Raw genomic sequence first — 144179 nt, 5'->3', positions numbered from 1 at the left:
AGCAAATTTTCGGCTACAGTGGTCACATTGGAACGGACGCTCTCCCGTGTGAATTTTGATGTGCCGCTGCAGGTGGGCACTTTGTGTAAATTTGCTATCGCAGAAGTCACATTGGAACGGACGCTCTCCCGTGTGAATCTTGACGTGGGTCTTCAGTTCGCCCTTTCGTATAAACTTGCTATCGCAGTAGTCACAATGGAATGGACGCTCGCCCGTGTGGGCACGGAGGTGTGCATCCAACACGGATTTAAAGTTGAAGCTCTTGCTGCATTGGCTACATTTGTGTAGCTTGTTGCCCGAGGGTATGCCCTTACGAGAGCTACTAGAGGAAGTATCCATGCAAGGGCTCATCCGATGCCTTTGGTCAGGTGAATCACTTGGAAGGGTGTTATACTTGTAGGCTGCGGGACCTGGATCTGCATTAAAACCCAAAATGCTTTAAATAAGAGGACAGAACACTGCAACATTTTATATCATATTTGGCAGAAAAGGTAATGCGTGCGAAAATTCATCTCAAAAGTTACGCAGCTAGTCTGAAGTGAAATTTATGTTTTAACTGCTACAAACTGTACAGGCACAAAGCTCGACTGGACTTGTACTTTTTTCTGCCCAATGTTTACAAGAAATGCGAGTCAATTACCCAGAAATCAGTTCTGTTGCAACAAATTTTAATTCAATAGGTTATTAAAAGAACATCCTGAAGCAAAATACTCTCATTTCAAACTGCGCACGCACTTGATGAGTGAATGTATATTTAAAATGTCCATTTATATTTTTCTGCGTCTATGTTTCTTTGCGCTCTTGTAAGTGATGCGACATGCAGCAGACAAAGATCAAAAGTTTACGTACTCTATCTGTGGATGCTGCATTATGAGCAGACAATTTTCATCCTGCTTTGGGCCAAAGGGTTAACTTTTAAATAAATTTCTTTTTAAAGCTCTTGCATTGCCAGTAGCTTGCATTTTGACTTCGAGATACTGCTAGAACTCTTACTTCAAGTGCATAATATATTAAGTATTATGTGAGCCCAATAGAATATCTTTCACATTTTAATGGTCTGCATCACATTTCAATTCCTAGATTTTGTTGGTTGTGCTTGAAGATAGGTCATGATTATAAACAAAAGCTTTGTGCACCTGTTAGAGCTTAGTACAGCTACACCCTCGACCTGCGTATATGCATGATTATTGGCTCTATGATGGAGACACAAGGTTATGTAAACTTAAATAATTAGTGGCAGCTAGGTATTTTATGAGTGGATATCTACAAAAACTTGGAAAAACTACTTTTTTCAACAGTTTCACAAGGAATATAAACATTTGTGCTCAGAAATCATTAAGTCTATATTGCTCTTCTTGTTCCCATTGAAGATATATTTCTAATATACATGAAAGCTTTCAGTGTTGCTGAGAGAAGCTTAAAAAGAAACAAACTCAAATTAGTGCTACCACATTTCATGCAGGAAAATGTCTCCAACCATGATCCATTTCCTGAAAACGGAACGTAATACTTAAAGGTGCAAGCACCTTTAATGCACAAAGCAACAAATATCTTGAGAGCTTGACAGAGTCAGCAACTTTACGCACGTAATTCAAAATATCGCTTCTAACCAAGCACAAAGAACCAGAATACTGGACGCATAGCTAAAAGCATTATGAAAGACTGCGTGCCTGTGGCCATTATAAGCATGCAAGGTACGCCTCCTCATGCTTTTGAATGATCGCCTTCAGGTTAATGGTGCAGCAGCTATGGAAGCCGAACTGCCTGCCCAATCGAGATTCCGCTTTTAAAATGACAGTGCTCCAAAAAAAATTTGCTGAGGTTTAGCTTGCGGTTAAACCTGAAATTACGTGAGACCAATCTGCATGACAATGCTTTGGTTCGGCTTGAAAGCAAAGACATAGCTTTTGCACATAGTAGTTTACTTATATGGTTTCAGCTTTGTTTATGCCATAGGGCAACACCTCTTGTATAAGCACCCCTTGCCTCTTGATTTGGCCATTCTCATTCACCCATCAGGGTGGAACAGTAGTTACTGCACTCGACTACTGCTCCCGAGGGAGCGGGATCGAATCCCGGCCTCTGCGACAGGTTTTTTGATTTTTGATGGAGACAAAAAGCAAGGTGCCCGTGTGCTGTGCGATGTCAGTGCATATTAAAGAACCTCAATTGTCCAAAATTTCCATAGTCCTACACTACGGCCTAATTGGTAAGAATGTAGATTTTTCTTCTTTCTCTCCTTTATTTTATTCTTCCTTTGTTTTCTTTTTTCTTCCTCTTTCCCTTCTCTTTTCTTCTCACAGACAGGCAAGGCGGAATGGTGATACTGTGGCCAATGTAGCTCTCACTACAAAAATTTCACAATTCCAAACCTCAAGGTACATCTTACCATGCCTGACTGGACATGCTTCAAATTTCTAAGGCAGGCAAAAGCACATGGTCAAGCGACATCGCCATGGGCTAGGATATTCCACTTCACTTTGCCTCCACCATTATATATCAATGGCAAAGAATTGCACACCACATTTAGCATTCACTCAATAGCAGGCAACCACTACAGATCAAAACACCTCAATATATCAGGCAGAAAAGTAAGGAAAGGCAAAGTAACTTTTTTTTTGATGCGAGACTGTTATCAAAAAGCGAGACCGTCACAGTGCCAAAGTATTACAGAGAGACATTTAACGAGCGTGAAGTCATATCAGCAAAACACATGGCATCATAGATAATGGATCAACAGTGGAGATTAGCACTCTTTTTCTAGAGCCTCTAGTGAAACTGGAAAAATTATGGATTTATTACTAAAGTTCTAAATATAATAAATGTTTAGTACAGTGGCATTCCTGTACAGCATGTTACAATGTCACACACAGAATCTCTCAGAAAACAATACCCGAGCTTTAGAGCTTTTGCTTTATCTTTGGGGGCAACCTTTCACACCCGGAGGAAATGCTTCAAAAGAAAGCGCGCGGCATTGGAAAAAAAAAAAAAAAAGAACCGAACACACCTAAGGTATCAATAGAATACTATGCTTCCATTCAAATGCATATTGTACAGTCGTGAGCAGAAGTGGTATACAACATTCAGCCGGTGGTGGAGCTCGAGAAAACTGCATCCCACCTTTATCTACCAACAACTATCTAAGATCGAGACAACAGTGACGGTGCATCATTTTATTCATATGCATGTGCCGATGTCTTTGTCCTAGGTGGCATTTTGATGCCACCTAGGACATGCTGTGGCATCATTGTCATCGACATGCTGTCCTAGGTGGCCACCTAGCATGCTGTCGCTAGGTGACATTTTGATGCAGTTTTCCCAAGCTGTGTCACAGGCTGAATGTTGTATACTACTTTTGCTCATGACTATACTTGCCTAACAGAATATTAGCAGCATCTGTAATTGCCATCACCACCATCTTAGACTCCCAACCCTCAAACGCCTCACTTTCTTTAGTGCTATTTGAGCATAATAAAAAACAATTAGAAGGAGATATTGGTGCATTCATTTCAGCATTTAAAACTGAGGGAGGCGGTAATATCTTGAAGCAATCAATGCCCAACCACGCGCATAAAACCCCTAGAATCGAGATCACTGGACATGCTATTTCCTATGCTTTAAACTAGAAGAAAGTGAATCAACAAAGGTTGGGGGATGTGGCACTGAAGGTTTCTTCCCATGAGACCTTTTACTGCTTGGCTTAGCAGTAACAGCCTGCAAAAGAAAGCGGAGAAAAGGGGTGTCAATGCTAAGAATCAATGCCTTGAGCAGCACTGCCGATCTGATTCCTGTATCAACACACTTGCAAAAACTGACATTACACCTGATGAATCAAATTCCCTGAGGTAGAAAAATGATTCAGAAGATGAACACAATAGTAATATTGGCACTGTAATATGATTGCTGACGCTCCAGGAAAACACACAAGCTGCAAGAAAATTCTGTATATAGGTTTGGTTTTATGACACGTATGAGGGCCAAGGACTCCCATGTGGCAAACACACGTTTGGAAAATTTCAAATATTGTACAAAGGAGGTGTTTAAATTCAATTATCAAATTATGTACAGCATTTCTTTTAGTTGAATCTACTGTTCCATTCTCTCCCAAGAGTAAGTTTAGATTTAAAAGAATGTGTCTGGTATAAAGTATTATGACATGCTTTCTTACTCTGAAAGTCTCCTGAAATCAGATAAAGCAGGTTTGCTATAAGCCTTTAGCTGCACAGTTAGCAAACAGGCTTTTCTCTGTGAATCTGAGGGCATGGGTAAGGTGTGTATGTCCTATGAAAAGGCAGCACATGTCAGTCATTAAAACATATGTAGTGTTGACAAAACTTCCATTTATCAAAGACTGATTTCACCAGATGCATTTTATAGATGAGAAATAACTGAAATAGCTTCATGCTTTTTATTTAATTATAAAGAAGCAGCATAAAGAAAAGAAGGTTTCTGAGTAGGGTCATCTAAGAATTAGGCATCCATAACAAGCTTCTGGTGCGTCCCACAGCGTCATTTTGATGTCATACTTGGCGAATCTGCATTGTCATCGACAGCAACAGACTTTTCCTGTTCAGCCCCCAACGACAACTGCTTCATTGGGCAAGGCAGCACTGCTAGCATGCGGACACAAACTAGATCTATGTACTTGCTGTTTGGTGGTCCTACCTAGTGAAGAGGCTTTTTCAAAATGTTGAGTGCATTTATGCTCTGTACATGCGTGTATTGCTGGTAATTAAAGGCAATACAGAACTAAACCCGGGCCCAGAGGCTTCCAACATAAAGGTGCTGCTAGATGAACGAAACGCGTTCCAGAATTCATTGAGTTGGTCATCACAAAGTACATTCACATCACGTAGACATGCAACGGACAATACTACATTGTACAGAAAATGAAAGGCTAAATTGGGCAGCAATTATGGTTGGACTGCATGAAGGTAGGTTGATGCATGCATTAAGAGGATGTACACTTCACCAATCTAACTGCTGGGTTTTTGGTTCTAATATCAATAAGGCGGCAACAGAATTTTGTGTTTGTTAGTCATTTTTCACAATCGCCACCATAAGTAAAGATAATTGAACACCTGATTGTACTGCGTAGTTTGCTTTAAAAAGTCCTTTATTTTACATTAGCTGCTCAGAGAACACTGGTGCAAATTAAGCAGGTTTTAAATAACACACTGCCTCTGTCGTTCTGCAGAGGGAAACACCCTAATGGCACCTGATTTACATTCGCTGTGTGGTTTAATTATAGTACTAGAAGTAGAAATGCACTAATTTATCTTGAGGAGCAACCTTTCGCATCAGGAGGAAATGCTTAAAGAAAAAGCTTTCAGCACAGGAAAAGAAAAAAGAACTAGCACGCCTAAGAAATCAGCAGAATATGCTTCCATTCAAATGCACTTAATATACCTGCCCTCACAAATTATAAGAGCTGCATTTGTAACTGCATTGCCATCGCCACCATCTTAATGACTATCAGCCCTCAAAACCCTTTCTTCAGCTTTGAACATAAAAAAATAATATAATATGGTTTGGGCTGTCATGAAAAGATGGGAGCTGAAAAGTGATAGAGGAAGCAGAAGCTGGTGTGCTTCAAAAACTCTCAGTTGCCACACTGTAAATGCACATCCTAGTTACATACTGAAGCAAAAAGATGCATCATTGAATTGGAATGCTGTCTGCGATTCTGCCTAACCCCACCTCGAAATCCTTCTGACATCTGGGCCTATGGTACGCCACTTCTGCCCACATCGAAGTTCACACCATTAGCAGCATGGGCACCGGTGCTGCGGCCACGGTCAGTATGTGATAGCTTATGCTAGTAGTTGGATAAGCAAGTAGGAACTTAACTACACCATTACTGAACAAGAGCACCTCGCAGTCCTTATTGCGGTACGGTTTCATATCTACATCTATGGAAATGTTTTTACATTGCAACCAACCATCATTCATTCTGTTGGCTTGTGAATCTTTGTGACCCTTGCAGCTGGCTTGTCCGATATCTTTGCGGTTACAAGAGTTTAACTTCACTGTGACATACAAAAGAGGCTGTCAACATGCCTATGCTGACTGTCTCTCGAGCTTGCTGCTTTTGTCAACTTATAGTGGTGCTCACAACTTTAATGACTACCTGGCGCCCATCTCAGAAACATTTCCTGGTCTTCAACAGTTCAAGACTGAATGCAACAATCAAACTTTGACGCCCCAAAGCATGTGACAATATTTAGGCAGGAGACCTTGGTGTCTTCATTTTCTGAGGTAAAGCTGGCGCAGAAAAATAATCTTTTGAAGCATTTAAAGCCCAACTATGTTGATAGACCCCCATCATCAAGATCTGTGGACATGCTGGTTCCTATCCGCTTGGAACATGAACCCATTGAATCAGCAAAAATTGGGAGATGTGCTACTGAAGGTATCTGCCCATGAAGCCTTTCACTCCTTGGTTTACCACGGTAATGGCCTGCAAAATAAAGAACAGCAAAGGAGTGTTAATACCAAGAATCAGTGCCATGAGCAGCATTGCTAATGTGCTTCCTGAATCAACAAATGCACAAAGGAAATTGCACCTCACAAATTATTCCTTTTCCCCAGGGCAGGAAATCACTGCAGAACATGAAAAACACACTACTAATATTCTGCTCTATAATATGGCTGCAGACATTCAAAAGTGAAATGTCTGTGCCCAGAAAAACAATGCTACAAAATTACAAAAATGGTTTCTTCAAGCTCTTCTAGCCACGTTGCCAGTTGCCGGTGGCACCTTGGGTGCGCCGACATCGCGGCTGCAGTTGCTCTGTAATGTTTCTTCAGCTGTTCATAACGTCATGTCAGTGCGACAACAGCTACGGCAGTTTGATTTTAAGCTTATAACCTTCAAAATCCGTACCCATGTCGTGATGCTGCCCTGTTTGGTTTCAGTTCCGCAGCTTGTGCCGACCGTCTAGCGTCGTAAATCCCACGAAAGTGGGAGCTGGCCTGCACCTTTTCAGATTTTCAAATGCCACCAAAGGACAGTGTTCCCTTGCGGACGGCACCCCTTCTGCGTTCTCTCTTCAGACACTTGTTTGGATACAATCTGTACTGTAATCAAATTCGACATGCAAAAGATTCTCAGTTCATGTGCAAATATTCAATAAAAGACATTGGAATGTTCAGTTGTATTGACAATCGCATAAGAACTAAAACTTTAGCCAAGACAGATTGCATTGTGTATATGCCCTTTTACGAGCCAATTTTGCCGGCAGTGTGGAATCTGCGAATGAAACAAAATAATGCCGCATACTGCCGCGCCATATGTCATGTGCACACAATTTCCACTGTACGGAAGTTTCAGAACGATTAACGCCATGGCATCAACGGCCAGTCAAAACGGCAAAGCGCTATGAACCACACTTAATGAACATAATTTTTTTAATGAAAAACTGACATTAGTTCGAAGGAAAAGTTTAATATCCGAAAAAAGTTGGCTTTTTTTTTTCCCCAAGTCGTCCATCCTTACACCCATCAATAATCAAAGAAAGCAAGTGATCAGCAGCAATTATCACGCCGGCCTTTTAGCGTGGTTTGCTTCAAAAGGCATTTGCTGCTATCACACGTGACAATTATTTTGAAGCAGTAGATGGTACCCACTCCAATCGCTGCGTGACAAAGCAAACGTGCTGAATGTCAGGCTCGTGCAATAGGACGAGCTGAGCACGCCACCGCCAGCTCTGCTTTCAAGACTGCTAGCACTCTGCAAAGTACCCCCACCCGAACACCTAGAACTAACATTAAGACACACTCCGTGATGTTCTCACTGCACAGGATCTTGGCCTTCTGCCAAAAAATATGCAGTAAACTGCGACAAGGCGAAACGGAGGGATGCACTGACGAACGTTTCCATCATTTTTTTTTCCAAGTTCTCAGTGGCAAAATTGAGAAGTGGCTTCATTACGCAAGTAAACACAGTATGCAGACATGAGGGCTGAGCTAGATTGCCTTGCCCAAGGTAGTCATGCCGGCATATAAGCAACGTGAACACAAGACAGTGTCCCCGTTTTCCTAGATCAGTTGATCTAGGACTACTTCCCGTTTGCAAACTTTGGATGACAATACCAGTGGCGGTATTATGACAATACCAGTACTATGCACTGCGCTCGCTATTTGCACATACAGAGAAAAATGGGCCGTTTGCGTCTGTTTGCTATCACTCATTATGGTCCAGAATATAAAAGAACATCTGGTGGCCTTTTAAGGCAACAGCCTTTTTAGGCTCACGAAACGAAATCCTGTGCATGAGTGAGAGTTAAGAGCGAGATCTAACATATTCTGCGAGATGTATTCTTATCTAGAGTTCCTGTCATTTGCAATCCCACACTTGAATGACAATACCAGTGGCGGTATTATGACAATACCAGTACTATGCACTGCGCTAGCTATTTGCACATACAGAGAAAAATGGGCCGTTTGCGTCTGTTTGCTATCACTCATTATGGTCCAGAATATAAAAGAACATCTGGTGGCCTTTTAAGGCAACAGCCTTTTTAGGCTCACGAAATGAAATCCTGTGCATGAGTGAGAATTAAGAGCGAGATCTAACATATTCTGCGAGATGTATTCTTATCTAGAGTTCCTGTCATTTGCAATCCCACACTTGAACGCACACCAAGTAACGCCACACGGCAGGAGCGATGATCTAATGTTCAAACTCACACTTGCTGGAGAAAATGTGACAGCAACTGCGCCTTTCCTGTAAACCAATGATAATTATATGTAGCACTCCAATGAACGGCGATAAAAGGCAAACGATGAGAGGCAAATAATAAGAAAGCAAGGGTAGGCTTTCGCCTTCTCTTAAATAACCCCCTTTTTTTTCTGAAAATACCGGAACCGCACAATGCAGGAAGGGAGCCCGAGCTGAAAAATGCTAGGGGGCACTTTGGACCCCTTAAGTGTGATCAGGCAAAAGCCTCTATTGCGCGGTTGTCCAAAGCCCTCCACTACGTCACTTCTTTCTCTTTTCTTTAGCACTACTACTGGTTGAGCTTCTTTATTTCCTGAATCCGTTATTTACAATTTCCCATCTACTGGCAGTGTTCCACGAACATGTTACTTTATTTGGAAAGCTAAAACAAGAGAACCTCGACTTAACAAAATTGGCAATCTAAAAGAACAGAACACTGGAATTTAGTCACCAAATGTTTTTCGGCGCAATGGAAGGATTTCTGTCTAAAGTGTTTGGCTCCAGAGCGATTTTGGTAGAAATACTGTAGAAAACTTTAACGAGAATTTTCCAATCAGTGCATGCTCCCGTTATGTAGCTCGATGCTGGAAACCATGGTAAGTGGCCACCATGATGCCTAGTGGTCGACACAAAAGACGTACCGAAAACAAATATAAATTTCACCCACCAGACAGTAATTACACATTTTTACTATAGAGTAACATCCATTTGAGTTCCCACATTAAAGGCTCTTACGGCACAGCAATGTACGGCTCGATGACAAAAGTATTAGTGGGCCCTATCACTGCTGCATCCAAGGAATTCAAAACACTGTAATGTGGCGCCACCTAGTGACCAAAGCTGCAGGCATAACACTAGCGATGCAAAAGGAGCAGTGGTTTTTATTTAACGGCACACCGGAGAAAACGCAAAATATAATAAAATATGACGAGAACCCCTAGAAGAAAAAAGAACCGTACGCATGTAATAAAATCAGTGACATATTCTTTGTCACCTCAATTGTTTTTGTGCGATATTCAATGACAAATTAAAAATTGTAAAGCCTCGTTTTTTTTATAGGTAGTGCTCGATCTGTGCTGTATGAGGCAAGATCGTGTTATTTCTACCGTAATCTCATGACATATTTTGGCCAGTACTCTGTTCTTTTAATGCAACTTTCAGAAGGACTTCATTATATGGATGTGCGCAACTACTACGACTACTATCATTATTAACCATTAAATTCAGGGAGCAGGCATTAAACCACGTTTCAGCGATGACACAGAGGTCAAACATCCACTTTGCATACAAGTGGATAACGTGGTTCGATTTAGTGTTACGCAATTTTCCATCGGATTAACAAACAAAAGTAAAATACAAATGTAGATGGAAGTCCACAAATAAGGTCAGTGACTAACACATGCAATTTTTTCACTTACTGTCCATACTCTCGACGTCAGTTATGCGACGTGCATACACTGCTAACTCCACTTGCCGATAAGGTTTCATGTGACCAGTGCCCCTGTCATCTTATGAAGAGGCCAAAACCTAATGCGCTGCTACCCTATAGCTGCTTAGACAATTAATTTTTGTCGAAGAAACTTAACACACAGTAGGTAGATGCATATGCACACAGAATCAGTGTTAAGACAAGAAGGGGCCATCGCCTCCAAATAAAGGCCCCACGCAATGTATACATTAGTAATGAAAATATTGTTACACCTAGACATAATGGAATTTTTAAAATCCACAATTTATTTAGTAAAACTGAGTTTTATAATAATGATAATAATTGGTTCACAGGAAGGGAAAGGCACACCCAGGCCCACTACCAAGAGAAGTGCGTGACAAAATTATCTCCAAACCTTTGCCCAAAAACATGCATCCCTCCTTCCATGAAAGCAGGAGGAAAGCTAGAGCTAGGGCGCTAAACAGAAAATACCAAAAATCACGATGGGGTGGTGTATACCGACACCTCGGACAACAATGTGGCTGAAGGTGCCTTTGCCATCTGTGTAATTAAGCAGTCCAGTAACGACAGTTATTGCGTATCAGCCGCTTTGGTCAAAGTCCACTACTCGGACCAATCGGAAAAAGCTACAATTGCTTTAGCCATCGCTACAAGCTACAACAGATGCGGACATAATTGTCAGCGATTCAAAAATTGCCATATGTAACTTCTCGCGTGGCAGAATATCAAATACTGCCAGAAACATCCTCGCGATATCAGACTCGACAGAGAGATAGAACTCGTATGGACACCCGCCCACTCAGGGAACCGAGGCAATCAGGCTGCTCATCAACACGCTTGAGGTTTTGTCGGTCGAGCGGTGAGACCTAATGCCGAGGAACTTGAAACGGAAGGATTGCTCACATACAGCGACCTTACACAACACTTCAAACTCTCTAGGAGAGTATGCCCACCACCTCACAAATCACTAACAAAACAAAAAATTGTTTGGAGGAAATTACAAATGAACTCCTTCCCCAACCCAGCAGTATACTCACACATATTTCCGTACAGCATAAGCTCATCATACACTAAATGCGGAGAGAAAGCCGACTTTAATCATATCCTGTGGGATTGCTTAGAGGATCCGCCTCCCAAGGCTCTCATAGAAGCTCCCTCACTTGAATCCTGGGAGGCAGTGCTGCGTAACGCAAGCCCCGATATACAATCGGGCGCCGTAAACTGCGCTGAAGAAGTTGCCGCTAGCCACCACCTAACGGCCGCTTGGCTCTTCCACTAAGACCCAGTAAGACTACTTCCGACAATAAAGTTTTCTCTCTCTCTCGACCACCTGGGGATCTTTAATGTGCGCTGACATCGCACAACACATGGACGCCTCTTCGTTTCACCTCCACCAAAACGCAGCCGCCGAGGTCGGGATCGAACCCGGGTATTCCGGCACAGTGGTCAGGCTTCTTACTACTGCACCGCCGTGGCGGGGCAGCAAAATCTAAATTTATCTGTTGGCATGCGGAGAACCCTCCAGAACATTTCACTGCCTATTCAAAGGAAAAACCTGTAAGTAGAATTGAAGGGAACATGATGCACGTGATGAGAACACGGCTACATAGTTCAAGTTTAACCATCAACATCACCATTCTGAGCTGCAAGTCCTAATCATGCAATCGATATGATGGCCCGTTCAGCCACAAATACAGCTAGGTGGGATGCAGCCAGGGAAATAAAGGCTGGCATGGATGGGCAAGGCAGGTTTTTCCGCCTTGCTTGCTCTACGTCAGTGGCATCAAGAACAGTGTCCTCAGGCAGACAAATTCTCAACCGCATGGGAATTAATGCAGAACCACTAGCCAACCACCCAAGCCCGTTACCAAATACAGCTAGGTGGGATGCAGCCAGGGAAATAAAGGCTGGCAAGGATGGGCAAGGTAAGTTTTTCCGCCTCGCTTGCTCTACGTCAGTGGCATCAAGAACAGTGTCCTCCATCAAACATGATGAAGTGAAACCCAGTCCACGTAGATCACTGCTTTGCGCCATGCACAAGTGCGAGCATGCACACCTGTGCTGTTGTCAGGCAGGAGGGCGTGCCTAACGTTTGAGTTCTTTTACGGAACTTTATGGGAATAAAACGCAGCAACCGCAGCGCGGCTTGCTTTGAACCCGGGCGTCGCATTTGGTGCTCCTTTCATGCAAGATTGTGCCCGACTACAACATACTGCAAGAGCTGCGTCTGCCCTTGCTGGCTGCGCGTTGCCAGAGTTGTTCAGGTGCTCGCGCTGCCTAGAGGATTCCTACAACACGATGTTGCTAACGTCTTTTGTACTACCCCAGGTGGCATGAAAGACTGCATGCTCCACCATCACACACTTTTATATCGGCCAGTTGCTCTTCACCCGGATCTGGTAAAAACTTCCCCAGAAAAAATGTCCCCGGAAGAAACGTCCTCGGAAAAAATGTCCCCGAACAGGGAATGAAGTCTTGTGCTATAGGATGTAGACTGCGTTTCCCTTGGGCGAGAATGACATGAATGATGAATGATATATGTTAAATTTAATACAGTGGTTTCACCTGTCGGCTTGGAATTGACCGCGAACATTGAACTGATGGAGATTCAAAAAAAAAAAAAAAAAGAAATGATGGCAGCTGTAATACTGTGACAGTGCCTCGTCTTCACTTTATTTGCGGGGAAAATGCAAGCTGACCACCAGCTTTACCGAACCAGAAGCTTGGAGCAATACTTTAAGGGCCATGGTGCACGACCGGTTAAGCCTCATCCTGCTTACACCATCATCACCCTTATCATTCTAAACGATCATGAGAAGAACGGTTGAACTTCGTCACCAGTAGGCCTGGAAAGTAATTATAGTGCCGTCTTCTGCTTTCGGCGGTTCCCCGAGACTACAACATGCCGATTCGCTTGTACTTTTCTGTTCTCAGTGGGCAGTATTACCAAGCTGATTAGGCCTGTCGCATGATTGCTTAACGAGCTGCGGAGCTCAGAGGCATGCAACGTATAAAGAGCCCGATGACTCTTTCACCATGCTTTTACGCAGTGCTTCTAAATGTCTCGGGTGCCCAGAGGACGCAAGTTTCACATGATGATTACATTTAACTCAAAGCCAAAAAAGAATGGCATAAAATGTGTATCTTCTTTCTTTTGTCATGCGAGTTCCAGAAGAAATCATTAGGGACAGTTTTTGCCTTGGGGACGTTTTTTCCTAGTTGCCGCTTCTTGAACGGCCGTATCTTCCGGGGACCCTTTTTTCGGGGAAGTTTTTACCTGCACCCGCTCTTCACCTGCTTCATAGGCAGCATCCACATTCACGTACACGCTCCGATGCGCGCTTCGACACATGCCTCATTCGTCCCTTCGAGCTTGCGTAACTCTTTTGCATTGGGTTCATTTCGAGCCAGCAACAAAATTTTGCTACTTTCAAAGTGCACTAAAAATTACTTTGTTATACTGAGGCAAAAGTATACATGGTGTTCTATGGTCACAAAGTTGTGAAGAACCAAAACACTCTGCTACATCGAGGATTTCACCACACTGAAGTTCACTATATCGAGGTTTAACTGTAGTGCTGCATAATAGTCAAATCACGGTCAGAAGGGCGCAACACAACAGCAAAAATTAAGAAAATGTGCGTCAAGGCTTCTTAAGTATTAAAACAGTGCAAAATATTCAGTATTTGTATACGGCTTTCAAAAAGCAAGCTGCACCAGAAAAAAAAAATAGAGATATACAGTGCAAGAGCTCAGACGTACTCACATGACCTCTATAAAATATAGTAGGCCATATTAAAAAATGGCAGCAAATTTAAAAACGTCCAGGAAATGCATTACACCTGAAAGGTCCTTATAGGCTGCACCCCAAATAAGCGGGCATGGTCATTAGCTACTGCTCACATATGAGCTCAATAGCACCGAGCCAAGGCGATTTTAAAAATAGAAATAATCTTTGTACAGTTCAGTTCGGTACTGGAGTGCCCTCGACTGCAGCTTCCAAACGTCACACCAATAACAAGGCTTTTAGAAACGTGCACTCTGGTTGCATTGCTTCACAGTCAGATGCATCAACTTGTTTGTGTGCTCCGTCAAGAAGCCTGAAAGCACTTGCAGCTGACGACAATGGAGAAACCGGCAGCACCTTCGAGCCGGTCCTCAAAAGTCATACCGTTCGCTACACGCTCAATTTGTGCATGTAAACTGAAAGCAGCTGTAGGCCCATTTTGTGCCCATAGGATCGCCCTTCTGACAAAATGTCTGCCCTTGAAATTTCCCTCAGACACACTCATATTGATCAAGCTATTTATAGTGGAAGAAACAGTGGCCTGCTGCACTTTTAAACTAAATTTTTCCTCTCAACGTATGACTGCATAAAGGTGGCACTGAAATGGTCTGCGCACTAATACCACAGTGTAAGAGGTTTGATTTCTGTATCACTGTCATGTGACCCAGTTGTAATCAGAAGAGGCATTCAGAACAGTGCTACAGAGTTGCTCCTTTGTGTAACTGCTACTCCAGTGGCCACTGCTATGATAGGCAGCTCAAGTAGGCCTAAAGATCACCTTTCAGGAGGAATGCGATTGGGAACATCCTGCCACATTCAATGCAAAGGAGCAGATATTTGCCTGCATATCAACCCAGGCTATATCGCATGTTAGTACCAATACTTTCCACATGCAGCCACAAACTGTCTAGCTAACGTGCTGGTTCTGTTCAGGAGGCATGGGATTATCAATCCTACATTTAGAATTAGAAATTATTTGCAAAGAAACAGAAAGTACTCAGGCCCTTTAGTGAATGTCAAAATGCTTTGTCGCCGACATTACAGTGGTGATAAAGCCTACTTGAGCCAAAACTATATTTTGAGAACTAATTAGTGATACCCTTACCACAGCTCACTGTCACGTCTTGCACACAATTTATGTGTAATAAAGCGCCCATGTGAAATGGCAAAAAAAAAAAGAAAAATCAGATTTGGCGCTAGCCCAAAAGTGAAATTTTCTTATAACCCAAATGCCAACTGTATGCTAGCGTGGCACATGAGATAATCAAAGAATTTGCTAAGTAATGTAACACAGGACAGCTCTTTACCAAGTAATGTGCATTGCATCTCGCTTTGCATACTTACACCCTATCTGCAAAACAATGCTCTTAAGATTAAGTTCACGGCTGTATAAGATTGTGGCTGCTTGCACTGATAAAATATGCAACTGTCCAGCAGCTTAACAGAACCTGCTTTCTTGAGACGAGATCTCACTGAGGCAAAAAAGATTGCTTTACACAAAGTTTGTCCATGGTTTATACTACCATTTTGGATTCCAATAGATATGTTATCTCAAACACATACCCTAGATTTTCAGCTAAAAGAAATAAAAAACGAGAGTAACACTCAATTATATTAAAAGCAGAAACATGACCTTACGTCGGCTATTGGAGAAAAAAGTATGAGGTGGCATTCATTCTTAGCTTTAGCCGCTGGATTTACAAGGATACGAGCTGATGATCTGTGTGGTCTAGCAGTAGTCCTTTTTGGAAAGTTGTTTTCCTAGAAATTTGCACTCTTTGTCCAGTCTTCACCGATTTTGACGCCTGTGAAAAGACACAAAGAAAGGCATTTTTGGCATCATAAAAAAAAAGAACTTTAGAGGCATAAACACATTTCTTAGTAGGGCTGTAACCATTTAGGCAAGGAAAGGCAACCAAAAGGCAACGGAGGCATCTAATGATTCAAGGCTGGCAAATTACAACCGAATACATTTTGGTTTGGTTTATGGGGTTTATTGTCACAAAGCGACTCAGGCTATGAGAGACACCGTAGAGAAGGGCTTTGGAAATTTCAACCACCCGAGGCGCACTGACATCATACAGCACACGGAAGCCAAGCTTTTCGTTTGCACTAGAAAGTGGCCGCAGAGGCCAGGGATTCGATCCTGCATCCTAGGGCACAGTTCTCGAGTGCCGCAACCACTGTGCCACCATGGTGGGCCGAACACATTTTGTCTCTATAAGAAACCAGAGGAACAATTCCACTGCATAAAAGCTTAACAATACTTCTTGTCGAAAATCCTCGCCGCTAACTCCTGAGTGCTGTAGGCTGTATCCCTTCCACCCATACGTACAGGATGCATTCACATGATGTCATCAATGCAGTTTTCTGACACGTAAACCAACTAGCTTCTGCTTTACAGGCAGGTGTAGATGGAAATGAGCTGAGTATACATGTGCACATCCCACATCAGCACTCCTTACAGCACAAGCATAGCACCAAGTTTGATGTTGGTGCAAGCTCCCTTAAAGTCTAAAGACAGAGTCATGATTATGCTCCCACAGGTCACAGCAGAAATGATGCTGCCAAACATTTATTCCAGCATTACATGCTTAAAAACTTTTTAAGCAGTTGTAGAAAAAAAATACAGCGGCTATTTGCAAGCGTACCTTATAAACACAAATGCCTTTTTGAAGAAGAATTTCCTTGTATGGGCACAATCATTGACCCAACCAAAGACATACGTTAACTATGAAATGGATGGCAGAGGTAATCTAGCCGTAAGGTAATCTTGCACAGCTGAATAATGGTTTTCCTGGAGTAATTTTCTCTATATGGTTTATTAAATCCTATACTTTATTAAAAGCTTGGCTATATGGCCCAGCAATGCGCAGTCTGTAGTGTGGTCATCAAAATGAATATCAAAGTGAAATCAGTATACTGATATAATGGGAAACTAAAAAGGAGATTATGCACAAAAATCCAATTAACTAAGACTCAAAAATGTGAAGAATGAGCTGAAATAAGCCAAGATAGGTCTTTTTTTATTTAAGAAATACTATGGATATATTGATCTTCAAGAAGTACCGAGAAAATACACAAAAGAATACCAGTGGACATACATAGGAGAATACAAACAAATTGGCTAGTGTAATGACATAAGGAGTAATATGACAAAAATATACTACAATAATATACAACTCAACACAAGAATACAATGCCATTGCACTAAACAGCTCCTGAGCTAGACTTCAATGAAGAATGGCAAAGAAATCTTGGGACATTTAAACTTCCCTTTGGGAGTATGACATATCGACAATATTGGTTTTGTCCGTTGCTCCCCGTTGCAGAATCATGCTTCAGTACATACACTGTGCTGCTCGCTTAATCACTAATCCCTCAATTTGTGTCGATTACCTCATACATACTCATCAGCATACAGTCCTAGGCTGAAACAATATATGTATGACCGTCCAACACAGATATCCCCTTTAGGCGCCGTGTCCCTGTATGGGGACGCAAAATTTGTCTGGCCTGCTGTGCAAAAGGATAATGAAATACGCCATTTTGAATGTTTCAAAACATGAGCCCTGATCTAATTTATTGGACAAAGCATTATCACACGCGAAGTAAAAGAAATCCTGCCTGAAAAGCACAGCAAAAATGGACACGGCTACGTTCTACGAAACTAACAGTAATTGCTTGTTTTCGTCATACTAGACTGTTAGGAATCTGCGCTGAGAAAAATATTAGCATTTATTTATTGGAGCAAGGTCCAGTGACTGTGAAGTAATGGCTATCATCCTTGTTACGAGTGTATTCAGCATTGCATGCACTTCTGAATGTTAGTGTCCCTGTTCGCGGACAGGGTGCCTCAAAGCCGCCTCTGCTGGCATACTCATATTTTTAATGCTCCGGCATCACCTTCTTACTGTGTGCGCCGTGCTATGGAAAAAGGCAATAAAAGTGCCGATTTGCATGTTTCAAAACACGCCAAACTCAAGAAGTCAAAGAGCTCAACTTCCTTATGTCACTATACCCACTTAGGTCAAGAACCTGAAAGTGGCTGTTGAGGGTAATCTCTCACTTTCTATCTTTAGCGCTGTGAAAAAGGTGTATAGAGTACCCGTGAGACGCAAGTCCTGAGAAACTAGAGTATAAGAACAGTGCTGCCAATGCACCCGGTTGCATGAAAACATGCAATACATAACCTCCCCTCCCCCCAAAAAAAATGTAGGGCTCTAAGCATGGCTCGAACCTAGTGATAGAGTGAAAGGATTGAGTGTCGCGGCGATAACTCCTGTAACATCTCCTTTTCAATATGCAGCTTTCATAATTTATCTTTAAGTTAGGTTTCGGGGAAAGGAAGGCGGCTTATACTTTTGGATGGTCACCACAGAGTTGTGGATACCTACACCTAACCAGGTCAAGGTCATGTTTTCATATTTTTTTGTAGATTGTGCTTTGATTTACAGAAAAGAAACATTCTGTATTTGTCAGACTTGAGGGAAGGGAGGAAGGTGAGAGTGAAAGCGAAAATAGCTACAGAGGTCCCATAGTGGAGGGCTACACAAATTTCGGCCATCTGGGAGCCTATAACATTAGCTGACATCGCAAAACACAGAGCTGCCTCTCCATTTACAATGGAAGAACTGATATAAACCATGAATATTGTGAGGTACGGAAGGCTAGCGAGGGTGGAAACCAATAGGCATATTCTAAACAAAATTGGTATTATATGCGAATACTCAGCAAATCCAAGGGAGCACACTACGGTGCACATTAAAAATAAAATCAGGATTCTCTCACTTTCGAAGAACATGCACCCTGACAGGGTGCATTGGCTGAAGTAAGATGTGTAGCGATCTTTAGAGCAGCAAAATCTTAGTTTTGGAGCAGCTTGGAGGAAAAAAAAAACTGCACTCTAAGGCATGAATTCAAATTTTGGAAGCGTTAAACAGGGAGGAAACTTTACTTTTGGCACAAAAAAACTTAGAGATATGAATTTTGGAGCCTATGAATGTGACCCAAAGGCAATCTAGCAAAGGCCACCAATCACTGGCACGAAGTATATTTCGTTTAGGAGTCCGGCATGTACCTATTTTCTTAAATAAGCGCTTTGTACTGCAAGGCATGCTATCAAACACACACTTTTTTTCTGCATCTAGCCCGGTTTGCCAATCTATAGCCATGCGGGATCTTATCCTGCTCGGAAGACTAAACAATGTTTTACTGTCTACGAAATCCACAGCTTGCGTCATGCGGGGGCAGCTCCAGAAGAGCCCAATTCGAAGCCGTGCCTGCGATCAGCCTGTGCCCAAAAGCGAGTGCAGTACAAAAACAAAACAAAATGTTCATTCAGAAGTAAACACAAAAAAAAAAGATAAAAAAAAAGAAAAACAGCGACCAATAGGAGAAAGGGCAAATGTCGAAAGCAGATAAGCAGTCATAGGCGATGCAAACGGACGAGCAAGCACATTCTCGGCCCGTGATTAAAGCTTTCGATGACTTGGTAGCTCTGACTGAATATTTTGATTAAGGGGAGGTAGGCGATGATTCGAGATGTTAGATTACATATTTCATGCACAGAGCAGAGCGCTTAAATGTGTTTATGTTGTGATTGTGCTTGCCATCCAGCCGCAGCCCAACCCACGCAGACCTATCATATGATGCCATCACGAAGTCTATCACCTGATGCGACCGCTCCTATTTGCGCCACTGTACTATTTTTTGCAATTTCACGTTGCACAACTGTATTAACTTCGATTTGGTCACGTCTGGCTACTGCTACGACAAATACGTCACGGCAACGACGTCGCGTGATGCACATACATTTTGGACGTACCGGTAAAACTGCTTAGGAAATCGGTCATCCCGCGCATACTAGAAAAATATTTCCCGCATCCATCCGGCTTTTCCTATGCATTCCGGTGAAAAACGCGCCGGGTCCACCAGAGGTATGTAGACGGTACACTTAAAACTACAGACCGTCCGACGAACCTTTTGAGCACGGTGCTTTTGCGTGAAAACGCAAGCACATCAACGGCGGCTCCGGTGAAATGTTCAGGGTAACAGTTTCGCACCAAATCGATCGTGGTATCTGCGCTACGAGTATCGCAATGAACATGGTGAAGTGATATAATGTGTAAGGTCTTTTCACTGCAGAACATATTCCAGTTCCACCCTAGCTTTGTTGTCAAACTATGAAGTTAGGCCCGCACGTGGATCCAAGGGCCCGAACCACCATGTCTGTGACGCTTCGCGAGCCGCACGTAACATCTTCTCGGCTAGATTTTCCGCTTTTATGTTTTGGCAAAGAAAGATAAACAAAGTCGAAAACATCAAGCATTCATTTGCGTAACGTATAACAAACATACCGCTTGCCGCCATCGGTTCGAAAGAGGTTATTTTTGTACACCTCCCGTTTTTGTTTTCCAACGTGATTTTCCACGTGACACCACTATTGATGCACCCCGCAATGCTGCTTGCTACATCAATAAAGTTTACAATTCTCTTATGTAATATTTTATTCAAAACAATCAATGAAACGCTGGTATAAACTATGTAGTTATTATCAAGCGCCACATTCAGCACATTTGTAGCTGTGCAGAACATAAAAATGCTGAAAACTGGTGTTTAGTTTCAACCTTTTATCAGTTCAGCACAATCAAAAACCGAAACGCTTTGTTGGTTTCGTTATCACTTCCAACGGCACTCGCGTCTTCCGAGCAGTGCGCGTTGGTGTTTGATGCTTTGAGGCATTTCTTGCCTCTCCACAAAAAATTAAACAAAAAAATTTAGCAGATATACGCCTGGCTGATTTGCTTCATGCGCAAGTAGTAGTAATGACTTTATTGAAACAAAGCAGTTTGGGGCATACATTCCCCTTGGGCCCCCGCACGGCTCCATGCACTCACACGTTCATGTTTCTATGGTTCATGACGACGGCAGCCCAGTCTGCCACGATCTTCTGCCGGTCAAGAGGGTCTCCCAGTCAGAATTTTATACAGATAGTTCGATATCAGCATGCTACGTAGGATGCGCAGTAGCACAAAAAGTATGATGAAAAAAATAGAGTGACACCTAAGTTTATGTCCATTTTCACCACTGAGTCGTCTGCGGTCTGTATGGCTATAAGAAAATAATTCAGAGCATCAAGAATAGCATGATTTACACTGATTCTCTACTCACCTTAAGTCATCCAAGAAACGCAGTCAAATCATTAATTGAAAACCTTATACACAACGCAAGAAGAGCCACAACACATGGGGTTCCAAACCATATGTCGGAATAAGTGGAAATGAAAAAGTAGATGCGTGTGCTGCACGAGCCCAGACTCTAGAGATTAAAAACATTTTCAGCCAAAGACTCAATGTATCACTGTAAGCCAAGAGCAAACTGGCAATCTAAATTGAACACTGAAGTAAATAATAAGTTACACCTAGTAAAACCTGTCATAATGGAATGGAAGTCATGCTCACACCAAGGAAGATTGATTGAAATCATTTTATGTTGTCTTCGCATTGGACAAACACCCCTCACTCACGGTTTATAATTGGAAAAGAAAACACACCGAAATGTGATTTGTACACTACATACTAATTCACATATTATTTGCAAGCATAAGACTAGAAAACTACAGAAAAAAACGCTTCCCACTGTTTTAGTCTGAGTACTTCACTCAGACTAAAACGCTTCACGCTTCACTCTTGTTTGCACATAGGAGGAAATTCACTCCTGAATTATCTGTGTGTTTACATTTTAATAAGAAGCCAGAGATTAAAATTAGCCGCGATTTAGCTTGTGGTTAAACGTGGAATTATGCGAGAGTATGCTTAGGTTCAGCTTGAAAAGAAAGACACGGCTTTCGCCCATAATAGTTTACTGTATGGTTTCAGCTGGGAATCACCTCACATATGAGCACCCCTTGCCTCTCGTCGTTGGCCATTTCTCATTCAGGTGTAGAAGACACCGAACTCCGGGGCACACTGCCGTCAAAACGTTCTCACGAACCTTCTGTCCTAACAACTCGCTGTTGTCGTTCGCCTCTGCCAACTACCGAGTTATACGTCTTTTTTCTTTCTTCGCTCTTCGGGCAGGCATGGCGAAATAGCGAGACTGTGGCCAATGCAGCTCTCGCTACAATAAAACGCTACGAGATTTTAAACATACTTTAAAAATTTGTTAGAAAGCAAATGATTTCTACCTTGCATTTGGCACATGATAGCCTTAGTTGCTTATGCACCATAAAATACAATCACAAGATGCAGCACCTCAAATATGCTGCTCAACATAGAACTGGGGCGAGGCCTTTTGCTGTGTGCAAGAAAGTGTTGACTCAGAATTTAACCAGTGATGGCTTCTCGGACACGACTGCAGAAGTATGACAACCAAATTTCCAGTTTCACATTTTGTCCACTGAACTTGAAGCACAGAGTGAAATAATGCATATCAACTTTGAAAATTAGCCCTTTCCTTTTCACTTGCAAAGGCAATGTCCTCTAAAGAAACCATTATTCCCTCTCTGGTGTATAGTAAAATGGAACCTCAATAGAGTAGGTCAAGATGGTGCTCAGAAACTGGGATAGCTATAAGGAGTAATGCCTAAATAATGCAAAATAACTCAATAACAAGTTTAAAAAGCAGCCACTTATGTATCTCATCTGGTTTAGTATATTTCTTCCGTGAGTTTTTCAAAGTGTGCAGAAGCATTCACAGTTGCTTTCTCTAATGGAGGCCCATTGGAAGAATGCCTATGTCTGACATCCAGACGAATCATCACTAAGGGCACCACCAGTGTCAGTCACGAGAAAACAAACAAACAACCGTTCTCATGACAGCTTGTACTGAACTGTCTACTATTTTGGCAGCTTCGTACAAACTGCCTGTGTGGTCAAGAGTTGCATACTTCATGCCACTGTCCCGATTGCCTGAGGAGCTGCAATGCCTGCAGCCCAGCTCACACAAAGGAGTGTCCCACACTGTGCACAGTTGTTCTGCTACAATGCACCTTTTGAAGTTGCGATGACTTCAAGATGTCCATGTCTAATGTACAAGAGTGACTATGTAATGTCCATTCTGCCCGCCAAATTGCCACAAATGCCAAAGCTTGTTGCGATATCACATAATCAGATATGTGGCCCCACTGCACAGGCCTTGCACCATCCTTCTAGTGCAGCTAGATGCTTGAACACCACGTGATGCTGCCAGCAAGTCATACAAACAATCTGCTATGTTTACAATGGCTTTTCATTAGCACACTGCTCAAAATCAGATTCCATATGGGGCTATAAAGTATGAAATTTTGAAAAATACACCTTTTGTAATGGCTCAACTGGCTTTGCACCTGAAGGCAAAATGAGATGGGTCTGTGCCCGTTTTTCAAAGAGGTCAGCCAAAGCAAAGCACCCACTTGAAATATTGTGGCCAGAGGAAAAGTTTAGTTTATGGGGTTTAAAATCTAAAGGCGTCTCAGGCTTTGAGAGTTGCCCTGTGGAAGACTGTGGAAATTTCAACCACCTGCAGTTCTTTAACGTGAACTGACGTCGCAAAGCACACGGGCGCCCCATGGAAAAGTGGATAATGCGACTGGGATTCAAATCCACATCCTTGGGCATATCAATCAAGCACCGTAACCACTGCACCTCCTCGGCAGGGCGCCAACGAAAATGTGGCCACAAAGGCGCAAGCATGTGCAGTGGAAATGTCTGTGCATCTTATATTAGGGCTAATTGTGTACAAGCCACCAAGATGCAAAAATATAAAAGTCAGCATCATATCGTTTAGTTTACTCAGAATTTTCCTCCCCTTCAAAAAACTGCAAAAGGAAACGGCATGCCTTAGTAGACATATGGTGATACTGAAAAACAAATGTACAAAATTTGTTCCAAAACAAAAAATTTCCTCCACACTGTTGTGCCATTTGTAGGATAATTCCACTGCAAAAACTAGCTTTATTTTGGGATGCAGCACCGAGAACTAATAAAACATATGGTAGAAAATCTCTCATTGGAAGAGGCAGCCATGTTTTTATGTACAAAATGTTTTGCTGTGATGGAGCTAGGGAGCTTAGTCTTCTACAGGAATAACTTAGATAAGACCGAGTTGGTTTTGAATTACACACAGAGAATTGATGAAAATGAGAATCACAAAACCGACACATTGCAAGAAACTACATAATACATGAAACAAACTAAAATGAATTAAGCAATATGACATAGAAAACAGACAAGATGAAGAATAAGAATGGACAAAATATATTTGGCACTGCATTGAAATGAATGCATCACCAAAAAGCTTAGAAGAATACAATGTTTCATCACCCACAGCAATGCAAGTATACTTTACTGCAGTGTACGCAAGCCTAACAATCCATTATCTACACTGCAGCTGGTGTGAATGAGATGGGTCCATCAGAGTTCTTTGAAACATCATAATACCACAAAATATACTGAATTTAAATCAAACACAGTGGCCATTCTTTGAGGAATGGTAATGTAAAGCTGAACACTCAAGATTTTTTAACTCCATTTAAATCAACAGGTTTCCTGCAAAGGGTCCAAATTAAATAAGAAATATTTTCATGGAGTGATTTTTTCACTACAGTTAACAAAGAAAACATCAAAGGAGCAGGTATCTTCCACTGTCATGCCTACGACTAGAAGTGATGTGATATTTCCCGAACTGATGTAAAATGTGAAATCAAAATGCAAAAAAATGTTACAACCTCGTTGCTTCTCTAAAACTCTCAAGGGAAGCATGCTTTGAAATACAAGTTGCATCATCGTAATCATCATTATCCTCAGCCTGACTATACCCACTGCAGGGCGAAGGCATCAGTTAAATAATAGGTCATCGTTCAAACTAGTTCATCATAGGAAATTCCAAATAAGAAAGTCATGATATAATTTAAAATGGAAGTTTGAGAGCTCCATAGTCTCCTACATTATGAGAAAACATTTAGAAGACAGTCTGCGCCGTGTTGTCTGATATCATCAAAATACCTTTTTAAATATGTTAGTGCAAATGAAAAAATTCTACAAATTGAAAACCTTTGGTGTAGGCTAAGTTGCTAAACTTGTATTGTAGTTTGTATGTAGCTAGTTTGCAAAGAACAGGATAACTAGCAAACCATTTGAGGGCTGCACAAAAGAGTATTCTCTCCCTAATGTGCCTTCCCTTTGTGCCTTTTTAAATTGGTCATGCTTGAGAATGCCTTTGGGCACAAGTCACATTGAAATGGTTTTTCACCCTTGTGGGATCTCACATGTTTCAGGAGAGCTGTATTCTCTACAAAGGCCATTGGGCACAGCTGGCACTGATACGGCTTTTCACCTGTATGGGTGCGCACGTGCACCACCAGATCACATTTGTAAGCAAATCTCCTTTGACAGTAGATGCAACAATACGGACGTTCGCCCGTATGAGTCTTGATGTGGTTAAGTAGAGTTTGCTTTGCAGCGAATTTCCGGCTACAGTGGTCACATTGGAACGGACGCTCTCCCGTGTGGGTTTTGATGTGGGTCTTCAGTTCGCCCTTTCGTCTAAACTTGCTATCACAGTAGTCACAATGAAATGGACGCTCGCCCGTATGGGTAAGGAGGTGCACATCCAAAAAGTAGTTACAGCTGAAGCTCTTGCTGCATTGGCTACAACTGTGCAGCTTGTTGCCTGAGGGTCTGTCCTGACGAGAGCTAGTAGAGGAAGCATACGTGCAGTGGCTCATCAGATGTCTTTGATCTGGTGAATCTTCTGGAAGGGTGTAATATTTGTAGGCTGCGGTAACCGGATCTGCATTTAAAACCCACAATGCTTTCAATAAGAGGAGAGAACACTGCAACATTTTATATCGTATTTGGCAGAAAAGGTAATGCATGCGAAACTTCATCTCAACAGTTATGCAGCTAGTTTGAAGTGAAATATATTTAACTGCTGCAAACCGTAGCGGCACAGAACACGATTGGACTTGTACTTTTTTTCTGCCCAATGTTTACAAGAAACATGAGCCAGTTACCCGAAAATCAGTTTTGTTGCAACAAAGTTAAATTCAATAGCTTAAGAACAGACTGAAGCAAAATACTCTCATATTGAACTGTGCACGCACTTGATGAGTGAATGTAGATTTGAGATGTACATTTATATTTTTCTGTGTTTGTCTTTTTTTGCACTCTTGCAAGTGATGTGACATGGAGCAGACAAAGATCAAAAGTTTACATACTCTATCTGTGGATGCTGCATTATGAGCAGACAATTTTCATCCTGCTTTGGACCAAAGGGCTAACTTTTAAATAAATTTATTTTTTTAGGGCTCTTTCTTTGCCAGTAGCTTGCATTTTGGCTTCGAGATATTGCTAGAACTATTACTTCAAGTGCGCAATACATCAAGTATTATGTGAGCCAAATAGAAAATCTTTCACACTTTAATGGTCTGCATCACATTTCAATCTCTAGATTTTGTTGGATGGGCTTGAGAATAGGTCATGATTATAAACAAGAACTTTGTGCGCCTGTTAGAGCTTATTAGAGCTACACCCTCGACCTGTGTATATGCATGATTACTGGCTTTATGACGGAGAGTCAAGTTTACGCAGACTTAAATAATTAGTTGTAGCTAGATATTTTATGAATGGATATCTACAAAAACTTGAAAAAACTACTTTTTTAAACAGTTTCACGAGGAATATGAACATTTGCACTCAAAAATCACTCAGTCTATATTGCCCTCCTTGGTCCCATTGAGATATACTTCTAATATACATGAAAGCTTTCAGTGTTGCTTACAGATGCTTAAAAAGAAACAAACTCAAATTAGTGCTACCACATTTCATACAGCAAAATGTCTCCAGCCATGAACCACTTCCTGAAAACGGAATGTAAAAATTAAAGGTGCAAGCACCTTTAATGCACAAAGCAACAAATATCTTGAGAGCTTGACAGAGTCAGCAACTTTACGCACGTAATTCAAAATATCGCTTCTAACCAAGCACAAAGAACCAGAATACTGGACGCATAGCTAAAAGCATTATGAAAGAAAACAGAGGTTCCTGAGGTAATGTGAGACTGCGTGCCTGTGGCCATTTTAAGCATGCAAGGTATGCCTCCTCATGCTTTTGCATGATCGCCTTCAGGGTAATGGTGCAGCAGCTATGGAAGCCGAACTGCCTGCCCAATCGAGATTCCGCTTTTAAAATGACAGTGCTCCAAAAAAAATTAGCTGCGGATTAGCTTGTGGTTAAACCTTTAATTACGCGAGACCAATCTGCATGACAATGCTTTGGTTTGGCTTGAAAGCAAAGACATAGCTTTTGCACATAGTAGTTTACTTATATGATTTCAGCTTTGTTTATGCCATAGTTCAACACCTCTCGTATAAGCACCCCTTGCCTCTTGATTTGGCCATTCTCATTCACCCACCATGGTGGAACAGTAGTTACTGCACTCGACTACTGCTCCCGAGGGTGCGGGATCGAATCCCGGCCTCTGCGACAGGTTTTTTTATTTTTGATGGAGACAAAAAGCAAGGTGCCCGTGCGCTGTGCGAAGTCAGTGCATATTAAAGAACCTCAATTGTCCAAAATTTCCATAGTCCTACACTACGGCCTAATTGGTAAGAATGTAGATTTTTCTTCTTTCTCTCCTTTATTTTATTCTTCCCTTGTTTTCTTTTTTCTTCCTCTTTCCCTTCTCTTTTCTTCTCAAAGACAGGCAAGGCGAAATGGTGAGACTGTAGCTAATGTAGCTCTCACTACAAAAATTTCACCATTCCAAACCTCAAGGTACATCTTACCATGCCTGACTGGGCATGCTTCAAATTTTTAAGATAGGCAAAAGCACATGGTCAAGCGACATCGCCACCGGTTAGAATATTCCACTTCACTCTGCCTCCACCATTATATATCAATGGCAAAGAAATGCACACCACATCTAGCATTCACTCAATAGCAGGCAACCACTACAGATCAAAACACCTCAATATATCAGGCAGAAAAGTAAGGAAAGGCAAAGTAACATTTTTTTTTATGCAAGACCGTTATCAAAAAGCGAGACTGTCACAGTGCCAAAGTATTACAGAGAGACATTTAACGAGCGTGAAGTCATATCAGCAAAACACATGGCATCATAGATAATGGATCAACAGTGGAGATTAGCACTTATTTTCTAGAGCCTCTAGTGAAACTGGAAAAATTATGGATTTATTACTAAAGTTCTAAATATAATAAATGTTTAGTACAGTGGCATTCCAGTACAGCATGTTACAATGTCACACACAGAATCTCTCAGAATAACAATCACCCGAGCTTTAGAGCTTTTGCTTTATCTTTGGGGGCAACCTTTCACATCCGGAGGAAATGCTTCAAAAGAAAGCGCGCGGCATCGGAAAAAAGAAAAAAAGAACCGAACATACCTAAGGTATCAATAGAATACTATGCTTCTATTCAAATGCATATTGTACAGTCGTGAGCAGAAGTGGTATACAACATTCAGCCGGTGGTGGAGCTCGAGAAAACTGCATCCCACCTTTATCTACCAACAGCTATCTAAGATCGAGACAACAGTGGCGGTGCATCATTTTATTCATATGCATGTGCCGATGTCTTTGTCTCTTACGCTGTCGCTAGGTAGCATTTTGATGCAGTTTTCCCAAGCTGTGTCACAGGCTGAATGTTGTATACCACTTTTGCTCATGACTATACTTGTTTACACAATATTAGCAGCATCTGTAATTGCCATCACCACCATCTTAGACTCCCAACCCTCAAACGCCTCACTTTCTTTAGCGCTATTTGAGCATAATAAAAAACAATTAGAAGGAGATATTGGTGCATTCATCTCAGCATTTAAAACTGAGGGAGGTGGTAATATCTTGAAGCAGTCAATGCCCAACCACGCGCATAAAACCCCTAGAATCGAGATCACTGGACATGCTATTTCCTATGCTTTAAACTAGAAGCCAGTGAATCAACAAAGGTTGGAGGATGTGGCACTGAAGGTTTCTTCCCACGAGACCTTTTACTGCTTGGCTTAGCATTAACAGCCTGCAAAAGAAAGCGGAGAAAAGGGGTGTCAATGCTAAGAATCAATGCCTTGAGCAGCACTGCCGATCTGATTCCTGTATCAACACACATGCAAAAACTGACATTGCACCTGATGAATCAAATTCCCTGAGGCAGAAAAATGATTCAGAACATGAACACAATAGTAATATTGGCGCTGTAATATGATTGCTGACACTCCAGGAAAACACACAAGCTGCAAGAAAATTCTGCATATAGGTTTGGTTTTATGACACGTATGAGGGCCAGGGGCTCCCATGCGGCAAACACAGGTTTAAAAAATCTCAAATATTGTACGAAGGAGGTGTTTAAATTCAATTATCAAATTATGTACAGCATTTTTTTTTTTCGCAGCAACCACACAAAGCAAGTTGAATCTACTGTTCCATTCTCTCCCAAGAATAAGTTTAGATTTAAAAGAATGTGTCTGGTATAAAGTATTATGACATGCTTTCTTACTCTGAAAGTCTCCTGAAATCAGATAAAGCAGGTTTGCTATCAGCCTTTAGCTGCACAGTTAGCAAACAGGCTTTTCTCTGTGAATCTAAGGGCATAGGTAAGGTGTGTATGTCCTATGAAAAGGCAGCACATGTCAGTCATTAAAACATATGTGGTGTTGACAAAATTTCCATTTATCAAAGACTGATTTCACCAGATGCATTTTATAGATGAGAAATAACTGAAATAGCTTCATGCTTTTTATTTAATTATAAAGAAGCAGCATTGTACACCTCCGGTTTCTGGGTGGGGTCATCTAAGAATTAGGCATCCATAACAAGCTTCTGGTGCGTCCCACAGCGTCATTTTGATGTCCTACTTGGCGAATCTGCATTGTCATCGACAGCAACAGACTTTTCCTGTTAAGCCCCCAACAACAACTGCTTCATTGGGCAAGGCAGCACTGCTAGCATGCGGACACAAACTAGATCTATGTTCTTGCTGTTTGGTGGTGCTACCTAGTGAAGAGGCTTTTTCAAAATGTTGAGTGCATTCATGCTCTGTACATGCGTATATTGCTGGTACTTAAAGGCGATACAGAACTAAACCCGGGCCCAGAGGCTTCCAATATAAAGGTGCTGCTAGATGAACAAAACGCGTTCCAGAATTCATTGAGTTGGTTATCACAAAGTACATTCACATCACGTAGACATGCAACGGACAATACTACATTGTACAGAAAATGAAAGGCTAAATTGGGCAGCAATTATGGTTGGACTGCATGAAGGTAAGTTGATGCATGCATTAAGAGGATGTGCACTTCGCCAATCTAACTGCTGGGTTTTTGGTTCTAACTAATATCAATAAGGCGGCAACAGAATTTTGTGTTAGTCATTTTTCACAATCGGTACCATAAGTACAGATAACTAAACACCTGAATGTACTGCATAGTTTGTTCTAAAAGGTCCCTTTATTTAACATTAGTTGTTGACAGAACACTGGTAGAAATTAAAGAGGTTTGAAAAAACACGCTGCCGCTGTAGTTCTACAGAGGGAAACACTTATGGCATCTGATTTACCTGTGCTTCCAGTACTCTCAGTTGCCACACTGTAAATAAACACCCTGGTCATGTACTAAGTGTGTAAGAGTTGTGGTGGAGGCGAGGGGAGAAAAACACAGGAAGATGCATCATTCAAATGGAATGCTGTCTGCGATTCTGCCTTACCCCATCTCAAAATCCTTCTGACATCGGAACTTATGCTACAGCACTTCTGCCCACATCTAAGTTCGCACCGTTAGCAGCGTGAACACCGGTGCTACGGCCATGGTATGTGATAGCTTAAACTGGCAAGTCGGAACTTAACTACACCGTTACTAAACAAGAGCACCTCGCAGTCCTTTTCCGCGATTCCAGAATAGATTGAGTTGGTTATCACAAAGTACATTCACATCACGTAGACATGCAATGGACAATACTACATAGTGCAGAAAATGAAAGGCTAAATTGGGCAGCAATTATGGTTGGACTGCATGAAGGTAGGTTGATGCATGCATTAAGAGGATGTACACTTCGCCAATCTAACTGCTGGGTTTTTGGTTCTATCAATAAGGCGGCAACAGAATTTTGTGTTTGTTAGTCATTTTTCACAATCGGCACCATAAGTAAAGATAATTGAACACCTGAATGTACTGCGTAGTTTGCTTTAAAAAGTCCTTTATTTTATATTAGCTGCTCAGAGAACACTGGTGCAAATTAAACAGATTTTAAATAACACACTGCCTCTGTCGCTCTGCAGAGGGAAATACCCTAATGGCACCTGATTTACATTCGCTGTGTGGTTTAATTATAGTACTAGAAGTAGAAATGCACTAATTTATCTTGAGGAGCAACCTTTCGCATCAGGAGGAAATGCTTAAAGAAAAAGCTTTCAGCACAGGAAAAGAAAAAAGAACTAGCACGCCTAAGAAATCAGCAGAATATGCTTCCATTCAAATGCACTTAATATACCTGCCCTCACACATTATAAGAGCTGCATTTGTAACTGCATTGCCATCGCCACCATCTTAATGACTATCAGCCCTCAAAACCCTTTCTTCAGCTTTGAACATAAAAAAATAATATAATATGGTTTGGGCTGTCACGAAAAGATGGGAGTTGAAAAGTGATAGAGGAAGCAGAGGCTGGTGTGCTTCAAAAACTCTCAGTTGCCACACTGTAAATGTACATCCCAGTTACATACTGAAGCAAAAAGATGCATCATTGCATTGGAATGCTGTCCGCAATTCTGCCTAACCCCACATCGAAATCCTTCTGACATCGGGGCCTATGATACGCCACTTCTGCCCACATCGAAGTTCACACCATTAGCAGCGTGGGCACCGGTGCTGCGGCCACGGTCAGTATATGATAGCTTATGCTAGTAGTTGGATAAGCAAGTAGGAACTTAACTACACCGTTACTGAACAAGAGCACCTCGCAGTCCTTTTTGCGGTACGGTTTCATATCTACATCTATGGAAATGTTTTTACATTGTAACCAACCATCATTCATTCTGTTGACTTGTGAATCTTTGTGACCCTTGCAGCTGGCTTGTCCGATGATCTTTGCGGTTACAAGAGTTTAACTTCACTGTGACATACAAAAGAGGCCGTCAACATGCCTATGCTGACTGTCTCTCGAGCTTGCTGCTTTTGTCAACATATAGTGGCGCTCACAACTTTAATGACTACCTGGCGCCCATCTCAGAAACATTTCCTGGTCTTCAACAGTTCAAGACTGATGCAACAATCAAACTTTGACGCCCCAAAGCATGTGACAATATTTAGGCAGGAGACCTTGGTGTCTTCAGTTTCTGAGGTAAAGCTGGCGCAGAAAAATAATCTTTTGAAGCATTTAAAGCCCAACTATGTTGATAAACCCCCATCATCAAGATCTGTGAACATGCTGGTTCCTATCCGCTTGGAACATGAACCCATTGAATCAGCAAAAATTGGGAGATGTGCTACTGAAGGTATCTGCCCATGAAGCCTTTCACTCCTTGGTTTACCATGTAATGGCCTGCAAAATAAAGAACAGCAAAGGAGTGTTAATACCAAGAATCAGTGCCATGAGCAGCATTGCTAATGTGCTTCCTGAGTCAACAAATGCACAAAGGAAATTGCACCTCACAAATTATTCCTTTTCCCCCAAGGCAGGAAATCACTGCAGAACATGAAAAACACACTACTAATATTCTGCTCTATAATATGGCTGCAGACATTCAAAAGTGAAACGTCTGTGCCCTGAAAAACAATGCTACAAAATGACAAAAATGGTTTCTTCAGGCTCTTCTAGCCACGTTGCCAGTTGCCGGTGGCACCTTGGGTGCGCCGACATCGCGGCTGCAGTTGCTCTGTAATGTTTCTTCAGCTGTTCATAACGTCATGTCAGTGCAACAACAGCTACGGCAGTTTGATTTTAAGCTTATAACCTTCAAAATCCGTACCCATGTCGTGACGCTGCCCTGTTTGGTTTCAGTTCCGCAGCTTGTGCCGACCGTCTAGCGTCGTAAATCCCACGAAAGTGGGAGCTGGCCTGCACCCTTTCAGATTTTCAAATGCCACCAAAGGACAGTGTTCCCTAGCGGACGGCACCCCTTCTGCGTTCTCTCTTCAGACACTTGTTTGGATACGACTCAAACAGACAGGGTAATCAAATTCGACATGCAAAAGATTCTCAGTTCATGTGCAAATATTCAATAAAAGACATTGGAATGTTCAGTTGTATTGACAATCGCATAAGAACTAAAACTGTAGCCAAGACAGATCACATTGTGTATATGCCCTTTTACGAGCCAATTTTGCCGGCAGTGTGGAATCTGCGAATGAAACAAAAGAATGCCGCATACTGCCGCGCCATCTGTCCTGTGCACACAATTTCCACTGTACGGAAGTTTCAGAACGATTAACGCCATGGCATCAACGGCCAGTCGAAACTGCAAAGCGCTATGAACCACACTTAATGAACATAATTTTTTAAATGAAAAATTGACGTTAGTTCGAAGGAAAAGTTTAATATCCGAAAAAAGTTGGCTTTTTTTTTTGCCCAAGTCGTCCATCCTTACACCCATCAATAACCAAAGAAAGCAAGTGGTCAGCCGCAATTATGACGCTGGCCTTTTAGCGTGGTTTGCTTCAAAGGGCATTTGCTGCTATCACACGTGACAATGATTTTGAAGCAGTAGATGGGTGCCCACTCCAATCGCTGCGTGACAAAGCAAACGTGCTGAATGTCAGGCTCGTGCAATAGGACGAGCTGAGCACGCCACCGCCAGCTCTACTTTCAAGACTGCTAGCACTCTGCCAAGTACCCCCACCCGAAAACCTAGAACTAACATTAAGACACACTCCGTGATGTTCTCACTGCACAGGATCTTGGCCTTCTGCCAAAAAATATGCAGTAAACTGCGACAAGGCGAAACGGAGGGATGCACTGACGAACGTTTCCATCATTTTTTTTTCCAAGTTCTCAGTGGCAAAATTGAGAAGTGGCTTCATTACGCAAGTAAACACAGTACGCAGACATGAGGGCTGAGCTAGATTGCCTTGCCCAAGGTGGTCATGCCGGCATATGAGCAACGTGAACACAAGACAGTGTGCCCGTTTTCCTAGATCAGTTGATCTAGGACTACTTCCCGTTTGCAAACTTTGGATGACAATACCAGTGGCGGTATTATGACAATACCAGTACTATGCACTGCGCTCGCTCTTTGCACATACAGAGAAAAATGGGCCGTTTGAGTCTGTTTGCTATCACTCATTATGGTCCAGAATATAAAAGAACATCGGGTGGCCTTTTAAGGCAACAGCCTTTTTAGGCTCATGAAACGAAATCTCGTGCATGAGTGAGAATTAAGCGCGAGATCTAACATATTCTGCGAGATGTATTCTTATCTAGAGTTCCTGTCATTTGCAATCCCACACTTGAACGCACACCAAGTAACGCCACACGGCAGGAGCGATGATCTAATGTTCAAACTCACACTTGCTGGAGAAAATGTGACGGCAACTGCGCCTTTCCTGTAAACCAATGATAATTATATGTAGCACTCCAATGAACAGCGATAAAAGGCAAACGATGAGAGGCAAATGATAAGAAAGCAAGGGTAGGCTTTCGCCTTCTCTTAAATAACGCTCTTTTTTTTCTGAAAATACCGGAACCGCACAATGCAGGAGGGGAGCCCGAGCTGAAAAATGCTAGGGGGCACTTTGGACCACTTAAGTGTGATCAGGCAAAAGCTTCTATTGCGCGGTGGTCCAAAGCCCTCCACTACGTCACTTCTTTCTCTTTTCTTTAGCACTGCTACTGGTCGAGCTTCTTTATTTCCTGAATCCGTTATTTACAATTTCCCATCTACTGGCAGTGTTCCACGAACATGTTACTTTATTTGGAAAGCTAAAACAAGAGAACCTCGACTTAACAAAATTGGCAATCTAAAAGAACAGAACACTGGAATTTAGTCACCAAATGTTTTTCGGCGCAATGGAAGGATTTCTGTCTAAAGTGTTTGGCTCCATAGCGATTTTGGTAGAAATACTGTAGAAAACTTTAACGAGAATTTTCCAATCAGTGCATGCTCCCGTTATGTAGCTCGATGCTGGACACATTGATAAGTGGCCACAATGATGCCTAGTGGTCGACACAAGACGTACCGAAAACAAATATAAATTTCACCCACCAGACAGTAATTACACATTTTTACTGTAGAGTAGCATCCATTTGAGTTCCCACATTAAAGGCTCTTACAGCACAGCAATGTACGCCTCGATGACAAAAGTATTAGTGGGCCCTATCACTGCTGCATCCAAGGAATTCAAAACACTGTGATGTGGCGCCACCTAATGACCAAAGCTGCAGGCATAACACTAGTGATGCAAAAGGAGCAGTGGTTTTTATTTAAAGGCACACCGGAGAGAACGCAAAATACAATAAAATATGACGAGAACCCCTAGAAGAAAAAAGAACCGTACGCATGTAATAAAATCAGTGACATATTCTTTGTCACCTCAATTGTTTTTGTGCGATATGCAATGGCAAATTAAAAATTGTAAAGCCTCGTTTTTTTTTATAGATAGTGCTCGATCTGTGCTGTATGAGGCAAGATCGTGTTATTTCTACCGTAATCTTATGACATATTTTGGCCAGTACTCTGTTCTTTTAACGCAATTTTCAGAAGGACTTCATTATATGGATGTGCAACTACTACGACTACTATCATTATTAAACATTAAATTCAGGGAGCAGGCATTAAACCACTGTTTCAGCGATGACACAGAGGTCAAACATCCACTTTGCATACAAGTGGATAACGTGGTTCGATTTAGTGTCATGCAATTTTCCATCGGATTAACAAACAAAAGTAAAATACAAATGTAGATGGAAGTCCACAAAAAAGGTCTGAGGAGTGCCCGAAATGCACTCCCTCACCAGAGCAGAATTTGCCCACACTTGTGCAGAAATTGGCTCCCACCTGCTATATGCATATACCCTTTACCCTGACCCCTGACTGGCTGTGAAGCCGCTGACAATGGCAGCAGCCTGACCTGTGGTGCAGTGAGAGGTGCTCAGAACCTCTGGCTCCGGACTGGCTGCCACTGGTTACTCTTGATTCGGTCAGCCGACAAGCAATGCAAAAATGACTAACACATGCAATTTTTTCACTTTCTGTCCATACTCTCGACGTCAGTTATGCGACGTGCATACCCTGCTAACTCCACTTGCCGATAAGGTTTCATGTGACCAGGGCCCCTGTCATCTTATGAAGAGGCCAAAACCTAATGCGCTGCTACCCTATAGCTGCTTAGACAATTAATTTTTGTCGAAGAAACTTAACACACAGTAGGTAGATGCATATGCACACAGAATCAGTGTTATGACAGGAAGGGGCCATCGCCTCTAAATAAAGGCCCCACGCAATGTATACATTAGTAATGAAAATACTGTTACACCTAGACATAATGGAATTTTTAAAATCCACAATTTATTTAGTAAAACTGAGTTTTATAATAATGATAATAATTGGTTCACAGGAAGGGAAAGGCACACCCAGGCCCACTACCAAGAGAAGTGCGTGACAAAATTATCTCCAAACCTTTGCCCAAAAACATGCATCCCTCCTTCCATGAAAGCAGGAGGAAAGCTAGAGCTAGGGCGCTAAACAGAAAATACCAAAAATCACGATGGGGTGGTGTATACCGACACCTCGGACAACAATATGGCTGAAGGTGCCTTTGCCATCTGTGTAATTAAGCAGTCCAGTAACGACAGTTAATGCGTATCAGCCACTTTGGTCAAAGTCCGCTACTCGGACCAATCGGAAAAAGCTGCAATCGCTTTAGCCATCGCTACAAGCTACAACAGATGCAGACATAATTGTCAGCGATTCAAAAACTGCCATATGTGACTTCTCGCATGGCAGAATATCAAATACTGCCAGAAACGTCCTCGCGATATCAGACTCGACAGAGAGATAGAACTCGTATGGACACCCGCCCACTCAGGGAACCGAGGCAATCAGGCTGCTCATCAACACGCTTGAGGTTTTGTCGGTCGAGCAGTGAGACCTAATGCCGAGGAACTTGAAACGGAAGGATTGCTCACATACAGCGACCTTACACAACACTTCAAACTCTCTAGGAGAGTATGCCCACCACCCCACAAATCATTAACAAGACAACAAAAAATTGTTTGGAGGAAATTACAAATGAACTCCTTCCCCAACCCAGCAGTTTACTCACACATACTTCCGGACAGCATAAGCTCATCATGCACTAAATGCGGAGAGAAAGCCGACCTTAATCATATCCTGTGGGATTGCTTAGAGGATCCGCCTCCCAAGGCTCTCATAGAAGCTCCCTCACTTGAATCCTGGGAGGCAGTGCTGCGTAACGCAAGCCCCGATATACAATCGGGCGCCGTAAACCGCGCTGAAGAAGTTGCCGCTAGCCACCACCTAACGGCCGCTTGGCTCTTCCACTAAGACCCAGTAAGACTACTTCCGACAATAAAGTTTTCTCTCTCTCTCGACCACCTGGGGATCTTTAATGTGCGACCGGCAGCAATGAAGAAACCGGCAGCACCTTCAAGCTGGTCCTCAAAAGTCATACCGTTCGCTACACGCTCAATTTGTGCATGTAAACTGAAAGCAGCTGTAGGCCCATTTTGTGCCCGTATGATCGCCCTTCTGACAAAATGTCTGCCCTTGAAATTTCCCTCAGACACACTCGTATTGATCAAGCTGTTTATAGTGGAAGAAACAGTGGCCTGCTGCACTTTTAAACTAAATTTTTCCTCTCAACGTATGACTGCATAAAGGTGGCACTGAAATGGTCTGTGCACTAATACCACAGTGTAAGAGGTTTGATTTCTGTATCACTGTCATGTGACCCAGTTGTAATCAGAAGAGGCATTTCCGTATAGATGCAGAACAGTGCTACAGAGTTGCTCCTTTGTGTCACTGCTACTCGTGGCCACTGCTATGATAGGCAGCTCAAGTAGGCCTAAAGATCACCTTTCAGCTGGAATGCGATTGGGAACATCCTGCCACATTCAATGCAAAAGAGCAGATATTTGCCTGCATATCAACCCAGGCTATATCACATGTTAGTACCAATACTTTCCACATGCAGCCACGAACTCTCTAGCTAACGTGCTGGTTCTGTTCAGGAGGCATGGGATTATCAATCCTACATTTAGAATTAGAAATTATTTGCAAAGAAACAGAAAGTACTCAGGCCCTTTAGTGAATGCCAAAACGCTTTGTCGTCGACATTACAGTGGTGATAAAGCCTACTTGAGCCAAAACTATATTTTGAGAACAAATTATTGATACCTTTACCACAGCTCACTGTCACGTCTTGCACACACTTTATGTGTAATAAAGCGCCCATGTGAAATGGCAAAAAAAATAAAAAAAATCAGATTTGGCGCTAGCCCAAAAGTGAAATTTTCTCATAACCCAAATGCCAACTGCATGCTAGCGTGGCACATGAGATAATCAAAGAATTTGCTAAGTAACGTAACACAGGACAGCTCTTTACCAAGTAATGTGCATTGCATCTCACTTTGCATACTTACACCATATCTGCAAAACAATGCTTTCAAGATTAAGTTCATGGCTGTATAAGATTGTGGCTGCTTGCACTGATAAAATATGCAACTGTCCAGCAGCTTAACAGAACCTGCTTTCGTGAGACGAGATCTCACTGAGGCAAAAAAGATCGCTTTACACAAAGTTTGCCCATGGTTTATACTACCATTTTGGATTCCAATAGATATGTTATCTCAAACACATACTCTAGATTTTCAGCTAAAAGAAATAAAAGACGAGAGTAACACTCAATTATATTAAATGCAGAAGCATGACCTTACGTCGGCTATTGGAGAAAAAAGTATGAGGTAGCATTCATTCTTAGCTTTAGTCGCTGGATTTACAAGGATACGAGCTGATGATCTGTGTGGTCTAGCAGTAGTCCTTTATGGAAAGTTGTTTTCCTAGAAATTTGCACTCTTTGTCCAGTCTTCACCGATTTTGACGCCTGTGAAAAGACACAAAGAAAGGCATTTTTGGCATCATAAAAAAAAGAACTTTAGAGGCATAAACACATTTCTTAGTAGGGCTGTAACCATTTAGGCAAGGAAAGGCAACAAAAGGGTAACGAAGGCATCGAATGATTCGAGGCTGGCAAATTACAACCGAATACATTTTGGTTTGGTTTATGGGGTTTAATGTCACAAAGCGACTCAGGCTATGAGAGACACCGTAGAGAAGGGCTTCGGAAATTTTGAACCACCCGAGGCGCACTGACATCATACAGCACACGGAAGCCAAGCTTTTCGTTTGCACTAGAGAGTGGCCGCCGAGGCCGGGGATTCGATCCCGCATCCTAGGGCACAGTTCTCGAGTGCCGTAACCACTGTGCCACCATGGTGGGCCGAACACATTTTGTCTCTATAAGAAACCAGAGGAACAATTCTACTGCATAAAAGCTTAACAATACTTCTTGTCAAAAATCCTCACCGCTAACTCCTGAGTGCTGTAGGCTGTATCCCTTCCACCCATACGTACAGGATGCATTCACATGATGTCATCAGTGCAGTTTTCTGACACGTAAATCAACTAGCTTCTGCTTTACAGGCAGGTGTAGATGGAAATGAGCTGAATATACATGTGCACATCACACATCAGCACTCCTTACAGCACAAGCATAGCACCCAGTTTGATGTTGGTGCAAGCTCCCTTAAAGTCTAAAGACAGAGTCATGATTATGCTCCCACAGGTCACAGCAGAAATGATGCTGCCAAACATTTATTCCAGCATTACATGCTTAAAAACTTTTTAAGCAGTTGTAGAAAAAAATACGGCGGCTATTTGCAAGCGTACCTTATAAACATAAATGCCTTTTTGATGAAGAATTTCCTTGTATGGGCACAATCATTGACCCAACCAAAGACATACGTTAACTATGAAATGGATGGCAGAGGCAATCTTGCCGTAAGGTAATCTTGGACAGCTGAATAATGGTTTTCCTGGAGTAATTTTCTCTATATGGCTTATTAAATCCTATACTTTATTAAAAGCTTGGCTATATAGCCCAGCAATGCGCAGTCTGTAGTGTGGTCATCAAAATGAATATCAAAGCGAAATCAGTATACTGATATAATGGGAAACTAAAAAGGAGATTATGCACCAAAACCCAATTAACTAAGACTCGAAAATGTGGAAAAAGAGCTGAAATAAGCCGAGATAGGTCTTTTTTTATTTATGAAATACTATGGATATATTGATCTTCAAGAAGTACCGAGAAAATACACAAAAGAATACCAGTGGACATACATAGGAGAATACAAACAAATTGGCTAGTGTAATGACATAAGGAGTAATATGACAAAAATATACTACAATAATATGCAACTCAACACAAGAATGCAATCCCATTGCACTAAACAGCTCCTGAACTAGAAGACTTCAATGAAGGATGGCAAAGAAATCTGGGGACATTTAAACTTCCCTTTGGGAGTATGACATATCGACAATACTGGTTTTTGTCCGTTGCTCCCCGTTGCAGAATCATGCTTCAGTACATACACTGTGCTGCTCGCTTAATCACTAATCCCTAATCTGTGTCTATTACCTCATACATACTCATCAGCATACAGTCCTAGGCTGAAACGATATATGTATGACCGTCCAACACAGATATCCCCTTTAGGTGCCGTGTCCCTGTATGGGGACGCAAAATTTGTCTGGCCTGCTGTGCAAAAAGATAATGAAATACGCCATTTTGAATGTTTCAAAACACGAGCCCTGATCTAATTTATTGGATAAAGCATTATCACACGCAAAGTAAAAGAAATCCTGCCTGAAAAGCACAGCAAAAATGGACACGGCTACGTTCTACAAAACTAACAGTAATTGCTTGTTTTCGTCATACTAGACTGTTAGGAATCTGCGCTGAGAAAAATATTAGCATTTATTTATTGGAGAAAGGTCCAGTGACTGTGAAATAATGGCTATCATCCTTGTTACGAGTGTATTCAGCATTGCATGCACTTCTGAATGTTAGTGTCCCTGGTCGCGGACAGGGTGCCTCAAAGCCGCCTCTGCTGGCATACTCATTTTTTTATGCTCCGGCATCACCTTCTCACTGTGTGCGCTGTGCTGTGGAAAAAGGCAATAAAAGTGCCGATTTGCATGTTTCAAAACACGCCAAACTCGAGAAGTCAAAGAGCTCAACTTCCTTATGTCACTATACCCACTTAGGTCAAGAACCTGAAAGTGGCTGTTAAGGGTAATCTCTCACTTTCTATCTTTAGCGCTGTGAAAAAGGTGGATAGAGTACCTGTGAGATGCAAGTGCTGAGAAACTAGAGTATAAGAACAGTGCTGCCAATGCACCCGGTTGCATGAAAACATGCAGTACATAACCTCCCCCCCCCCCCCCCCCAAAAAAAAAAAAAAATGTGGAGCTCTAAGCATGGCTCGAACCTAGTGATAGAGTGAAAGGTTTGAGTGTCGCGGCGATAACTCCTGTAACATCTCCTTTTCAATCTGCAGCTTAAGGAAGGCGGCTTATACTTTTGGATGGTCACCACAGAGTTGTGGATACCTACACCTAACCAGGTCAAGGTCATGTTTTCATATTTTTTTGTAGATTGTGCTTTGATTTACAGAAAGGAAGCATTCTGTATCTGTCAGACTTGAGGGAAGGGAGGAAGGTGAGAGTGAAAGCGAAAAGAGCTACAGAGGTCCCACAGTGGAGGGCTACACAAATTTCGGCCATCTGGGAGCCTATAACATTAGCTGACATCGCAAAGCACAGAGCTGCCTCTCCATTTACAATGGAAGAACTGATATAAGCCATGAATATTGTGAGGTACGGAAGGCTAGCGAGGGTGGAAACCAATAGGCATATTCTAACCAAAATCGGTATTATATGCGAAAACTCAGCAAATCCAAGGGAGCACACTACGGTGCACATTAAAAATAAAATCAGGATTCTCTCACTTTCGAAGACCATGCACCCTGACAGGGTGCATTGGCTGAAGTAAGATGTGCAGCGATCTTTAGAGCAGCAAAATCTTAGTTTTGGAGCAGCTTGGAGGAAAAAAAAAACTGCACTCTAAGGCATGAATTCAAATTTTGGAAGCGTTAAACAGGGAGGAAACTTTACTTTTGGCACAAAAAAACTAAGAGATATGAATTTTGGAGCCTATGAATGTGACCCAAAGGCAATCTAGCAAAGGCCACCAATCACTGGCACGAAGTATATTTCGTTTACCTATTTTCTTAAATAAGCGCTTTGCACTCCAAGGCATGCTATCACACACACAATTTTTTTCTGCATTTAGCCCGGTTTGACAATCTATAGCTACACGGGATCTTATCTTGCTCGAAAGACTAAACAATGTTTTACTGTCTACGAAATCCACAGTATGCGTCATGCGGGGGCAGCTCCAGAAGAGCCCAATTCGAAGCCGTGACTGCGATCAGTCTGTGCCCAAAAACGAGTGCAGTACAAAATCAAAACAAAATGTTCATTCAGAAGTAAACACAAAAAAAGAAAAACAGCGACCAATAGGAGAAAGGGCAAATGTCGAAAGCAGATAAGAAGTCATAGGCGATGCAAACGGACGAGCAAGCACATTCTCGATGAGTTGGTAGCTCTGACTGGATATTTTGATTAAGGGGAGGTAGGCGATGATTCGAGATGTTAGATTACATATTTCATGCACAGAGCAGAGCGCTTAAATGCGTTTATGTTTTGATTGTGCTTGCCATCCAGCCGCAGCCCAACCCACGCAGGCCTATCATATGATGCCATCACGAAGTCTATCACCTGATGCGACCGCTCCTATTTGCGCCAATGTACCATTTTTTGCAATTTTACGTTGCACAACCGTATTAACTTCGATTTGGTCACATCTGGCTACTGCTACGACAAATACGTCATGGCAACGACGTCGCGTGATGCACATACATTTTGGACGCACGGGTAACTAGAAAAACATTTCCCGCATCCATCCGGCTTTTCCTATGCATACAGGTGAAAAACGCACCGGGTCCACCAGAGGTATGTAGACGGTAGACTTAAAACTGCTTAAAACTACAGACCGTCCGACGAACCTTTTGAGCACGGTGCTTCTGCGTGACAACGCAAGCACATCAACGGCGGCTCCGGTGAAATGTTCAGGACAACAGTTTCCCACGAAATAGATCGTGAGATCTGTGCTACGAGTATCGCAATAAAAGTGGTGAAGTGGTGTAATGTGTAAGGTCTTTTCACTGCAGAACATATTCCAGCTCCACCTTAGCTCTGCTGTCAAACTATGAAGTTAGGCCCGCACATGGGTCCAAGGGCCCGAACCACCATGTCTGTGCACAAGACGCTTCGCGAGTCGCACGTAGCAACTTCTCGGCTAGATTTTCCGCTTTTATGTTTTGGCAAAGAAAGATAAACAAAGTCGAAAACATCAAGCATTCATTTGCGTAACGTATAACAAACATACCGCTTGCCGCCATCGGTTCGAAGCAGTTATTTTTGTGCAGGCACTATAGTTTTTGTTTTCCAACGTGATTTTCCACGTGACACTATTGATGCACCCCGCAATGCTGCTTGCTAGATCATTAAAGTTTACAATTTTCTAATGTAACATTTTGTTCAAAACAATCAATGAAACACTGGTATAAACTGTGTATTTAATATCAAGCGCCACATTCAGCACATTTGTGGCTGTGCAGAGCATAAAAATGCTGAAAACTGGCGGTTAGTTTCAACCTTTTAACAGTTCAGCACAACCAAAACCGAAACGCTTCGTTGGTTTCGTTATCACTTCCAGCGGCATTGGAGTCTTTCGAACAGTGCGCTTTGGTGTGGTCTAGATGCTTTGGGGCATTTCTTGCCGCTCTACAAAAAAAAAAAAAGAAAAAGAAAAAACACACACAAAAAAAAAAAAGCAGATATACGCCTGGCTGATTTGCTTCATGCGCAAGTAGTAGTAATGACTTTATTGAAACAAAGCAGTTTGGGGCATACATTCCCCTTGGGCCTCCACACGGCCCCATACACTCACACGTTCATGTTTCTATGAATCATGGCGACGGCAGCCCAGTCTGCCGCGATCCGCGATCTTCTGCCGGTCAAGAGGGTCTCCCAGTCAGAATTTTATACAGATAGTTCAATATCAGCACGCTACGTAGGATGCGTAGTAGCACAAAAAGTATCCTAAGTTTCAGTGGCGTAGCCAGAAATTTTGTTCGGGAAGGGGGGGCTCGCGTTGCAGCGCGTCCTCCTCCATATAGAATTTTTCGATGGATCAAATATGATTAATTCTAGCCAATAGCCAATAGCCATTGTGTATTAGGTGCTGCAAACGAATTCTTGAATGCCACGCAGTACGCACTGCCAAGACAAATGTATGGACGCCGCAGTAGGAGACAAAGGATCACTCCGCCGCCGTCGGCGCCGCTTCGGTGCCTTTGGTCACGGTCGCTCACCGGCGCCCGCAAGGTCAGTTTCTGTTTTAAGGGGGATTAAGGCCTGAAAGGGCAGCTCATCTCCGTCTCCATCCTGAAAAAGGGGGTGGCGGGGAGGGGGCTTGGGCGCCTCATCAGGAGACAAACGCTCACTCCCCCCCCCCCCCCCCCCCCCCCTGGCTACGCGCCTGCTAAGTTTATGTCCATTTTCACAACTGAGTCGTCTGTGGTCTGTATGGCTATAAAAAAAATAATAATTCAGAGCATCAAGAATAGCATAATTTACATTGATTCACTACTCACCTTTAATCATCCAAGAAACGCAGTCAAACCACCAATTGAAAACCTTATACACAACACAAGAAGAGCCACAACACATGGGGTTCCAAACCATGTTGGAAAAAGTGGAAATGAAAAAGTAGATGCGTGTGCTGCACGAGCCTGCAGACTCTAGAGATTAAAAACATTTTCAGCCAGACTCAATGACGTTAGTACACTGTAAGCCAAAAGCAAACTGGCAGTCTAATTGAACACTGAAGTAAATAATAAGTTTCACCTAGTAAAACCTGTCATAATGCAATGGAAGTCATGCTCACACCAAGAAAGATTGATTGAAATCATGTCGTCTTCGCATTGGACAAACACCCCTCACTCATGGTTTATTATTGGAAAAGAAAACACACCGAAATGTGATTTGTGTGGAGCACTATACATACTAATTCACATATTATTTGCAAGCATAAGACTAGAAAACTACACAAAAAAACGCTTCCCGCTGTTTTAGTCTGAGTACATACTGCTTCACTCTTGTTTGACCCCGCCGGGGTGGCGCAGTGGTTACGGCGCTCGACTACTGTTCCCAAGGACGCGGGATCGAATCCCGGCCTCGGCGGCAGCTTTTCGATGGAGGCGAAAAGCAAGGCGCCCGTGTGCTGTGCGATGTCAGTGCACGTTAAAGAACCCCAGGTGGTCGAAATTTCCGGAGTCCTCCACTACGGCGTCTCTCATAGCCTTAGTCGCTTTGGGACGTTAAACCCCACAAACCAACCAACCAACTCTTGTTTGCACATAGAAGAAAATTCACTCGTGAAAATATCTTGTGTGTATACATTTTAATAAGAATTAAGCCCGATATTAAAATTAGCTGTGATTTAACTTGCGGTTAAACGTGGAATTATGCGAGAGTATGCTTAGGTTCGGCTTGAAAGGAAAGACATGGCTTTCGCACATAGTAGTTTACTCTATGGTTCCAGCTTTATTTATGTCATACAGTAATCACCTTACATATGAGCCCCTCTCGTCGTTGGCCATTCTCATTCAGGTGTAGAAGACGTTGAACTCCGGGGCACACTGCCATCAAAACGTTCTCACGAACCTCCTGTCCTAACAACTCGCTGTTGTCGTTCGCCTCTGCCAACTACCAAGTTATGTCTTTCTTCTTCGCTCTGTGGCCAATATGTAGCTGTCGCTACAATAAGACGCTATGAGATTTTAAACACTTAAAAAATTTGTTAGAAAGCAAACGATTTCTACCTTGCATTTGGCACATGATAGCCTTATTTGCTTATGCACCATAAAATACAACACAGCACAAGATGCAGCACCTCAAATATGCTGCTCGACATAGAACTGGGGCGAGGCCTTTTGCTGTGTGCAAGGCAGTGTTGATTGACTGAGAATTTAACCAGTGATGGCTTCTCAGACACGACTGCAGAAGTATGACTACTAAATTTCTAGTTTCACATTTTGTCCACTGAACTTGAAGCACAGAGTGAAATAACGCATATCAACTTTGAAAATTAGGCCTCTGCTTTTCACTTACAAAGGCAATGTCCTCTAAAGAAACCATTATTCCCCCTTTGGTGGTATGAAATCTCAATAGGGTAGGTCACGGTGGTGCCCAGAAACTGGGATAGCTATAAGGAGTAATGCCTAAATAATGCAAAATAACTCAATAACAAGTTTAAAAAGCAGCCACTAATAATATGTATCTCACCTGGTTTAGTATACAGTCGTGCCGCGTTAATATGACCCCCGTTAATATGGACGACCCGAATTATGGTCAGTTTTTCTGGGGACAAAAACCTTTTCAATGTATTTATGCCTCGTTAATGTGGAAACTCGCTGTCCGGACAATGGACAGGGGAAGAATGCACGCGCCCCACTTGGGCCCATGTATTTTTGTCTCGTTAATATGGACAGTACTTGAAAAAAAAAGCAGAGGAGTCCGAACGCAAGTTAAAGAAGGGCGTGCCGCCCGCGAACCTACGCGACAGCCGATACGGCGGGATGCCTGAACGAGTCCTGTGGGGTTGCAAAGAACCAAAGCGGGCGTGTCGCCGCGTTCCAAGGGAGGGGGAGCGCAAGAGCGGTGAAGAACGTACACAGCTAACCGAGGGTCAGCGTAAAGGGGGGAACCAGAATATTTCTGGGTGCAGCGGAAGTGCCGCCGAAGTCGGGGAAACAGCAACATGTGGTTGCAATAAATTCTGCTGAACGTGGACAGAGAGGCCGGTAAAAGCGCAAGAAAGAAATGACAGGAAGAAAGATAAGTGCCTACAGTGGCGGTGGGAATTGAAGTTTTCTTTCCCAAAGCGCAATGTGTGTTCCATGAAGCCGTTAACGCTTTTCGGTGAGAGTTAGACACACTCACAAAGTAGAGCAACAAAAGAAAGGCGACGTACGAACATGCAACCGGGACAGGGCGTCCCGTCCTGGACGCGCTTCCCTCTCATGCTCCTGGTTTTCGTCCCTGTTGCGCTGCTGAACTGCCAAACTATGCACACTAGGCGGTCCGTATGTCGGCTTCTCTTTGAGCCGATTCGGCCTTGACAAGGTCCGAGCTCTTCGTAGTCGGCTAGCCGTCGTTCTAAACTATACTTCAGCTTGCAGTGTTTGTTTTATGGGAACATATAAAAGCGGCGCCAAGAAGATGGGATGTTCGATAACCCTCTCCATAGCAGCTTGCCAACTTGACTCCCTTGCTTCCTTACAGAAACAGTACAAGGCAAAAAAATAATCAGAAGAACGAAAAGGCAGAAAGGTTAACTAGGCAAAAAAGTGCACTGCATCAGGAGCCTGTAACCCTCAGCTTGAGTCTGGCTTTTGGCATGGCGGGAGTTAAACGCAAAACAATAGAGCTGAACGCAGGCGCGAAGAATTATTTGTGAATATAAGCGGCAAAAGCCATCTCAGTCAATCCAAGCTGCGAGGGACTAGTATCGACAGCTCAGCTGTTTCCTCGCCTCAGGAGAATCTCAAGCAGCTACTTAGCGGCTACTTTGCTCAGTGAAGAGGCCATTTTGGAAGTGGCGGTGAGTAGAGAATCAGACGCTAATTCATCGGCCAGTGAGGACTGAGGAGTTCATGCTTGAAAGTTCGACCAACACAAAGCCCAACATCACGGGTGTCATGGTAAACGAGTCGCTTCAGACTGCACTACAATTTTTCGAAGATAACAATGGCAAGGATAATGCACTCAAAATTGCCGGTGTTCTCTGAAATTTTGAGTCCAGTGCGCACCGTTATGTATAAAAGCAGTAGTTAATTACAATTCTCTTTTCTCAATAATATCCTTTTTGTTTTTATTCATGACTCGTTATTATGGATGACTCGCTTTATGGACAGTTTTGGTCGGAAACCAACGTGTACATATTAACGAGGCACGACTATTTCTTCCGTGAGTTTGAATTTCAAAGTGGGCAGAAGCATTCACAGTTGCTTTCTCTAATGCAGGCTCATTGGATGAACGCTTATGTCTGACATCAAGACGAATCATCACTAAGGGCACCACCAGTGTCAGTCACGAGAAAACAAACAAACAACCGTTCCGATGACAGCTTGTATTGAACTGTCTACTATTTTGGCAGCTTCTTAGAAACTGTCTGTGTGGTCAAGAGCTGCATATTTCATGCCACTGTCCCGATTGCCCGAGGAGCTGCAATGCCTGCAGCCCAGCTCACACAAAGGAGTGTCCCACACTGCGCACAGTTAATTGTTCTGCTACAGTGAACCTTTTGAAGTTGCGATGACTTCCAGATGTCCATGTCTAATGTACGAGTGACTATGTAATGTCCATTCTGCCAGCCAAATTGCCACAAATACCACAGCTTGTTGCGATATCACATAATCAGATATGTGGCCCCACTAGAGAGGCCTTGCACCATCCTTCTAGTGCAGCTAGATGCTTGAACACCACTTGATGCTGCCAGCAAGTCATACAAACAATCTGCTATGTATATAATGCCTTTTCATTAGCACACTGCTCAAAACCAAAGATTCCATATGGGGCTATGAAGTTCGAAATTTTGAAAAATACACCTCTTGTAATGGCTCAACTGGCTTTGCACCTGAGGACAAAATGTGATGGGTCTGTGCCCGTTTTTCAAAGAGGTCAGCCAAAGCAAAGCACCCACTTGAAATATTTTGGCCAGAGGAAAAGTTTAGTTCATGGGCTTTAACGTCTTAAGGTGACCCAGGCTACGAGAGATGCCCTGTGGAAGACTGTGGAAATTTGGACCACCTGCAGTTCTTTAACATGAACTGTCATTGTACAGCACACGGGCGCCCCATGGAAAAGCGGATGATGCGACCGGGATTCAAATCCACATCTTTGGGCATATCAATCAAGCACAGTAACCACTGCACCACCTCGACAGGGCGCCAACGGAAATGTGGCCACAAAGGTGCAAGCATGTGCAGTGGAAATGTCTGTGCATCTTATATTAGGGCTAATTGTGTACAAGCCAGCATGATGCAAAAATATAAAAGTCGGCATCATATTGTTTAGTTTACTCAGAATTTTCCTCCTCTTCAAAAAACTGCAAAATGAAATGGCATGCCTTAGTAGGCATATGGTGATACTGAACAACAAATGTACAAAATTTGTTCCCAAACAAAAAATTTCCTCCACATTGTTGTGCCATTTTTAGGATAATTCCACTGCAAAAAGTAGCTTTATTGTGGGATGCAGCACTGAGAACTGATAAAACATATGGTAGAAAACCTCTCATTGGCAGAGGCAGCCATATTTTTATGTACAAAAAGTTTTGCTGTGACGGAGGTAGGGAGCTTAGTCTTCTACAGGAATAACTTAGATAAGACCGAGTTGGTTTTGAATTACACACAGAGAATTGATGAAAATGAGAATCACGAAACCGACACATTGCAATAAACTACATAATACATGAAACAAACTAAAATGAATTAAGCAATATGACATAGAAAGCAGACAAGATGAAGAATAAGAATGGACAAAATATATTTGGCACTGCATTGAAATGAATGCATCACCAAGAAGCTTAGAAGAATACAATGTTTCATCACCCACAGCAATGCAAGTATAATTTACTGCAGTGTCCGCAAGCCTAACAATCCATTATCTACACAGCAGCTGGTGTGAATGAGATGGGTCCATCAGAGTTCTTCGAAACATCATAATACCACAAAATATACTAAATTTAAATCAAACACAGTGGCCATTCTTTGAGGAATGGTAATGTAAAGCTGAACACTCAAGATTTTTTAACTCCATTTAAATCAACAGGTTTCCTGCAAAGGGTCCAAATTAAACAAGAAATATTTTCATTGAGTGATTTTTTCACTACAGTTAACAAAGAAAACATCAAAGGAGCAGGTCTCTTCCACTGTCATGCCTACAACTAGAAGTGATGTGATATTTCCCGAACTGATGTAAAATGTGAAATCAAAATGCAAAAAAATGTTACTACCTCGTTGCTTCTCTAAAACTCTCAAGGGAAGCATGCTTTGAAATACAAGTTGCATCATCGTAATCATCATTATCCTCAGCCTGACTATACCCACTGCAGGGCGAAGGCATCAGTTAAATAATAGGTCATCGTTCAAACTAGTTCATCATAGGAAATTCCAAATAAGAAAGTCATGATATAATTTAAAATGGAAGTTTGAGAGCTCATAGTCTCCTACATTTTGAGAAAACATTTACAAGACAGTCTGCGCCGTGTTGTCTGATATCATCAAAATACTTTTTTAAATATGTTAGTGCAAATGAAAAAATTCTACAAATTGAAAACCTTTGATGCAGGCTAAGTTGCTAAACTTGTATAGTAGTTTGTATGTACCTAGTTTGCAAAGAACAGGATAACTAGCAAACCATTTGAGGGCTGCACAGAAGAGTATTCTATCCCTAATGTGCCCTCCCTTTGTGCTTTTTTAAATTGGGCATGCTTGAGAACGCCTTTGGGCACAAGTCACATTGAAATGGTTTTTCACCCTTGTGGGATCTCACATGTTTCAGGAGAGCTGTATTCCCCACAAAGGCCATTGGGCACAGCTGGCACTGATACGGCTTTTCACCTGTATGGGTGCGCACGTGCACTACCAGATCACATTTGTAAGCAAATCTCCTTTGACAGTAGATGCAACAATACGGACGTTCGCCCGTATGAGTTTTGATGTGGTTAAGTAGGGTTTGTTTTGCAGCAAATGTACGGCTACAGTGGTCACATTGGAACGGTCGCTCTCCCGTGTGGGTTCTGAGGTGGGTCTTCAGTTCGCACTTTCGCATAAACTTGCTATCACAGTAGTCACAATGGAATGGACGCTCGCCCGTGTGAGTACGAAGGTGCCTAACAAGCAAGCATTCAAATATGAAGGTCTTGCTGCAGTGGCTACATATGTACAGCTTCTTGCCCTTGGGTTTGCCAAGATGAGAACTGGTAAAATCTGTGCATTGGCTCGTTGGATGCTTCCGATCTGGTGAACCTTGCCCAGGAAGGGTGGTACACTTGAAGGCTGTGGCACCTTCATCTGTATTTCAAACAGAAAATGCTTTCAATAAGAGGAGAGAACGCTGCAACATTTTATATCGTATTTGGCAGAAAAGGTAATGCATGCGAAAATTTATCTTAACAGTTATGCAGCTTGTTTGAAGTGAAATATATTTAATTGCTGCCACGGCCGGTCTCGAGAGAGAGGGCGCGCGCTCTTTCTTACGGCCTTCTCAATCGCCGCAGGAACAATGGGAACTTTTCTCCTTGAGTTACGCTCTCCGCCACCGCGAGGGGCGCGACCTGCTCACTGTTCGCTCCGCGTCTGCTTCAGCGGTGGCGGGTGGTTTTTGCCTGGTTTTGCGTTGTCGCTCGCGAGTTTCGTGGTGAGTGCAGCCCCGAAATTAAAGAGCACAGAAGGTAGATGCTGCAGCGGCATGTCGTCAACGTACCACACGTGAACGGATATAAAAAAACACTATCGTTCAGCAAACGTTCGACAAGCATGGCATACATTGCGGCACGGTAGCTAGTTTGGCCATTTAAATCCAAAAATTTCCCAAGCCTGTACAAGAACAGGAACAAAAAGAAAACTGAATGAGCAATGATCACATCGAAGCTTCTTCAAGGCTAGCATGACAGCAACTCGTCTGCAACAGCAAAACCGTCTTTCAGCGCTAGATGCGAAACCATTCATGTAGCACCGAAGATGAAAATAATTTCATAAATGTAAATTGCAAAATGCTTACATGATATAAAGTATTAGTATAACAGTCAAAGTAACGCTGTAGGGTTGAGTTTTAAATGTTATTACAATTCATATACTAGGCAATGTGTGATACTATAAACATTTTAATTTTGCAAATAAACATTGTTTTAATGAAATTTTTACATGATATTAGGCTTATTATGAAAACAAAAAGTGGTTGATATCAATGACACCACTTGGGCTCGAAGTGGTAAAAAAAGGCCAATAAATGATGAAAGTGATACTCGATGCAGTGACTTACAAATGAGTTCACCTGCTATATCGAAAGTATGCAAGAAACTTCTAAAGCGTTAAAGAAGGACACTCTCACTGAAGACTCATTTCAACCCTTATATAGCGACCCATTGAGGCTCTCTTCGGGAAAGTAAGGTTAATGTGCGGAAGGGAATGGCATATTCCAGATGCGAGGGCTGTAACAGCTAGCGGCACATGACTACATGACTACATTGTCAAGACGGACGTTTCATCTGAGAGCAAAATCAAGGCACTGAAGGAAGTGATGGCATATCTAGCTCCTACCATCCCATTTCCCACTGTCACATATTCCGGTTCACCTTATGTCGCTGGATATATCGTTTAGTTAATCAACTTCGAGTGTGACGCTTGCGCTATTCTTCTTGAAACTAGCGAAAGAAGCAGCCCCATGTAGTACGCTCTTCTACGAGGACAATGTTCTAGTGGACTGCATTATCCGAAACCAGAGCTTGTTGCCCTATTGGACAAATTTGTTTTATTTTTTTCGAAAAAGCTGCCGTGCACCTACTACACACAAATGTTCTCGAAGAACTTAAGATCCTGATTCATTCAGCATTTCAAAACTCAATTAACACCGAGTTGCCCGAGCTTCTTTGATATTTGAAAAGTTTTTCAGAATTCTTCTTCTCAATTAATTATACCAGGAAAGTGACAGAGAAGACCGAGAGGCCAACTCCTTATGTTCACAAGCCGTGCAGGAAGATTTTGAGCCTGAATTTTATTCTTCGTACACGATAAATGTTCGATGTTGATGACGGACTTTGTGTAAACCATAAGGGGCGAAATGTCAGGACCTGCCGGTTGCAACTGACGCGGGCGAAACTAAAAGCGAGCGCGCATTTCCCTTGCGCGTGAACGGCTGTAGCGGAGGAGCAGCAGTGGGGCGGTGGCGACCCTACCGAGGCACGGCGGGCGGTGGAAACAGACCCCATTGGAGAGGCCGTAAGAGAAGAGAAGCACTCTCTCCCTTGAGACCGGCCGTGCTGCTGCAAACCAACTGGTACAGAACTCGATTGGACTTGTACCTTTTTTCTGCCCAATGTTTACAAGAAACATGAGCCAGTTACCCACAAATCAGTTTTGTTGCAACAAAGTTAAATTCAATAGCTTATCAAAAAAACAGACTGAAGCAAAATACTCTCATTTTGAACTGTGCACGCACTTGATGAGTGAATGTAGATTTAAGATGTCCATTTATATTTTTCTGTGTTTGTCTTTTTTTGCACTCTTGTAAGTGATGTGACACGGAGCAGACAACGATCAAAAGTTTACATACTCTATCTGTGAATGCTGCATTATGAGCAAACAATTTTCATCCTGCTTTGGGCCAAAGAGGTAACTTTTAAATAAATTTATTTTTTTAGGGCTCTTTCTTTGCCAGTAGCTTGCATTTTGGCCTCAAGATATTGCTAGAACTATTACTTCAAGTGCGCAATACATTAAGTATTATGTAAGCCAAATAGAAAATCTTTCACAATTTAATGGTCTGCATCACATTTCAATCTCTAGATTTTGTTGGATGGGCTTGAGAATAGGCCATGATTATAAACAAAAACTATGTGCACCTGTTAGAGCTTAGTAGAGCTACACCCTCGACCTGGGTATATGCATGATTACTGACTTTATGACAGAGGGTCAAGTTTATGCAGACTTAAATAATTAGTGGCAGCTCGATGTTTTATGAATGGATAGCTACAAAAACTTGGAAAAACTACTTTTTTAAACAGTTTCACAAGAAATATGAACATTTGCACTCAAAAATCACTCGGTTTATATTGCTCTCCTTGGTCCCATCGAATATATATTTCTAATATACATGAAAGCTTTCAGTGTTGCTGACAGATTCTTAAAAAGAAACAAACTCAAATCAGAGCTACCACATTTCATACAGCAAAACGTCTCCAGCCATGAACCATTTCCTGAAAACGGAATGTAATAATTAAAGGTGCAAGCACCTTTAATGCACAAAGCAACAGATATCTTGAGAGCTTGACAGAGTCAGCAACTTCACGCACGTAACGAAAAATATCGCTTCTAACCAACCACAAACAACCAGAATACCGGACACATAGCTATAAGCTTCACAGAGAACAGAGGTTCCTGAGGTAATGTGAGACTGCTTGCCTGTGGCCATTATAAGCATGCAAGGCATGCCTTCTCATGCTTTTTAATGACCGCCTTCAGTGTAATGGTGCGGCAGCAATGGAAGCCAAACTGTCTGGTCAATCAAGATTCCGCTTTTAAAATGACAGTGCTGCAAAAAAAATTAGCTGCGGTTTATCTTGTGGTTAAACCTGGAGTTACGCGAGACCAATCTGCATGACAATGCTTTGGTTCGGCTTGAAAGCAAAGACATGGCATTTGCACATAGTAGTTTACTCTATGGTTCCAGCTTTATTTATGCCATAAGGCAACACCTCACGTATGAGCACCGTTGCCTCTCGAGTTGACCCTTCTTATTCGCCCGCCGGGGTGGCACAGTGGTTACTGCGCTCGACTACTGTTCCCAAGGGTGCGGGATCAAATCCCGGCCTCGGCGAGGGCTTTTCGATGGATTAAAGAGCCCCAAGTGGACAAAAGTTCCAGAGTCCTCCACTACGGCCTCTCTCATAGCTTGAGTCGCTTTAGGACGTTAGACCTGCCAGATCAAATCGATCCCTTCTTGTTCGAGTGTAAAAAACTTCTAGTGGTATGGCATCGTCTCAATGTCGAACTACGCTCAAACACACTTTTTGGCCTAGCAAATCCCTGTTGTCGTTCACAGCTACCAACTACCGAGTTGTTGTTGGCCTCATAAAATGGCACATACCCACCATGGGGGATTGGCCAAGGTGTGGTGCTGTTCACCAACTCAATTACAAGCACAAACTTGTCACAAAGCCAGATTGCAACGAATTATAAGAATGCAGCTATTAGGATTGTGAACATAAAAAAACAACAATCATAATAATTTTGATGAAAAAAAAACAAACAAAAAAAAAAATCGAATAAAAATGAGTTATCTGCCTTGTTCTTCTTTTTCTTCTTCAGACAGGCACATGCTTTTCGGACAGGAACGGTTAGGCACGGACAGGCACAGCAAAATGATGAGAATGTGGCCTTTCTTGTTCCTCTTCTTGTTCTCCTTCATTTTATTTTTCTCTTTTTTTCTTTTTCTTCCTCTTATACTTCTCTTCTCTTCTCACGGAGAGGCACGGCGAAATGGCGAGACTGTTGCCAATGTAGCTCTCAATACAAAACTTTCTCCATTCCAAACCTCAAAATAAATTTTACCATGCCTGACTGGGCATGCCTCAAATTTTTAAGGCAGGCAAAAGCACGTGGTCAAGCGACATCACCACGGGCTAGGATATTCCACTTCACTCTGCCTCCACCATTATATATCAATGGCAAAGAAATGCACACCACATCTAGCATTCACTCAATAGCAGGCGACACTACAGATCAAAACACCTCAATATATCAGGCAGAAAAGTAAGGAAAGGCAAAGTGACTTCTGATGAGAGACATCAGAAAGTGGCAGGTGCAATCAGAAACAAAAATATACAAAAAAAAAACCATCACAGTTCTAAAGTATTACAGACATTTACCGAGCATGAAGTCATAACAGCACACGACATGGAATTATAGATAATGGATCAAGAGTGGAGATTAGCACTTTTTTTCTAGAGCCTCCAGTGAAACTCTGGAAAATCCGGATTTATTACTAAAATTCTAAATATAATAAATGTTTAGTACAGCGCATTACTGTACAGCATGTTACGATGTCACACACAAAATCTCTCACAATAATAATCACTCGAGCTTTAGAGCTCTTGCTTTATCCTTGGGGGCAACCTTTCACATCCCGAGGAAATGCTTCAAAAGAAAGCTCTCAACACAGGAAAAAAAAAAAAAGAACCAAACACACCTAAGGTATCAGTAGAATATTATGCTTCCATGTATGTACTTGCCCAACACAATATTAGCAGCATCACTAATTGCCATCACCACCATCTGAGACTCCCAACCCTCAAATGCCTCACTTTCTTTAGCTCTATTTGAGCTTAAAAGAAGGAGATATTGGTGCATTCATCTCAGCATGTAAAACTGAGGGAGGTAAGTAATATCTTGAAGCAATCAATTCCCAACCATGCGCATAAAACCCCTAGAATCAAGATCATTGGACATGCTATTTCCTATGCTTTGAACATGAAGCCAGTGAATTAGCAAAGGTTGGCGGATGTGGCATTCAAGGTTTCTTCCCATGAAACCTTTCACTCTTTGGCTTAGCAGTAACAGCCTGCAAAAGAAAGCGGAGAAAAGAGGCGTCAGTACTAAGAATCAATGCCTTGAGCAGCACTGCTGATGTGATTCTTGTATCAACACACATGCACAAAGGGGACTGCATTTGATGAAACACTTTCCTTTGGGCAGAAAATTGCTACAGAACATGAACACAATAGTAATATTGGTACTGTTATATGACTGATGACACTCCAAGAAAACATGCAAGCTGCAAGAAAATTCTGCATATCTGTTTGGTTTTATGACACGTATGAGGTCAAGGGGCTCCCATGTGCCAAACACAGGGTTGGAAAATCCCAAATATTGAGTAGAAAGAGGTGTTTAAATCCAATTATCAATTTATGTAAAGCATGTTTTTCTTTTGCAAGTTTCAAACAAAACAAGTTGAATCTACTGTTACATTCTCTCTTAGGAGTAAGTTTAGATGGAAAAGAATGTGTCTGGAATAAAATATTACGACACACTTTCTTACTCTGAAAGTCCCCTGAAACCAGAAAAAAAGGTTTACTATCAGCCATTAGCTGCACAGTTAGCAAACAGGCTTTTCTCTGTGAATCTAAGGGCATGGGTGAGGTGTGTATGTGCTATGAAAAGGCAGCACAGGTCAGTCACTAAAACATATGTGGTGTTGACAAAACTTGCATTTATCAAAGCCTGATTCCACCAGGTGCATTTCATAGCTGAGGAGTCATCTAAGAATTAGGTATCGATAAAAAACTTCTGGTGCATCCTACAGCGCCATTTTGATGTCATACTTGGTGAATCTGCATTGTCAACGACAGCAACGACAGACTTTTCCTTTTATGCCCCAATGATACCTGCTTCACTGAGCAAGGCAACACTGCTAGCATGTGGCCAGAAACCAGTTCTATGATCGTGCTGTTTGGTGGTGCCACCCTGTGAAGAGGCTTTTTCAAAATGGTGAGTGCATTCATACCTTGTACATGCGTGTATTGCTGCTCGTTAGAGGTGATACAGAATGAAATTCGGGCCCGAACACTTCTAGCATAAAGGTGCTGCTAGATGAACAAAAAGTGATTCTAGAATAGATTGAGTTGGTTATCACAAAGTACATTCACGTTCCGTAGACATCCAACCAACAATACTACAATTGGGCAGCAATTATGGCTGGATGACATGAAGGTAAGCTGATGCATGCATTAAGAGGATGTACACTTCAGCAATCTAACTGCTGGGTTTTTGATTCCAACTAATATCAATAAGGCGGCAAAAGAATTTTGTGTTTGTTAGTCATTTTTAACAATCGGCATCAAAAATAATCATTACTAGACATCTGAATGTACTCCGTAGAGTTTACTTTAAAAAGTCCCTTTATTTATCATTGGCTGTTGAGAGAATACTAGTAGAAATTAAACAGGTTTCAAAAAACACACTGCTGCTGCAGTTCTACAGAGGGAAACACTTATGGCATCTGATTTGCCTGAGCTGTGTGGTTTAATTGTACTAGAAGTAGAAATGCACTAATGTATCTTGAGGAGCAACCTTTCGCATCAGGGACAAATGCTTCAAGGGAAAGCTTTGAGCACAGGAAAAGAAAAAAAGAACCAGCACACCTATGGCATCAGCAGAACATGCTTCCATTCAAATGCACTTAATATACCTGCCTCAACACATTATAAAATTTGAATTTGTAACTGCAGTGCCATCACCACCATCTTAAAGACTATCAACCCTAAAAATCCCTTTCTTCAGCTTTGAACATAAAAAAATATTGTCACGTGCTTTGGGCCGTCATGAAAAGGTGGGAGCTGAAAAGTGATAGAGGAAGCAGAAGCTCGTGTGCTTCAGGAACTCTCAGTTGCCACACTGTAAGTAAACATCCCGGTTACATACTAAGTATGTAACAGTTGTGGTGGATCCTGCGATTCTGCCTAACCCCATCTCAAAATCCTTCTGACATCGGGACCTATGGTATGCCACTTCTGCCCACATCGAAGTTCACACCATTAGCAGCGTGGGCACCGGTGCTGCGGCCACGGTCAGTATGTGATAGCTTATGCTAGTAGTTGGATAAGCAAGTAGGAACTTAACTACACCATTACTGAACAAGAGCACCTCGCAGTCCTTTTTGCGGTACGGTTTCATATCTACATCTATGCAAATGTTTTTACATTGTAACCAACCATCATTCATTCTGTTGGCTTGTGAATCTTTGTGACCCTTGCAGATGACGGCTTGTCCGATGATCTTTGCGGCTACAAGAGTTTAACTTCACTGCGACATACAAAAGAGGCTGTCAACATGCCAATGCTGATTGTCTCTCGAGCTTGTCGCTTTCGTCAACTTATAGTGGTGCTGACAGCTTTGATGACTACCTGGTGCCCATCTCAGAAACATTTCCTGGTCTTCAATAGTTCAAGACTGAATGCAACAATCAAACTTTGACGCCCCAAAGCATGTTACAATATTTAGGTAGGCCATCTTTAGAGAGAAAACTGGTGTAGGCAAATAATTTTTCGAAGCATTCAAAGCCCAACCATGTTCATAAACCCCCATCATCAAGATCTGTGGACATGCTGCTTCCTATACGCTTGGAATATGAACACATTGAATCAACAAAGGTTGACAGATGTGCTACAGAAAGTACCTGCCCATGAAACCTTTCACTCCTTGGCTTACCATGTAATGGCCTGCAAAATAAAGAACAGCAAAGGAGTGTTAATACCAAGAATAAATGCCATGAGTAGCATTGCTATTGTGCTTCCTGAATCAACAAATATGCATAAAGGGCATTGCACCTCACGAATCATTACTTTTCTCCAAGACAGGAAACGATTGTAAAACATGAAGAACAGATTACTAATACTATGCTTTATAATATGGCTGCAGGCATTCAAAGGTGAAATTGCCTACGCTCAGAAAAAAAGATGCGACAAATGACACCTCTTACAATGCTTATAACATGAATAATCAGCTTGACTCCTTTCTTTTTCCATGTGTACTACATGCTTTCCCTCACGGCCCCCAAAGCCAATAGAAAACTGGCTTCTCCCCACACCTTAATAGCCTAGCGATAAGTCAGCTCAAACTGCCCTATTTTATTGTCGCTATTTGCATCCGAATGTTGGCCTCACATTGCGAGCCACGACGTCGTCATTCTGTGGAAGTATGCTGCCATAGCCAGACACTCTCTACTATAAATTTTTTTAAAATCTACCACGAGCGTGGTGCGCACTCTTTCACCTATATATACCCATTATTGTCATCACTCGCCTCTGATCTGAGGATCGGATACAGAGTGCCAGGGTGTCCTGAAATAAAGACGTGCGTTCCTGCAGTGGCTTGCAATACAATTGAAAGCAATACGCGACCCCTGTTTTACTCTGTTACACTCAACACTACTGAGCAGGGATAATTCAATGAGCCTCTTGCACTTGGAGGCTGAGGTGCCAGAAACGTACCTCGTTCTCTCCCTTCTCCATCTCTTTTGTTTACCTCTTTGGAACTCTTCGCCACCGCAACTCCACTTCTGTGTATCATTTGAATGGTTTGTCCCACGAGCTCTGCCAGCCACATCGCCAGTTGCCGGTGTCACCTTGGGTGCACTGACATCACAGGTGCAGTCGCTCTCTTCTGTTCCTTCAGGTGCTGATAACTTCATGTCAGTAGAACAACAGCTACGGTAGTGCTTAGATTTGAGCTCATAGCTTTCGAAATCCGTACCCATGTCGTGACGCTGCCCTGTTTGGTTTCAGTTCCGCAGCTAGTGCCGATCGTCTAGCGTCGTAAATCCCACGAATGTGGGAGCTGGCCTGCACCTTTTCAGATTCTCAGATACCACCAAAGGACAGTGTTCTATTGTGGACGGCACACTTTCTACATTTTTTTTTTTTCGGAAACTTGTTTGGATACGAATCAGACAGACACAGTAATCAAATTCGACATGCAAAATATTCAATAAAAAACATTGAAATGTTCAGTCGTATATTTGCTCTTTCTTGCCGCTGTGATGAACACTGTTCTTCACAAGGTCGCATGTAGTGTGTGCGTATGTGCGCAAGCTTTCGCAATCTTTTTTTAATGCACTTTTTTACCTACTTTGCCAATGCTGCTGCAAGTTGGTCGTGCTGGCCTTTAAGAATGATTCTGGTGTGTGCTTTTTAGCGGTCGCACATCGTGCATGCGTATAGGGCATGAGCCTTTAATCCCACTTGGCTGCTACTGCTACGAGCTGTTTGCACTGGACACAAAACGTGTTTCATGTGCAGCGCAAGCCGCTCACAGCAGCAGCAATAGCAAAGCAAGAGAAGTGCATTAAAGGCAGCTGGCTTGCCCTCGTGCACATATGCACACACGGTGTGCGACTTCCAGAAAACACAAATCATCTCTCCTCCAGCATGCATTTTGAGCAACCCCACTGTGTGAGCCCCGGCCCACATACACACACACAGTGGTCCAGTCCATAGTTTGGCCTCCAGACTATAAAGCATAAATAAAGGAGGACTTGGCGCTAGCAGCTGTATTTCGTGGTCACTGCCCACTGCCGCCTCAGGCGCAAAACCCTGGAAACGGGTACTAAAAATGCGACCCCGTAAAATGAAACTGACTACTGCTACTACAAGTATTGGCGCCCTTCGACTGCACATTTCTTCTCTATATATCTGTCATGCATTCTACAATTGTCGATCTCCCAAGGCAGCAACCCTTCTGACAACTCCTGTGTCAATCACCTGGCAGTTACACAGTCTACTACTACTCCAACCAAACTTCGATACAATGAACCTCAATGTAACGAAATTCACAATGTAAGATATCTTTTTATATTTCCCAATCTCTGCCCTACAGAAAATATTTTTTCGCAATTGAACAAGTAATTTTACGTCTCACTTTCAATTTAACAAAGTTCTTATGCATTGCATGCATGCACCAGCAGCCACCTTGACAATCGGATAAGAAATAAAACTTTAGCCGAGACAGACCGCATTGTGTATCTGCCCGTTTACGAGCCAATTTTGCCGGCAGTTGAATCTGAGAGCACAAAAATAACACCCTTTTTTGGCTAAGTTGTAGGAACGTGCCCTCAGATAGCCAAATATCGGGGGTTCGATATCCGTCTCACACTTTTATCTAAAAGGAGCTGCCCAAGTTGATAACAGGCAATTTCATACGGTCTCTTGACATTAGACAATCCAGTGGCCAATCACTGTCCAACCATATCCTCTCCAAACCGTCACCATCCAGAGGCATACTGATGGTTTTTTGCTCACAATGCTGAACCCAGATTTTCCAGAGCAACGGTTCTCAAAGTGGGTTCCGTGGGCTAATCACTAGAGTTCCGTAAGCTCCCAGTGAACTTGCCAACTACAACCTTTGAAACCCAAGAAAGGCTACTCCTAGGACTCGCAGGCACATTTGTATGATTTGATTAATGTGATGCTTGCCGACAGCTATGAAGCGTGGTCTTTGAACACAACTGGGCGCCAACAGCTGTATGCTAGTAAATATGAGATAACTGAAGCACGAATTGCGCAATTATTGATAAGGCGGGCAGCAAAAGGCTTGTATATTAACAAGGATCTGCAGACATAAACCATTAATGCTTGCACATCATACCCTTAAAAGTGATGGCTAAGTGTCCCCCTATTTTTTGTCTCCTCAAGGGTGAAGTCAATTTCTTCATTGCTCCAGGTGAGGAAGTGATACCATTTAGAATGCCTTAGACCATCATTAACGAAAATGTTGTTCTCAACGGCATAAAAAAATATGTTAGAGAAGATAGGTGGTTGGTATGGGGACATGAAAGAACAGCTCATGACAAAACTGCACATAAAAACAGCGCAATGAAAAAAAGTCCCAGGGAAAAAGCAGCATGGCGACAAAACAGCACACATCAAAATAATGCAGCTCTCAGGAAGTGGCGAATGATCACAGTCATAACCACAAATGTTAAAGGGCAATGCATACCGCAGTGGAGTTTGGTGGTAAAGACTGTTGTTTTTGTTGATTAACGAAACAGGGCTATGATTTATGTTTCCACAGAATGGAAAGCTTGACAAGTGGGGAGACTACTATACATACTTTGCTCTTTTTGCTGCTTACGAGAGGAACAGGGTAATGAATTTACATCTGAATAGAATATAAGGATGGGCGAGCTGGAGGCTGTTCAAGATGCAACAATGGCATAGAGCTCTAATGCAGTGGCCAGCAAAGCTGATTTGTTCACGCTGGTCTTTGTTCAAAATGCACTCATGCCCTGAAAGATGTTTCAAAATTATTTTCATTCAAGGTCAAACAGCTGTTGACTGCACAAACTAGTGGGAGGAAGTTATTTCCGGCACAAAAAATGAAGAGATGTGCATATCAGAGCGTATGAATGTGATCGAAAGGAAATCTAGCAAAGGCCACCTATCACTGCCACTTAGTATATTTTCTTTAGGAATCCAGCATGTACCTACTTCCTTAAATAAACGTTTTGCACTGCAAGGCACACACACACACACACACACACACACACACACACACACACACACACACACACACACACACACACACACAGAATGCAAGCCATTAAACTGAGGAAGTTAACATATTAAACATTAGGGACTGAATAAAAATGAATCCAGCATGCTATTTTTTTAAATAAGCGTTTTGCGCTGGAAGGTATGCTATCAGACAGATACACACACAAAATAATGTAAGCCATAAAACCGAGGAGACTAATTTTTCAAACTTAAGGAACTGAATAAAATTGAAAAAGCTAGAGAATATGCTTCCTTTTTCTTTTTCTGCATCTAGTGAGGACAATCTTATCAACGGGATCTTATCTTGCTGGCAAGACTCATACTCGAAATCTACAGCTTGTGTCATCAAATAGCAATATCAACTCGACTGACCTAATTGAGTCTTGACTACCTTTACTATACCTGTTATTGTGTTGTTGCTTTAAATATTTATTTGAAATAACAAAAATAAATTTTCCCCTATAGCGCTGATTTCAGTGACGTATTTGTACAAAATATTCGATTGTTTCTACCCCTGGCTGCCATGATTATTGTGTTCTAGCTGTGTATAATATTATTGTTGTCACTCCTGCTAGGGCCCACTAAAGGGCCTGCAGTATATTGTAAATAAATAAATAAAAATGCGAGGGCAGCTGCCAAGAGCGAGCGCAGTACAAAAACAAAACAAAGAAAAAAAACGTTGATTCAAAAGCAAACACAGAAAGACAAAAATTAAAAGAATAACAGCGGCCAAAACGCGAAGGGGAATGAAATCTGACGTGCGAGCGCATCTTAATTCGGCCCATGATGGTTCTGATTAGGTATTTTATTAAGGAAAGGTGGGCTATTTCTCAAGATATATATTAGGTTATATATTTCATGCACAGACAGAGCAGAGCTGTCATTCATCGCACTTGCGTGCTGTGCTTGCCACCTTGCCGCAGTCAAAAACCATGTCAAACTCGCGCAGACCTATCATGATGCCATCACTACAGTGAACTAGAATATCTAGTTCACTAGCCTTGTATACATGGACTCGACAGCACCGGGTCGAGTAAGCGTCGAGTAAGTGAGGTCACCATTACTCGACCCGATTGGTGTCTACACGAACTCGCTTTCTAGCGAGTATAGGGTGCCTCGATGTAGCGCGCCGCCGTACAGGGTGGAGACACCGCCTTCGACGGCGCCATGTTGGGGCAAGCTCAGATACGGCGGGCTATGGAGCGTCGGTCCAATTTCTTGTTCAGCATGCGCTTGCGCTAGCAGGCTCAACTGTGTACCGTTTTTACACACATACTCGCAATCCTGGGCGCTTTTTTGCTCAAAAAAAAAAAAAATGTGAAAGCAACTACTGCTTGCTAGCATGCATAGTTCTAAGAGGAAATTATCAAATTGGAGATGGTAAGCATTTACTCTTTCGCCGTCACGGATGTTCAAATGCGGTTATTTTGACGACTGGCTGTTTTATAAAACAATGCATTTTGCACTGCCGGACATGAATGAGTTTATGAGGTGCATAACATTCAATTGCGTCTATTGCTATAGATCAACAACCATTTGTACGTTTCAGGGAGCCGTATATCGAAAATAATTTGTATCGCAATGGCCCATCGTAAACCGTAGAAAAGACATAGCAAAAAACGATGCGTAAATCAACCTTTGACACGTGTCGCATGCTGATGCACACGGCATTTTATTCCAAAACAATCCTTATTAAGACTTTGAAGCTGATTTTAGATGCATGCCTAGGAGACATCTTTTAATAAAAGTTGGCGCCAGCTACAGTTTTGCTGCCGTACCCATCATTCGATTTTTCTGGCTGACTTAGCCAACTGAAGTAAATGCGCAAGCGCATCGTCCCAAACCGCTCTAACAGTCTGTTCATAAGCTTTGGGTATCCCGCGCAAAAATTTTTACACGCAATCAAACAATGTCGGGACAGCTGTTGACTTGAGGAGCCACCGTCCATACACTGTGTTTGCCCTCGAACTGGCGCTGAAATGAGATAGGCGACGAAACAGTCATTTTGCGTATTTTGTAGTGTGCACGCAAATGAATGAAATAATAAAAACATTATGGAAACAATGCGATACAGCACTAATTCGGGTGTCAGGCGGTCAAATTTAGCTTTACCGAAATTTGGCTTAACATCAGACGAGTACTTGCGGGGACAACAGGGTGTGAAAATCGCCTCGCGATGCGTAATTATTATACAGGGAAGGAAAAGCTGCATTCGGGATGAACTGTTGTACTGCGCAAGAACCTTGCTTCCTCACAACCGCTTTCACAAGATGATGCCGCTACACTTTTCAGCTCACGAGAGCAGTTTCTTTGAGACTTGTCGAGCTGCCAATCATATGCTTAAAACGACCTAATTTTCGTGAGAACCCAACTTTTTATATTATTGCGAATCTCAAAAACCTCGCGTAAAACTGCTCCTGTGTATAATTAAAAAAGAACGGCTTCAGGGAACCTGTTATCTCGGTTTCGCGAAATATTGTACTAACGATAAGCCCACTTGCCAAATTCCAGCGCGGCCAACTCACGGGGTGTTTTTTTTTTCGACCAAAATAATTGTTACAAACTGCGTCTCACTTCCTACTCTGTCGCGAGATGACATGCCATCCGTCGCTCTCCAATGTATTATTTCCCGAGAAGAACAGAGGAAATGTAATCCGTGTGAATCTGAAGCCTCGGCGGTTGCCACCAGCTTTCAAGATCGAGTGTAAAGGGGAGCGATCGAAAGGGCACAATGGTGCATTCCCTTGACAAATACCACGCTCGACCTTCTCCACATGTTCTTGGTGCGGCTATGAACACAGAAAGGCAGAACCTCAACAACAGATATTATTGTGTGACACTACGCGTATGATACTAAAGTCGAGTGTCACTCACTGAAAGTTACACTAAATTTCCCCGAGTGACTACAACATAAGCAGACGCAATTGTCCATATATTTAGCTTATAAGCCCTCACGTACGCTGAAAATTCAAAATTCACAGCGCGCTACTCGCGATGCCAGGCAATGCGATGCTTCGACCTGCTTCAACGTTGAAGAAGGCAGACCAAAATCTGTTGCGCACAATGCTAGATGGGGAAGCCAAAAACCGCACAAAGCTCGTGATTACAAGCAGATGGGTGAAGCGGCGTGAGATAATGTCATTCCAAACAGAAGCGCGTAACTGCGTTGGGCGAGTACAAAAATATCTTTTAAAACGATTTCGTGTAAACAGATACAGACCGCAAGAAAGACGACACGCGCACATACGCAAGCGCTTGTGTGTGTTTGTCATCTTTTTAGTGGTCTGTGTCTGCGCTAGACCTTTTTACACGATTGAAATGCACCTATTCGCTCAAAAAAGTTATGAATGTATAAAAGAAGCAGTGGTATTGTGGCTTACCTCGCAGTCTTCACGCTTCACTTTCGCGTCCCATACATTTCTCCGTCTCTTATCCCATGAAGAACGAAAACATCTGGCTCCTTTTTTTTTTTTCTTTTTTGCTGAGCCAGCACACAATGGAACACAACAGCCTGGCATGCTAGTTTTCGCGACTGAACACAGTTCAATCGCCCAGCACCCAGCGCACAGCGCAACTGCTTCGGACACTCCGCAGCAACGGCCCGAAGCGACTTGCCCCAAGATGGCGAGCGCGGCGGCACGAGGCATGCCAAAGTACAGTGTACTAGAGCCAAAGGGTGTCACCACCCTGTACGGTGGCGCTGGTATCGAGGCACCCTTGAGGATGAGGAAACGCCTGAACACTTAATAATTTCCTGTAAAGGGCTCCGCCCTATAGTTCAAGGCAACGGGCCAGATTTAGCCAAAGCATTGGGGTTTAAGGATAATGAAGGGAAAATAGACTTTAAAAGGGTAGAAATAACCAAACGAAGGTTAGCTGATTGGTGGCTGAAAGGAAGGCAAGAATAGGTCCACACTATATATTACTATTCACGGCTAGGCGGCCTGTGGCGCCGCCGCCCGATTCAAAGGGTTCAGCCTTATCCATCCATCCATCCTTAGCCACCCTAAGCGAGTAAGTATCGCAGCGGCGCGTAGCGTCGAGATTTGTAGTTATTGTGCAAGTTTCTTACTCGTATTTGATTCCGTTGCCTTTTACTATTGAGAGCTTCGATTATTCTTTTTTATCGTTGATGAGGGCTAAAAAGCATTCAACTTCGCTGACGCTCCTCGCCGCTCCGGTTGCTTTTTAATCCCAGAGTTCGCCATAACTCGACTCGCTGACTCGACAGCGTCTACATGCTTTTCGACAAGCGGGTCAAGCGAGTTAACCTACCCCCTGCAAGCGAGTTAACGCGACCCGCTCCGCGGCTATTTTACTCGACCCGACTGGGTATACATGAACCCGACAACTGGTTTTTTACTCGACAGGCTTACTCGACCCGACTCTGTCGAGTCCATGTATACAGGGCTACTGTACCATCACGTAGCCTGATGCTGATGCGGCCGTCCGTCTTTGCGCCATTACGCTGCACAATTAACTATCAACCGTAATGTGGCTGCTACTGCTACGACGCGGCGACAACTTCGTGAAGTGCACATGCGTCTGAATATATTGAGGGACATTTTGGACGCACGGGTAAAACTGTTTAGATTAGTTTAACGCATCCCAGAAGCAAGCACATCAACGGCGGCTACAGTGAAATGTTCAGGGCAACAGTTTCTCACTAGATCGATAATGGCATCACCTCCACGAGCATCGCGATGCATGTGGTGAAGTGGTGTAATGTGTAAGGTCTTTTCACTGCAGAATAGCTGAGGCACGGTGATCCAAGGGTCCATTCTAGCTAGTAGCCACCCTACCAACGGCCCTTTGTAGGGTAGCTACCCGAATCTCGGATGCTCGTACCATAGCCTCCTTCGATAACCGCCGCACCGCCGTGCCCGCGCACAACTTGCACAAGACGCTTCGCAAGCCGCACGTTAACACCTTCTCAGCTAGATTTCCCGCTCTTAAGATTTGGCAAAGAAAGATAAACAAAGGCGGAATGCCAGGCATACATTTATATAACAAACTTACCGCTTGCCTGGCCTGCCGCCAACGTTTCGGAAGTCATTTTTTTTTTTTTTGCAAGCACCTTGTTGTTTTTCCACGCTTGCTACATCATTAGAGTTTACAATTTCTTATGTAACATTTATTTCAAAACAAGAAATAAAACGACGATATAAACTACATAGCAAATATATTGCGCGACATTCGGCAAAGCTGTAGCTGTAGCTGAGCGCACCTACACATGCTGAAAATTGCCATCCAACAGTTCAGCACAATCAAAAACCGAAACGCTTTGTTGGTTTCGTTATCGCTTTCAGCGGCGTTGCCAGTTGCCGTCAATTTGGGCAGTGGCCGTTGGTGTAGTCTTGATGCTTCTCGCAAATACGAGAATGTACTGCGCAAAGTGCAGTCAGTCTGAGAAATTTCTTGCCTCTCTACACAAAATTTAGCCGATACGCCAAGCTGATTTGCTCATGCGCAACTGTACGCATGCGCTGTGAAGATCGATTGAGCAACGCGCAATTTCATCATAAAGAGATTGGTGGTGGTTGCAGCTTTCGTCCTCCGCAGTGGCAGCTAGGTGTTAAATGTAGACATTTGTCACATAATCACCGAAAGTGTTTGTTTTTCTCTCAGAATACCACGCACAATATTTCAGTCCAAATCCAGCGCCCAATTTCAGCTTACAGCCACGATTTTAAGTGGAATAGAAGTAATATTTACTGTGACTGCTTCTATGTCGGTCTTTAATGCTACTTCTATTGCAGGGACGTCGCCTTGCGTTATGATAGCGACGCCGCCTGAAAGTCGGCTAACCATCCACTCGGTCTTTTTGGGAAATCATATATTTTTTTAATGTTTGTGTGTTGGCACGAGGTTTGCTTCCTGTAGGCATGTTGTTGTTGTTGTGGCTGTAGGAAGAAGGAAAAGAAAATGCACGGGCCTGCTACTGGCTCTGTAGCTGAGCCACCTCAGCTGCCTCGTGTGGACAGGAGAGAATATAGAGAAGAAAAAGAAGAGGGAGAAAGACGCGCGCCGCAACAACAGCCGTCGTCCACCACCGAAACCTGTGGCGGGTGCAATGACGGCCTACAACAGATAAAAATTCTGTGGCAGGCTAGCCCCCGCCTTAAGCGGCGGTGATCTACCTGTCCCAGCCCCATCAGGGGAGTACTCCTGCAGGCATGTATAGCACACAGCTATGGGTGCCATTGTTTTGAGCATATCGATCTGTTGTTTGTGTGTAAACCTCTACAGTTCCACTATTATATATGCCATTGTAAGTAGCGGGGAAGTTTATTTTCGGGTGGGCTAACTCGCGGTTTCTCTTTTCTCGCTAGGGAGTCTCGCCGCCGCTGAAGCGGTGGCGAACCAGGAGTTAAATCTATCGTCACTCTTGTGGCGCAGAATTTCCGGGGAGATGCCGCGGATGTGAGACTTTTGGATGTTGGCCATGTCCTCTACGGTGGACGTGGAGGACGCATCTAGGTCGCGATGACCGGTAGCCTTCGCGTGTGTCTTTTTTTTGGCAGCGTTGAACCAGGCTCTACTCCTGTGGCAGAGTCCCTTGGAACAACAGCTGCCTTCTTGGCAGGGTGGGGAGACAGGTCCAGTTCAGCAGAGCTGTTCTGAGTGTCTGTCGCCAAGAAGGCCGCTGCCGAAGGCAACGACTGAGGACTTCCAGCGCTGATTGAGTGTTCATCGCGCGAGATTTTTAGCCCTGTGACGTGCGTGCCACTGGCTACTGCGGACAGGGTGGGGACCTGGATGTCGACACCAGGTCCATTGGATCGACCTGTAAGCCGACTGGAACTGAAGGCGGTGGTGGTCCCAGTGTCACCGCATCAGAGTATAAGCCGTTCTGTTGAAAGGAGAGTCGTTTTCTAGCCTCAGGGTGTCAGATTTACTGTTGTTTTCAAGGTGATAATTCTTTTTCCGTCTTCCAGACCGGGCATGACATGGAGTATGCATGCCCTGGAGTAGGCGCCATGTGCACCATTGCAGTTTATACATTTTTGTGTGCGCTCACCGCATCTGTGTGCTTGTTTTCTTCCTAGCAAGCCAAGGAGCTGTGTGCAAAGCGCAGGCATTTGAAACATGACTGGGGTTAGGAATGTAGGGTCGGACTTTAGGCAGGATCGGGCAGGATCATATTGAAGGTTAGGACTATATGTTTGGTCTTGATTTCTGCATTATTTCTTCGGATGGTTATTCGGTGGGCTGCTATTACTCCTTGTTCAGCTAGTTCTTCGATTTCCCCATCAGTACTTCAGAACAGCTCGTATTCAGAGATGACCCCCTTTGTCTGATTAAGGGTGCGGTGTGCAGTTACTGCGACGTTCATTTCGCGAGGTTTTGCAAAGAGAGCCGTTTGTTCCTCTGTTCTTTGGGGTCTACTTCTATGAAGAGATCTCCAGTTCTCTGCTTTTTAGCCTTGTAGTTTTTGCCTACACAGTTCTTCAGGGTTTTGGTAATGACGAAAGCGGACAAGTTTGCTACTGGTTCGTCGGTCATCGAGTGGATCAAAAAAAACTTGGGAAATGCTTCTGGTTTCTGTGGCACAAATTCCTTTACATCGGTGCGACCCCTTTTCAGGTGCCAATCATGTTTTATAGAAGATGATTTGTCCATATGGAATGTATGGGCTGAGGGATCCTAATACTGTCACCTCTAGTTCACCCTCATAGACAGAGGAAGGTCCCGGAGCCAAGCGAGGAGCCCATCAGCCAAGACTTGCGACCACAGCCTCGACCGCCACCGTTCAAGGTTTCTTTCCTTCACCTCTCAACTTATCACCATGGTACTGAAACAGCTTCGGTATGGGGGCTAGGGGTCTGTGGTGGCGCCAAGCACCAAAATCTATTTTACACAAGGTGTCCATGCGGGGAAAATGAGATGAGTCTGTGCCTGTTTTTCAAAGAGGTCAGCCAAAGCAAAGCATCCACTTGAAATATTGCGGCCAAAGGAAAAGTTTAGTTTATGGGGTTTAATGTCTCAAGGTGACTCAGGCTATGAGAGATGCCCTGTAGAAGACTGCGGAAATTTCGACCACCTGTAGCTCTTTAACGTGAACTGACATTGCACAGCACACGTGCGCCCCATGGAAAAGTGGATAATGCGACTGCGATTCAAATCCACATCCTTGGGCATATCAATCAAGCATCGTAACCACTGCACCTCCTCGGCAGGGCGCCAACGAAAATGTGGCCACAAAGGCGCAAGCATGTGCAGTGGAAATGTCTGTGCATCTTATATTAGGGCTAATTGTGTACAAGCCAGCAAGATGCAAAAATATAAAAGTCAGCATCATATCGTTTAGTTTACTCAGAATTTCCCTCCTCTTCAAAAAACTGAAAAATGAAATGGCATGCCTTAGTAGACATATGGTGATACTGAAAAACAAATGTACAAAACTTGTTCCCAAACAAAAAATGTCCTCCACACTGTTATGCCATTAGTACGATAATTCCACTGCAAAAAGTACCTTTATTGTGGGATGCAGCACTGAGAACTGGCCATAGGGTTTTCTTGGCAGGAAATACTGGAGTGGGTTGCTATTACCTTCTCCAGTGAATCACATTTCGTCAGAACTCTCTGCCGTGACTTGTCTATCTTGGGTGGCCCTACACAGCAGAGCTCACGACCTGTATGAAGGGCAAGAGGCCACAGTCAGAACTGGGCATGGTCTTACTGATTGGTTTCTGATCGAGAAAGGAGTGAGGCAAGGCTGCATACTGTCACCCTGCCTATTTAGCCTATATGCAGATTGCATCATGAGGAAGGCCGGTCTGGACGAGTCTTCAGCTGGAGTGAAGATTGCTGGAAAACGTATCAACAACCTGAGATATGCGGATGATACCACTTTAATGGCAGAAAGTGAAGTGGAACTCAAGAGACTTCTGATGCGCGTACAAGAAGAGAGTGAGAAGTTTGGGCTTAAACTGAACATTAAAAAGACAAAGATCATGGCATCTTGCCCTATCAAGTCCTGGGGCATCAATGGACAAGAAGTGGAAGCTGTGACAGGTTTTCTGTTCTTGGGCTCCAAGATTACCTCGGAAGGAGACTGCAGCCATGAAATTAGAAGACGCCTGCTTCTGGGAAAGAGAGCAATGGTTAGCCTTGACCGCCTAGTAAAGAGCAGAGACATTAGTCTGCCAACCAAGATCCGTATAACTCGTGCTATGGTCTTTCCAGTTGTGATGTATGGATGCGAGAGTTGGACTGTGAAAAAGGCTGACCGCCGAAGAATTGACGCGTTTGAATTGTGGTGCTGGCGAAGACTATTGAGAGTTCCTTGGACTGCCAGAAGATCAAATCAGTCAATATTGTCGACCATAAACCCTGACTGCTCATTGGAGGGTCAAATTCTGAAGTTAAAGCTCAGCTACTTTGGTCATCTGATGAGAAGAGAGGAGTCGCTGGAGAAAGATTTGATGTTGGGAAAGGTTGACGGTCGCCGGAGAAGGGGTAGGCAGCGAACGCGATGGTTAGATGGCATCCTCGAGGCACTGCAGATGAAGTTATGTGATGTTAGGAAGGTAGTGAGAGACCGGAAAGCGTGGCGTGACATGGTCCACAGGGTCACGAAGAGTCGGACACGACTGAACTGAACTGCACTGAGAACTAATAAAACATATGGTAGAAAATCTCTCATTGGCAGAGGCAGCCATGTTCTTGTGTGAAACGTTTTGCTGTGAGGGAGGTAGGGAGCTTAGCCTTCTACAGGACTACTTAAGAGAAGACAGCATTGGTTTTGAATTACACACAAAACAAGTGATGAAAATCAGAATCACAAAACCAACACGTTGCAATTAACTACATAATACATGAAATAAACTAAAATGAATTAAGCGATATGACATAGAAAACAGACAAGGAAAGAAGAATAAGAATGGACAAAATATATTTAGCACTGCATTGAAATGAATGCACCACCAAGAAGCTTAGAAGAATACAATATTTCATAACCCGCTGCAATGCAAGTATAATGTAGTGCAGTGTCCGCAAGCTTAACATCCCATTATCTACACAGCAGCTGGTGTGAATGAGATGGGTCAATCAGAGTTCATTGAAACATCATAATACCACAAAAAATACTAAATTAAAAACAAATTCTTTGAGGAAAGGTAATATAGAGAACTGAACACTTAAGATTGTTTGTTAACGCTATTTAACAGGTTTCCTGCGAAGGGTCCAAATTCAGCAAGAAATATTTTCATGGCATGATTTTTTCGCTACAGTTAACGCAGAAAACATCAAAAGAACAAGTCTCTTCCATTGTCATGCCTACAACTAGACTTGACGTGATATTTCCGGAACTGATATAAAATGTTAAATCAAAATGCAAAAAAAATGTTACAACCTCGTTAGCTTCCCTGAAACTTTCAAGGGAAGCATGCTCTGAAATACAAGTTGCATCATTATCATCATCCTCAGCCTGACTATACCCAATGCAGGGTGAAGGCATCAGTTAAATAATAGGTCAGCGTTCAAAGTAGTGTATCATAAGAAATCCCAAATAAGAAAGCCATGATATAATTTAAAATGGAAGGTTGAGAGCTGAATAGTCTCCTACATTTTGAGAAGCCATTTAGAAGACAGTGTGTGCCATGTTGTCTGATATCATCAAAATACCTTTTTAAATATGTTATTGCAAATGAAAAAATTTTACAAATTCAAAAACTTTTGATGTAGGTTCAGTTGATGGACGTCTATAGCAGTTTGTATATTGACAGTTCACAAAGCAGAGGATGACTAGCATACCATCTGAGGACTTCACAGAGCATTGCTCTTCCCCTAATGTTCTTTCTTTTTGTGCTCTTTTAAACGGTGCATTCTTGTGAATGCCTTTGGGCACAAATCACAATGAAATGGCTTTTCACCCTTGTGGGATCTCTCATGACTCAGGAGAGCCGAATTATCCGCAAAGGTCATTGGGCACAGCTGGCACTGATATGGTCTGTAGCCTGTGTGGGTGCGTATGTGCACCACCAGATTACATTTGTAAGCAAATCTCCTTTGACAGTAGGTGCAGCAATACGGACGTTCACCCGTGTGAGTCTTGATGTGGTTAAGTAGAGTTTGCTTTGCAGCAAATTTCCGGCTACAGTGGTCACATTGGAACGGACGCTCTCCCGTGTGAATCTTGATGTGGGTCTTCAGTTCGCCCTTTCGTATAAACTTGCTATCGCAGTAGTCACAATGGAATGGACGCTCGCCCGTGTGGGTACGGAGGTGCACATCCAAAAAGTAGTTACAGCTGAAGCTCTTGCTGCATTGGCTACATTTGTGCAGCTTGTTGCCCAAGGGTCTGTCCTGACGAGAGCTGGTAGAGGAAGTATCCATGCAAGGGCTCATCAGATGTCTTTGATCTGGTGAATCTTCTGGAAGGGTGTTATACTTGTAGGCTGTGGAACCTGGATCTGCATTTAAAACCCAAAATGCTTTCAATAAGAGGAGAGAACACGGCAACATTTTATATTATATTTGGCAGAAAAGGTAATGCATGCGAAAATTCATCTCAACAGTTATGCAGCTAGTTTGAAGTGAAATTTATTTGCTTTAACTGCTGCAAACTGTACGGGCACAGAACTTGATTGGACTTTTATTTTTTTCTGCCCAATGTTTACAAGAAATGCGAGTCAATTACCCACAAATCAGTTCTGTTGCAACAAATTTTTATTCAATAGGTTATTAAAAAACAATCCTGAAGCAAATTACTCTCATTTCGAACTGCGCACACACTGGATGAGTGAATTTAATTTAAAATGTCCATTTATATTTTTCTGCGTCCATGTTTCTTTGCGCTCTTGTAAGTGATGTGACATGCTGCAGACAAAGATCAAAAGTTTACATACTCTATCTGTGGATGCTGCATTATGAGCAGACAATTTTCATCCTGCTTTGGACCAAAGGGCTAACCTTTAAATAAATTTCTTTTTAAGGCTCTTGCATTGCCAGTAGCTTGCATTTTGGCTTCGAAATATTGCTAGAACTATTACTTCAAGTGCACAATATATTAAGTGCACTTGAAGTAAGTGTGAGCCCAATAGAATATCTTTCACATTTTAATGGTCTGCATCACATTTCAATTTCTAGATATTATTGGTTGGGCTTGAGGATAGGTCATTATTATAAACAAAAACTTTGCGCACCTGTTAGAGCTTATTAGAGGTACACCCTCGACCTGTGTATATGCATGATTACTGGCTTTATGACAGAGAGTCAAGTCTATGCAGACTTAAATAATTAGTGGCAGCTAGATATTTTATGAATGGATATCTACAAAAACATGAAAAAACTACTTTTTTAAATAGTTTCACAAGGAATATAAACATTTGCACTCAAAAATCACTCAGTCTATATTGCTCTCCTTGGACCCATTGAGACAGATGCTTAAAAAGGAACAAACTCAAATTAGTGCTACCATATTTCATACAGCAAAACGTCTCCAGCCATGAACCATTTTCTAAAAACGGAATGTAATAATTAAACGTGCAAGCACCTTTAATGCACAAAGCGAAAAATATCTTGAGAGCTTGACAGAGTCAGCAACTTTGTGCACCGTAACGAAAAATATTGCTTCTAACCAGACACAAAAAAACCAGAATACTGGACGCATAGCTAAAAGCATCATGAAAGAGAACAGAGGTTCCTTCGGTAATGTGCGACTGCGTGCCTGTGGCCATTAAAAGCATGCAAGGTATGCCTCCTCATGCTTTTGAATGATCGCCTTCAGGTAAATGGTGCAGCAGCTATGGAAGCCGAACTGCATGCTCAATCGAGATTCCGCTTTTAAAATGACAGTGCTGCAAAAAAAATTAGCTGCGGTTTAGCTTGTGGTTAAACCTGGAATTACGCAAGACCAATCTGCATGACAATGCTTTGGTTCGGCTTGAAAGCAAAGACATAGCTTTTGCACATAGTAGTTTACTCTATGGTTTCAGCTTTGTTTATGCCATAGGGCAACACCTCTCGTATAAGCACTCCTTGCCTCTTGATTTGGCCATTCTCATTCACCCACCGGTGTGGCACAGTAGTTACTGCACTTGACTACTGCTCCAGACGGTGCGGGATCGAATCCCGGCCTCTGCGACAGGTTTTTTGATTTTTGATGGAGACAAAAAGCAAGGTGCCCGTGTGCTGTGCGATATCAGTGCATATTAAAGAACCTCAATTGTCCAAAATTTCCATAGTCCTACACTACGGTCTAATTGGCGAGAATGTGGCTTTTTCTTCTTTCTCTTCATTTTATTCTTCCCTTGTTTTCTTTTTTCTTTCTCTTTCCCTTTTCTTTTCTTCTCACAGACAGGCAAGGCGGAATGGTGAGACTGTAGCCAATGTAGCTCTCACTACAAAAATTTCACCATTCCAAACCTCAAGGTACATCTTACCATGCCCTGACTGGGCATGTTTCAAATATTTAAGGCAGGCAAAAGCACATGGTCAAGCGACATCGCCATGGGCTAGGATATTCCCTTTCACTCTGCCTCCTCCATTATATATCAATGGCACATCACATCTCATCTATCACATCTAGCATTCACTCAATAGCAGGCAACCACTACAGATCAAAACACCTCAATATATCAGGCAAAGTAAGGAAAGGCAAAGTAACTTCTTTTTGATGCGAGACTGTTATCAAAAAGCAAGACTGTCACAGTGCCAAAGTATTACAGAGAGACATTTAACGAGCGTGAAGTCATATCAGCAGAACACATGGCATCATAGATAATGAATCAACAGTGGAGATTAGCACTCTTTTTCTAGAGCCTCTAGTGAAACTGGAAAAATTATGGATTTATTACTAAAGTTCTAAATATAATAAATGTTTAGTACAGTGGCATTCCTGTACAGCATGTTACAATGTCACACACAGAATCTCTCAGAAAACAATACCCGAGCTTTAAGCTTTTGCTTTCGGGGCAACCTTTCACACCCGGAGGAAATGCTTCAAAAGAAAGCTCGCGGCATCGGAAAAAAGAACCGAACACACCTAAGGTATCAATAGAATACTATGCTTCCATTCAAAAGCATCTTGTACAGTCGTGAGCAGAAGTGGTATACAACATTCAGCCGGTGGTGGAGCTCGAGAAAACTGCATCCCACCTTTATCTACCAACAGCTATCCAAGATCGAGACAACAGTGGCGGTGCATCATTTTATTCATATGCATGTGCCAATGTCTTTGTCCCTTACGCTGTCGCTAGGTGGCATTTTGATGCAGTTTTCCCAAGCTGTGTCACAGGCTGAATGTTGTATACCACTTTTGCTCATGACTATACTTGCCCAACACAATATTAGCAGCATCTGTAATTGCCATCACCACCATCTTAGACTCCCAACCCCCAAACATCTCGCTTTATTTAGCTCTATTTGAGCATAATAAAAAACATAGAAGGAGATATCGGTGCAGTCATCTCAGCATGTAAAACTGAGGGAAGTAAGTAATATCTTGAAGCAATCAATGTCCAGTTATATGCACAAACATCTAGCATCGAGATCACTGGACTATGCTTTGAACATGAAGGCAGTGAATCAGCAAAGGTTGGCGGATGTGGTACTGAAGGTTTCTTCCCATGAAACCTTTCACTCCTTGGCTTAACAGTAACAGCCTGCAAAAGAAAGCAGAGAAAAGAGGTGTCAATGCCAAGAATCAAAGCCTTGAGCAGCACTGCCGATGTGATTTCTTTATCAACACACATGCACAAAGAACAGCACCTGATGAATCGCATTCCCTGAGGCAGAAAAATGTTTCAGAATATGAACACAACAGTAATATTGGCACTGTAACATGACTGCTGACACTCAAAAATGATTCTTGTAATGCTCATAAAACAATGCTGCAAAATGGTATGTTATCTTGGTTTAATTTTGTTTGGTCAGCCCTGACGGAAACAATAAAAGGATACAAGTGCAGATGGTGACAGCAGTCGCTTCAATACATCGTTCATTGGGCAATTTTTGCTGTGTGTGCACAATACCAGTTGCCTACAAAACAGAACATAATGAAATTAACCAAAGCCCCAGGAAAACACAAGCTGCAAGAAAATTCTGCATGTATGTTTGGCTTTATGACACATATGAGGGAGAGAGGGAACCATGTGCCAAACACAGGGTTGAAAAATCCCAAATATTTTGCAGAAAAAAGGTGTTTAAATTCAATTATCAATTTATGTAATGCATATTTTTTTCCCCTAGGAACCTAACAAAGCAGGATAAATCTACTGCTCCAATCTCTTCTGGGACTAAGTTTAGATGGAAAAGAATGTGCCTGGTATAAAATATTATGACATGCTTGCCTATTCCGAAAGTCCTCTCCAACCAGATACTATCAGTTACTATCAGCCCTTAGACACACAGTTTGCAAACAGACTTTCCCCGGTTTGTGAATCTAAGGGCATGAGTAAGGTGTGTGTCCTATGAAAAGGCAGCACAAGTCAGTCACTAAAGCATGTGGTGTTGACAAAACTGCTATTTACCAAAGACTGATTTCACCAGATGCATTTTATAGCTGACTAAAACTCACATAGCTTCACAGATTTTTAGTTATAAAAAAGCAGCATTCCGCCGGTTTCCTGGCTGGGCCATCTAAGAATTAGGCATCCACAACAAGCTTGTGCTTCATCCCATGAACAGCGGCATTTTGATGCCATACTTGGTGGATCTGCACCGTCATCGACAGAAACAACTTTTCTTTTTATGCCCCCAATGATACCTGCTTCATTGGGCAAGGCAGCACTGTTAGCATGTGGCCACAAAGTAACCAGTTCTATGCACTACAGGTTGGAAGAAGCTTTTTCAAAATGTTGAGTGCATTCATGCCCTGTACATGCGTTATTGCCGATACTTAAAGGTGATACAGAACTAAAATACACAAATGTCTTATAAGGACAAAAATGTTCTGGTTTAGTTTGTGAGGTTTAACTTCCTAAAGTGGTTACAACAAGAAAGATGAGTGAAAACTGTTCTTTCATAGCAATAATGGTGCATTTAATTTTGCTAATAATAAATGTATCATGTAGTAAGCCTGCAGGCAAAGCATTTCTCTGTGCAAGAAATGCACTTTTTGGCCGCAGATGAGAGCATTAAAAAAGAAGGGCTCTAGCTTTGACAGCGTTTCACCTGGTGTGTGAAAAGGAGTACAATTGTAGCACATCTAGTGCATGTCAAAACCCTCATGCATTAAGACCACTTCTCCACTTTGAATTGAAATGCCAAGAGTTAAACATAATGGACACCTTACCTACCATTGCCCGGAAACCCACACCACTCTTATCTTGGTACTGACAACCCTTAGTAATGTGATTTCACACTGACTCATTTTCAGAATAAACAAGCACCCCATATTAACATACAGTACAAGAGTATTTAGCACTGAACGAAAAATAGAGAGAATACACAGCTTTTTGTACAGATAGTTCAAAATCAGTATGCTATATAGGAAGTGTACTGGTACAAAATGAATAAAAAATAAAGTGACACTACCTAAGCTTACATCCAATTTTACTGCTGAGTCATGTGCGGTCTGTATGGCTATAGAAAAAATAAATCGGAACATTCTGATCAGTATAACTTACACTGATTCTCTAAGCATACTTCACTTCATCCAGGAAACGCAGTCAAGCCATTAATTGTAGACCTTATACACAACATGTTATCTGCCACAAAAACACAACACAAGATCTCAAATATGCTGCTCAACATTGAGCTGGGGTGGGCCCTTTTGCCATGTATGCAAGGCAGTGTTGAATTACTGAGAATTAAATCTGTGACGACTTCTCAGACATGACTGCAGAAGGATAACTGCAAAATTCCTAGTTGCACATTTTATCCCCTGCATTTGAAGCCAGGACGAAATAATGCAAATCAACATTGCAAATTAGGTCCCTGCTTTCCACTTGCAGATGCCATATTCTCTAAGAAAATATCAGCATTATTCCACCTTTGGTGTAAAGTGAAATGTTAATCTCAATAGAACAGGTCAAGGTGGTGTGCAGAAACTCAGACAGGTATAAGAAGTAACAACTAAATAATGAAACGTAACTCAATAACAAGTTTTAAAATATAGCCACTTATGTATTTCACCTGATTTAGTACATTTCTTCTACGAGTTTTTCAAAATGTGCAGAAGCATTCACTGCTGCTTTCTCTAATGTAGGCCCATCGGATGAATGCTTATGTTTGACATGAAGACTAATCATTCATCCTTAAGGCCACCACCAGTGTCTGTAATCAAGAAATGAAACAAGTGTTCTGATGACAACTTGTCCTGAACTACCCACTATTTCGGCAGCTTCTAACAAGCAGTCTGTAAGACTTCCTGCCACTGCCAACAGTTGCATGCCACGCTGCAATGCAGGCAGCCAAGCTAATACAAAGGAGTGTCACACTTTGGGCACAGCCGTTCTGTACTGCAGGGCACCTCTTCACGGTGCGATGACATACAGATGTCCATGTCTATGTACAAGAGTGACTACATCACGTCCAGTCTGCCAGCCAAACTGCCACAGCTGGCTGTGATATCACGTCATGAGATATGTGGTCCCGCTGCAAAGCTATACTGCGCCATTCTCCTACTGTGGAAATTTCAATCACCGGGGGTTCTTTAATGTGCTACAGCATATGGATGCCTTGCTTTTTGAGCCTATGAAGAAGCGGCCGACGTAGCCAGGATTCCATTTCACATTCTCAGGCACATCAGCCGAGCGCCCTAACCACTGCACCACTGCAGCGGGCTAAGTAAACATATAGGGATATAGAAAAACAAATGAGCAAAAATCCTTCCTATACAAAACATTTCCTGTGCACCGCTGTGACATTAGTATGAGAATTCCACAGCAAAAAATGGCTTTATTGTGGGATGCAACACCGAGCACTGGTAAAACGTATGGCAGAAAATCTCATCTTCAAATGCAGCAATGTTTTTAGGTACAAGTTTAGGTGTGAGAGAAGGAGGGGCTCAGCGTTCTACAGAATTGATTTCGAGAAGACAGCATTGGTTTTGAATTACACACAGAACAAAAAATGATGAAAATGAGAATAGCGAAACCAAAGTGTTGAAATAGAGTACAAAAACCATGAAATCAACTAAAGTTAGCTAAGCAATATGACACAGAAAACAGAAGAGGAATGGGAAATGAGAATGGAGAAAATATATTTGGCAATATATGGAAAAGAATGCATTGCAACACGCTTAGAAAAATATAAACTTTTTCATCACCCACAGCAATGCAAGCCGAATTTATTTCAATGCCTGCAAGCCTAACAGCCCATTACCCACACAGCAACTGGTGCGAAAGAGATATGGGTTCATTAACATTTAACTGAACCATAACACCACAAAATATGAAGTTCAAATCCAACACAGTAGCTATTCTTTGAACAATAGTAATACAGAGAACTGAACACTCAATTTTCTTGGTAAACTCCATTTCCAGCAACAGGTTACTTGCAAGGGGTCCACATTAACCAGGAAATGTTTGCATAAGGAACTTTTCTCACTCCGAATATTCCATCAAACACACAACATAATGAATAAAAAAACATCAAAGGAGCTGGTATCCTCCATTGCCGTGCATACAGCTAGAAGTGATGAGATATTTCCAGAACTGATATAAATCTAATGCAGTGAAAATGCAAAAATAAGCATCTTAAGCTCTCTTTAGTTTTCTGACACTCTCATGAGAATAAAGCTTTGAAGTACAAGTAGCATCAGTAAGAAATAATACATGTCATTGTTTAAACTAGTCTATCATAAGAAATTCCAAATATGCATGCCATGATAATTTAAAATGCAAGTTTGAGAGTGCCACATTGTCTGATATCATCTAAATGCCTTTTTAAGCATGTTAATGCCAATGAAAAAAGTCTGCAAATTGAACACTTTTGATGTAGGTTAAATAGCAAAACCTATAGGTAGTTTGTATGTTGCTAGCTCATAATGATCAGGATAACTAGCAAGCCATTGAGGACTTCACTGAAAACTGCTCTTCACCTAATGCTGCTTCTCTTCGTGCTTTTTTAAACTGAACCCTCTCATGAATGCCTTTGGGCACAAGTCACACTAAAATCCCTTTTCACCCTTATGGGATCTCACATGTGTCATGAGAGCTGAATTCTTCACAAAGGCCATTGGGCACAGCTGGCACTGATATGGCTTGTCGCCTGTGTGAGTGCATACATTTATGTGCAAATCTGCTTTGACAGTGATCACAAAAATATGGACGTTCACCTGTGTGTCTCCTCATGTGCTGAAGCAGAGTTGCTCTCTGAGCAAATTTACAGCTGCAGCGGTCACAATGGAATGGACGCTCTCCCATATGAGTTCTCATGTGTTGCTTCAAATGGTCCTTTTGTGTAAACTTGCTATCACAGTAGTCACAATGGCATGGACGCTCGCCCGTGTGAGTACGAAGGTGAGTAACCACCATGGATTTCGAGATGAAGCTCTTGCTGCACTGGCTACATATGTACAGCTTCTTGCCCTTAGGTTTGCCCAGATGAGAACTGGCAGAATCCGTGCATGGGCTCGTTGGATGCGTCTGATCTGGTGAACCTTGCCCAGAAAGGGTGGCATACTTGAAGGCTGACACACCTTGATCTGCATTTGAAACCGAAAATGCTTTCAATAAGAGGAGAGTACACTGCAACATTTCATTTGGTGCTGGGCAGAAATGGCAATGTACGTGAACCCATCTCAAAGCTGTGGTAAATGGTCTGATGTTGATTTTTCTTCTTTCTTGCACACACTACAAAACAGACAATGATGACATAGAACCAGACTGGTCCTTTTGTGCAATATTTGCAAACAAAAGCATGGCACTTTTGCTTTAAGAAAGTTAAATTCAAGTGGTTATTAAAATTGGCTGGCTGAAATGAAATAATTGCATTTTGACTTGTGCATGTAGATTTAGCCTTTTATATCTAAGCGCTGAAAATATTACATAATAGTTTTGAACTACGAAGACTTTAACCCTTATTGTTCCTAAAAGGCATAGATATTTCACGTAGGTTCACATAGGAAAAAAATGATAGCAGCACAAGTAGAATGACCTGGTCTAAACTTTTGGCTTAGGACAAAAAGATCTGCAAATATCCTGGCACATGCAACAAACTCAGAGCAAATGTCAATGCTCCTTCACCTGTAGCATTATGACCAGATAGTTTTCATGCAGTTTTGCCACAAAAGCTCTTCCTGAATAAATTTTTATTTTAGGGTTCCTGCATTGCCACTAGAGATAGTTCTAAGACAGTCACTTTACCTATGCTAGATATTCAAGTATTATGTTAGCAAATAGAAAATTGAGTTTATGAAGGTCAGGATTACAAGCAAAACTGAGTACCTGTTATAACTCATTAACAGACTAGCCTCAATCCATAAAAATAAATAAATATGCACAATCACCAGAAAAATAACAGATTCAAGTTGATGCAGACTAAAGCACTAATTTGTGGCAGTTAGTTAATGAAGCTCAAAAAAACTTTAGAAAGCTACTTTCTTTAATGATTTTCAAAAGAAAGCTAAACATGCTTAAAAGCCATTCAAAGCGCATATTGCTGTCCTTGCCCCTAATGAGGATATCCCATTTCCAAGATGCAAACGTTTTCAGTTTGTACACAGAAGTTGAAAAAAGAAAAAAAAAAATGATGTGTCAATGTTTCCACATTTCATCTAGCAAAATGTCTCCAGCTGTGAGCCAAAGTCTGAAAATAGAACGTAAGAATTCAAAGCGTAAGATAAATGCACAAAGGAACAAATATCTTGACAGCTTAAAAAAGTCACTAACTTTATGCACGTAAAGAAAAGATCAGTCACTCCTAACCAACCACACAGAACTGTAAAAGCATCATGAAAGGGAACAGAGCTGCTTGAAGTAATGTGAGAGCGCTTGCTTGAGGCCATTATAAGCACTCATGGCATACCTTCTCACGCTTTTAAATGATTTCCTTTAGAGTAATGGTGCAGCAGCTATGGAAGCCAAAGTGTCTGATAAGTCCAGATTCTGCTTTTAAAATGACAGTGCTGCAAAAAAATTTTACCATTCTAAATCTCAAGGTACATCTTATCATGCCCTAGACTGGGCACGCCTCAAATTGTTAGGACAGGTAGAAGCACATCAAGCCAAATTGCCACAGGCTAAGATATTCCTTTTCATTCTACCTCTGCCATTTTATATCGAGAAAAAAAAATACAAAACACATATGGATTTCATTCAACAGCGGCTAACCACTACAGATCAAAGCACCTCAGTAAATCAGGCAGAAGAGCAAGAAAAGACAAAGCAACTTCTTTTGCAGAGTCTTATCAGTCAGTGGCAGGTATAATATGGCACAAAAATTAAATATGAGTCGCAGTGCTAAAGCCTCCCAGCTAAACATTTAAACCGAGTGTAGGCATAATAGCACCAAGACATACCATCATAGAAAAAGCACTAATGGTGAAGGCTACTAATTTATGTGCACTTTTTCTCAAAAGCCACCAGTGAAACTATAGTGAAATTATATCTTCACTCGTACGGTTCTAAAGATAATAAAAATGTTTAGTATAGTGGCATTTTGTACAACATGTCATGATGTCACACACAAAATCTCTCATAGTAACTATCACTCGAGCTTCATAGCTTTTTGTTTGTCTTCAGGAGCAAAATTTCACATAAGGATGAAATGCTTCAAAACAAAGCTTTCAGCACAGTAAAAAAAAGAACCAAACATCCCTAAGGTATCAGAATACTGAGCCTCCATTTAAATGAACCTTATGTAGAGCCTCCGTCAAAAATGTGGAGCCCAGGGAGTCTGCTTATGAGTTGTGTAGTGGCGCGGAATTAGCATTAGTGGGGGTCCGACCCGCTGCAGAGGGTAAGACAAAACAAAATCGTATCATTAGGATTTGGAACACTAGAAAATCAAATACAATCCACACAATGCGACTCAGAAGCAGACCCCCTGGGCTCTAAATTTTTGATAGATTGTGCCTGCTCCCACACACTATTACGGCTGTAACAGTAATTGTCATCACTACCACCCTAAAGACTCCCAACCCTTAAAACCTGTCACTTTCCTTACCTCTTTGAGCACAACAAAAAGATATTTCGGAAAACATTGATGCCTTCATCTATCATTATGTAAAACTGAGGTAGGTAATCTCATGAAACATTCAATGTCCAACCATGTGCATAAACCCCTAGCACGAAGATCAGAGGACATGCTGTTTCCAATGCTTTCAACATGAAGCAACTAAATCAGCAAAGGTTGAAGGTGTGGTACTGAAGTCTTCTTCCCATGGAACTTTCACCCCTTGGCTTAGCCGTAATAGCCAGAAAAACAAACCAGAGAAAAAGGGCGTCTATACCAATAATCGTCATGAGCAGCATTGCTAATCTGCTAGAATGAATAACTATACAAAATGACATTGCACCTGATGAGTCATTTTCCACAAGGCAAAAAAATTGCTACAGAACATGAACACACTAGTAAACATTGTGCTCTGTAATATTGTTAAGGGGCAGCAAGCAAGTGAACACAGGAGAAAGAGGACTGAGAGATGTCTGATGGCGATGACAGATGATGTTTAATGAATGCTGGCGGACCTAGCGCTAGCGCCTACTCGCGCCACTGCCTGTTTCTTCCTCCTCCATAACATTGCCCGGGCCACCAAGCGATCGTCCTGATCATGGTCGAGGAAGTTTATCAATGAGATCCATTGCATGACGATGGACTAGGCTAGGTGCCTGAAGATAGAAGAGGAAAAGGAGGAAGGCAACGCTGTCCCGCCATGATGAACATCCGATGAAGCCTGACCCAGGATGCCTTCGCTACAGAGGTCACCAGGATCTGACGGCAGAGAGCCAGGCAAGCATCAAACGGCAATGGCCGGGGCGATGCCTTCAAGTGTGTCATTGTATCGGGTCAGTGGGTTTGTTGGGTACTACATTCTCTGTCTTGTGATGTGTACTGACAAATTGTTGGCAGCTCTTGTCATATATCATGTTTTGTGGTAATGGCGGGGGACTGGGTGGTGAAACGGCAAGGTCGCATTTAGTTCAGATGGCTGGGGAACAGCAATGCGATGACTCCGGAGAACCCGCTACTGACAGCGGAAACAGTATATATAATGCCTTTTCATTAACAGATTGCTCACGACTAGATTCTACTGGGAGACATGAAGTCTGACATTTGGAAAAATACCCCTCTTGTAATGGTTCAACAGGCTTTGCACCTCAAGGTAAAATTAGATGGGTCTGTGTCCATTTTTTCAGAGGTCAGCCAAAACAAAGCATCTGCTTGAAATAATGTGGCCACAGGAAAAGTTTAATTTAGGGGATCTCAAGGCGACTCCGGCTATGAGAGACGCCCTAGTGGAAGACTGTGGAAATTTCGACTACCAGCAGTTCTTTAACGTGAACTGACAATGCGCAGCACACAGGCGCCCTGCTTTTTGCCTCCATGCAAAAGCGACCGAAGCAGCCGGGATTCAATCCCACATCCTTGGGTAAAGCACTCAAGCACATAACCATTTCACCACCTCGGTGGGGTGCCAATGGAAAAGTGGCTACAGAGGGGCAAGCATGTGCAGTGGAAGGGTCTGTGCATCTTATATTAGCGCTAACTGTGCACAAGGCAGCATGATGCAAAAATAGAAAAGCAGGCATCATATCATTTAGTTTACTGAGCCTAAGTAGACATATGGTGATATAGAAAAACAAATGTGCAAAATTTGTTACCAAATAAAAATATTTCCTTGTTCCATTAGTAGGAGAATTCCACTACAAAAAATACTTTTATTGTGGAATGCAACACCGAGCACTGAAAAAACATATGGCAAAAAAACTCATTTGCAAAGGCAGCAATGTTTTTAGGTGGAAAAAGCTTAGGTGTGAGGGAGGTAACGAGCTTAGCCTTCTACAGGACTAATTAGAGAAGACAGCATTGGTTTTCAATTACAAAGTGATGAAAATAAGAATCGCAAATCCTACACATTGAAACACGCTACAAAAAACATGAAATAATCTGAAATGAACTCAGCAATATGACATAGAAAACAGACAAGGAATGAATAATAAGAATGGACAAAATATATTTGGCACTGCATTGAAATGACTGCACCAGCGAGAAGTTTAGAGAAATACAGTTTCATTACCCACAGCAGTGTAAATATAATTTATTGCAATGCCCACAAGCTTAACAACCCATTATCTAGAGAGCAGTTGATGTGAATGAGATATCGGTTATTTAGAGTTCATTGCAACATCAGTTCATCCAAAATACGAAAATCAAATCCAAAAAAGCGACAATTCTTTAAGACACGGTAATGCAGAGAACTGAACATTCAAGATGTTTTGTTTACTGCATTCAAAATAGCAGGGTGCTCTCGAAGGGTCCAAATTAAGCAAGAAATATTTTCATGCCTGAAGTTTTTCATTCTCAATACTCCAGCTAACACACAACATAATGAGTAGAAAACATCAAAAGAGCAGGTCTCTTCCATTCTCACGCGCACAACTAGAGATGATGTGATACTTGAAGAATTGATCTAACAGGTGGAATCAAATGCATTCAAAATGCAAAAATTAGCATGTTATACACACTTTAGTTTCCCTGAAACCCTCAAGGGAAGCATACTCTGAAATACAAGTAGCATCAGTAATAAATAAATAATGCATGTCATTGCTCAAAGTAGTTAAAAAAATTCCAAATAAGCATATCATAATATCATTTAAGTTGGAAGTTTGCGAGCTCAATAGCCTCCTTATATATCAATTTGCAGTTTAAAATGTTAAGGCCTATGAATCGAACATTTTTGATGCAGCTTAAGTAGCTAAACTTGTTATAGGTAATTTGAATTTTGCTAGTTCACAAAGAACAGGGTAACTAGCAAACCATCGGAGGACTTCACAGAAGACTGCTCTTTCCCTAATGTCTTTTCCTTTTGTGCTTTTTTAAACCGGACTTTTCTGCGAATGCCTTTTGGCACAAGTCGCAATGAAATGGCTTTTCACCCTTGTGAGATCTCGCATGTCTCAGGAGAGCCGTATTCTCCACAAAGGCCATTGGGCACAGCTGGCACTGATACGGCTTTTCACCTGTGTGGATGCGCATGTGCACCACCAGTCCACCTTTGTGAGCAAATCCCTTTTGACAGTAGGTGCAATAATATGGACGTTCGCCCGTATGAGTCCTGATGTGCGTCTTTAGGTGGCCTTTCTGCGTAAACTTGCTACTGCAGTAGTCACAACGGAATGGACGCTCGTCCGTGTGGGTACGGAGGTGCACATCCAACGAGGATTTCGAAATGAAGCACATGCTGCATTTGCTACATTTGTGCAGCTTGTTGCCTGAGGGTCTGTCCTGATGAGAGCTAGTAGAGGAAGTATCCATGCAGTGGCTCATCCGATGCCTTTGGTCAGGTGAATCACCTGGAAGGGTGTTATACTTGTAGGCTGCAGGACCTGGATCTGCATTTAAAACCCAAAATGCTTTCAATAAGAGGAGTGAACACTGCAACATTTCATTTAACTTTGGGCAGAAAAGGTAATGCATGCAAAAATTCAGTTATGAAGTTCAGGATTATGAAGAAAAATTGAGTGCTTGTAATAACTTGGTAAAGAAACTGGCCTCAATCCAAGTAAATAAATAAATATGCACAATTACGAGCTAAATGACAGGTTCATGTTTATGCAAATTTAAGCATTAATTAGTGGCAGTTAGTTATGCTTAGCAATTAAGCTCAACAAAAATTTGAAATTTACTGTCTTTAAAGATTTTCAAAAGAAAGCTAAACACATTTAAAAGCCACTCAAATTACATATCACTGTCCTTCCTCCTAAAGAACATCCCGTTTTCATGATACACAAATTTTCAGTTTGTGGATAGAAGCTGCAAAAAAAGTGCAAGTAAATAATTCCACATTTCACCCAAAAAAATGTTCCAGATGTGAACCAAAGCCCGAAAATGGAATGTAACATTTCAAGGTGTAGGACAAATGTGCTAAGCAATAAATACCTTGAGAGTTTGAGAGAGTCATCAACCTTAAGCACATAACAAAAAGATCAATTACTTCTAACCACAAAGAACCAGAATACCGCGATGCATAGGTAAATGCACCATAAAAAGGAACAGAGGTGCTTGAAGTAATGTGAGTTAGACTGTGTACCTGTGGCCGTTTAAGCACTCATGGCACGCCTTTTCATGCTTTTTGAATGACTGCCTTTAGAGTAATGGTGCAGCAGCTATAGAAGCTAAAGTCGCTTTTCAGTCCAGATTCTGCTTTTAAGATGACAATGCTGAAAAAAAAAATTTCACCATTTGAAATCTCAAGGTACACCTTATCGTGCCAGAGACTGGGCAAGTCTAGAATTTTTAGGGCAGGCAGAAGCAATCTAAGCCAAATCACCAAGGGCTAGGATATTCCATTTCATTCTGTCTCTGCCATTTTATATCAAAAGAAAAAAAAAATGCAACATGTCTGGCTTTTATTCAAAAGTGGCCAACCACTACAGATGAAAGCATCTCAGTGTATTGCAGAGTCAGAGGCGGGTACAATACGGAACAAAAATTTAAGGAAGAGTCGCAGTGCTGAAGCCTCACAGCTGGACATTTAAAATGAGCGTGGGCATAATAGCACAATACATAACACCATAATGCACCAATGGTGAAGGCTACTAATTTATGCGCACTTTTTTTCTAGAGCCTCCAGTGAAACTGGATAATTAGCGCTTCACTCGCATGGTTCTAAAAATAAAAATGTTTAGTACAATGGCATCCTTGTACAACATGTCAAGATGTCACACACAAAATGTCTCGGTTACTATCACTTGGGCTTCATTGCTTTATCTCCAGGAGCACAATTACACATCAGGAGGAAATGATTGAAGACAAAGGTTTCAGCACAGGAAAAAAAAGAACCAAACATACGTAAGGCATCACTAGAATATATATGCTTCCATTCAAATGCACATAATGTACAGCCTTTGTTAAAAATGTAGAGCCCAGGGAGTCTGCTTATGAGTTGTGTAGTGGCGCTGATTTAGCATTAGTGGGGGTCCATCCCACTGGAGAGGCTAGGAATAAAAAAAATCTTACCATCAAGATTTGGAACAATGGAAAATACAATCAACACAAAGTGGCTCAGAAGCAGACTCCCTGCGCTCTATGCTTTTGACAAACTGTGTCTGCTCCCACACATACTATAGAAACCGGTCACTTTCTTTTGCTCTTTGAGCATAATTAAATAATAATTAAAAAAAGACACTGATTCCTTCAACTCAAGTAAAACAGAGGTAGGTAATCTATTGAAGCATTCAATGTCCAACAATGTGCATAAGCCTCTAGCATCAAGATCACTGGACATGCAATGCTTTCAACATGATGCCATTGAAACCGCAATGGTTGGTAGGTGTGGTACTGAACGCTTCTTCCCATGAAACCTTTCACTCCTTCGTTTAAGAGCAATGGCCTGCAAAATCATGCACAGAAAAGAAGTTTCAGTACAAGGAACCGATGCCATGAACGACATTGTTAATGTGCCTCCTGTATCAACACACACACACACTAAGAATATTGCACTTGATGAGTCACATTCCTTCAGGCAGAAAATAGCAACAGAATATGAAGAACACACTAGTAATAGTGTGCTCTGTAATATGACCGCACACATTCAAAAATGATTATTATATACGCTCAAAACACACTGCTGCAAAGTGGTATCTTATATTAGTTTCATTCTTTTTTGCCGTTACTGAAGGCATCAACGAAAGAATACAACTGCACAGGCTGACAGCCGTCGCTTCAATGTGTTGTTCATTGGGCAAGTTGTATTCTGTCCGCTCAGCACCTGTTGCCTACAAAACAGAACACAGCAAAATTAGACAAAGCCTCAGGAAAGCACGAAAGCTACAAGAAAATGCTGCATATATGTTTGGATACATGACACATATGAGGGCAATGGCAACAATGTGCCCAACACAGGGTTGGAAAATCTCAAGTATTGTGCAGAAGCAGATGTTTAAATTCAATTATCAATCTATGTAAAGCATTTTTTTTTTGTAGGAATGTAAAAAAGAAAATACTATGTGTGATGTATCTGAAAATTATGTTTTTTGTTGATTTTTATTTTCAGAGCATTTCTATCTCACCAACAATTAACCATAACAGTTTGAAATGTACAGGTGCCTGAAAAGTACTGCAGACTACACCTCCTTTATTTAAAATTATCTCACGAGTTTTGTAGGAAAGATATGATTGTTACTTGGCTCCATACGTGAATGCTCCAGTGACATGTGCAAATAAATCTACTGTTGCATTTTCTCTTAGGAGTAAGTTTAGATGGAAAAGAATGTGCCATGGTATCTAATATTATAACATGCTTTTTCATTCCAAAACTCTTCTCAAATCGGATAAAGCAGAGTTACTATCAGCCCTTAGCCACACTGTTGGCAAACAGGTTTTCTTCAGATTGTGAATCTAACACACCGACTGCACATGCCGATGAGACTTCATATGACCAGTGGCCCCTGTCATCTTATGAAGAGGCCAAAATATAATGCGTTGTTGTTACCTTATCGCTGCTTAGGCAATAAACTTTTGTTGAGGAAACCTATAATAGTGCTTGTCTGCGGCGATGGCTGGTGAGTGGGAAAGCGTGCCCTATGGTCACACTATTTACAGAGTTCCAAAATTCTTGAACAGCCTCCTTCAAAGTCAGGCAGATGACAAACCATGAAAAAATAAAAGCAAAGTGATGTGCTCGTCAATAGTAACGCACAGAGGGTGGATGCATATGCATGGAGAATAAGTGTTATGAAAGGAAGGGATCATCGCCTGCAAATAAAGGTCCCATACAATGTTCACATCAATAATGAGAACAAAGTTACACATTAACATAACAAAGTGAGTAAAAATCACAATTTATTTAATAAAATTACGATTGAGACAAAAATCGAAATTTATCTCTTTACATGCAGAAAACAATCTAGAACATCTCACTGCCTATTCCGAGAGAAAACCTTTACAGTAATTGAGGTGGAAGTGGATGGTATGCACGTGATGATAATGCGGCTGTATAGTTCTAGTTTAACCATTATTGTCACCATTCTGAATTGTGAGCCCCGATCATAGCAAGCATACAATGACCAGTTCAGCCTCCGATGTCGCTGCGTGGGAAGCAGCCAGGGAAATGAAGGCCGGCAGGGGTGGCCAAGGCAGGTTTTTCCGCCTCGCTTGCTCTACGTCAGTGACATCAAGAGCTGAGTGCTCCATAAAACACGATGAAGTGAATCTTCGGCCCGTGATTAAACCTTTCTAGGTGCTGGCAATAATTTGGTGGTTTTGACTTGATATTTTCTTTCTATGTTTATTCAATACTGCGAACCTTGTACAGGTAAATGCAGGGTGGTAACATGGCAACAAAACAATAATAACAAAAGTAATAAACATCAAAGTGTGGAGAAAGGCAATAATGAATCATTCCAGTCGGTTACTATGCGAGGAAAAAATGAAAACTTGGATAAATCAGTTTGTGCGAAATACGGCGTCAGCGAGGTAAGATGATGATGGCACGTATGCCTCGATGATAAAAGCGACAGATATGGTAAAGGGTTAATAGCTAGGTCTCGATTACGAAGCGCGGAAAGAAATTACATGCGTAAATTTTCTTCGTTACTCAAGACATTCAATACCATTAACCTGCATTATTACAGAGGGTGAGTCATACGGAGAAAATTTACAGTAAATGAATCTCACAGCTTTTCTTTGTACCTTTTCTAAGCGTGTGATATCGTGTTTAGTAAATGGGTCCCAAACAACGCAAGCATATTCAAGTTTCGGTCTAATTAGTGAATTGTAAGCAAGTAGTTTTACACTCGGTGGAGAAGTTTTGAGCTTACTGAGGCGTACCCAATTTACCCTAGTTCAGTGCTCCTTCATACCATGTAAACCATCTTCATCCTCTCGTTCTACCTGTACTCTTTTTCACAATTACAAGTTGCACAACCATATTGTCACGCACTTCTCGCAGTCCAGTATTGGAGGAAGATTAGGTTTGGCGGGAGAAGCAGAAGAGGAAGAGGAAGTTGGGTCTGTCCGCTGTTGGGCCTAGTGGTTAGAGCGCCCGTCTCGGCTGCGGGAGGTGGTTAGTTCAAAACCCACCGCCAGACACCCACCGGTAAAAATGGGTACAAGCGTCCCCCAGCCTGGCGTTCGGCTTTTCTAGGGGTGTGCGTTTGGGAGAAGCTCCGTAAACTCCGCTGCACGCCCCTCCTTCGCAGTGGGCCCAAACCCAGTTTCGAACCTCGCAGCCTGCAAAGGTGGTTCAGCTTGTCTCGCAAAGGTACTTCCTTTGAGCCTCACCTGAAGTGCTCCCTTTGAGCACTTCAGGTGAGGCTCAGGTGAGTTCAGGTGAGGTGAGGAAACGGGACATTCCATTTTTGGAATGTGCCGTTTCCAGCGATATCAATACCTAGCCGCTTCATGCAATGATCCTTTGCTATCTACAGCCGAATACCAGCATCTCAGATACTCATGGAAAGATCGTTCATGTAAATCACGGCAGTGTGAGGCAACGATGACTCTCTTGAGATGCAGGATTCCTCGCCTAAATCTTTATTTATGTAGATGCGGGATCAGCATCACAAACCTTTGCGAGGCTTGCGGTGAAATTGAAAATATTGATCACTTCCTTCTCGCTTGCCAAAGGTTTTCACATCAGAGGAGGGTGCATTTAGAAACTCCAATTGCACGCTTGGGATTTACGTTGTCGGTCCCGCTTCTACTCTCCTTCGGTGCGAGTGCGAAAGGATTTGCGTTGCCTCAAATTTGTCAGTACTTACATAACTACATCACAGCTACTGAAAGATTTTCTTGCTAATTGTACTCCAAACTTACAAATTCCAAATTTTTGCTTCATATTTTTTCTTCCAATAACTTTTGTGCTCTTACAACTTATGTTTTTGTTTAGTTGTCAGTTACTTTAATACACTAATTCAGTTTGTGTAGGACATTTGGCAGTCCACACGTCCACACTGAACCCTGGCCAATCCCCCTTCGTGGGTATGTGCCAAATATCAAGGAAGAAGAAGAAGAAATAAACCTCGTAACAATATCACCTTCGATTTGGCCACATCTGGCTGCTGCTATGACAAATACAAAACGGCAGCGACGTCGCGTAGTGAACATGCATCTAACGTATATTGTGGAACATTTTGGACGCACTGGTAAAACTGTTTAGGAGATCAGTCATCCCACGCATCCCGGAAAAATGTTTCCCGCATCAGTCCGGCTTTTCCGATTTATACCGAGAAAAAAAACATCAGAGGTATGTAGATAGTAGATTCAAAACCACAGATTGGGTCCGTTTGACGAACCTTTTGAGTGACAACGCAGGCACACCAAAGACGGCTTCGACGAAATGTTCAGGACAAAAGTTTCTCACCAGATCGATCGTGGCACCCACGCCACGAGTATAGTGAACTAGACTGCACTATAGCCGCGAGTATCGCGAAGAATTTAGTGAAGTGGTGTAATGTATACGATCTTTTCAATGCAGTATAGTTTCCAGTTCCACTCTAGCTCCCGACCACAGCGACTGCGTTTCGATGGAGGCGAAACGAAGTGGCGTCCGTGTGCTGTGCGATGTCAGCGCACGTTAAAGAACCCCAGGTGGTCGAAATTTCCGGAGTCCTCCACTACGGCGTCTCTCATAGCCTGAGTTGCTTTGGGACGTTAAACCCCACAAACCAAACCAAACCAAACCATCTGCTGTCAAAATATGAACTTAGGCCCGCACATGATTCCAAGGGCCCGAACCACCATGTCTGCGCACAAGATGCTTCGCGAGCCGCACGTAACATCTGCTCGCCTAGATTTTTCCCCTCTTATGCTCTGGCAAAGAAAGATAAACAAAGTCGAAATTGTCAAGCATACATTTGCATAACGCATAACAAACATACCACTTGCCGCCACCGGTTCGGAAGCCGTCCCTTTTGTATTACTTTTGTACAAGCGACCTCTTCTGTTGTTCCATGTGTTTTTCCCACGTGGTTTTTGATGCACTCCGCATTGGTGCTTGCTACAATTTTCTTACGTAACATTTCGCTCAAAAATATCAATGAAACGCTGACATAAACTATGCAGTTAATAGAATGCGCCACTATCAGCAAAGTTGTAGCTATGCACACCTAAAACTGCTGAAAACAGCCGATTTGTTATAACCGTCCAGCCATCGTGCATCCAACTGTTCAGCACAATCAAAACCGAAACGCCTCGAATCGTTGGTTTCGTTATCGCTTCCAGCGGCATTGGCGTTAAATTGGGCAGTGCGCGTTGGTGTTTTGAGGCATTTCCTGTCTTTCTACAAAAAAAAAAAAATTTAGCAGACATACGCCAGGCTGATTTGCTTCATGCGCCAGTAGTAGTAATGACTTTACTGAAACAAAGAAGTTCGGGACATATACATATCCCTTGAGTCCCGGCATGCCCCATACTATAGTGCAATATACCCATACACTCAAACGTTTGTGTTTCTATGGTTCATGACGACGGCAGCCCAGTCTGTCGCGATCTTCGGCCGGTCAAAAGGGTCTGCCAGTCAGAATTTTATACAGATAGTTCAATATCAGCACGCTACGTAGGAAGTGCAGTGTCACAAAGACAATTGGAAAAAAAAAAAAGAAAAAACGTTGCGCAATCCGCCATGCTATGGAGGCCATAGATTCCATAACAGAAGCCCACATCTATACAGACTCCTTAGCCGCCATAAAACAACTGAAGAAAGTAACAAAGACGCTATTTGTAACCCAGGAAATCCACGCACTCAATAAAAAAACAAAAATACGCAACCAGATACATTGGACAGAAGACGATGCTGAGCATCAAAAGGGAGTTCCCCACCAGGCTCCCTTTTGATGCCCGCTCCACTGTTTCCATCTTTGCATCCATCCTCTTTAAGGAAAAGTACAGCCGTCATTCCCGCATGTACATCCCACTCCCTCGTAACTTAGAGATTGGAGGAGGTTTCCCTTAGAACGATAAGAGCTGGTGCGGCCCTTACCCCGTCGGTAACATGCCGATGGGAATCTCAAGCAGACATCGGACCAACCACATGCCCTAAGTGTTCCACACCAGCTGTAGAAGTGGATGTTCGCCACCTGCTGTGGACTTGTGCAGGGACAAGGGCATCAAGGACACAGATTCTGCGCGAAGTGGGACTAACCACAACAAGGGAAGAGGACTTCTCTAAATGGCTCACCGACAACGAACAGAGTGGGAGCCTGCTCCGGTTCCTTACCGAAAATAATTTACATGACTTTCTATAATATGCCTTATGGCAAGCTCACCTCAGTAATCCAAGAAGCGCAGTCAGATCATTAATTGAAAACCTTATACACAACATAATTAAGAGCCACAACACATCGGGTTCAAATTCCATGTTGGAATAGGTGGAAATGAAAAAACAGAAGCATGCATACGCTGCACGAGCCAAGACTCTGGAGATTAAAAAATTAAAAATTTCAGCCAAAGACTCAATAACCTTAGTACACTGTAAGCCAAGAGCAAACTGGTAGTCGAAATTGAACACTGCATGAAGTAATTAAAAGGTATGTAACACCTAGTAAATTCTGTCATAATGGTATCGAAGTCATGCCCACACCAAGAGCATTTTATGTCGTCAAACACACCTCACTCACGGTTTATTATTGGAAAGGAAAACACACCTAATTCACATATTATTTGCAAGCATAAGACTAGACAACTTAGGCAAAAACATTTTACACCGTTTTATTCCGAGTACATACCGTTTCATCCTTGTTTGCACACAGGAGAAAATTCACTCATGGAAATATCTTGTGTGATTACATTTTAATGAGAGGCCCGAGATTAAAATTAGCTGTGACTTAGCTTGTGGTTAAACTTGGAATTACGCGAGAGTAATCAGCTTCGGTTCAGCTTGAAAGGAAAGACATCGCTTTTGCACATAGTAGTTTACTCTATGGTTTCAGCTTTATTTATGTCACAGGCAAACCACTTCACATATGAACACCCCAATTGCCTCTCATTGTTGACCATTCTCACTCAGGTGTAGAACACTTCTAGCAGAAGACTTCAACGTCTAACTCCAGGGCACACTGCCGTTACAACTTTCTCACAAACCTTCTATCCTAACAACTCGCTGTTGTCGTTCGCCTGTACTAACTACCAAGTTATCCGTCTTCCTTCCTCTTCAGTCAGGGACGGCCAAATGGTGAGACTGTGGCCAATGCAGTTCTCACTACAATAAGGAGCTATGACATTTTAAACATACTTTAAACATTTGTTAGAAAGCAAATGATTTATACCTTGCATTTGGCACATGATAGACGTAGTTGCTTATGCACCATAAAATACAACACAGCACAAGATGCCAAACCTCAAATATGCTGCTCAACATTGAGCTAGGACAAGCCCTTTTGCAATGTATGCAAGGCAGTGTTGACTGATTGAGAATTTAACCAGTGATGGCTCCTCAGACATGACTGCAGAAGCATAACTGCAAAATATTTAGTTTCACATTTTGTCCACTGCACTTAGAAGCACAGAGTGAAATAATGCAAATTAACTTGGAAATAATGCCCCTGCTTTCCACTTACAAAGGAAATATTCTCTAAGGAAAGTATTATTCCAACTTTGGTGTATAGTTAAATGCCAATCTCAATACAGTAGGTCAAGGTGGTGCGCAGAAACTGGGATAGATATAAGGAGTAACGCCTAAATAATGCAAAATAACTCAACAACACGTTTAAAAAAGAGCCACTTATGCAGCTCAACTGATTTAGTATATTTCTTATGTGAGATTTTCAAACTGTGCAGAAGCATTCACAATTGCTTTCCCTAATGTAGGCCCATTGGATGAATGCTTATGTCTGAAATCCAGACGAATCATCATTAAAGGCACCACCAGTGTCCATCACGAGATAAGAAACAAAAAACCGTTCCGATGACAACTTGTACTGAACTGTCTACTATTTTGGCAGCTTCTTACAGGTTTTCTGTCTAGTCGAGAGTTGCATACTTCCTGCCGCTGCTAATGATTGCATGAGGAGCTGCAATGCCCGCCGCCCAGTTCACACATAGGAGTGTCACACTTTCTGCGCAGCTCTTCTACACTACAATGCACCTTATTATGCAACGACTTCCAGGTGTCCATATCTATCTATGTACAAGAGTGGCCACATAACATCAAGTATGCAAGACAAGCTGACACAAAGGCCATATAGCTGGCAGTGATATCACATAATCCGATAAGTGGTCCCAATGCAAAGTCCCTGCACTATCCTTCTAGTGCAGCTGGATGCTTGACCACCACGTGAAGCAGCCAGCAGGTCACATAAACAATCTGCTACGTTTATAATGCCTTTTCATTACCAGACTGCTCAAAACCAGATTTTACCTGGGGCCACGAAGTTTGAAATTGAGAAAAAATGCACCCCTTGTAACGGCTCCGCAGGCCTTCCATCTCAAGGTAAAGTGAGACGGGTCTGTACCCGGTTTTGACAGAGGTCAGCCAAAACGAAGCATCCACTTGAAATAACGTGAACAGTGGAAAAGTTTAATTTATGGGGTTTGACGTCTCAAGGCGACTAAGGCTATACGAGATGCCCTAGTGGAAGAATGCGGAAATTTCGACCACCAGCAGTTCTTTAACGTGAACTGTCATTGCACAGCACACGGGTGCCCTGCTTTTCGCCTCCATGCAAAAGCGACCGAAGCAGCCGGGGTTCAATCCCATATTTTTGGACAAAGTCAAGCACCATAACCACTGCTCCACCTCAGTGGGGCGCCAACGGAAAAGTGGCTACAAAGGTGCAAGCATGTGCAGTGGAAGTGTCTGTGCATAATATATTACGGCTAACTGTGCACAAGTCAACATGATGCAAAAATAGAAAAGTCAGCATCATATCATTTAGTTTAATCAGCTTTTCCTCCTCTTTAAAGGAACGAAAAATGAAATGCTAACCCTAAGTAGACATATGGTGATATAGAAAAATTATAATGTGCAAAATTTGTTCCCAAGTAAAAATATTTCCTGCGCACTGTTGTGATATCAGTAAGAGAATTCCACTGCAAGAAATGGCTTTATTGTGGGATGCAACACCGAGCACTGATAAAAAATATGGCAGAAAATCTCATCTTCAAATGCAGCAAGGTCTTTAGGTACAAGTTTGGGTATGAGGGAAGGAGGGGCTCAGAGTTCTATAGAATTGATTTCGAGAAGACAGCATTGGTATTGATATACACGCAGAACAAAATGATGAATATTAGAATCGCAAAACTAAAGTGTTTAAATAGAGTACATAAACCATGAAATCAACTAAAATTAGCTAAGCAAAATGACACAGAAAGCTCAAGAGGAATGGGAAATGAGAATGGACTAAATATATTTGGCACAGTATAGAAAAAAATGCATTCCAGCATGCTTAGAAAAATATAGAGTCTTTCATCTCCCACAAGAATGCAAGCCGAATTTATTTCAGTGCCTGCAAGCCTTACAGCCTATTATCCACACTGCAACTGGTGCGAATGAGATATGGGTTCAATAACATTTCACTGAACCATAACACCACAAAATAATACGAAATTCAAATCCAACACAGCGGCTATTCTTTGAACAATTGAAATGAACAACGGTAACTGAACACTCAATTTTCTTGGCAAACTCCATTTCAAGAAACAGGTTACTTGCAAAGGGTCCAAATTAACCATGAAATGTTTTCCTAAGAAGCTTGTTTCACTCCGAATACGCCAGCGAACACACAACATAATGACTAAACAAACATCAAAGGAGCTGGTCTCCTCTATTGCTGTGCATACAGCTAGAGGTGATAAGATATTTCCAGAATTGATATACATAAATCTAATGCATTCAAAATGCAAAAGCAAGCTTCTTAAGCTTTCTTTAGTTTCCTGACACTCTCAAGAGAATAATGCTTTGAAGTAGCATCAGTAATAAATAATATATGCCATTGTTTAAAGTGGTTTATCCTTAGAAATTCCAAATATGCATGTCATAATTTAAAATGAAAGTTTGAGAGTGCCACGTTGTCTAATATCATCTAAATGCGTTTTTAAGCATGTTAGTGCCAATTAAAAAATTCCACAAATTGAACACTTTTGATGTAGGTTAAGTAGCAAAACTTAAAGGTAGTTTGTAGGTAGCTAGTTTGCAAATAACAGGATAACTAGCAAACCATCTGAGGACTTCATAGAAAACTTTTCTTCCCCTAATGTTCTCTTCCTTTGTGCTCTTTTAAACTGCGCATTCTTGCGAACGCCTTTTGGCACAAGTCACAAAGAAATGGCTTTTCACCCTTGTGGGATCTCGCATGTCTCAGAAGAGCCGAATTCTTCACAAAGGCCATTGGGCACAGCTGGCACTGATACGGCTTTTCACCTGTATGGGTGCGCATATGCACTACCAGGTCACATTTGTGAGCAAATCTCCTTTGACAGTAGATGCAACAATACGGACGTTCCCCCGTATGAGTCTTGATGTGGTTAAGTAGAGTGTTTTTCGCAGCAAATTTACGGCTACAGTGGTCACATTGGAACGGTCGCTCTCCCGTGTGGGTTTTGAGGTGGGTCTTCAGTTCGCCCTTTCGCATAAACTTGCTATCACAGTAGTCACAATGGAATGGACGCTCGCCCGTGTGAGTACGAAGGTGCCTAACAAGCAAGCATTTAAATATGAAGGTCTTGCTGCAGTGGTTACATCTGTACAGCTTCTTGCCCTTGGGTTTGCCAAGATGAGAACTGGTAAAATCTGTGCATTGGCTCGTTGGATCCTTCCGATCTGGTGAACCTTGCCCAGGAAGGGTGGTATCCTTGAAGGCTGTGGCACCTTCATCTGTATTTCAAACAGAAAATGTTTTCAATAAGAGGAGAGAACGCTGCAACATTTCATTTGGTGCTGGGCAGAAATGTTAATGTACGTGAAAACCCATCTCAAAGCTGTGGTAAATGGTCTGATTTTGATTTTTCTTCTTTCTTACAAACAGTGCAAAACAGACAATGATGACATAGACACAGACTGGTCTTTTTGTGCAACATTTACAAGAATCCTAATCGAATTAGCCAAAGCCCCGCTTTTGCTCTTGGCTGGGGGAGGTGGTCAGTTCGAAACCCACCACCGGACACCCACCGGTAAAATTGGGTACAAGCGTCCCCCGGCCCGGCGCCCAGCTCTTTCAAGGGTGTGTGTTTGGAAGAGGCTCTGCTAACCCTGCTGTGCTCCTTCGAGAACAAGTTTCGAACAACTAATGGCCTGCAAAGGAAGAGCTGACAGAAAAAAGCAGAAAAAAAAACGGGCCACATAACGGGTTTTTGCCATACAAGGCGGACTTATTGTTGTCCGATGGCAAACCTGATCACTGCCACATCGGAGCAGCTATTTGAGACCTATGACCCCTTTCCCAAACAATTCACCCCAAAGAGCCGAGCACCAGGCCAGGGGAAAGCTTGTACCCATTGAAAAGCCGGTGGGTAACCGGCGGCCCCAAGGATCGAACCAGTTACCTCCCGAATACGAGGCGGATGCTTTACCACAAGGCCACGCTTCGGTACAATTCGGGGTTAAATTCAAGAGGTTATTAAAATTGGCAGGCTGAAATATTCTCATTCTGAACTGTGCATGTGCTTGAGTGAATGTAGACTTAGCCTTTTATATCTAAGCGCTGAAAATATTACATAATAGTTTTGAACTACGAAGACTTTAACCCTTATTGTTCCTAAAAGGCATAGATATTTCACGCAGGTTCACATAGGAAAAAAATGATAGCAGCACAAGTAGAATGACCTGGTCTAAACTTTTGGCTTAGGACAAAAAGATCTGCAAATATCCTGGCACATGCAACAAACTCGGAGCAAATGTCAATGCTCCTTCACCTGTAGCATTATGACCAGATAGTTTTCAGCCAGTTTTGCCACAAAAGCTCTTTTTGAATAAATTTTTACTTTAGGGCACTAGAGAGATAGGGCACTAGAGATAGTTCTAAGACACTCACTTTAAGCATGCTAGATATTCAAGTATTACGTTAGCAAATAGAAAATTGTTCAAATTTTTATTCTCTGCAGTGCATTTCATACCCTGGGGGCATGAAGTTGAGTTTATGAAGGTAATGATTATAGGAAAAACTGAGTACCTGTTATAACTCAGTAAAAAAACTAGCCTCAATCCATATAAATAAATAAATATGCACAATCACCGGAAAAAATGACAGATTTAGGTTGACGCAGACTAAAGGACTAATTTGTGGCCGTTAGTTAATGAAGCTCAACAAAACTTTAGAAAGCTACTTTCTTTAACGATTTTCAAAAGAAAGCTAAACATGCTTAAAAGCCATTCAAAGCACATATTACTGTCCTTGCCCCTAATGAGGATATCCCATTTCCATGATACAAACGTTTTCAGTTTGTACACAGAAGTTGAAAAAAAGAAAAAAAAAAAATGATGTGTCAATGTTTCCACATTTCATCTAGCAAAATGTCTCCAGCTGTGAGCCAAAGTCTGAAAATAGAACGTAAGAATTCAAAGCGTAAGATAAATGCACAAAGGAACAAATATCTTGACAGCTTAAAAAAGTCACTAACTTTATGCACGTAAAGAAAAGATCAGTCACTCCTAACCAACCACACAGAACTGTAAAAGCATCATGAAAGGGAACAGAGCTGCTTGAAGTAATGTGAGAGCGCTTGCTTGAGGCCATTATAAGCACTCATAGCATACCTTCTCACGCTTCTAAATGATTTCCTTTAGAGTAATGGTGCAGCAGCTATGGAAGCCAAAGTGTCTGATAAGTCCAGATTCTGCTTTTAAAATGACAGTGCTGCAAAAACATTTCACCATTCCAAATCTCAAGGTACATCTTATCATGCCCGAGACTGGGCACACCTCCAATCTTTAGGACAGGTAGAAGCACATCGAGCCAAATTGCCCCAGGCTAAGATATTCCTTTTCATTTTACCTCTGCCATTTTATATCAACAGAAAAAAAAATACAAAACACATATGGATTTCATTCAACAGCGGCCAACTACAACAGATCAAAGCTCCTCAGTAAATCAGGCAGAAGAGCAAGAAAAGACAAAGCAACTTCTTTTGCAGAGTCAGTTACCAGTAAGTGCCAGGTATAATATGGAACAAAAATTAAATGAGTTGCAGTGCTAAAGCCTCTCAGCTAGACATTTAAACCAAGTGTAGGCATATAGCAACAAGACATACCATCATAGAAAAAGCACTAATGGTGAAGGCTACTAATTTATGTGCACTTATTCTCTAAAGCCACCACTGAAACTACAGTGAAATGTTTAGTATAGTGGCATTCTTGTACAACATGTCATGATGCCACATACAAAATCTCTCACAGTAACTATCACTCGAGCTTCATAGCTTTTTGTTTATATTCAGGAGCAAAATATCACATAATGAGGAAATGCTTCAAAACAAAGCTTTCAGCTCAGTAAAAAAAAGAACCAAACATCCCTAAGGTATTAGAATACTGTGCCTCCATTTAAATGAACCTTATGTACAACCTCTGTCAAAAATGTGGAGCCCAGGGAGTCTGCTTATGAGTTGTGTAGTGGCGCTGAATTACCCTTCGTGGGGGTCCGTCCCGCTGCAGAGGGTAGGACAAAAAAAAAATCGTACCATTAGGATTTGGTACACTGGAAAATCAAATACAACCCACACTATGCGACTCAGAAGCAGAACCCCTGGGCTCTAAATTTTTTGATAGATTGTGCCTGCTCCCACACACTATTACGGCTGTAACAGTAATTGTCATCACTACCACCCTAAAGACTCCCAACCCTTAAAACCTGTCACTTTCCTTAGCTCTTCGAGCATTACAAAAAGATAATTAGGGAAACATTGATGCCTTCATCTATCATTATGTAAAACTGAGGTAGGTAATCTCATGAAACATTCAATGTCCAACCATGTGCATAAACCCCTAGCATGAAGATCAGAGGACATGCTGTTTCTAATGCTTTCAACATGAAGCAACTGCATCAGCAAAGGCTGAAGGTGTGGCACTGAAGTCTTCTTCCCATGGAACTTTCACTCCTTGGCTTAGCAGTAATAGCCAGAAAAACAAAACAGAGAAAAAGGGTGTCAATACCAATAATCTTTATGAGCAGCATTGCTAATCTGCTAGAATCAATAACTATACAAAAGGACATTGCACCTGATAGTCATTTTCCACAAGGCAAAAAATTGCTACAGAACATGAACACACTAGTAACATTGTGCTCTGTAATATTGTTATGGGGCAGCAAGCCAGCGAACACAGGAGAAAGAGAACTCAGAGAAGATGACTGATGGCGATGACATATGATGTTTAATGAATGCTGGGCAGACCTAGCGCTGGCGCCTACTCGCGCCACTGCCTACACTGCAGAGGTCACCAGGATCTGATGGCTGAGAGCCAGGCATGCACCAAACGGCAATGGCGGGGGCGATGCCTTCAAGTGTGTCATTGTATCGGGTCAGTGGGTTTGTTGGGTACTACATTCTCTGTCTTGTGAAGTGTTCTGACAAGTTGTTAGCAGCTCTTGCCATATATCATGTTTTGTGGTAATGGCGCGGGACTGGGTGGTGGATTGGTGAGGTCGCATTTAGTTCAGCAGAATGGGGAACAGCAATGCGATGACTTCCGGGAACCCGCTACTGACAGCGGAAACAGTATATATAATGCCTTTTCATTAACAGATTGCTCACGACTAGATTCTACTGGGAGACATGAAGTCTGACATTTGGAAAAAAACACCTCTGGTTCAACAGGCTTTGCACCTCAAGGTAAAATGAGATGGGTCTGTGTCCATTTTTTCAGAGGTCAGCCAAAACAAAGCATCTAATTGAAATAATGTGGCCAGAGGAAAAGTTTAATTTAGGGGGTCTCAAGGCGACTGCGGCTTTGAAAGACGCCCTAGTGGAAGACTGGAAATTTCGACCACCAGCAGTTCTTTAATGTGAACTGACAACGCACAGCACACGGGTGCCCTGCTTTTTGTCTCTATGCAAAAGCTACCGAAGCAGCCGGGATTCAATCCCACATCCTTGGGTAAAGCAGTCAAGCACATAACCATTTCACCACCTCGGTGGGGTGCCAATGGAAAAGTGGCTACAGAGGGGCAAGCATGTGCAGTGGAAGTATCTGTGCATCTTATATTAGTGCTAACTGTGCACAAGCCAGCATGATGCAAAAATAGAAAAGCAGGCATCATATCATTTAGATTACTGAGATTTTTCCTCCTCTTTTAAAGAATGAAAAATGAAATGCAAAACCTAAGTAGACATATGGTGATACAGAAAAACAAATCTGCAAAATTTGTTACCAAATAATATTTCCTTGTGCCATTAGTAGGAGAATTCCACTACAAAATATAGCTTTATTGTGGAATGCAACATCGAGCACTGGAAAAACATATGGCAAAAAAACTCATTTGCAAAGGCAGCAATGTTTTTAGGTGGAAAAAGCTCGGGTGTGAGGGAGGTAATGAGTTTAGCCTTCTACAAGACTAATTAGAGAAGACAGCATTGGGTTTTAATTACACACAGAATGAAAGTTATGAAAATAAGAATCGAAAATCCAACGCATTGAAATACACTACAAAAAACATGAAATAATCTCAAATGATCTCAGCAATATGACATAGAAAACAGACAAGGAATGAAGAATAACAATGAACAAAATATATTTGGCACTGCATAGAAATGACTGCTTACGCAAGAAGTTTAGAGAAATACAGTTTCATCACCCACAACAATGCAAATACAGTCGAACCCGGATATATCGAACTCGAAGGGGATCGCGAAATAGTTCGATATATCGATAATTCGATATACTGAAATCGGCTTGTGACGGCACTTGCGATGCGAAAAAACGATACCGTATTTGTTGCGTAATCAACCCACTCGCATAATGAACCCACCCTCCACTTTTGCACCCCAGAATTTGAAAAAAAAAAAAAAATGCGTTAAGGCCAGCGCGCTCACATGCAAGCGACTGAGCGATCTCAGCGACGAGCGGCAGCGACAGAGCGAAAATTTTCGAACTCCCTCTCGCCGCTCGAGCGCGGCAGCTCAAAACAAGGTTTCTGTGTCGCCGCGGCGGCAGAAATCGCGAGCATTTTCGCTTGGATGTCGATGGCGCGCGTCAGTCCGTTTCGGTTGTCTCATCCACAGCTCATTGGCAGCGTGCCAAGATGCTGCGCAGCGATAACGTCGGGGCACGTTTATCTGTTGATAGCTCCTGCGGTGGCGGGGAGCGAACTTGGCAGAGTGCCCGTGATGGCTTGATTGCACAAGTCTGGTTCGATTTATCGCGCCGCGCTTGGGGCGGGCGTCATGATCGCAGCAGCTGACCGCGTGCTTTCGCCGATTCATACATGCAAGGATAAACGATTAAAAAAAAAAAAAAAAACATCCCCGCAAAAAAAAAAAAAAAAAAAAAAAAAGAAAAAAAAAAAAACCTGCCACTTCTTAACGTCCGCAGCCGCCATATCTTACGCTACGCCGCGCGTACAGCACAACGATAAGAAAAAATGACTCGGAAAAAAAGAACAAAAAAAAAAAACAGAGAGAGCTGCCGCTTCTTAACATCCACAGGCGCCATAGTCACGTCAGCCGCTCAGCCGCCGCCGCACGCAGAGGGTTCGCAACACACGCTGGAGAAAGCGTCCGACGTCTGTCTGAAAACGGGCTGAGCTGGTTTGGCGCATGCGTTGTGCGTGCTGAAGGAGAGAGATAGCTCGGCAAAAGAATGGGCACACCCACGCACATGGCTTGCAAACCTCATGTGTTGGCGAGCGGGAAACGACAAGCGCGGGAAACGACAACTGCTTGTCAGATGCGCGCGCCTTTGGAGAATGGGCGCGGAGCTGCCCAGACCAGCCATCGCCGAACTGTCCCCTCTTATTCCTTCTGCGCGTGGCTTGAAAACGTCACGCAGCAAACGACCAAGGGTGATGCGATCGTCTTTGGGGAAGGCCCCCTTTCCAGTGCGTGGTGCGGAGTTCGATATATGACGCGGCTTTCGTATACTTTTACATGGGATTTTCAAGGGGATATTTCGTGAGTTCGATATAACCAAAATTCGATATATCCGGGTTCGACTGTATAAATTATTACAATGCCCACAAGTTTAACAACTCATTATCTAGACAGCAGCTGATGTGAATGAGATATCGGTTATTTAGATTCATTGCAACATCAGTTCATCCAAAATACGAAATTCAAATCCAAAAAAGCGACAATTCTTTGAGACACGGTAATGCAGAGAACTGAACATTCAAGATGTTTTGTTTACTGCATTCAAAATAACAGGGTGCTCTCAAAGGGTCCAAATTAAGCAAGAAATAAAAAAAAGCTACGAGAAAGCGACGCGACTGATTACGTAATCTCAGCCACCGCACTGCGCCTCCTTGTCCTCGTCGTCATGCGCGGAGGCACGAATGCATTCCCCCGCATGGTCCCGGCCCTCTTCCTCGCTTCGCACGGGAGGGCCGCGTGTGCTGACCACGTTTGAGTAAATTTGAGTGCTCTCTAGAGGCCCGAGGGGGGGGGAGGCAGAGCTTTGGCAGCGTTAAGCTGTTTTCCGTTCCTCCTCCGCACCTAAAAGCTTTTGCGCTGGCTATTTAAGAGCGCGCCGTGCAGCCATCGACGGTTTTAGTTCTGATTTTGGTTTGATTCTCGCTCGGAGAAGAAAGGACAGCGTAGCAGGCAGGCCCCGACTGAGAAGTTGTAAAAATAACGATGCGCTCAGTTTGCAGTTAGCCTTCGCCCAGTCTCTTTTGTGAAGTGTGTTGCCTCTCTGTCTCGTGTAAATAAGTTTTCTATACCCTGTGCTTCGTTTTCTCGTTATATAAAGTTAATTTTCGTTTTGTTACTGCAAGTTCGTCGCCCTACGTCTCATTGCGTGGTTGTGTGTGAACTGCACGTCGCCTGCCGAATCGAGGAGCACCTTGGAGAGGTGCTGAAGATTTGAACAAGGCAAGAAGAACCTGACCGTTTACTCCTAGTGTCCTTTCCTTTCGTGCGTTTTTAAACTGCGCTTTTCTGCGAATGTCTTTGGGCACAAGTCACAATGAAATGGCTTTTCACCCTTGTGAGATCTCACATGTCTCAGGAGAGCCTTATTCCCCACAAAGGCCATTGGGCACAGCTGGCACTGATACGGCTTTTCACCTGTGTGGGTGCGTATGTGAATCACCAGATTACATTTGTGAGCAAATCCCTTTTGACAGTAGGTGCAATAATACGGACGTTCGCCCGTATGAGTCCTGATGTGGGCCTTCAGGTGGCCTTTATAATTAAACTTGCTAGTGCAGTGGTCACATTGAAATGGACGCTCGCCCGAGTGGGTACGGAGGTGCACATCCAACGAGGATTTCGAAACGAAGCACTTGCTGCATTTGCTACATTTGTGCAGCTTGTTGCCTGAGGGCCTGTCCTGATGAGAGCTGGTAGAGGAAGTATCCATGCAAGGGCTCATCCAATGCCTTTGGTCAGAATCACTTGGAAGCGTGTTATACTTGTAGGCTGCGGGACCTGGATCTGCATTTAAAACCCAAAATGCTTTCAATAAGAGGACAGAACACTGCAACATTCCATTTGACACTGGGCAGAAAAGGTAATGCATGCAAAAATGCAGTTATAAAGTTCAGGATTATGAAGAAAAAATGAGTGCTTGTTATAACTTGGTGAGGAAACTGGCCTCAATCCAATAAATAAAAAAATATGCACAATTACGAGCTAAATGACAGATTCAAGTTAATGCAAACTGAAGCATTAATAAGTGGCAGTTAGTTACGCTTAGCAATTAAGCTCAACAAAAACTTTAAATTTACTTTCTTTAAAGATTTTCAAAAGAAAGCTAAACACACTTAAAAGCCATTCAAATTACATATTACTGTCCTTCCTCCTAAAGAACATCCCATTTCCATCATACACAAATGTTCAGTTTGTGGACAGAAGCTACAAAAAAAAGTACAAGTAAATAATTGCACATTTCAACTAAAAAAAATGTTCCCAGATGTGAACCAAAGCCCGAAAATGGAATGTAATATTTCAAGGTGTAGGACAAATGTGCTAAGTAATAAATATCTTGAGAGTTTAAGAGAGTCGTCAACTTTATGCACATAACGAAAAGATCAATTACTTCTAACTAACCACAAAGAACCCGACTACCGCGATGCATGGGTAAATGCACCATGAAAAGGAACAGAGGTGCTTGAGATAATATGTTAGACTTCGTGGCTGTGCTTTTTTAAGCACACATGGCACGCCTTTTCATGCTTTTGAATGACTGCCTTTAGAGTAATGGTGCAGCAGCTATAGAAGCTAAAGCCGCTCTTCAGATCAGATTCTGCTTTTAAGATGACAATGCTGCAAAAAAAATTTCACCATTTGAAATCTCAAGATACACCTTATCGTGCCGGAGACTGGGCACGTCTACAATTTTTAGGGCAGGCAGAAGCAGATCAAGCCAAATCGCCATGGACTAGGAGATTCCTTTTCATTCTGCCCCTTCCATTTTATATCAAAAGAAACAAAATACAAAACATGTCTGGCTTTCATTCAAAAGTGGCCAACCACTACAAATGAAAGCATATCAGTGTATAACTCCTATTGCAGAGTCAGTGGCAGGTACAATACGGAACAAAAATTTAAGGAAGAGTCGCAGTGCTGAAGCCTCACAGCGGGACATTTAAAATGAGCGTGGGCATAATAGCACAAGACATAACATCATAAACAATCCACCAATGGTGAAGGCTACTAATTTATGTGCACATTCTTTCCAGAGCCTCCAGTGAAACCGGATAATTAGCTCTTCACTCGCATGGTTCTAAAAATAAAAATGTTTAGTACAGTGCCATCCTTGTACAACATGTCAAGATGTCACACAAAAAATCTCTTGATGACTATCACTTGGGCTTCATTGCTTTATCTCCAGGAGCACAATTACACGTCAGGAGGAAATGATTGGAGACAAAGCTTTCAGCACAGGAAAAAAAAAAAAAAAAAGAACCAAACATACGTAAGGCATCACTAGAATATATACGCTTCTATTCAAATGCACATAATGTACAGCCTTTGTCAAAAGTGTAGAGCACAGAGAGTCTGCTTATGAGTCGTGTAATGGCGCTGATTAGTGGTGGTCCTTCCAACTGGACAGGGTAGGAATAACAAAAAATCTTACCATCAAGATTTGGAACAATGGAAAATACAATCCACACAAAATGGCTCAAAAGCAGACACCCTGCGCTCTATGCTTTTAACAGACTGTGTCTGCTCCCACACCCGATTAAAGCTGTGACAGTAATTGCCATCCACCATCACAATAAATATTCCCAAAACTTAAAACCTGTCACTTCTTGAGCTTTTTGAGCATAATGAAATAATAATTAAGAAAAAGACACTGATTCCGTCATCTATCATCATGTAAAACAGAGGTAGGTACTAATCTATTGAAGCATCAATGTCCAACAACATGCATAAACCTCTAGCAACGAGATCACTGGACATGCAATGCTTGGAACATGATGCCATTGAAACAGCAATGGTTGGCAGGTGTGGTACTGAAGGTTTCTTCCCATGAAACCTTTCAGTCCTTCGTTTAGGAGCAATGACCTGCAAAATAATGCACAGAAAAGAAGTTTCAGTACAAGGAACCGATGCCATGAACGACATTGTTAATGTGCCTCCTGTATCAACACACACACACACTAAGAATATTGCACTTGATGAATCACATTCCTTCAGGCAGAAAATAGCAACAGAATATGAAGAACACACTAGTAATAGTGTGCTCTGTAATATGACCACACACATTCAAAAATGATTATTATGTGCACTGAAAACACAGTGCTGCAAACTGGTATATGATATTAGTTTCATTTTGTTTTGGCCAGCCCTGAATGCACCATGAAAGGATACAACTGCAGAGGTTGACAGCAGTCGCTTGAATGTGTTGTTCATTGGGCAAGTTGTATTCTGTCCGCTCAGTACCTGTTGCCTACAAAACAGAACACAGCAATATTAGCCAAAGCACCAAGAAAACACAAAAGCTGCAAGAAAATTGTGTATATATGTTGGGTACATGACACATATGAGGGCAAGGGCAACAATGTGCCCAAAACAGGATTGGAAAATGTCATGTATTGTGCAGAAGGAGATCTTGAAATTCAATTGTCAATCTGTGTAAAGCATTTTTTTTCTCGTAGGAACCTAACAAAGCAAAATAAATCTACTGTTACATTTTCTCTTAGAAGCAAGTTTAGATGGGAAAGAATGTGCCATGGTATAAAATATTATGACATGCTTTCTCATTTTAAAAGTACTTTCAAATCAGATAACGTACAGTTACTATCAGCCCTTAGCCAGACAGTTGGCCAACAAGCATTCTTCAGTTTGTGAATCTAAGGGCATGTCTAAGGTCTTTAGGTCCTATGAAAAGGCAGCACAGGTCAGTCAGTAAAGCATCCCTGGTGCTAATAAAACTGCCATTAACGAAAGGCTGATTTGACCAGATGCATTTTATAGCTGACTAAAAACTCAAATAGCAAGGTGGTTTTTATTTGGTTATAAAGAAGCAGCACTGTACTCTTTCGGGTTTCTGTGGGGTCATCTAAGAATTAGGCATCCATAACAAGCTTGTGCTTCGTCCCATGAAATGAGTTATTTTCATGTCATACTTGGTGGACCTGCACCGTCATCGACTGAAACAACAAACTTTTCTTTTCATGCCCCCAATGATATGTGCTTCATTGGGCAAGGCAGCACTGTTAGCATGTGGCCACAAAGTAACCAGTTCTATGTACTGCAGGTTGGTAAAAGAACCTTCATATGCTCAGTTCAAAACTAGTTTTTGCTGTTTGGTGAAGTTAGCTCGTGAAGAGGCTTTTTTAAAATGTAGAGCACATTCATGTCCCCAGCATACCACTGCTCCTTAGCGGTCACACAGAATTAAATCCAGGCCCAGACAATTTATCGCAAAGTATGTTCACATCACACACACATGCGACCAACAATACTTAGTACAGAAAATGAAAACCTTGATGTTGATGTCGTGAGGACTCGTTAGCACATCTGGTTGATCGCAAAATGTATTAAACGACCAAAATTTAGCAAAATTTCGAACGCAGTAACAAGGAAATCTTGCCACGCCACAGCATTGCAGTGGTTAAGGTGACCAACTACTGTGCCAGAGTACCCGGGTTCGATCCCGATTGCTTCCAGCTGCAGTTCGATGGAGGCGAAACGAAGAGGCATCACTCTGTTGTCACACACGTTAAAGATCTCCAGGTGGTCAGAACGTTTTGGCCGTCCATTATGGCTCCTCTTTTTCTCTCTCCAATTTCAATCCCATCTTCCTCCTTTCCTATACGGCACGGTTCAGGTGTGTACAAAAACAAGTGTGACAGATACTGCGCCTATCCCTTTTTGTGAACCAATTATTATTATTATTATTATTAGTAATATTATTAACCAGAAAATTGTTTTATCAGTGAACATATTAACAGGCAGAAAAATAGTTTAACTCTATAGGAGGTTTTTACTGTCCGCAATTTTCAGTGTTTAAAGAGGAAATCGCATGAAGTTGGAATGTATCAACAAAGTTCTACTGCACTTGTCTGGCTTTGTCCGAAGAATGACAAAATGCCAGATCCAAAAGCTCCATGCCGCAGTCATAAACTTTGGGATGTTCAAACATTCTTGCGCTTTTGAAAAACAGACGTAGAAAATGATACGTGACACAGGAGCGCTCCTGTGTCTCGTATCATTTTCTACATCTGTTTTTCCTAAGCATACAATGTTTGAACATGTCAGTCACCAACTAGCCCAACTAGAAATCCTTTTGACACTTTGGGACAATGCCTCAGAGTTGAAATATTGCCAAGAAAAGCAGAATGTGACACCCAGTAGGAAGAACTACAATTTGATTCTCGCATTAGACCTCCTTTTTGTTCAATTACGCCATGACAGGCACCTTTTGTAATATACCGAGGCTTGCCCATCGAGTCATTGCCCACCCTCCCATTTAGGCAAAATAGTGATTATATCAAAACCACCTAGTCACCTTCCAAACCTTGAAAACAAAAACTGGGGGTCTCGCAATTTCCTAAAAATACCCTCGGATATGTCGCGACTGCAAAAGGAAAGAAACAGAAAGGACAGAAAGACATTTTTTTTTTTCGCCCATCCTCCCAATCTTTCGTGGCCCCCAATTAATTAATTTACATATACAGCAGGTAACAGCACAGCCCAAGCATGGGAGGGAGGATATTACGTTTGTTACAATAAGAGCCCAGCAAAATGTCAAAGGATTTCATGCGCACGAAAAATAATGGAGATAATGAAGATAAGGATTTCTTTTTGGTTTGTTTTCAGTCACAAGGAAGCTTGTGTTTACGCAGAGCTTGAGGTCGCCACTTTTTTCTATTGGCAAATGCAGCGGCGATACAGATGTTGCCGTAATTTTATTGACATGTGCCCCTTCCAAATGACGCTGGACTTAGATACAGCTGTGTGGAGTTGCCCTCTCTCAATGCAAGCAGTTGATTTTGCGGACAGTATAATGTTGCTTTAAAGTCACGCAAGCAAGTTAATATCACATCATTAGGTTCAGTGTGTCTCTTCTAAAGCCATGCTAGATGCAATGAAAAAAGATGGTTACTTTTATAGCTTTTTTGACTGACTGGTTGGCTTTTGAAGAGTGAACACGTAGATCTGCAAAGATAATATAGAGGTACTCGAAAGTTTTAAGAGGCAAATGAAAAAGGTCACATACACGTGTAATGAACTACCTTTGCGTTCTTCCTCAAGATTTTTAACCCCTTATATCTTACGGCCCGCAATGTCCAAGTATTAAAGCGTACATGCAGTCAGTGGAATGACACGTTTCTGGACACATATTCACAGGTTGATTCCGTGGCCAAACTAGCCACCTCTCACGTAGCCGAAAAGCAAAAAAGTATGCGCACGTGCAAAGGTGACTCAAGCAACGAGGGAAACTGCAGAGGGTTTCAATCATTAATGTCGACCGCCTGGGGTCTTCAACAAGCATGATTGTCATGCTTTTTTGAATCAAAATGTAGCCAGAATCTAACTTCAGTACCTCCGCCTTCCGTAGTAAGGTAATAAGTAAACCTTGGCTTTTCCGGCAGTGCGTGGCCCTACACCGGAAACAGCTTATGTCTTAACCCAAGATCATGTGGTGCTCTAGATCCACTTGTGCATTGTTTCAAGTGTTGGTTGTATCCAAATGGTAGGCTTAATATTCGCTGTTATGGTCTAGCATGGGCCGCCAGTGCTAGGGGTCGAAAACAAAGGAAACACTTTGATAAATTGCCAACTGAAGGCTTGGATGGCTATGAACTGGGTGTTTTCCCCTGACAGCTGCATTTTATTGCAAAAGCAATACTACTCTAGGTTTCGAGCCTTCAGCGTAGCGCGGCCGGTAGCCACGTCTTACCCACATGACGCTGTGACGCCACACCCCACGTGGGCCGGCAGGAGCTGCCAACTTAGGTCTCTCATTTTATATGGGACGGTTATGTCCGAATCAGCCTGCTAGTACCCTGGCATTCACATTACCATTATAGGCCACTAAGGCATGTTCATACGGCTTGGTTAAAGTGGGGCTTTATATGTGGGCTGAGGAAGAAAAAGAGAAGAAGAAAATGCTCGGTCAACCAATGCTAATGCTTTCACTCAATATTTGGATGAGCAGCATTGAACCCTTCCAAATTTTTTTGGTGAACCTAAGGTGAAATACTGATTTAATTATGTTCTTTGGAGCAGGATAACACAAGAAAAGAAACTGAAGCAAAATGGTACAACTGGAGTGCAACTAACTAAGGTAATAGCTTACAGAATCAAGGCAGCCTTAGACTTCAATCAAGCTAAGGATCAAGCAGGATTTCGTAAAGGCTATTCTACAGTGGACTTGAATATAAAAACGCTTGAAATATAACCAACCCTTACATAATGCATTCACAGATTATGAAAAAGGTTATGGCCCGTCAAAACTTTAGCACTCATCGCAAAGCCAGAGTGTGGATGAGCCATACTGTGTAGATTGTTTTTGGTCTAAGGATAGTTTTTTTGGCAGCACATAAACTAGGGCAGGCATACATTTGTCGCAAACAATCGGTTTTGTGCGGCCATGAATGCTGCAAGAACCAGAGTCATTTGGACAGAGTAGCTTTGCTCTCTGTTCATTGTTGCCATTTGAAGCAGTGGCAGTAAAGGAACGCTCATCAATGTCATTGCAGTAGCCTACAAACGGGGCACAGTCAGACTGAAAACGGAACGCGAGCACCATCTACCGCCTGTTGCAAAAGAAACAAAAGAGGGGGACCCTCACGATTTTCGCTACCGTTGTTAAACATGGAAACTGAATGTTACTGCTTTGCACAGTGCGGGCATTCCTTCGCGACTTGAGCATGACCTGCAGTTGGGTCACATTATGTCGTAAAGTGGCATGGACATGACAAAACTATGACTGGTAGAGATACTCTAATCGCAAGCGTTATAGTGGTTACAGCAAGCATGATCCGCTTGTGCAGGGCACCACAGTGCATGTGGTGATTGCCTTCAATGAGCTGCACGGCTCCTGGCGGCACACATGCACTGGCCGCCACGCTCGCCATATTGGTTCACACAAGCGAATGGGCAGCACGCGGAAGCAGATTACAGTAGCAAACTGCGTTGTGTTCTAACTCTCTATTATCAACATATAAACAAAACATCAGGGTGGCAAAGTTCGTGATTTTCAAAGCTTAGTTTTCGCAGAGATGTGAATTTATTAAAGGTCCACGGATTTTCTGCACTGTTTGATTATTCAGACCATTTCCCAGGTACCACCGACTATGAAAAAGCAGCCGGCGACTGTCCACTTGGAATGGGAGTGGTTAGTAATAAGGTTTGACTGACACCAAGTAATCTGCGACTCCATAACACTGCCTTGCTAAGTGACTAAGGGGGCAAATTACAAAGAATGATTAATGACCTACATAGTAAATGCACAGGAGGAGGCCTAAAATCTAATACGCCGGCGATAAAAGTAGTGTTCAACAATACCAGAAAGAAACAGCAGTTTATAAAAAAGAAGTAATGTGCTGGAAGTGGTAAGGGAATACGTCTACTTAGGACAACTAGTCGCCACAAATAGATAGTAGAGAAAAGAATGGGATGGTGCACATTCGGCAAATACATGCAGGTCATTACTATCAGCTTACCAGTACCCCTGAAGAAGAAATTATTAACACCTTTATTTAAGTACCCACCTATGGGGTTGAAACGTGGAGGCTGAAGGAAAGGGTTTCACTTAAATTGAGAATAGCGCAGAGACCCATGAAATGGAAATTGGAAGGTGAACGTGAGCAAAACGGAGGCTTGCAGAGGTTAGGAAACAAAATTGAGTTATAACATTTTAGTTGAAATTAAGATAAAAGAGATGGACACGGGCAGCACTAGTGATGCGAAGGAAGGATAACCAATGGTTGCTAAGGGTACCAAATGGATTCCAAGAGAAGGCAAGTGTAGCAAGGGCAGCAGAAAGTCAGGTGGGCGGGAGATTAAAACGTTTGTGGGGGTTAAATGAACGCAGGTAGCACAGACCCGGGTAAATTGGAAGGATCTGGGAGAGTCCTTTGTCTCGCAGTGGGTATAGTCCGACTGATGATGATTGAAAAAAAAAAAAAAAAGCAATATGCACTGATTCCAATGGGTGAATTAGTATACCATAAGGAAAAGTAGTTACAGGGGATGCACTCAGCATTAAAAGAAGGGTGGAGGATGTTCCCAATTTTCTTTTGATGGTGTTTTTTTTTTTTTGGCAGAAAGCCTGAACAAAGTACTAGTATGGAGAAACACCACCTTAACGAATTCCAGCTAAACATTGAGAAGAGGAATGCTATGGACATAAAGATGAAGCAGAAATACTTGATGTGCTATGTGCCCGGCATGGTACCATACACGATCGCGTTGGCTTGGCGACGTTTTCACTTGGCATCTATATCCGATTTTCTTTTTGCTTGTTATTTGGAGTGCTCTTTGGCTCCGAATCTCTGTGCACTGCCTACCTCTCCCCGTGGGTCTTGTCTGCTGCCTCAAGGCTGCTTGAAACATCAGCATGCGTTTTCTGGTTGTAGATATGCTAACAGGCAGCAGCGCCATGGTGGCTCAGTTGTGATGGACACAAAGTGCAAGGAGCCCATGCACTATGTGACTGGAGCTCGATTTCAGTCTTGTTTCATGGATACAAGGCCCAAGGCAACTATGTCGCATGTTAACCCAAGTTCGATCTCTGCCACTACTGCCATGTTTCTATGTTTCTATGTTTGCAAAATGCAAGGTGTCCCTGTTCTGTTGCTACGTGAGCCATTTTAAGGACTCCCAAGTTGACGGTGTGGTGTCACGGAGATGCAGCAGTGCCTTCCTTCCATTAAGACAAGCATCGCAGTAAGGTGGAGTGCTCCAATAACTTCAACCACCTTAAGTTCTTCAAAGAGCGCCAATAATGTGCAGCGCCCACAGATGCCATAATTGCTTTTCTCCTCCATCAAACAGACGCCACTACGGTCGGTATAATGCCTTTGTAATTGGGATCATTTCATTTTATTTCCTTAAAGGCCCCAGGAAGCAGTGTTATGTAAGGGGTGGAAAACATTATGAAAACATTGCTATAATGCATATTTTTTTACACTTTCTAAGAACGTTGATAAGCAGGTGATAACAGCGATGTCAGCTGGAAGGCCGTTCCAGTCTGCAGCTGTGTGGGGACAAAAGGAATTCCAAAAAGTAATGGTGCGTGACAATGGACGGGCGACGTGCAGGCGATGACTGGTGCAGGGTAATATGCATACTGGGGGAAGAATATAAGGGGCTGCCCGCATGGGGCTGTTAAATATTTTCTAGAATAAAGAAAGGCTTGAAGTGCGACGACGGAGAGATAGCGATGATAAACCTGAGGCTGTTTTTAGGGCAGAGAGGCTAGCATCATAAGAATACAGTGCATGGATGAACCTGACAGGCGATTTTGAACGGACTCGAGAGAATTGATAAGGTAAGCTTGATGGGGATTCCAAATGGGTGACGCGAATTCCAGTTTAGACGTGACAAGTGAATTATAGGCGAAGAGTTTAACATGTTGAGGTGCGCAATGCAGATAACGTTTTAAGAATCTTAATGTTTTATTGGCCGATAATATTGTGTTAGTTACATGCAAATGTAACAAGACGTCAAATGCCCTAACCACTGAGACACTGTGGCAAGGTGCAAAAGGAAGCGGCATATATGGTTCCACAAGTTTCTTGCACTCGGAGGGGGATTAAAAGCGATGGGCAGCTGCAGTTCAGTAGGAAAAGCTCAGTGATGGGGCAACAGACTGGCACTCTGACTATATATTGCACTTGTGCGTGCAATTTGCTTTTTTTTTTTTTTCATTAGGTCGGCCGGTGAACAATGTAAAAATGAATTACGTGTGAAACCTTTTCACTCTGTGTCCCTACTCTCGAAGTGAGTTACACAACATACACACCACACCGACTTCACTTGTTGATGAGGCTTCATGTGACCAGTGGCCCCTGTCATCTTATGAAGAGGCCAAAACATAATGCGTTGTTGTTACCTTATCGCTGCTTAGACAATAAATGTTTTTGAGGAAACCTATGACCGCGCTTGTGTGCGGCGATGGCTGGTGAGTGGGAAAGCATGCCCTATGGTCACACTACTTACAGAGTTCCAAAAGCCTTGAACAGCCTCCTTCAAAGTGAGCCAGAAGATGACAAACCATGGAAAAATAAAAGCAAAGTGATATGCTCGTCAATAGTAACGCAAGGAAGGGGGATGCATATGCATGGAGAATAAGTGTTATGAAAGGAAGGGGTCATCGCCTGCAAATAAAGGCCCCATACAATGTTCACATCAATAATGAGAACACAGTTATACATTAACATAACAAAGTGAGTAAAATTCACAATTTATTTAATAAAGTTATGATTGAGAAAAATCGAAATTTATCTCTTTACATGCAGAAAACACTCTAGAACATCTCACTTCCTATTCCGAGAAAAAACCTTTACAGTAATTGAGGTGGAAGTGGACAGCACGCATGTGATGATAATGCGGCTGTATAGTTCTAGTTTAACCATTATTGTCACCATTCTGAAGTGTGACCCCCGATCATAGCACGCATACAATGACCAGTTCAGCCTCCGATGTAGCTGCGTGGGAAGCAGCCAGGGAAATGAAGGCCGGCATGGGGTGGCCAAGGCTGCTTTTTCTGCCTCGCTTGCTCTACGTCAGTGGCGTCAAGAGCTGAGTGCTCCATAAAATATGATGAAGTGAAACCCAGTCCACGTAGATCACTGCTTTGCGCCATGCACAAGTGCAAGCATGCACACCCGTGATGCTGTCAGGCAGGCAGGTGCGCCTAACATTCCAGTTCTTTTACAGAACTTTACGGGAAATAAATGCAGTAACCGCAGCGCGGCTCACTTTGAACAAAGGCTCCGCAATTGGTGCTCATTTCGTGCAAGACTGTGGCCGACTGCAACATACTGGAAGAGCTGCGTCTGCCCTTGCTGGCTGCGCGTTGCCAGAGCTGTGCAGGTGCTCGCGCTGCCTAGTGAATTCCCGCAACACTATGCTTGCTAACCTCTTTCGTATCACCCCAGGTGGCAAAAAAGGCAGGATGGGCTGCCATCATCCACTTTTAAATCATGCCTATGCTCTTGACCTGACTTACATGCAGCACCCACATTCACATACTCTGGTGCGCTCTTAGAAACTTCAGGGACTGAATAAAAATGGAAAAAGCTTGAGAATATGCTGTCCATAATTTTTTTTTTCCTGCATCTAATGCGGTTCGACAATCTATAGTCACGGTGAATCTTATCTTGCTCGCAATACTCCTAAAACAATGTCTTGCTTTCTACGAAATCCACACCTTGTGCCATGCAGGGCAGCTCCAGAAGAGCCCAATGCGAAGCAGTGACTGCGATCAGCCTGTTACCAAAAGCGAGTTCAGTACAAAAACAAAATAAAATGTTCTTCAGAAGTAAACACACACAAAAAAACAAAGAAAAAAAAAACAGTGACCAATAGGAGAAAGGGCAAATGTCGAAAGAAGACAAGAAGTCATAAGCAATGCAAACTGACGAGCGAGCACATCTTCGGCCCGTGATTAAAGCTTTCTAGGTGCTGGCGATAATTTGGTGGTTTTGACTGGATATTTTCTTTCTATGTTTATTCAATACTGCGAACCTTGTACAGGTCCATGCAGGGTGGTAACATGGCAACAAAACAATAATAACAAAAGTAATAAACACCAAAGTGTGGAGAAAGGCAATAATGAATCTTTCCAGTCGGTTACTGTGCGAGGAAAAAATGAAAACTTGCATAAATCAGTTCGTGCGAAATACGGCGTCAGCGAGGTAAGATGATGATGGCGCATATGCCCCGATGATAAAAGCGACAGATATGGTGAAGGGTTAATAGCTTGGTCTCGATTCCAAAGCGCGGAATGAAATTATAAGCGTAAATTTTTTCTTCGTTACTCAAGACATTAAATACCATTAACCTGCATTAATACAGAGAGTGTCATACGGAGAAAATTTACAGTAAATGAATCTCACAGCTTTTCTTTGTACCTCTTCTAAGCGGGTGATATTGTGTTTAGTAAACGGGTCCCAAACAACGCAAGCATATTCAAGTTTCGGTCTAATTAATGAATTGTAAGCAAGTAGTTTTATGCTCGGTGGAGAAGTTTTGAGCTTATTCTGATTAAGAGGAGGTAGGCGATGACTAAAGATGTTAGGTTATATATTTCATGCACAGAGCAGAGCACTCCGCTTATAATGGGCTTACGTTTTGATTGTGCTTGCCACCCTGCCGCAGCCCAATCCACGTAGACCTATCATGATGCCGTCACATAGTCCATTACCTGATGCGGCCCTATTTGCGCCACTGTACCCAGACGAAGACAAGTCCACTTGTCAAAACATTGGCTCGACGTGCGAACTGAGGTGTACCCCATTTACCCTTGTTCAGTGGTCCTTCATGCCATGTAAACCATCTTCTTCCTCTCGTTCTACCTGTACTATTTTTCGCAATTTCACGTTGCACAACCATATTGTTACGCACTTCTTGCAGTCCAGTATTGGAGGAAGATGAGTTTTGGCGGGAGAAGCAGAATAGGAACAGGAAGTTGGGTCTGTCCGCTGTTCGGCCTAGTGGTTAGAGCACGACCTACTGTATAATGGGTTAGAGCGTGCGTCTTGGCTGCGGGAGGTGATTAGTTCGAAACCCACCGCCGGACACCCACCGGTAAAAATGGGTACAAGCGTCCCCCGGCCTGGCGCTTGGCTTTTCTAGGGGTGTGCTTTTGGGAGAAGCTCCGTAAACCACGCTGCGCGCCCCTCCTCCGCAGAGGGCCCAAACCCAGTTTAGAACCTCGCAGCCTGCAAAGGTGGTTAAGTTTGTCTTACAAAGGTACTTCCTTTGAGCCTCACCTGAGCACTTCAGGTGAGTTCAGGTGAGGTGAGGAAACGGGACATTCCATTTTTGGAATGTCCCGTTTCCAGCGATATCAATACCTAACCGCTTCATGCAATGATCCTTTGCTATCTACAGCCGAATACCAGCATCTCAGATACTCATGGAAAGTTTGTTCATGTAAATCACGGCAGTGTGAGGCAACGATGACTCTCCTGAGATGCAGGATTCCTCTCCTAAATCTTTATTTATGTAGATGCAGGATCAGCCCCACAAACCTTTGTGAGGCTTGCGGTGAAATTGAAAATATTGATCACTTCCTTCTTGCTTGCCGAAGGTTTTCACATCAGAGGAGGGTGCATTTAGAAACTCCAATTGCACGCTTGGGATTTACGTTTTCGGAGTGCGAAAGGATTTGCATTGCCTCAAAATTGTCAGTACTTACATAACTACATCACAGCTACTGACAGATTTTCTTGCTAATTGTACTCCAAACTTACAAAATTCCAAATTTTTGCTTCATATTTTTTCTTTCAATAACTTTTGTGATCTTACATCTTATGTTTTTGTTTAGTTGTCAATTACTTAAATACACTAATTCAATGTGTGTAGGACATTTGGCAGTCCACACTGAACCCTGGCCAATCCCCCTTCGTGGGTATGTGCCAAATATCAAGGAAGAAGAAGAAGAAATAAACCTCGTAACTACATCACAAAAACTACATCGCATCTCAAAATCTAATATCTCTGCACCCCAATTCTTGGCCGATCCCCCTGTGTGGGTATGTGCCATCACATTAGAGGAGAACAACAACAACAACCTCGTAACAATATCACCTTCTATTTGGCCACATCTGGCTGCTGCTATGACAAATACAAAACGGCAGCGACGTCGCGTAGTGAACATGCATCTAACGTATATTGTGGAACATTTTGGACGCACGGGTCAAACTGTTTAGGAGATCAGTCATCCCAAGCATCCCGGAAAAATGTTTCCCGCATCAGTCCGGCTTTTCCGATTTATGCCGAGGAAAAAACATCAGAGGTATATAGATAGTAGATTCAAAACCACAGATTGGGTCCGTTTGACGAACCTTTTGAGTGACAACGGAGGCACACCAACGGCGGCACACCAACAGCGGCTTCGACGAAATGTTCAGGACAAAAGTTTCTCACCAGATCGATAGCGGTACCCACGCCACGAGTGTAGTGAACTAGACTTCACTATAGCCGCGAGTATCGGAATGAATTTAGTGAAGTGGTGTAATGTATACGCTCTTTTCAATGCAGAATAGCTTCCAGTTACACCCTAGCTCCCGACCACGGCGACTGCATTTCGATGGAGGTGAAACGAAGTGGCATCCGTGTGCTGTACGATGTCAGCTCACGTTAAAGAACCCCAGGTGGTCGAAATTTCCGGAGTCCTCCACTACGGCGTCTCTTATAGCCTGAGTTGCTTTGGGACGTTAAACCCCACAAACCAAACCAAACCATCTGCTGTTAAAATATGAACTTAGGGCCGCACATGATTCCAAGGGCCCGAACCACCATGTCTGCGCACAAGATGCTTCGCGAGCCGCACGTAATATCTGCTCGCCTACATTTTTCCACTCTTATCCTCTGGCAAAGAAAGACGAACAAAGTCGAAATTGTCAAGCATACATTTGCATAAAGCATAACAAACATACCGCTTGCCACCACCGGTTCGGAAGCCGTCCCTTTTGTATTACTACAGAGCAACTGTAGTATTACTTTTGTAGGAGCGACCTTCCATGTGCTTTTCCCACATGATTTTCCACGCGACACTATTGATGCACCCCGCATTGCTGCTTGCTACAATTTTCTTAGGTAACATTTCGCTCAAAAATATCAATGAAACGCTGACATAAACTATGCAGTTAATAGAATGTGCTACTATCAGCAAAGTTGTAGCTATGCACACCAAAAACTGCTGAAAACTGCCGATTTGTTAAAACCGTCCAACCATCGTGCATTCAACTGTTCAGCACAAGCAAAACCGAAACGCTTCGTTGGTTTCGTTATCGCTTCCAGCGGCATTGGCGTAACGCGTTGGTGTTTTGAGGAATTTCTTGTCTTTCTACAAAAACATTTAGCAGACATACGCCAGGCTGATTTGCTTCATGCGCCAGTAGTAGTAATGACTTTACTGAAACAAAGAAGTTATCGTTCTAAGGGAGGCCGAGCTTTCCCTTAGAACGATAAGAGCTGGGGCGGCCCTTACCTCGTCGGTAACATGCCGGTGGGAATCTCAAGCAGACGTTGGACCAACTACATGCCCGAAGTGTTCCACACCAGCTGCAGAAGTGGATTTTCGCCACCTGCTGTGGACTTGTGCAGGGACAAGGGCATCAAGGACACAGATTCTGCGCGAAGTGGGACTAACCACAACAAGGGAAGAGGACTTCTCTAAATGGCTCACCGACAATAAGAGTGGGGGCCTGCTCCAGTTTCTAATATCTGTATACGGCTATAAAAATAATTATTCAGAGCATCAAGAATAGCATAATTTACACTGATTCTCTAAGCGTACTCACTTCAGTCATCCAAGAAGCGAAGTCAGACCATTAAATGAAAACCTTATACACAACATAATTAAGAAGAGCCACAACACATGGGGTTCAAATTACATGTTGGAATAGGTGGAAATGAAAAAACAGAAGCATGCATACGCTGCACGAGCCCAGACTCTGGAGATTAAAAAATTAAAAATTTCAGCCAAAGACTCAATGACCTTAGTACACTGTAAGCCAAGAGCAAACTGGTAGTTTAAATTGAACACTGCATGAAGTAAATAAAAGGTACGCAACACCTAGTAAATTCTGTCATAATGGTATGGAAGTCATGTCCACATCAAGAACGATTGATTGAAACTATTTTATGTTGTCAAACACACCTCACTCATGGCTTATTATTGGAAAGGAAAACACACCTATTTCACATATTATTTGCATGCATAAGACTAGACAACTACGGCAAAAACACTTTCCACTGTTTTATTCCGAGTACATACCGTTTCATCCTCATCTTGTGTGATTACATTTTAATGAGGGGCCCGAGATTAAAATTAGCTGTGACTTAGCTTGTGGTTAAACTTGGAATTACGCGAGAGTAATCTGCATGGCTATGCTTAGGTTCAGCTTGGAAGGAAAGACATCGCTTTTGCACATAGTAGTTTACTCTATGGTTTCAGCTTTATTTATATGTCACAGGCGAATCACTTCACATATGAACACCCCAATTGCCTCTCATCGTTGACCATTCTCACTCAGGTGTAGAAGACTTCTAGCAGAAGACTTCAACGTCTAACTCCAGGGCACACTGCCATCACAACTTTCTCACAAACCTTCTATCCTAACAACTCGCTGTTGTCGTTCGCCTCTACCGACTACCAAGTTATCTGTCTTCCTTCCTCTTCGGTCAGGCACGGCGAAATGGTGAGACTGTGGCCAATGCAGTTCTCGCTAGAATAAGGAGCTACGACATTTTAAACATGCTTTAAACATTTGTTAGAAAGCAAATGATTTATACCTTGCATTTGGCACATGATAGACGTAGTTGCTTATGCACTGTAAAATACAACACAGCACAAGATGCCAAACCTCAAATATGCTGCTCAACATTGCGCTAGGACAAGCCCTTTTGCAATGTATGCAAGGCAGTGTTGACTTATTGAGAATTTAACCAGTGATGGCTCCTCAGACATGACTGCAGAAGCATAACTTCTAAATTTTTAGTTTCACATTTTGTCCACTGCACTTGAAGCACAGAGCGAAATAATGCAAATTAACTTGAAAATAAGGCCCCTGCTTTCCACTTGCAAAGGAAATGTTCTCTAAGGAAACTATTATTCCAACTTTGGTGTATAGTTAAATGCCAATCTCAATAGAGTAGGTCAAGGTGGTGCGCAGAAACTGGGATAGATATAAGGAGTAAAGCCTAAATAATGCAATATAACCCAATAACACGTTTAAAAAAGAGCCACTTATGCAGCTCAACTGATTTAGTATATTTCTTACGTGAGATTTTCAAACTGTACAGAAGCATTCACAGTTGCTTTCCCTAATGTAGGCCCATTGGATGAATGCTTATGCCTGAAATCCAGACGAATCATCATTAAAGGCACCACCAGTGTCCATCACGAGATAAGAAACAAATAACCGTTCCGATGACAACTTGTACAGAACTGTCTACTATTTTGGCAGCTTCTTACAAGTTTTCCGTCTGGTCGAGAGTTGCATACTTCCTGCCGCTGCTAATGATTGCATGAGGAGCTGCAATGCCCGCAGCCCAGTTCACACATAGGAGTGCCACACTTTCTGCGCAGCCCTTCTACACTACAATGCACCTGATTATGCAACGACTTCCAGGTGCCCATATCTGTCTAAGTACAAGACTGGCTACATAACATCCAGTATGCAAGACAAGCTGACACAAATGCCATATAGCTGGCTGTGATATCCCATAATCCGATAAGTGGTCCCAATGCAAAGTCCCTGCACTATCCTTCTAGTGCAGCTGGATGCTTGACCACCACGTGAAGCAGCCAGCAGGTCACATAAACAATCTGCTACGTTTATAATGCCTTTTCATTACCAGGCTGCTTAAAACCAGATTTCACCTGGGGCCACGATGTTTGAAATTGAGAAAAAATGCACCCCTTGTAACGGCTCCGCAGGCCTTTCATCTCAAAGTAAAGTGAGATGAGTCTGTACCCGTTTTCGACAGAGGTCAGCCAAAGCGAAGCATTCACTTGAAATAACGTGACCAGTGGAAAAGTTTAATTTATGGGGGGATGAATTGCAAATAATGATTGATGACCTAGACAGGAAAAGTAGAAAGGTAGGCTCGAAAATCAATATGCAGAAGACTAAGGTAATGTTCAACAGCCTTGGGATGGAACAGCAGTTTACATTAGGTAGTGAAATACTGGAAGTAATAGGCGAATATGTCTACTTAGGACAGGTAGTAACCGCAGATCCGGACCACGAAAAGGAAATAAGAATACGATTGGGATGAAGCGCATTTGGCAAGCACTCGCAGATTATGACTAGCAGCTTACCGGTATCGCTCAAGAGGAGAGTATACAACAGTTGCATCTTGCCTGTACTCACCTATGGGGCTGAAACGTGGAGGCTAACCAAGAGAGTTCTACTTAAGTTGACAATCCAGAGGGCTATGGAACGAAAAATGGTAGGGGTAACATTAAGAGATAGAAAGCGTGCAGAGTGGGTCAGAGAAATAACTCAAGTTACCGACATTCTAGTAGAAATGAAGAAGAAGAAATAGACATGGGCAGGACATGTAGTGCGAACAGAGGATAACAGATGGTCGCTGAGGGTAACAAACTGGATTCCAAGGGAAGAAAAGCATAGCAGGGGGCGGCAGAAAGTTAGGTGGGCGGATGAGATTAAGAAGTTCGCAGGGGTCAAGTGGATGCAGCTAGCACAGAACCGGGTTAAGTGGAAAAATATGGGAGAGGCCTTCGCCCTGCAGTGGGTATAATCAGGTTGATGATGATGATGATGGGGTTTGACGTCTCAAGGCGACTAAGGCTATGCGAGATGCTCGAGTAGAAGAATGCGGAAATTTCGACCACCAGCAGTTCTTTAACGTGAACTGACATTGCACAGCACGCGGGCGCCCTGCTTTTTGCCTCCATGCAAAAGCGACCGAAGCAGCCGGGATTCAATCCCACATTTTTGGACAAAGCAGTCAAGCACCATAACCGCTGCTCCACCTCAGCGGGGCGCCAACGGAAAGTGGCTACAAAGGTGCAAGCATGTGCAGTGGAAGTGTCTGAGCATATTATATTAGGGCTAACTGTGCACAAGCCAGCATAATGCAAAAATAGAAAAGTCAGCATCATATCATTTAGTTTAATCTGCTTTTCCTCCTCTTTAAAGGAATGAAAAATGAAATGCAAAACCTAAGTAGACATATGGTGATATAGAAAAATTGCAAATGTGCAAAATTTGTTCCCAAGTAAAAATATTTCCTGTGCACTGTTGTGATATCAGTAAGAGAATTCCACTGCAAGAAATGGCTTTATTGTGGGATGCAACACCGAGCACTGATAAAAAATATGGCAGAAAATCTCATCTTCAAATGCAGCAAGGTCTTTAGGTACAAGTTTGGGTATGAGGGAAGGAGGGGCTCAGAGTTCTATAGAATTGATTTCGAGAAGACAGCATTGGTATTGATATACACGCAGAACAAAATGATGAATATTAGAATCGCAAAACTAAAGTGTTTAAATAGAGTACATAAACCATGAAATCAACTAAAATTAGCTAAGCAAAATGACACAGAAAGCTCAAGAGGAATGGGAAATGAGAATGGACTAAATATATTTGGCACAGTATAGAAAAAAATGCATTCCAGCATGCTTAGAAAAATATAGAGTCTTTCATCTCCCACAAGAATGCAAGCCGAATTTATTTCAGTGCCTGCAAGCCTAACAGCCCATTATCCACACAGCAACTGGTGCGAATGAGATATGGGTTTAATAACATTTCACTGAACCATAACACCACAAAATAATAAGAAATTCAAATCCAACACAGTGGCTATTCTTTGAACAATGGAAATGAACAACGGTAACTGAACACTCAATTTTCTTGGCAAACTCCATTTCAAGAAACAGGTTACTTGCAAAGGGTCCAAATTAACCATGGAATGCTTATATAAGAAGCATGTTTCACTCCGAATACTCCAGCGAACACACAACATAATGACTAAACAAACATCAAAGGAGCTGGTCTCCTCCATTGCTGTGCATACAGCTAGAGGTGATGAGATATTTCCAGAATTGATATAAATCTAATGCATTCAAAATGCAAAAACAAGCATCTTAAGCTCTCTTTAGTTTCCTGACACTCTCAAGGGAATAATGCATTGAAGTACAATCAGTAATAAATAATACATCCCATTGCTTAAAGTAGTTTATCCTTAGAAATTCCAAATGTGCATGAAGTGATAATTTAAAATGAAAGTTTGAGAGTGCCACGTTGTCTGATATCATCTAAATGCCTTTTTAAGCATGTTAGTACCAATGAAAAAATTCCACAAATTGAACACTTTTGATGTAGGTTAAGTAGCTAAACTTGTTATAGGTAATTTGAATTTTGCTAGTTCGCAAAGAACAGGGTAACTAGCAAACCATCAGAGGACTTCGCAGAAGACTGCTCTTCCCCTAATGTCTTTTCCTTTTGTGCTTTTTTAAACTGCACTTTTCTGCGAATGCCTTTTGGCACAAGTCACAATGAAATGGCTTTTCACCCTTATGAGATCTCACATGTCTCAGGAGAGCCGTATTCTCCACAAAGGCCATTGGGCACAGCTGGCACTGATACGGCTTTTCACCTGTGTGGGTGCGCATGTGGATCACCAGATTACATTTGTGAGCAAATCCCTTTTGACAGTAGGTGCAATAATACGGACGTTCGCCCGTATGAGTTCTGATGTGCGTCTTTAGGTTATTTTTCTGCGTAAACTTTCTATCGCAGAAGCCGCAATGAAATGGACGCTCGCCTGTGTGGGTACGGAGGTGCACATCCAACAAATATTTCGAAACGAAGCACTTGCTGCATTTGCTACATTTGTGCAGCTTTTTCCCTGAGGGTCTGTCCTGATGAGAGCTAGTAGAGGAAGTATCCATGCAGTGGCTCATCCGATGCCTTTGGTCAGGTAAATCATTTGGAAGGGTGTTATACTTGTTGGCTGCGGTAACTGGATCTGCATTTAAAACCCAAAATGCTTTCAATAAGAGGACAGAACACTGCAACATTCCATTTGACACTAGGCAGAAAAGGTAATGCATGCAAAAATGCAGTTATAAAGTTCAGGATTATGAAGAAAAAATGAGTGCTTGTTATAACTTGGTGAGGAAACTGGCCTCAATCCAAGTAAATAAATAAATATGCACAATTATGAGCTAAATGACAGATTCAAGTTAATGCAAACTGAAGCACTATTAGTGGCAGTTAGATATGCTTAGCAATTAAGGTCAACAAAAACTTGAAATTTACTTTCTTTAAAGATCTTCAAAAGAAAGCTAAACAGACTTAAAAGCCATTCAAATTACATATCACTGTCCTTCCTCCTAAAGAACATCCCATTTCCATGATACACAAATGTTTAGTTTGTGGACAGAAGCTACAAAAAAAGTACAAGTAAATAATTGCACATTTCAACAAAAAAAAATGTTCCCAGATGTGAACCAAAGCCCGAAAATGGAATGTAATATTTCAAGGTGTAGGACAAATGTGCTAAGCAATAAATATCTTGAGAGTTTGAGAGAGTCATCAACTTTATGCACATAACGAAAAGATCAATTACTTCTAACTAACCACAAAGAACCCGACTACCGCGATGCATGGGTAAATGCACAATGAGAAGCAACAGAGGTGCTTCAGATAATATGTTAGACTTCGTGCTCGTGCTTTTTTAAGCACTCATGGCACGCCTTTTCATGCTTTTGAATGACTGCGTTTAGAGTAATGGTGCAGCAGCTATAGAAGCTAAAGCCGCTCTTCAGATCAGATTCTCGTTTTAAGATGACAATGCCGCAAAAAAAACTTCACCATTTGAAATCTCAAGATACACCTTATCGTGCCGGAGACTGGGCACGTCTACAATTTTTAGGGCAGGCAGAAGCAGATCAAGCCAAATCGCCATGGACTAGGAGATTCCTTTTCATTCTGCCCCTTCCATTTTATATCAAAAGAAACAAAATACAAAACATGTCTGGCTTTCATTCAAAAGTGGCCAACCACTACAGATGAAAGCATATCAGTGTATAACTCCTATTGCAGAGTCAGTGGCAGGTACAATACGGAACAAAAATTTAAGGAAGAGTCGCAGTGCTGAAGCCTCACAGCTGGACATTTAAAATGAGCGTGGGCATAATAGCACAATACATAACATCATAAGCAATGCACCAAAGGTGAAGGCTACTAATTTATGTGCACGTTCTTTCTAGAGCCTCCAGTGAAACCGGATAATTAGCACTTCACTCGCATGGTTCTAAAAATAAAAATGTTTAGTACAGTGGCATCCTTGTACAACATGTCAAGATGTCACACAAAAAATCTCTCGATGACTATCACTTGGGCTTCATTGCTTTATCCCCAGGAGCACAATTACACATCAGGAGGAAATGATTGGAGACAAAGCTTTCAGCACAGGAAAAAAAAAAAGAACCAAACATACGTAAGGCATCACTAGAATATATACGCTTCCATTCAAATGCACATAATGTACAGCCTTTGTCAAAAGTGTAGAGTTCAGGAAGTCTTCTAATGAGTTGTGTAGTGAGTGGTGCTGATTTAGCATTAGTGGGGGTCCATCCCACTGGAGAGGCTAGGAATAAAAAAAATCTTACAATCAAGATTTGGAACAATGGAAAATACAATCAACACAAAGTGGCTCAGAAGCAGACTCCCTGTGCTCTATGCTTTTAACCGACTGTGCCTGCCCCACACCCTATTAAAGCTGTAACAGTAATTGCCATCACCATCACAATAAATATTCCCAAAACTTAAAACCGGTCACTTCTTGAGCTCTTTGAGCATAATTAAACAATAATTAAGAAAACAACACTGATCCCTTCATCTATCATCACGTAAAACAGAGGTAGGTAATCTATTGAAGCATTCAATGTCCCACAACATGCATACACCTCTAGCATCGAGATCACTGGACATGCAATACTTGGAACATAATGCCATTGAAAGAGCAATGGTTGGCACGTGTGGTACTGAAGGTTTCTTTCCATGAAACCTTTCAGTCCTTCGTTTAAGAGCAATGACCTGCAAAATAAAGCACAGAAAAGAAGTTTCAGTACAAGGAACCGATGCCATGAACGACATTGTTAATGTGCCTCCGGTATCAACACACACACACTAAGAATATTGCACTTGAAGAATCACATTCCCTCAGGCAGAAAATTGCAACAGAATATGAAGAACACACTAGTAATAGTGTGCTCTGTAATATGACAGCACACATTCAAAAATGATTATTATATGCGCTGAAAACACAATGCTGCAAACTGGTATCTGATATTAGTTTCATTTTGTTTTGGCCAGCCCTGAAGGCACCAATGAAAGGATACAACTGCAGAGGTTGACAGCAGTCGCTTGAATGTGTTGTTCATTGGGCAAGTTGTAATCTGTCCGCTCAGTACCTGTTGCCTACAAAACAGAACGCAGCAATATTAGCCAAACCACCAAAAAAACACAAAATCTGCGAGAAAATTGTGCATATATGTTTGGGTACATGACACATATGAGGGCAAGGGCAACGATGTGCCCAAAACAGGGTTGGAAAATGTCATGTATTGTGCAGAAGGAGATCTTTAAGTTCAATTGTCAATCTGTGTAAAGCATTTTTTTTCGTAGGAACCTAACAAAGCAAAATAAATCTACTGTTGCATTTTCTCTTAGAAGCAAGTTTAGATGGGAAAGAATGTGCCATGGTATAAAATATTATGACATGCTTTCTCATTCTAAAAGTCCTCTCAAATCAGATAACGTACAGTTATTATCAGCCCTTAGCCACACAGTTGACAAACATGCATTCTTCAGTTTGTGAACCTAAGGGCATGTGTAAGGTCTTTAGGTCCTATGAAAAGGCAGCATAGGTCAGTCAGTAAAGCATACCTGGTGCTAATAAAACTGCCATTAACGAAAGGCTGATTTGACCAGATGCTTTTTAAAGCTGACTAAAAACTCAAACAGCATGGTGGTTTTTATTTAGTTATAAAGAAGCAGCGCTGTACTCTTTCGGGTTTCTGTGGGGTCATCTAAGAGTTAGGCATCCATAACAAGCTTGTGCATCGTCCCATGAAATGAGTTATTTTCATGTCATACTTGGTGGACCTGCACTGTCATCGACTGAAACAACATACTTTTCTTTTCATGCCCCCAATGATACCTGCTTCATTGGGCAAGGCAGCACTGTTAGCATGTGGCCACAAAGTAACCAGTTCTATGTACTGCAGGTTGGTAAAAGAACCTTCATATGCTCAGTTCAAAACTAGTTTTCGCTGTTTGGTGATGCTAGCTCGTGAAGAGGCTTTTTTAAAATGTAGAGCGCATTCATGTCCCCAGCATACTACTGCTCCTTAGCGGTTACACAGAATTAAATCCAGGCCAGACAATTTATCGCAAAGTATGTTCACATCACATACACATGCGACCAACAATACTTAGTACAGAAAATGAAAACCTAAATTGTTGATGTCGTGAGCACTCGTTAGCACATCTGGTTGATCGCAAAATGTATTAAACGACCAAAATTTAGCAAAATTTCGAACGCAGTAACCAGGAAATCTTGCCACGCCACAGCGGTGCAGTGGTTAAGGTGACCAACTACTGTGCCAGAGTACCCGGGTTCGATCCTGATTGCTTCCAGCTGCATTTCGATGGAGGCGAAATGAAGAGGCATCCGTCTGTTGTCACACACGTTAAAGATCTCCAGGTGGTCAGAACGTTTTAGCCGTCCATTATGGCTCCTCTTTTTCTGTCTCCAATTTCAATCCCATCTTCCTCCTTTCCTATACGGCACGGTTCAGGTGTGCACAAAAACAAGTGTGACAGATACTGCGCCTATCCCTTTTTGTGAACCAATTATTATTATTATTATTAATAATATTATTAACCAGGAAATTGTTTTATCAGTGAACATATTAACAGGCAGAATAATAGTTTAACTCTATGGGATGTTTTTACTGTCTGCAATTTTCAGTGTATTAAAGAGGAAATCGCATGAAGTTGGAATGTATCAACAAAGTTCTACTGCACTTGTGTGGCTGTGTCCGAAGAATGACAAAATGGCAGATCCAAAAGCTCCATGCCGCAGTAATAAACTTTGGGATGTTCAAACATTGATGCTCTTTTGAAAAACAGACGTAGAAAATGATACGAGACACAGGAGCGCTCCTGTGTCTCGTGTCTCGTATCATTTTCTACATCTGTTTTTCCTAAGCATACAATGTTTGAACATGTCAGTCACCAACTAGCCCAACTAGAAATCCTTTTGACAACTTGGGACAATGCCTCAGAGTTGAAATATTGCCAAGAAAAGCAGAACGTGACACCCAGTAGGAAGAACTACAATTTGATTCTCGCATTTGCACTCCTTTTTGTTTAATTACGCCATGACAGGCACCTTTTGTAATTTACCGAAGATTGCCCATCGAGTCATTGCCCACCCTCCCATTTAGGCAAAATAGTGATTATATCAAAACCACCTAGTCACCTTCCAAACCTTGAAAACAAAAACTGGGGGTCTCGCAATTTCCTAAAAATACCCTCGGATATGTCGCGACTGCAAAAGGAAAGAAGAAACAGAAAGGACAGAAAGACATTTTTTTTTTCGCCCATCCTCCCAATCTTTCGTGGCCCCCAATTAATTAATTTACATATACAGCAGGTAACAGCACAGCCCAAGCATGGGAGGGAGGAAATTATGTTTGTTACAATAAGAGCCCAGCAAAATGTCAAAGGATTTCATGCGCACGAAAAATAATGGAGATAATGAAGGTAAGGATTTCTTTTTGGTTTGTTTTCAGTCACAAGGAAGCTTGTGTTTACGCAGAGCTTGAGGTCGCCACTTTTTTGTATTGGCAAATGCAGCGGCGATACAGATGTTGCCGTAATTTTATTGACATGCGCCCCTTCCAAATGACGCTGGACTTAGATGCAGTAGTGTGGAGCTGCCCTCTCTCTATGCAAGCAGTTGATATTGTGGAGAGTATAATGTTGCATTAAAGTCACGCAAGCAAGTTAATATCACATCATTAGGTTCAGTGCGTCTCTTCTAGAGCCATGCTAGATGCAATGAAAAAAGATGGTTACTTTTATAGCTTTTTTAACCGACTGGTTGGCCATTGAAGAGGGAACACGTAGGTCCGCAAAGATAATATAGAGGTACCCGAAAGTTTTAAGAGGCAAATGAAAAAGGTCACATACATGTGTAATGAACTACCTTTGCATTCTTCCTCGAGATTTTTAACCCCTTATATCTTACGGCCCGCAATGTTCAAGTATTAAAGCGTACATGAAGTCAGTGGAATGACACGTTTCTGGACACATATTGACAGGTTGATTTCGTAGCCAAACTAGCCACCTTTCACGTAGCCGAAAAGCGAAAAAGCATGCCCACGTGCAAAGGTGACTCAAGCAACGAGGGAAACTGCAGAGGGCTTCAATCATTAATGTCGACCGCCTGGGGTCTTCAGCAAGCATGATTGTCATGCTTTTTTTAATCAAAATGTGGCCAGGATCTAACTTCAGTACCTCCGCCTTCCGTAGTAAGGTAATAAGTAAACCTTGGCTTTTCCGGCAGTGCGTGGCCCTAGCCCGGAAACAGCTTATGTCTTAACCCAAGATCATGTAGTGCGCTAGTTCTACTTGTGCATTGTTTCAAGTGTTGGTTGTATCTAAATGGTAGGCGTCGTATTCGCTGCTATGGTCTAGCGTGGGCTGCCAGTGCTAGGGATCGAAATCGATGGATACACTTCGATAAATTGCCAACTGAAGGCTTGAATGGCTATGAACTGGGTGTTTTCTCCTGACAGCTGCATTTTATTGCAAAAGCAATACTACTCTAGGTTTCGAGCCTTCAGCATAGCACGGCCGGTAGCCACATCTTACCCACGTGACGCTGTGACGTCACACCCCACCTGGGCTGGCAGGAGCTGCCAACTTAGGTCTCTCATTTTATATGGGACGGTTATGTCCGAATCAGCCTGCTAGTACCCTGGCATTCACATTACCATTATAGGCCACTAAGGCATGTTCATACGGCTTGGTTAAAGCGGGGCTTTATATGTGGGCTGAGGAAGAAAAAGAGAAGAAGAATATGCTCGGTCAACCAATGCTAATGCTTTCACTCAATATTTGGATGAGCAGCATTGAACCCTTCCAAATTTTTTTGGTGAACCTAAGGTGAAATACTGATTTAATTATGTTCTTTGGAGCAGGATAACACAAGAAAAGAAACTGAAGCAAAATGGTACAACTGGAGTGCAACTAACTAAGGTAATAGCTTACAGAATCAGGGCAGCCTTAGACTTCAATCAAGCTAAGGATCAAGCAGGATTTCGTAAAGGCTATTCTACAGTGGACTTGAATATAAAAACGCTTGAAATATAACCAACCCTTACATAATGCATTCACAGATTATGAAAAAGGTTATGGCCCGTCAAAACTTTAGCACTCATCGCAAAGCCAGAGTGTGGATGAGCCATACTGTGTAGATTGTTTTTGGTCTAAGGATAGTTTTTTTGGCAGCACATAAACTAGGGCAGGCATACATTTGTCGCAAACAATCGGTTTTGTGCGGCCATGAATGCTGCAAGAACCAGAGTCATTTGGACAGAGTAGCTTTGCTCTCTGTTCATTGTTGCCATTTGAAGCAGTGGCAGTAAAGGAACGCTCATCAATGTCATTGCAGTAGCCTACAAACGGGGCACAGTCAGACTGAAAACGGAACGCGAGCACCATCTACCGCCTGTTGCAAAAGAAACAAAAGAGGGGGACCCTCACGATTTTCGCTACCGTTGTTAAACATGGAAACTGAATGTTACTGCTTTGCACAGTGCGGGCATTCCTTCGCGACTTGAGCATGACCTGCAGTTGCGTCACATTATGTCGTAAAGTGGCATGGACATGACAAAACTATGACTGGTAGAGATACTCTAATCGCAAGCGTTATAGTGGTTACAGCAAGCATGATCCGCTTGTGCAGGGCACCACAGTGCATGTGGTGATTGCCTTCAATGAGCTGCACGGCTCCTGGCGGCACACATGCACTGGCCGCCACGCTTGCCATATTGGTTCACACAAGCGAATGGGCAGCACGCGGAAGCAGATTACAGTAGCAAACTGCGTTGTGTTCTAACTCTCTATTATCAACATATAAACAAAACATCAGGGTGGCAAAGTTCGTGATTTTCAAAGCTTAGTTTTCGCAGAGATGTGAATTTATTAAAGGTCCACGGATTTTCTGCACTGTTTGATTATTCAGACCATTTCCCAGGTACCACCGACTATGAAAAAACAGCCGGCGACTGTCCACTTGGAATGGGAGTGGTTAGTAATAAGGTTTGACTGACACCAAGTAATCTGCGACTCGATAACACTGCCTTGCTAAGTGACTAAGGGGGCAAATTACAAAGAATGATTAATGACCTACATAGTAAATGCACAGGAGGAGGCCTAAAATCTAATACGCCGGCGATAAAAGTAGTGTTCAACAATACCAGAAAGAAACAGCAGTTTATAAAAAAGAAGTAATGTGCTGGAAGTGGTAAGGGAATGCGTCTACTTAGGACAACTAGTCGCCACAAATAGATAGCAGAGAAAAGAATGGGAAGGTGCACATTCGGCAAATACATGCAGCTGATTACTAGCAGCTTACCAGTACCCCTGAATAAGAAATTATTAACACCTTTATTTAAGTACCCACCTCTGGGGTTGAAACGTGGAGGCTGAAGGAAAGGGTTTCACTTAAATTGAGAATAGCGCAGAGAACCATGAAATGGAAATTGGAAGGTGAACGTGAGCAAAACAGAGGCATGCAGAGGTTAGGAAACAAAATTGAGTTATAACATTTTAGTTGAAATTAAGATAAAAGAGATGGACATGGGCAGCACTGGTAATGCGAAGGAAGGGTAACCAATGGTTGCTAAGGGTACCAAATGGATTCCAAGAGAAGGCAAGTGTAGCAAGGGCAGCAGAAAGTCAGGTGGGTGGGAGATTAAAACGTTTGTGAGGGTTAAATGAACGCAGGTAGGACAGACCCGGGTTAATTGGAAGGATGTGGGAGAGTCCTTTGTCTCGCAGTGGGTATAGTCCGACTGATGATGATTGAAAAAAAAAAAAAAAAAGCAATATGCACTGATTCCAATGGGTGAATTAGTATACCATAAGGAAAAGTAGTTACAGGGGATGCACTCAGCATTAAAAGAAGGGTGGAGGATGTTCCCAATTTTCTTTTGATGGTGTTTTTTTTTTTTTGGCAGAAAGCCTGAACAAAGTACTAGTATGGAGAAACACCACCTTAACGAATTCCAGCTAAACATTGAGAAGAGGAATGCTATGGACATAAAGATGAAGCAGAAATACTTGATGTGCTATGTGCCCGGCATGGTACCATACACGATCGCGTTGGCTTGGCGACGTTTTCACTTGGCATCTATATCCGATTTTCTTTTTGCTTGTTATTTGGAGTGCTCTTTGGCTCCGAATCTCTGTGCACTGCCTACCTCTCCCCGTGGGTCTTGTCTGCTGCCTCAAGGCTGCTTGAAACATCAGCATGCGTTTTCTGGTTGTAGATATGCTAACAGGCAGCAGCGCCATGGTGGCTCAGTTGTGATGGACACAAAGTGCAAGGAGCCCATGCACTATGTGACTGGAGCTCGATTTCAGTCTTGTTTCATGGATACAAGGCCCAAGGCAACTATGTCGCATGTTAACCCAAGTTCGATCTCTGCCACTACTGCCATGTTTCTATGTTTCTATGTTTGCAAAATGCAAGGTGTCCCTGTTCTGTTGCTACGTGAGCCATTTTAAGGACTCCCAAGTTGACGGTGTGGTGTCACGGAGATGCAGCAGTGCCTTCCTTCCATTAAGACAAGCATCGCAGTAAGGTGGAGTGCTCCAATAACTTCAACCACCTTAAGTTCTTCAAAGAGCGCCAATAATGTGCAGCGCCCACAGATGCCATAATTGCTTTTCTCCTCCATCAAACAGACGCCACTACGGTCGGTATAATGCCTTTGTAATTGGGATCATTTCATTTTATTTTATTTCCTTAAAGGCCCCAGGAAGAAGTGTTACATAAGGGGTGGAAAACATTATGAAAACATTGCTATAGTGCATATTTTTTTACACTTTCTAAGAATGTTGATAAGCAGGTGATAACAGCAATGTCACCTGGAAGGCCGTTCCAGTCTGCAGCTGTGCGAGGAAAAAAGGAATTCGAAAAAGTAACGGTGCGTGACAATGGACGGGCGACGTGCAGGCGATGACTGGTGCAGGGTAATATGCGTGCTGGGGGAAGAATATAAGGGGCTGCCCGCATAGGGTTGTTAAATATTTTGTAGAATAAAGAAAGGCTTGAAGTGCGACGAAGGAGAGATAGCGATGATAAACCTGAGGCTGTTTTTAGGGCAGAGACACTAGCATCATAAGAATGCAGTGCATGGATGAAACTAACAGGGATTCCAAATGGGTGACGCGAATTCCAGTTTAGACGTGACAAGTGAATTATAGGCGAAGAGTTTAACATGTTGAGGCGCGCAATGCAGATAGCGTTTTAAGAATCTTAATGATTTATTGGCCGATAATATTGTGTTAGTTACATGCAAATGTAACTAGAAGTCAAATGCCCTAATCACTGAGACACTGTGGCATGATGCACAAGGAAGCGGCATATATGGTTCCACAAGTTTCTTGCACTCTGAGGGGGATTAAAAGCGATGGGAAGCTGCAGTTCTGTAGGAAAAGCTCAGTGATGGGGCAACAGACTGGCACTCTGACTATATATTGCACTTGTGCTTGCAAATTGTTTTTTTTTTTTATTCGGTCGGCCGGCAAACAATGTAAAAATAAATTACGCGTGAAACCTTTTCACTTTCTGTCCCTACTCTCAAAGTGAGTTACACAACATACACACCACACCGACTGCACTTGCCGATGAGGCTTCATGTGACCGGTGGCCCCTGTCATTTTATGAAGAGGCCAAAACATAATGCGTTGTTGTCACCTTATCGCTGCTTAGACAATAAATGTTTTTGAGGAAACCTATGACCGCGCTTGTGTGCGGGATGGCTGGTGAGTGGGAAAGCAAGCCCTATGGTCACACTACTTACAGAGTTCCAAAAGCCTTGAACAGCCTCCTTCAAAGTGAGCCAGAAGATGACAAACCATGGAAAAATAAAAGCAAAGTGATATGCTCGTCAATAGTAACGCAAGGAAGGGGGATGCATATGCATGGAGAATAAGTGTTATGAAAGGAAGGGGTCATCGCCTGCAAATAAAGGCCCCATACAATGTTCACATCAATAAAGAGAGCCCAGATATAGATTAACATAACAAAGTGAGTAAAATCCACAATTTATTTAGTAAAATTATGATTGAAAAAAATCAAAATTATCTCTTTACATGCAGAAAACACTCTAGAACATTTCACTGCCTATTCCGTGAGAAAACCTTTAATGTAATTGAGGTGGAAGTGGATGGTACGCACGTGATGAGAATGCGGCTGTATAGTTCTAGTTTAACCATCATTGTCACCATTCTGAAGTGTGAGCCCCGATCATAGCAAGCATACAATGATCAGTTCAGCCTCCGATGTGGCTGCGTGGGAAGCAGCCAGGGAAATGAAGGCCGGCAGGGGTGGCCAAGGCAGGTCTTTCCGCCTCGCTTGCTTTACGTCAGTGGCACCATGAACAGTGTCCTCCATCAAACACGATGAAGTGAAACCCAGTCCGCATAAATCTCTGCTTTGCGCCATGCAAAAGTGCGAGCATGCACACTTGTGATGCTGCCAGGCAGGCGGGTGTGCCTAACATTCCAGTTCTTTTACAGAACCTTATGGGAAATAAACGCAGTAACCGCAGTGCGACTCACTTTGAACAAAGGCTCCGCAATTGGTGCTCATTTCATGCAAGACTGTGCCCGACTGCAACATACTGCAAGAGCTGCGTCTGCCCTTGCTGGCAACGCGTTGCCAGAGCTTTGCAGGTGCTCGCGCTGCCTAGTGAATTCCCGCAACACTATGCTTGCTAACCTCTTCTGTATCACCCCAGGTGGCACAAACGACAGGATGGGCTGCCATCACCCACTTTTAAATCATGCATATGCTCTTGACCTGACTTTCATGCAGCATCCACATTCACATACTCTGGAGCGCTCTTCGAAACTTCAGGGACTCAATAAAAATGGTAACAGCTTGAGAACATGCCGTCTTTTTTTTTCCAAGCATCTAGAGCGGTTCAACAATCTCTAGTCACGCGGGATCTTATCTTGCTCACAAGACTCCTAAAACAATGTTTTGCTCTCTACGAAATCTACACCTTGTGCCATGCGGGGCAGCACCAGAAGAGCCCAATTCGAAGCCATGACTGCGATCAGCCTGTTACCAAAAGCGAGTGCAATACAAAAAACAAAAACAAAATGTTCTTCAGAAGTAAACACACACAAAAAAGGCAAAAACAATAAAAATAAAAGGGACCAATAGGAGAAAGGGCAAATGTTGAAAGAAGATAAGAAGTCATCAGAAATGCAAATTGACAAGCGAGCACATCTTCGGCCCGTGATTAAAACTTTCTAGGTGCTGTCGATGACTTGGTAGTTCTGACTGGATATTTTGATTAAGGGGAGGTAGGCGATGACTCAAGATGTTAGGTTATATATTTCATACAAAGAGCAGAGCACTCCGCTTATAATGCGCTTATGTTTTGATTGTGCTGGCCACCCTGCCGCAGCCCAATCCACGTAGACCCATGGCTTGATGTGCGAACTGAGGCGTACCCCATTTACCCTTGTTCAGTGCTCCTTCATACCATGTAAACCATCTTCTTCCTCTCGTTCTACCTGTACTATTTTTCGCAATTTCACGCTGCACAACCATATTTTCAAGCACGTCTCGCAGTCTAGTATTGGAGGAAGACGAGGTTTGGTGGGAGAAGCGGAAGAGGAAGAGGAAGCTGGGTCTGTCCGCTCTGGTGTGCTAATCTCCAGCGCATCCTAACCTCTGTGTAACAATATCACCTTCGATTTGGCCACATCTGGCTGCTGCTATGACAAATAGAAAACGGCAGCGACGTCGCGTAGTGAACATGCATCTAACGTATATTGTGGAACATTTTGGACGCACAGGTAAAACTGTTTAGAAGATCAGTCATCCCAAGCATTCCGGAAAAATGTTTCCCGCATCCGTCCGGCGTTTCCAATGTATACCTTGAAAAAAATCTCATCGGGTCCATCAGAGGTATGTAGGTGGTATATTTAAAACCACAGATTGGGTCCGTCTGACGAACCTTTTGAGTGGCAATGCAGGCAAACCAACGGCGGCCTCGATGAAATGTTCAGGACAACAGTTTCTCACCAGATCGATCCTGGTACCCACGCCACGAGCATAGTAAACTAGAATTCACTATAGCCACGAGTATCGCGATGCATGTGGTGAAGTGGTGTAATGTATAAGATTGCAGAATAGCTGCCAGTACCACCCTAATTCTACTGTCAAACTATGAACTTAGGCCCGCACATGATTCCAAGGGCCCGAATCACCATGTTTGCGCTGAAGAAGCTTCGCGAGCCGCACGTAACATCTGCTCGCCTAGATTTTCCACTCTTATGCTCTGGCAAAGAAAGATAAACAAAGTCGAAATTGTCAAGCATACATTTGCATACGCATAACAAACATACCGCTTTGCCGCTTTTTTCTTCCTCCATGTTCAAACTACAGTGTATTCAAACCAAGCTTTCCTTCCTCCATGTTCGCACCTGTTTCTCCTACGTGATTTTCCACGTGACACTATTGATGCACCCGCATTGCTGCTTGCTGCAATTTTCTTATGTTACGTTTTGCTCAAAAATATCAATGAAACGCTGACATAAACTATTTAGTTAATAGAATGCGCCACTATCAACAATGTTGTAGCTGTGCACACCTAAAACTGCTAAAAACTGCCCGTTTGTTACAACCATCCAACCACCATGCATCCGACTGTTCAGCACAATCAAAACCGAAACGCTTCGTTGGTTTCGTTATCGCTTCCAGCGGCATTGGCGTTAGGCAGTGCACGTTGGTGTTTTGAGGCATTTCTTGTCTCTCAACAAAAACCTATAGCAGACATACGCCAGGCTGATTTGCTTCATGCGCAAGTAGTAGTAATGACTTTACTGAAACAAAGAAGTTTGGGGCATATAGGATAGGATAGGATAGGAAATACGTTAGTTTCTCTACGAGGGTCTTGTGCTAGTAGCGGAAGAGTTCCATCTTCCGTCTTCTCACAGGGTCGGTGCCCCTATTCCAGGGCTCCGCTGAGCTTCGCTGCTCGCTGGGCGTGCTGGATTAAACCTAGTTGGCAATCCAAATCGCCGCTGGAGAGCCGGCTCTCCCACTGTTCCGCACTCGGGTCTTTACGAAAGCTGTCGTTATTTTTACATTGCCACATGATGTGGTATAGCGAAGGTTTGCTACCACACCATGGGCAGGTGTCTCGATATTGTGACGGGTAAATTTTGCTCAGGGTATGCAGGTTAGGGAATGTTCCTGTCTGCAGTCTTCGCCAGTACACGGCCTCTTGTTGTTTTAGATCCCAATGAGGCGGCGGATAGCGGATCCGTACCCCCTTATAGTAGTTAAGAATGTCGGAGTACGTAGGGCCGACTCGCTCGGGTAGATCGTCCGATTGGGAGGAAGCTCGGCTCGTGTACCCTCGAGCTACCTGATCGGCGCGTTCGTTCCCCGCTATGCCGGTGTGTCCTGGCACCCAGTAGATGTTGTGTTTGACTTTTGATGGGGTCGTGCTATGGAGGAGCCTGAGGGCGGCGCGACCTATGCGGCCGTTCATGTAGTTACGGCACGCTTCTCTAGAATCTGTAAGAATGGTAAGGGACGTGTTGCATCGATACCCGGCTACCACCGCAAGAGCAACGGCCAGCTCCTCCCCTTCGGTTACCGTGCATTCCCTGACTGAGGCGCTAGCTATAGTTCCTTTAGGTTGGAATCAATATAGCTACCGCCACGGCGCTATTATGTGAGCTTCCTGTATACGAAGCCGCGTCCGTGTATACCGTGGTGGATCTTGTAGCTAAATTTAGTACATACTTCGCCCGGGCTGCTCTACGGGCCACATGGAAGTTGGGGTCCATGTTCCGGGGAAGGGAGACCTTTAGCGTCTGGCGAATTGCGTCCGGTATGCTCGCAGTACGGTTCTCGATTTCCGCAGTTGCACCTAGCCCCAGTCGCCTAAGAAGCGAGCGCCCCGTAGGAGTCTGCTGGAGCCTGGCTATCTGCGTGACCAGTTGGGCTTCTTTGATCTCTTCGAAGGTGTTGTGAACGCCAAGAGCTAGCAGTTTTGCGTTAGAGGTGTTCATTGGTAGGTGCAGGGCTGTCTTGTAAGCTTTGCGGATGATGATATCTGCACTTTCCACTTCTCCTTTGTTGAGGTTGAAATACGGGAGGGCGTAGCCTACGCGACTGAGTACCAGGCTCTGAACCAGGCGCAGGGTATCCCCCTCTCGCATACCGCTCCGCTTCTGCGACACACGCGTGATCATCCTGGCGACCTGAGTGGTGGATTGCTTGAGAAGGCCGAGCGTATGGCTGCATCGCTGATTGTTATGAAGCCACATTCCTAAGACTCGTATCTTGTCTCGTTCGGGAAGTAGCTTTCCTTCGAGGGAGACATTGAGGGTCCCTTCTTTGTGTTTCCCTTTGTGAACTCGCAAGAGTTCGGATTTTTCTGTGGAGCAGGCGAGACCTCGTGCATGGACATATTCTTCTACGCAGGTAGCCGCTAGCATAGCAGGTAGCAGGCATATACATATCCCTTGGGACCCGCACGGCCCCATACACTCTCAAACGTTCATGTTTCTATGGTTCATGACGACGGGCAGCCCAGT

General features: G+C 42.5%; 4 protein-coding genes and 1 long non-coding RNA gene across 5 annotated transcripts in view; all 5 read right to left on the bottom strand.

The window, feature by feature from the left end:
• LOC146181953 (uncharacterized) overlaps positions 1-788 on the bottom strand; it is a 1082-nt gene extending 294 nt beyond the window's left edge. Inside the window, exon 1 of the mRNA XM_084576946.1 lies at positions 1-788. This exon is cut by the window's left edge and continues 294 nt beyond it. Coding sequence (XP_084433072.1) covers positions 1-351 — 351 coding nt within the window. The 5' untranslated portion in view covers positions 352-788.
• Positions 789-49359: 48571 nt separating this feature from the next.
• Positions 49360-85881, bottom strand: LOC146181951 (uncharacterized). Its single transcript, XM_084575874.1, has 6 exons — positions 85746-85881; positions 82070-82585; positions 73784-74405; positions 69521-69792; positions 68008-68019; positions 49360-51235 (listed from the first exon to the last, which is right to left on the bottom strand). The coding sequence occupies exons 1-6, from the start codon at positions 85879-85881 to the stop codon at positions 50613-50615; spliced, it is 2181 nt and encodes a 726-aa protein (XP_084432000.1). The 3' UTR covers positions 49360-50612.
• On the bottom strand, positions 55184-68001 carry LOC146181952 (uncharacterized). Its single transcript, XR_014700316.1, has 2 exons — positions 66369-68001; positions 55184-64962 (listed from the first exon to the last, which is right to left on the bottom strand). It is a non-coding gene; the product is annotated as an uncharacterized LOC146181952 (long non-coding RNA).
• Positions 85882-86644: 763 nt separating the features above from the next.
• Positions 86645-100862, bottom strand: LOC146181950 (uncharacterized; the record flags this gene model as incomplete). Its single annotated transcript, XM_084575873.1, has 4 exons — positions 86645-88436; positions 94926-95054; positions 98377-98401; positions 100236-100862. Coding segments are annotated over 4 exons (1323 nt in total), but the record flags the coding sequence as incomplete, so codon positions are not given.
• A 5772-nt stretch (positions 100863-106634) lies between these two features.
• LOC146181949 (uncharacterized) lies at positions 106635-142061 on the bottom strand. The gene is made up of 6 exons (XM_084575872.1): positions 141975-142061; positions 128725-131723; positions 119762-119812; positions 115157-115287; positions 110508-110817; positions 106635-108561 (listed from the first exon to the last, which is right to left on the bottom strand). Exons 2-6 carry the CDS (start codon positions 129347-129349, stop codon positions 108023-108025), a joined length of 1656 nt encoding a protein of 551 aa, XP_084431998.1. The 5' UTR covers positions 129350-131723; positions 141975-142061; the 3' UTR covers positions 106635-108022.
• Positions 142062-144179: the final 2118 nt, after the last annotated feature.

Source organism: Amblyomma maculatum, chromosome 8 (assembly GCF_055883805.1).
Source record: "Amblyomma maculatum isolate TAMU_Amacu chromosome 8, ASM5588380v1, whole genome shotgun sequence".
Taxonomy (NCBI): Eukaryota; Metazoa; Arthropoda; class Arachnida; order Ixodida; family Ixodidae; genus Amblyomma; species Amblyomma maculatum.
The sequence above is the reverse complement of the archived record's forward strand: the minus strand, read 5'-3'. Positions and strand labels throughout refer to the sequence as shown.

Coding starts and splice junctions, on each gene's coding strand:
- LOC146181951 (XM_084575874.1), bottom strand. CDS start 85,881: ATGACACACTTGAAGGCATCGCCCCGGCCATTGCCGTTTGATGCTTGC. Junction 82,586..85,745: donor GTTCATCATGGCGGGACAGC/GTTGCCTTCCTC, acceptor TTTCAAATGCAG/ATCAAGGTGTGTCAGCCTTC. Junction 69,793..73,783: donor GAGCACAAAAAGAAAGAACA/TTAGGGGAAGAG, acceptor CACCGCCTTCAG/TTCCAGTCGGCTTACAGGTC.
- LOC146181949 (XM_084575872.1), bottom strand. CDS start 129,349: ATGCATTACCTTTTCTGCCTAGTGTCAAATGGAATGTTGCAGTGTTCT. Junction 115,288..119,761: donor TGTGAATGTGGGTGCTGCAT/GTAAGTCAGGTC, acceptor CCCCGTTTGTAG/GCTACTGCAATGACATTGAT. Junction 110,818..115,156: donor ATGGCCGCACAAAACCGATT/GTTTGCGACAAA, acceptor GTCATATTACAG/AGCACACTATTACTAGTGTG.